The sequence below is a fragment of the Hemiscyllium ocellatum genome, chromosome 5 (genome assembly GCF_020745735.1).
Source record: "Hemiscyllium ocellatum isolate sHemOce1 chromosome 5, sHemOce1.pat.X.cur, whole genome shotgun sequence".
In the NCBI taxonomy this organism is placed as follows: Eukaryota; Metazoa; Chordata; class Chondrichthyes; order Orectolobiformes; family Hemiscylliidae; genus Hemiscyllium; species Hemiscyllium ocellatum.
In genome coordinates, this window is record NC_083405.1 from 139597699 (window position 1) to 139737996 (window position 140298).

The following is a 140298-nucleotide window of genomic DNA, read 5'->3' on the forward strand; positions in this document are numbered from 1 at the left end:
TGTCAATATTTATCATGGAGAGGGACATGGATGCTCAGGTACTCAGGGGAATAAATAGTGATGTCTTGCAAAGAGTGCACATTACAAAAGAGGTGCTAGAGGTTTAAAACATATAATAGAGTCACGGCAGAGGATGAAGGCGGTTTACATGTAGAACGAACGACAAGTGGAGGCGATGGATGCAGGTAGAGTTCCAACATTTTCTTCTATTTATTCACACGATGAGGGTGTCACTGCCTAGGCAGCATTTATTGCCCATCCCTACTTGCCTAGAGGGCAGTTAAGAATCAGCCACATCACTGTTGATCTGGAGTCACATGTAGGCCAAAACAGGTTAGGATAGCAGTTTCCTTCCCTAAAGGGCAGGCGTGAACCTGATGGGGTTTTTCAACAACTGGCACTGGATTCCATGGTTGAAAAATGTGGTGCTGGAATAACGCAGCAGGCCAGGGAGCATCCGAGGAGCAGGAGAATCGACGTTTCGGGCATAAGCCCTTCTTCAGGAATCTTGGTGACCATTACACTCTTGTCATGGGGCAGTATGGTGGCTCAGTGGTTAGCACTACTGCCTCACAGCGCCAGGGTTCAATTCCAGCTTCGGGCGACTGTGTTAAGTTTGCACATTCTCCCAGTATCTGCGTGGGTTTTCTCTGGGTGCTGTGGCTTCCTCCCACATTCACAAAGATGTGCAGGTTAGGTGAATTGGCCATGCTAAATTGCCCATAGTGGTCGGGGATCTGTAGGCTAGGTGCATTAGTCAGGGGTAAATATAGGGTAGGGGAATGGGTCTGGGTGAGTTACTCTTTGGAGGGCTGGTGTGGACTTGTTGGGTGGAAGGGCCTGTGTCCACACTAGGGATTCTAACTCTAATTAACTCTGATTTTTACATTTTAATTCAAATTACAGCATCTGCCATGGGTCAAACCTGGGTCCTGAGAACATTTTCTGAGTCTCTGGATTAACATTTCAGCAATAGGCCATTGTCTCCTCAATATTTAAAAGACATTTGAATTGGTACATACATAGGAAAGGTTTTGAGGGATATAAATGCAGATGAGTGGGCATAGTTTAGTTTGGGAAACTTAGTCAACATGGATTAGTTGGACCATACGACCATCAGACACAGGGGCAGAAATTAGGCCATTCAGCTCATTGAGTCTGATCTACCATTCAATCATGGCTGTTAAATTTATCAAACTCATTTACCTGTTTTCTCCCCATAAACCTTGATCCCCTGACTATCAAGAATCTAATCATCTCTGCCTTAAATACACTTCAATACAATGACCTGGCCACCGCAGCCCTCTGTGGCAATGAATTGGCTGAAAACATTTCTCCTCGTCTCCATTCTAAAGGGTCTTTCCTGTACTCTAAGGCTGTCCCATTGGGTCCTAGCCTCCCTTGCCAATGGAAACATCTTCCGGAAGTCCACTCTGTCCAGGCTATTCACTATTCTGTAAGCTTCAATAAGATCCCCCTCATCCTTTGAAACAGTATTGTGTCTAACAGTTGGGAGGTCATGTTGCTGCTGTCAGAGGATGTTGTGAAACTTGAAAGGGTTCAGAAAAGATTAACAAGGATGTTACCAGGGTTGGTGGATTTGAGCTATAGAGAGAGGCCGAATAGGCTGGTGCTGTTTTCCCTGGAGCGTTAAAGGTTGAGGGGATATCCTCCAACTTCTTCCCATCATCTGTTTACATATATGTACCCCTACCTCCCCCTCACTATTGGGAGGCCTGTAGTACTGCCCCAATATTATTACTGCATCCTTCCTATTTCTGAGCTCTGCCCATATTTCCTCACTGCTCGAGTCCTCCAACATGCCCTCCTTTAGCACAGCTGTGATATCCTCACTGACCAGTAATGTAACTCCTCCACCCCTTTACCTCCCTCTCTATCCCGCCTGAAACATCCATATCCTGGAATATTTAGTTGCCAGTCATGTCCTTGCCTCAACCAAGTCTCCTTATATATATCAGGAATCCTGAGGGACAGGATGTACATGTATTTGGAAAGGCAAGTACTAATTAGGGATAGTCAAGATGGTTTTATGCGTGGGAAATCATATCTCACAAATTGAATGAGTTTTTTGAAGAAGTAACAAAGAGGCTTGATGAGGGCTGAGGGATACGTGTGATCAATATGGAGTTCAGTAAGGCATTTCACAAGGTTCCCCATGGGAGACTGAATAGCAAGATTAGATCTCATGGAATACAGGGAGAACTAGCCATTTGGATACAGAACTGGCTCAAAGGTAGAAGACAGAGGGTGGCGGTGGAGGGTTGTTTTTCAGACTGGAGGCCTGTGACCAGTGGAGTGCCACAACGATCGGTGCTGGGTACACTATTTTTCAGCATTTACGTAAATGATTTGGATGTGAGCATAGGAAGTATAGTCAGTAAGTTTGCAGATGACACCAAAATTGGAGGTGTAGTGGACAACGAAGAGGGTTACCTCAGATTACAACAGGATCTTGACCAGATGGGCCAATGGGCTGAGAAGTGTCAGATGGAGTTTAATTTAGATAAATGTGAGGTGCTGCATTTTGGGAAAGCAAATCTTAACAGGACTTATACACTTAATGGTAAGGTCCGGGGGTGTTATGCTGAACCACGAGACCCTGGAGTGCAGGTTCATAGCTCCTTGAAAGTGGAGTCACAGGTAGATAGGATAGTGAAGAAGGCGTTTGGTATGCTTTCCTTTACTGGTCAGAGTACTGAGTACAGGAGTTGGGAGGTCCTGTTGCGGCTGTACAGGACATTGGTTAGACCACTGTTGGAATATTGCGTGCAATTCTGGTCTCCTTCCTATCAGAAAGGTGTTGTGAAACTTGAAAGGGTTCAGAAAAGATTTACAAGGATGTTGCCAGGGTTGGAGGATTTGAGCTCTATGGAGTGGTTGAACAGGCTGGGGCTGTTTTCCCTGGAGTGTCAAAGACTGAGGGGTGACCTTACAGAGGTTTACAAAATTATGAGGGGCATGGATAGGATAAATAGACAAAGTTTTTTTCCCTGGGCTGGGGGAGTCCAGGACTAGAGGGCATAGGTTTAGGGTGAGAGGGGAAAGATATAAGAGAGACCTCAGAGAGTGGTACGTGAATGGAATGAGCCGCCAGAGGAAGTGGTGGAGGCTGGTACAATGACAACATTTATAAGGCATCCAGATGGGTATACATGAATAGGAAGGGTTTGGAGGGATATGGGCCGGGGTGCTGGCAGGTGGGACTACATTGAGTTGGGATATCTGATTGGCATGGACGGGTTGGATCGAAGGGTCTGTTTCTGTGTTGTACATCTCTCTGGCTCTAAGAGTCTATAACATCATACTCCCAGGTACTAATCCAAAACCTAAGTTCATCTGCCTTACCTATTACACCTCTCACATTAAAACAACTGCACCTCAGACCACCAGTCTCTCTGCTTTCATCCTCTGCTCCCTGCCTACTCTTCCCCTAAGTCACGCTGACTTCATCATCTAGTTCCTTACAGGCTTTAGTTACTACCTCCTTCCTGTCCACCCATCCTCTCATTTGGTTCCCATCCCCCTGCCACATTAGTTTAAACCCTCCCCAACAGCGTTAGCAAAACCACCCCCAGGACATTGGTTCCAGTCCTGCCTGGTGTAGACTGTCCAGTTTGTAATAGTCCCACCTCCCCCAGAACCGGTCCCAATCTCCCAAAAATCTGAACCCTTCCCTCCTACACCATCTCTCAAGCCACATATTCATCCTGAATATTCTATCATTCCTACTCTGACTGGCATGGGGCACTGGTAGCAATCCTAAGATTACTACCTCTGAGGTCCTACCTTTTTAATTTGGTTCCTAACTCCCTAAATTCTGCTTGTAAAACCACATCCCTTTTTTGACTGATATCATTGGTGCCGAAATGCACCAAGCCAACTGCTACTGGCATGTATTAGGTTTTTAAACTGCTCGTTTACCTTCCTGGCATCCCCGGGTCCTAGTTCTCTCTGCTCTTGCTGCAATTAAAATTTAATCTGAACAAAAGTGAGGGGATACAGTTTGGAAGATGTAATGCAGGAGGGAATATACAGTAAATGGCAAAACCCTCAGAAACATTAACATACAGAGGGATCTGCACTTAAAGGTCCACAATTCCCTGAAAGTGACAACACAAGTGGGTAGGATGGTCAAGAAGGTATACAACAGGCGAGCTTTCATCGGTCAGGGCACAGAGTATAAACACTGACAAGCCATGTTGCAGCTGTAGAGAAACTTGATTCGGCCACATTTGGAATATTGTGTACAGTTCTGGTCACCACACAATCAGAAGGATGTGGAGGGTACAGATACAGAAGTTGCCTGGTTTGGAAGGTATTAGCTATAAGGACAGATCGGACAAACTTGGTTAATTTTCACTTGAACATTGGAGGCTGAGGGATGGCCTGATAGAACTTTACAAAAGATGGAATTGATCGTCGGAGTCTTTCTCCCAAGATAGAAATGTCAATTACTCGGGGCAGAGTTTGAAGGTAAAAGGGGGTAAGTTTAAAGGAGATGTGAGAGGCACGTCTTTTTTCCACAGAGGGTGGTAAGTGCCTGAGGAGGTGGTGGGCCGGATACAAAACAAAGTTTAAGAGGCATCTTAAAAACTCCACGAGGAAGTCAGGAATACAGGGAGAGGGACCGCACGGAGGCAGAAGGCTTTCAGTTTAGAAAAAGGTCAGGTGTCGGGTGTGCTGGGTGGGCCGAAAGGCCTGTATCTGTGCTGTACTGTGTTTTGCTCTTTGCATTTACCTGTTCACCTGATTTTAGTCATAAACAATGCTGGAATCAATGAGAAATGATGGAATTACTGGATATTTAGGTAAGAATGATCTGACCAGGCAGACCCAACACATGGCATATCATATCCATAAACACTTTGGTGATCGTGACCACAATTTGGTTATGTTTACTTTAAAGATGGAAAGGGATAGGTATATAGCTGGGGAAAGGCAATTAGGCAAGATTTAAGATGAATAGGATGGGGCAGGAAACTGCAGGGGATGGACACAATTGAAATGTGGAGCTTATTCAAGGAACAGCTACAGCATGTCCTTGATAAGCATGTACCGGTCAGACAGGGAGGAACTGTGGTTTACTAAACAAGTTGAATCTATAGTCACAGGTGAGGTGCCGGAAGACTGGAGGTTGACTAACGTAGTGCCACTGTTTAAGAAAGGTGGTAAGGCCAAGCCAGGGAGCTATAGACCAGTGAGCCTGACGTTGGTAGTGGGTAAGCTGTTGGAGGGATTCCTGCGGGACATGATGTACATGTATTTGGAATGGCAAAGACTGATTTGGGATAGTCAACATGGCTTTATGCGTGGGAAACCATGTCTTACAAACTTGATTGAGTTTTTGAAGAAGTAACAAAGAGGATTGATGAGGGCAGAGTGGTAGATGTGATCTATATGGACTCAATGACTAAGAGGAAGAAGAAGGCTTATGTTAGTATGAGGCATGAAGGCATAGAATCATAGAGATGTACAGCACGGAAACAGACTCTTTGGTCCAACCCCTCCATGCCGACCAGATATCCCAACCCAATCTAGTCCCACCTGCCAGCACCCGGCCCATATTCCTCCAAACCCTTCCTATTCATATACCCATTCAGATGCCTTTTAAATGTTGCAATTGTACCAGCCTCCACCACTTCCTCTGGCAACTCATTCCATACACGTACCACCCTCTGTGTGAAAACGCTGCCCCTTAGGTCTCTTTTATATCTTTCCCCTCTAAACTGATGCCCTCAAACTCTGGACTCCCCCACCCCGGGGAAAAGACCTTGTCTATTTATCCTATCCATGCCCCTCATGATTTTATAAACCTCTATAAGGTCACCCCTCAGCCTCCAACACTCCAGAGAAAACAGCCCCAGCCTGTTCAGCCTCTCCCTGTAGCCCAAACCCTCCAATCCTGGCAACATCCTTGTAAATCTTTTCTGAACCCTTTCAACTTTCACAACATCTTGCCAATAGGAAGGAGATGGGATTTGCACGCAATATCCCAACTGTGGCCTAGTCAATGTCCTATACAGCTACAAAATGGCATCCAACTCCTGTACTCAACACTCTGACCAATAAATGAAGAGGTGACAAGTAGGTTAGACCAGGGAAACCCAGTGGATGTTGTCTATCTAGACTTCCAAAAGGCCTTTGATAAGATGCCTCACGGGACGCTGCTGAGCAAGGTGAGGGCCCATGGTATTCGAGGTGAGCTACTGGCATGGATTGAGGATTGGCTGTCTATGAGAAGGCAGAAAGTTGGGATAAGAGGTTCTGTTTCGGAATGGCAGCTGGTGACAAGCGGTGTCCCGCAGGGTTCATTGTTGGGACCACAGCTGTTCACATTGTATATTAATGATCTGGATGAAGGGACTGGGGGCATTCTAGCAAAATTTTCCGATGATACGAAGATAGGTGGACAGGCAGGTAGTACTGAGGAAGTGGGGAGGCTGCAGAAGGATCTAGACAGTTTGGGAGAGTGGTCCAGGAAATGGCTGATGGAATTCAATGTGAGCAAATGCGAGGTCTTGCACTTTGGGAAAAAGAATACAAGCATGGACTACTTTCTAAACGGTGAGAAAATTCATAAAGCCAAAGTACAAAGGGATCTGGGAGTGCTAGTCGAGGATTCTCTAAAGGTAAACATGCAGGTTGAGTCAGTGAGTAAGAAAGCGAAGGCAATGTTGTCATTTATCTCAAAAGGGTTCGAATATAAAAGCACCGTTGTGCTACTGAGACTTTATAAAGCTCTGGTTAGGCCCCATTTGGAGTACTGTGTCCAGTTTTGGTCCCCACACCTCAGGAAGGACATACTGGCACTGGAACATGTCCAGCGGAGATTCACACGGATGATCCCTGGAATGGCAGGTCTAACATACGAGGAACGGCTGAGGATCCTGGGATTGTACTCTTTGGAGTTTAGAAGGTTAAGGGGGGGATCTAATAGAAACGTACAAGATAATACATGGCTTGGAAAGGTTGGACGCTAAGAAATTGTTTCCGTTAGGCGAGGAGACTAGGACCCGTGGACACAGCCTTAGAATTAGAGGGGCTCAATTCAGAACAGAAATGCGGAGACATTTCTTCAGCCAGAGAGTGGTGGGCCTGTGGAATTCATTGCTGCAGAGTGCAGTGGAGGCCGGGACGCTAAATGTCTTCAAGGCAGAGATTGATAAATTCTTGATGTTCACAAGGAATTAAGGGCTACGGGGAGAATGCGGGTAAGTGGAGTTGAAATGCCCATCAGCCATGATTAAATAGCGGAGTGGACTCGATGGGCCAAATGCCCTTACTTCCACTCCTATGTCTTATGGTCTTATACCAAACACCTTCTTCACTATGCTATTTACCTGCGACTCCACTTTCAAGGAGCTATGAACCTGCACTCCAAGGTCTCTTTGTTCAGCAACACTCTCCTGGACTTTACCATGAAGTGTATAACTCCTGCTCAGATTTGTTTTCCCAAAATGCAGCACCTCGCATTTATCTAAATTAAACTCCATCTGCCACTTCTCAGCCCATTGGCCCATCTGATCAAGATCCTGATGTAATCTGAGGTACCTTCTTCGCTGTCCACTACACCTCCAATTTTGTAAACTGCAAATTTACTAACTATACTTCTTATGTTCACATTATTTATATAACCCATTTGTATAAATGATGAAAGGATCACCGATCTTTGTGGCACTCCACTGGTCACAGGCCTCCATTCTGAAAATCAACCCTCCACCACCACCCTCTGTCTTCTACCTATAAGCCAGTTCTGTATCCAAATGGCTAGTTCTCCCTGTATTCCAGAAGATCTAACCTTGCTAACCAGTCTCCCAAGGGGAACCTTGTTGAGCACCTTACTGAAATCCATATAGATCAGGTCCTCTGCTCTGCCCTCATCAATCCTCTTTGTTACTTTTTCAAAAAACTCAATCAAGTTAAGTGAGACATGAATACCCGCGCATAAAGTCATGTTGACTAACCTTAATCAGTCCCTACCTTTCGAAAATGTGTAAATCCTGTCCCTCATGATTCCCTCCAACAAGTTGCCCACCACAGATGTCAGGTTCACTGGTCTAAAGTTCCTGGTTTGTCCTTCCCACCTTTCTTAAATAAAGGTACCACATTAGGTACCACTGGCACCTCACCTGTGACTATTGATGATATAAATATCTCAGCAAGGGGCCCAGCAATCACTTCCCTCACTTCCCACAGAGTTCTCGGGTACACCTGATCAGGTCCTGGAGAGTTATCCACTTTTATGCACTTCAAGACATCCAGCACTTCCTCCTCTGTAATATGGACATTTTTCAAGATGTCACCATCTATTTCCCCACATTGTAAATCTTTCATGCTAAAAATCACACAACACCAGGTTAAAGTCCAACAGGTTTATTTGGAAGCCCTAGCTTTCAGAGCGCTGCTCCTTCATCAGGTGGTTGTGGAGAATAAGATTGTAAGACACAGAATTTATAGCAAAAGTTTACAGTGTGATATAACTAAAAGTATATATTGAAAACGGCCCTGCTTGTTTGTTAAGTCTCTCATCTTTTAGAATGACCAGGTTGGTTTCAGTTCATTCATATGTAAATTGCAAAACTTTTTTTCAAAAGTTACATTCTCAAGAGGACTTTAACAATCGGTGTCATGTCGGCCCAGATGATGTATTGAAGCTGTTAACTCCCTGTGAGGCTGTCTCTGCCACAATGGTCAGCCTGGTCCTAATCTAAAAAACAGATTTACATCACCCCCTACATTTTCCAAAACAGCATACTTGTTTGAAATGGGGATTGCCACAGAAACATTCTGTACTAACGGCCTACCTTTCCTATCTTTCTTGGAGCTAACCCATCTACCTAACTGTATCTGCAACTTTTCTCCCTTCCTATAGCTGCTATCCATCATACCCTCTTCCTCTTGTAAATTCCTCATTGCCGGTGGTCGTGAAGTGCTTTGAAAAGCTGGTCATAGCATTAATTAACTCCAGCCTCCCCACGACTCTTGACACACTCCAATCTGCCATCGGACCAACAGATCCACAACAGATGCCAAATCATTGGCTCTTCACTCCTCCCGAGAACATCATGTGACCAAGAACAGCTATGTAAGAATCCTACTCACTGACTGCAGTTCAGCCTTCAACACTATTATCCTCTCGAGGCTGATTATTAAACTTAGTGATCTCGGACTAAGCCCCACTCTCTGCACCTGGATCCTCAGTTTCCTGACCCACAGACCACAATTAATGAAGATTGGGGACAATATTTCATCATCACTAACACTCAACACTGGAGCCACCCAGGGGTATGTACTCAGCCCCCTACTGTACTCACTGTATACCCATGACTGCATCACCAAATACCAGACTAATGCCATTTACAAGTTCACTGATGGCACAACCATCGTCAGTCAAATCTCAGATGGCAACAAAACAGTCTACAGACGGGAGGTGGAAGACCTGGAAAAATGGTGCTGGCAAAACCAAGGAAGTCATTATTGACTTTCAGTGGGATGTTACTCATGCTCCCTTACACATTAACAGCACCAAGGTGGAACGAGTGGAGAGTGTCAAGTTCCTGGGAGTGGTCATCCACAACAAGCTTTCTTGGACTCTTCATGTGAATGCACTGGTTACAAAGGCCCAACAATGTCTCTTCTTTCTCAGGCAGCTGAGGAAATTTGCCTTGTTGGCAAATACCCTTGCCAACTTTTATAGGTGTGCCATCGAGAGCAGTGTGGGTTTCCTTCTCTCTCTCCATGGCAGACCATGTGCTTGCTGCCTTTGTCTGTCTTTCTCCCTTTTAAAAGTGCTGTTGTTTTGACTTGTTTTTTTCCAAAGTTCCAAAATAACGCAACAGCATATAAAAGAGTAACTGCTGTTCTTGGAATTTGAGGAAATCACCTCTAACACCTAAAATACCTCAAAAAGGAGCAGCCAGTTACAGAAGTTTTTCCTGTCCTCCATCTTGGATTATCCAGAGTTACAAGTTAGCCAGGAAAGACCGAAAGAGAAAGATAAGGAAAGGCAGGAGAGGACATAAGAAGTCGTTGGCAGATAAGATCAAGAAAACCCCTAAGGCTTTCTATTAATATACCAGGAATACAAGAATGATTAGAGTAAGATTAGGGCCAATCAAAGACAGTCATGGGAAGTTGTGCATCGAGTCAGAGGAGATAGGGGAAGCATTAACTGAATATGTTTTGTCCGTATTCACATTGGAAAAAGACAACGTTGTTGAGGAGAATACTGAGATACAGGCTACTAGACTAGATGGGATTGAGGTTCACAAAGAGGAGGTGTTAGCAATTCTGGAAAGTTTGAAAATAGATAAGTCCCTTGGGCCTGATGGGATTTATCCTCGGGAGGAGTTTGCCAAGCCTTTGGCTTTGATCTTTATGTCATCATTGTCTACAGGATACTAGAGGATAGCAAATGCTGTTTCCTTTTTCAAGAGAAGGTGTAGAGACAGCCCTGGTAATTATAGACCAGTGAGACTTCTTCGTTTGTGGGAAAATGTTGGAAAAGGTTATAAGACAGAGATGGGAAACCTTTTCATGTTGGAAGGCTGCATTATGTTAGTTGTAATGTCATTAGGCCACATCCAAAAAACTTCAATTATATATTCTTCAAAATTCACATTATTTTGTAAAAATCTAACTACTATGTACTAACTAAAAAAAAGAAAAAAATGTTAATTCTAAAGTTAACTAACCTTTTAATGACTTTGTTGTGACTGCTTTTTGTAGGAAAGCATTTGAATATTTGGTTGCAGCATGGAGGTTTGCAGTTTTAGCTGATCCTCTCGATGCGTATCCGTCATTTGTGAGCTGAAGGGTATCTCGATTTTGGTGAAGTAGGAGAATATAGATTCACAGCAATAAGTGGTTGAAAAGCAAGAAAGCATTTTTCGTGCATGTTGCCGAAGGCATGGGTATTCTATTGCATTTTTCCATATTTCAGTCAGATCTTTCTTAGCGTCAAATAAAGACTTTAAAATGTCATCTTCTGAGAGCTCAATCAATTCCATCTGTAGTCCTTCACGAGCCTTGGAGACATCAAATCGGTGAGGTCGAAATGATAATTTGAGTGTAATGTCATGTTTTTCAAAGTCAGAGAACCTTTAATTGTATTCTCCAATTAATAAGTCTATAACAGCTGCGTATTCTTCAAATGATTTGCAAGAAACCTCCTGTTGATCACTGACCTTTGCTAACTGGGGAAAGTGTTCATCCGAAATTTCCTTTTGAAGAAGAGTTTTGAAAAAAGATAGCATTTTTTCGAAATGCTTGGATTTTTTTTGCCACATATCGTATATAGACCTAGGTTTACCTTGCAAAGAAATATTCAAGTTGTTTTGCTTTGGCATGTTATCACACAGAAATGCAGCTTTTCAAGAGATATCTTCTTTCACAAAATTGCATCGCTGACTCTTCTTCATAAAATTTAATCATCTGTCCTCACGATAAAATTTGCGCTAACACCTGTCCCTGCGATAGCAATGCATTTTAGAATGATACGGCAAATCCACATTGAATACCTCATCATCCAACTTTAGCATGTTACGAAACTGATGATGCCATGTTGCATTTGCACGAATATAGTTTACAATACTTATAACTTGTTGCAAATGTCACTTAAAATAGTAGATTTAGCACCGAGATTTTGCTGATGTAAGATACAATGAAAAGAAATGAGAGCATCTGAATCTGATAATACTTTTTTATCTGTACAATAAACCCTTCATGTTTTCCTGTCATGGACAGTGCACTATCTGTACATACAATCTCTAAATTAACCAAATTCACTTTAAACTCACAATATTTAAATTGAAAGTTCTACCTGTAAGAGTGCCCAAAGCCAGTAACTCTTCATAGCAAATAAAATCTTCTGTTATGGCCTTAATGAAGTATAAAATCTGTGCTGAGTTAGGGGTATCAGTTGATTCATCCAAAGCGATTGAATAATATGTATTTTCCTTTTGGAGTATTTGTTGCAGTTATTCTATTATGTCGAGGGCTGATTCATGCTGCCCATCAGTTATGGTTCTCCTTGAAAGAAGCAGTTGTTTGTACTTTGGAACATTATCGGGCCCTAAGCACCCTACAACTTCGACAATACATTCTTTTACGATTTCCACATCACTGAAAGCCTTCCCCCTTTTCCCGAATATCAGCTATTTTATATGTTGCTTCAGTGGCATTTTTTCCGGGTCTTAATACTGTTTGAAATAACTATCTTTGTTTTTGCTTTTCATCTTTTAATTTCTGCAAAGCCACCTTCCACACTCTCTCCCTCTAATTTGAAATATTTGTGGTCCTTATGAGTGGCACAATGCTGATAAGCATAATATTTCTTCAATGTTGATATTGCAGTATCACAAAGCAAGCAAACCATCCTATCTTGAGCAGACATAAAACAATATTGCAGTTCCCAATCCTCACTAAAACCTGTTTTCTTCCTTTAGCGTCTCTTGGTCTTCTTTGACATGATGGGCTGTTAAGTGACAAAATAAAAAAATAAGTGTTGACACGGTTAGACTGTAAGTATTCTCAAATTTGACTTCAAATGGAAAGCCATGTGAATTTTTGTCATAAGTTGATAAACGCTGGCGTACTGGATACCCACAGGCTCTCGCCAACCAGCCTCAGGCAGTAGTGGTGCCAGTCAGGCGGGGAAGATAACGTACACTCTCGAGTCGCATTGTAACTAAATCACGAGCATAGCAGGTGTCGAAATAGCCCTTTTGACTTCCCAATTTCTTAATTGTGGCGGTCAGTCTGTGGGTATTATTTTGTTGAGTTTTTTTACTCTCTGATATTTTAAATACATTCATTTTAAGATTAAAATAAAAATCATAAATGACGAAAAAAATTAATAAAAAATAAACGATTTGATTGGCAAAATTTGGATTTATTCAAAAGGCCACACACAATGGTTCAGAAGACCGCATGCAGCCTTAAGGCCGCAGGTTCCCCAACCCTATTATAAGAGATCGGATTTATAATCATCGAGAAAGAAATACGTTGACAGTCAACACAGATTCGTGAAGCGTAGATCGTGCCTCACAAACCTTACCGAGTTCGTTGTGAAGGTGACCAAACAGGTGGATGAGGGTAAAATGGCTGATGTGGTGTATATGGATTTCAGTTAGGCTTATGATAAAGTTCCCCACGGTAGGCTACTGCACAAAATACGGAGGATTGGGATTGAGGGTGATTTAGCAATTTGGATAAGAAATTGACTAGCTGAAAGAAGCTGGTGGTTGTTGGGAAATGTTCATCCTGGAGTTGAGTTACTAGTGGTGTCCCGCAAGGATCTGTTTTGGGCCCACTGCTGTTTGTCATTTTTATAAATGACCTGTATGAGGGCATAGAACGATGGGTCAGTAAATTTACGGATGACACTAAGGTCAGTGTATTGTGGATAGTGCTGAAGGATGTTGCAGCTTACAGAGGGACAGATATAAGGTGCAGAGCTGGGCTGAGAGGTGGCAAATGGAGTTTAATGCAAAAAAGGGTGAGGTGATTCACTTTCGAAGGAGCAACAGGAATACAGAGTACTGGGCTAAGAGTAAGATTCTTGGTAGTGCAGATGAACAGAGAGAGCTTGGTGTCCATGTACATGGATCCCTGAAAGTTGCCACCCAGGTTGATAAGGCTGTTAGGAAGGCATACGGTGTGTTAGCTTTTTTTGCTGGAAGGATTGAGCTTGGGAGCCATGAGGTCATGCTGCAGCTGTACAAAACTCTGGTGCCGCTGCACTTGGAGTATTCTGTACAATTCTGGTCACCGCATTATAGGAAGGTGTGGAAGTTTTAGGAAGGAGATTTACTAGGATGTTGCCTTGTATGAAGAGAAGGTCTTACGAGGAAAGGCTAAGGGACTTGAGGCTGTTTACATTGTAGAGAGAAAGATTAAGAGGTGAGAGCCTTTTTCCTTGGAGGTGATGGCTAGCAAGAGGGGTCATTGCTTTAAATTGAGGGGTGATAGATATAGGACAGATGTCAGAGGTAGTTTCTTTACTCTGAGAGTAGTAGGGGTGTGGAACGCATTAGCTGTAACAGTAGTAGACTCGCCAACTTTAAGGGTGTTTAAATAGTCATTGGACAGACATCTGAATGAAAATGGAACAGCATAGGTTCGATATGCTTCAGAATGGGTCCACAGGTCAGCGCAACATCGAGGGCCGATGGGCCTGTACTGTGCTGTAATAAGACCAAAAGACAGAGGAGTGAAAGTAAGGCCATTCGGCCCATCGAGTCCACTCCGCCATTTAATCATGGCTGATGGGCATTTCAACTCCACTTACCCGCATTCTCCCCGTAGCCCGTAATTCCTTGTGACATCAAGAATTTATCAATCTCTGCCTTGAAGACATTTAGCGTCCCGGCCTCCACTGCACTCTGCAGCAATGAGTTCCACAGGCCCACCACTCTCTGGCTGAAGAAATGTCTTCGCATTTCTGTTCTGAATTGACCCCCTCTAATTCTAAGGCTGTGCCCACGGGTCCTAGTCTCCTCACCTAATGGAAACAATTTCTTAGAGTCCACCCTATCCAAGCCATGTATTATCTTGTAAGTTTCTATTAGATCCCCCCTTAACCTTCTAAACTCCAATGAATACAATCCCAGGATCCTCAACCTCTATAAGGTCAGCCTCTGACACTCCAGGGAAAATACCCCAGCCTATTCAGCCTCTGCCAAAAGTTCAAACTCTCCAACCCCAGCAACTTCAATTATCAATCATCATTAATTCTCCATGGCAACATCATTAACTATCAAACACATTGCTAATCAGCACTTCCCTCTCAGATAGAATAAAAAATGGTGTTCCTTTGGAATTGATATTCTTGCAACTGATCCTGGTGAGTACAAGACAAACAGAATCATTAAGTCAGACAGTTGAATAGCATGAGTGCAAACAACAGGATTACTGAATGCCTGGAGTACTGAGCGAAATAGAAACTGATGGACACGTATGTTAAAACACAACAGCACACAAGGAACAGTCAGGGGTCACAAAGAGGAGGCTGTGTATCTAACCCTGTGCTGTCCCTATCCTGGGTGTATTTGATGGGGGGACAGTGTAGAAAGAGCTTTAGTCTGTATCTAATTTGTGGGCGGCACGGTGGCACAGTGGTTAGCACTGCTGCCTCACAGCGCCTGAGACCTGGGTTCAATTCCCGACTCAAGCGACTGTGTGGAGTTTGCACATTCTCCCCGTGTCTGCGTGGGTTTCCTCTGGGTGCTCCGGTTTCCTCCCACAGTCCAAAGATGTGTGGGTCAGGTGAGTTGGCCATGCTAAATTGCCCGTAGTGTTAGGTAAGGGGTAAATGTAGGGGGATGGGTGGGTTGCGCTTTGGCGGGTCGGTGTGGACTTGTTGGGCCGAAGGGCCTGTTTCCACACTGTAAGTCTAATCTAATCTAATGCTGTGCTGTCCCTGTCCTGGGATATTTGATGGAAGACAGTGTTGAGGGAGTTTTACTCGATATCTAATCCCATACTGTCCCTGTCCTGGGAATGTTTGAAGGGGGGACAGTGTAGAGGAAGCTTTACTCTGTAACTAAACCCATGTTGTCCCTGTCCTGGGAGGATTTGATGGGGGAACAATGTGGAGGGAGCTTTTCTCTGTATTTCACCCTGTGCTATCCCTGTCCTGGGAATGTTTGTGGGGGGGGACAGTGTAGAGTGAGCTTGACTCTGCATCTAACCCCATGTTGTCCCTGTCCTGGGAGTATTTGATGGGTGACAGTGTGGAGGGAGCTTTTCTCTGTATTTCACCCTGTGCTGTCCCTGTCCTGGGCGTGTTTGATCAGGACTGTTACCTCATTCCCTGAGAAGATACCATGAGAAAACCCACTATGTTTCACAGTGGAAACCCCTCCAGAAAACATGACACAGACTTAGCCAAAGTAAATGTAAGGCTCAGTCTCCTGTTCTCTCAGTTTAATGTTAAAGATGCCAAGTCCCTTCTTTAAAACGAGCAGGGAGGCTGTCTGGTGTCATGACCAATATTTATCACTCAATCACTGTTCCAAAAACGGAGCACATTTTTATGAAACCTTATTGTGTTGGAAGTGACCAGCATGCTGTACACATTATTTCAGGAACTAATCTTAAAAGTCCACTCTGCTGGTTCTAACACACTTGGAAACATCCAGAGATTGTGAAAGGTGCTACAGAAAATCTCGCTTTTCAAGTTTTCTCTAAGTTACATCTGTGCTTAAAATAGCAGTGTCCAATTTCACATGATTCCAGGATATAGTCCAACAGGTTTATGTGAAATCACGAGGTTTCGAAGCACTGCGCCTTGATCAGGTGAAGTGCAGGGAGTCGGTCTCATACAGTGTGAGGATGTGAAGGGGATGGCCTACAGTACAGAGACAGCCAGAGAGATCATTACAAAGAATTAAATATCAGGAGACAAACCAAACGGCTGAGTTAACATGCTGGGTCTAAGAGTCATGTGCTGAGGGTCTAACCAAAGGAACAAGTAATCCCAAACTGTACACACGAATTAAAGTGGAAAGAGATAACAAGTTATCAAGGTGATGATGTCCCCTTCACTTGTTACTCAGCTGTTGACACTTTACTCACACCATCTGACACCTGCAGGGACTTCTTATTCATCCTACTGGCACTCCACTCCCACCATTCGGATGGTCTTTTGATGGTCTCTCTGCCTATCAATTCTGTGCCTGTGGTCTGACCTGCATGTCACCTGGTGAAGGGGCAGTGCTCCGAAAGCTTGTGATTTCAAATTAACCTGTTGGACCATAATCAGGTGTTGAGTGACTTCTGACTTTGTCCAGACCACTCCAAAACCAGCCTCTCCACATCATAAAATAACAGTGGACACTTTCCCTGAATCAGCTGCAGAGTAACCTCATCTTTCCAGCAATGAGAAAGAGCAGGGCCGTGTGATTGGAGCTGATGAGATCGATCTGCAGTTGGTACCCCCTGATTCTGACATATTGAGACAAGCTGCTGCCTTCGATACTCAGCACGCTGTGACCTCAAATAACGTAATGAGGGTCCCTTCAAAGGACCCACTGCCACAAAGAAAGCCTTGTCTTGTCACCTGGAGGCTGTCTTTGGCTGTCATCCAGCCTTCTACATTCCTTTCCTGACTACACCTTGTCAATGCTTGTCAACGTCGGCACACCCAGCTATCAACTTGCAGCTCGTTTGGATTCCAATGTTCCAAACAGAGCGGCACTTCCCCTCCCTCAGATTTCCAGCTTTCCTCTACAAGCACATGCCCGGGAATTGAGAAGTCCCGCAACAATAAGACAGACATTCGGGCCCCTTTCTGCTTTACTGCCGCTGTGCCTTTAGAGGTCAAAAGTAAAAAGACAATGCACAGAACAAAACTCTGGTTTATTGTTCCATCTGAAACCTCGCACCAACATCCTTTCACCTCCTCCTACTGCCCCCCAACCATGACCTCACCTCCCATCACCAAACCATTACCTCCCAGACCACCCACAACCTCATCACCTCAGGGGCTACGCCGCACCGGCCAGTTCTACCTCCGACCCAAAATTCACAAACCTGCCTGCCTCGGTCGACCCATTGTCGCAGCCTGCTCCTGCCCTACTGAGTGTATCTCTTCATAACCTGACATTGTCCTATCCCCCTTGGTCTAGGATCTCCCCACATTTATTTGGGACACTACCAATGCCATTCACCTCCTCCATGACTTTTGTTTCCCTGGCCCCAAATGCCTCATCTTCACTATGACCATCAAGGCCCTGTACACCTCCATCCACCATGACCAGGGCCTCCAGCCCACTGTTTCTTCCTCTCCCACCGACCTACCCAGTACCTTCCACTGACACACTCATCCAATTGACTGTACTTTACCTCACCCTCAACAATTTCTCCTTCGAATCCTTCCACTTCCTCCAGACAAAAAGGTAGCCATGGGCACCAGCGATGCCTGTCTCTTTGTTGGGTACGTGGAACAGTGTAACTTCCGCAGCTACACCGGCAGCACTTCCTACCTTTTCCTCTGCTACATTGATGACAGTAAAGGCACAACCTCATCCTCCCATGAGGAGGTTGAACAATTCATCAACTTCACCAGCTCCAGCTCCAGCTCCTCACAGACCACGTTAGGGAACTGGAGCTGGAGTTGGATGAACTGAGGATTATTCGAGAGGCTGAGAGGGTGATTGATAGAAGCTACAGGGACATAGTTACACCGGAGAACAGAGGTAGCTGGGTAACAGTTAGAGGTAGGAAGGGGAAGAAGCAGGCAGTGCAGGGATCCCCTGTGGTCGTTCCCCTAAACAATAGGTATACAGCTTTGGAAACTGTTGGGGGGGGGGACAGCCTTGCAGGTGTAAGCTGCAGTGACGGGGTCTGTGGCGTGAGGTCTGGCTCTGAGACTCAGAAGGGAAAGGGGGAGAGGAGGAGAGCGCTAGTTATAGGAGACTCTCTAGTTAGAGGGACGGACAGGTGGTTCTGTGGACATGGGCGAGACTCTCGGATGGTTTGTTGCCTCCCGGGTGCCAGGGTGCGAGACGTCTTGGGCCGTGTCTTCAGAATCCTTAAGGGGGAGGGTGTGCAGCCAGAAGTTGTGGTACACATTGGCACCAACGACATAGGTAGGAAGAGGGGTGAGGAGGTCATTCCGGAGCTCAGGGAGTTAGGCTGGCAGCTAAAAGCTAGGACAGACAGAGTCGTCATCTCTGGGTTGTTGCCGGTGCCTCGTGACAGTGAGGCAAGGAATAGGGAGAGAGTGCAGTTGAACACGTGGCTGCAAGGAAGGTGTAGGAGGGAGGGCTTCAGGTATTTGGACAATTGGACTGCATTCTGGGGAAGTGGGACCTGTACAAACAGGACGGGTTGCACCTGAACCAGAAGGGCACCAATATCCTGGGGGGTAGGTTTGCTAGCACTCTTCGGGGGGGGGTTAAACTAATTTGGCAGGGGGATGGGATCCGGACTTGTAGTCCAGCAAGTAAGCTAGCTGTGTTTCAGGATGTCCAAGAATGTAGGGAGGCTGTGGAGAAGGTAGCACTGACAGGGAATACTTGCGGACACAGAGATGGGCTCAAGTGTGTATACTTCAACACAAGGAGTATCAGAAATAAGGTGGGTGAACTTAAGGCGTGGATCGGTACCTGGGACTACGATGTTGTGGCCATCACGGAAACGTGGATAGATAAGGGACAGGAATGGTTGTTGGATGTTCCTGGTTACAGATGATTCAGTAAGATTAGGCAGGGTGGTAAAAAAGGAGGGGGGGGTGTGGCATTGCTAATTAGAAATGCTATAACGGCTGCAGAAAGGCAGTTCAAGGGGGATCTGCCTTTGGAGGTAGTATGGACTGAAGTCAGAAATAGGAAAGGTGCAGTCACCTTGTTGGGTGTTTACTATAGGCCCCCCAATAGCAGCAGGGATGTGGAGGAACAGATTGGGAAACAGATTTTGGAAAGGTGCAGAAGCCACAGGGTCGTAGTCATGGGTGACTTCAACTTCCCAAATATTGATTGGAAGCTCTTTAGATCAAGTAGATTGGATGGGGCGGTGTTTGTGCAGTGTGTCCAGGAAGCTTTTCTAACTCAGTATGTAGATTGTCCAACCAGAGGGGAGGCCATATTGGATTTGGTACTTGGTGCATGAATACAGGAGTGCATGAGTGTAGGAGTACTGGAGGGCAGAAATAGAGGAGTGCAGGAGTACAGGAGAGCAGGGGTAAAGGAGTGAAGAGGTACAGGAGTGCAGAGGTACAGGAATGCAGGAGTACGGGAGTACAGGAGTACAAGAGTACAGGAAAGCAGGACTGCAGGAGTACGGGACTGCAGGAATACGGAAGTGCAGGAATACAGGAGTGCAGGAATACAGGAGTGCAGGAATACAGGAGTGCAAGAGTACAGGATTACAGGAGTGAAGGCTGCAAGAGTACAGGAGCGCAGGAGTACAGGAATAAAGGAGTGCAAGAGTATAGGATTACAGGAGTGCAGGAGTGCAAGAGTTGACCATGAGAACCTTTTTCCACGTATGGAGTCAGGTATTACGAGGGGGCATAGCTTTAAATTGAGGGGTGGTAGATATAGGACAGACGTTAGGGGTAGATTCTTTAGTCAGTGAGTCGTGAGTTCATGGAATGCCCTGCCAGTAGCAGTGGTGGACTCTCTCTCTTTATGGGCATTTAAACGGGCATTGGATAGGCATATGGAGTATAGTGCTGCAAATGTGTTGCTGGTCAAAGCACAGCAGGTTAGGCAGCATCTCAGGAATAGAGAATTCGACGTTTCGAGCATAAGCCCTTCATCGGCGCAACATCGAGGGCTGAAGGGCCTGTACTGCGCTGTATTTTTCTATGTTCTATGTTCTATGAGTTCAGGATTACAGGAGTACAGGAGAGCAGGAATAGAGGAGTGCAAGAGTACAGGACAGCAGGAATACAGGAGTAGAGGAGTGCAGGACTGCAAGAGTACACGGGTACAGCAGTACAGTTGTGCATGAATACAGGATTACAGGAGTGCTAGAGTACAGGAGTGCTAGAGTACAGGAGTGCAAGAGTACAGGAGAGCAAGAGTACCGGATTACAGGAGTGCAGGAGTGTAAGAGTACAGGAGTGCAGGAATACAGGAGACCAGGAGTACAAGAGAGCAGGAGTACAGGATTACAGCAGTGCACAAGTTCAGGAGTACAGGAGTGCAGAATTACAAGAGTGAAGGAGAACAGGATTACAGCAGTACAGGAGTGCAACTGTACAGGAATGCTAGAGTACAGCAGTGTAAGAGTACAGCAGGGAAAGAGTACAGGAGTGCAAGAGTGTAGGAGTACAGGAGTGCAGAAGTACAAGAGTGAAGGAGAACAGGATTACAGGAGTACAGGAGTGCAAGAGTACAGGAGTGCAGTAATACAGGAGTGCAGTAATACAGGAGTGCAGTAATACAGGAGTGCAGTAATACAGGAGTGCAGTAATACAGGAGTGCAGTAATACAGGAGTGCAGTAATACAGGAGTGCAGTAATACAGGAGTGCAGTAATACAGGAGTGCAGTAATACAGGAGTGCAGGAATACAGGAGTGCAGGAATACTGGAGTGCAGGAATACAGGAGTGCAGGAATACTGGAGTGCAGGAATACTGGAGTGCAGGAATACTGGAGTGCAGGAATACTGGAGTGCAGGAGTGCATTACTGCAGGAGCACATGAGTAAAGGAGCAAGTGAGTACAGGAATACAGGGGTGCAGGAATACAGGAGTGCATGAGTCCAGGAATGAAGGAGTACAGGCGTGCAGGAATACAGGAGTTCAGGAGTACAGGCATGCAAGAATACAGGAGTGCAGGAGTGCACGAGTACAGGAGTGCACAAGTACACGAGTACAGAAGGAAAGTAGTCAGGAGTACATGAGTGCAGGAATACAGGAGTATAAGTGCAGGAGTGCCAGAGTACAGGAGTACGTAGTACAGCAGTGTAAGCGTACAGGAGTGCAAGAGTACAGGGTTACAGGAGTACAGGAGTGCTGGAGTATAGCAGTGTAAGAGTACAGGAGTGCAGGAATACAGGAGAGCAGGAGTACAGGAGAGCAGGGATGCAGGACTGCAAGAATACAGGAATGCAAGATTACAGGATTACAGGAGTATAGGAGTGCAAGAGTTCAGAAGTACAGGAGTGCAGGAGGACATGAGTACAGCGGTGCAGGAGTACAGAAGTGCAGGAGAACAGGATTACAGGAGTGAAAGAGTACAGGAGTTCAGGAATACTGGAGTGCAGGAGTGCATTAGTGCAGGAGTACTGGAGCACATGAGTACAGGAGCACATGAGTACAGGAGCAAAGCAGTACAGGAGCAAAGGAGTACAGGAATACAGGGGTGCAGGAATACAGGAGTCCAGGAATGCAAGAATACAGGAGTGCAGGAGTGCACAAATACAGGAGTGCACGAATACAGGAGTGCACGAGTACAGGAGTGCACGAGTACAAGGGTACAAGAGTACAGAAGTTAAGGAGTGCAGGAGTACAAGAGTGCAGGAGTACAGGGGTGCAAGAGTACAGGAGTGCTGGAGTACAGCAGTATAAGAGTACAGCAGTGTAAGAGTACAGGAGTGCAAGAGTGCAGGAGTACAGGAGTCCAGGAGTGCAGTTTACAGGAGAGCAGTGATGCAGGACTGCAATAGTACAGGAGTGCAAGAGTTCAGGAATACAGGAGTGCAGGAGTACATGAGTACAGCAGTGCAGGAATACAGAACTACAGGAGAACAGAATTACAGGAGTACAAGAGTACAGGAATGCTAGAGTACAGGAGTGAAGGAGTACAGGAATGCTAGAGTACAGGAGTGCAGGAATACAGGAGAGCAGGAATACTGGAGTGCAGGAGTGCATTAGTGCAGGAGCGCATGAGTACCGGAGCACATGAGCGAAGGAGTATAGGAATACAGGAGTGCATGAGTCCCGGAATGAATGACTACAGGCGTGCAGGAATACAGGAGTCCAGGAGTACAGGCATGCATGAATACAGGAGTGCAGGAGTACAAGAGTGCAGGAGTACAGGAGTATAAGTGCAGGAGTGCTGGAGTACAGCAGTGCAGGAATGCAACAGAACAGGAGTGCAGGAATACAGGAGTGCAGGAGTACAGGCATGCATGAATACAGGAGTGCAGGAGTACAAGTGTGCAGGAGTACAGGAGTATAAGTGCAGGAGTGCTGGAGTACAGCAGTGCAGGAGTACAGCACCACATCAGTGCAGAAGTGAAGGAGTGCATGAGTACAGGAGTACATGAGTACGAGATACAAGAGTACAGGAGTGCTGGAGTACAGGAGTACAGGTGTGCATGTCCAGCACAACAGCAGTGCAGGAGTACAAGAGTACAGAAGTGGATTGTGCGGGCCGCACAGTGGCTCAGTGGTTAGCAATGCTGCCTCACAACACTGGGGACCCGACTTTGATTCCAGCCTCGGGTGATGGTCTGTGTGGAGTTTACACATTCTCCCTGTGTGTGCGCCTGGGTTTCCTTCCACAATCCAAAGATGTGCAGCTTTGGGTGGGTTATCCGTGCTAAATTGTCCATAGTGTTCAGGGATGTGTAGGTCAGGTGCATTAGTCAGGGGTAAATGTACAGTAATAGTGTGGGGAAATGGGTTTGGGTGGGATACTAATCGGAGGGTCCGTGTGGAGTTGTTGGACCGAAAGGCCTGTTTCCACATTGTAGGGATTCTAAGGAGTACAGTGAGTAGTGTTTAATGTTAGCACACATGATGCCATCTCAGACATCATGTTACCTGAGTGAGTATTTAAGTACAAAGTAGTAAGAGAGATGAGAATTAAAAAGTTGAGCATTACTTCATAGAATAGTAGAAAAATAAAGACATCAGAAACGGTTTATAATCTTCCATAGTTTAAACTAGGAAATTAGTGGAACACATTAAACGTTGTATGTTATTTGAAGGTCATTTGCTTATCTCGCTCTCCGAGAGACCTCAGCGTCTGTTCTCAGCATGGCTGCCACCAATACCATCGCTGCTGCTGAAACTGTTGCCTCTCTGATCTCCCCCAGTGCCTCAGGAACATGTCCAGGCAGGATCCAGCAGAAAGCTGCTTCAGATCTGATATGCCTGTCATTCAGTAGGATTTGTTTATCATAACGATCGTAACCTTCGTCTTGGCAGCAGGAATTACACGTCTGGTTCGAAAGGCAAAGTGCACAAAGGAAAGGTAAGAAAATGCAAGCCAGGGATGGTGTGAGTGTCCAAGTGGATTCAGAGTGAGTGAGCACTCGGACAGTGAGAGAGGAGCCTGGAAATGCTGCCTGGTCCAGACCAGGAGCTGGCTGTGTCTCTGTGTGTCCATGCTGCTGCATTACAATGAGAGTTGGTGGTAGAGCCCACGGTGCAGTATTGAAGTGTCGAAGAGTCATGTCCATGGATCGGGGATGTGCCATGAGGGATTTTAAAGGTTGGGATATATTAGATGCCAATGTCCATGTGTTTGGGATGGACGCAGTCAGTTTCCATGGAGCATACCCTGGGAGATTGGTGCCTAATGTATGATGAGCTGAATTCGCTAAATACCCACACTGCTTTCCGGGTCAAGTTTTCCTAACATCAGGTTTGTTTGGATTTGGTAAGAACAAGGCCCAAGAACAGGAGGAGGCCATTCACCCCTTCGGGTCTGCCTCACCATTTGATATGATCATGGCTGACCTCATTCTCAGCCTCAACCCCACTCTCCAGAACCCTTCAAACTCTTCCTAAGTAAAAATCTGTCTATCTCCATTCAATTTACTCAATGTCCCAGTATCCACCACATCCTGAGGGAGGGAATTCCACACATTCATGAACGGTTTGTCCACTTTTGGAACATTGTGTGCAATTCTGGTCTCCCTCCTATCAGAAGGATGTTGTGAAACTTGAAAGGGTTCAGAAAAGATTTACAAGAATGTTACCAGGGTTGGAGGATTTGAGCTATTGGGAGAGGCTGAACAGGTTGAGATTGTTTTCCCTGGAGTGTCAGAGGCTGAGGGGTGACCTTATAGAGATTTATATAATCATGAAGGGCATAGATTGGGCAAATAGCCACAGTCTTTTCCCCGGAGTGGGGGAGTCTAAAGCTAGAGGGCATAGGCTTAGGGTGAGAGGGGAACGATTTGAAGGGAAGCAAAGGGGCAACATTTTCACACAGAGGGTGATGTGTGCATGGAATAATCTGCCAGAGGAAGTGATGGAGGCTAGTACAATTACAGCATTTAAAAGGCATTGGGGTGGGTATATGAAAAGGAAGGTTTAGTCGGATATGGACCAAATGATGGCAGATGGGATTAGGCTAATTTAGGATACCTGGTCAGCATGGATGAGTTAGACCAAAGGGTCTGTTTCCGTGCTGTATGTCTCTATGACTCTGAAAGAAGTAATTTCGCTTCATCTGTTTTAAATCTGCTACCCTTTATCCTAAATGATGACTTCTTGTTCCAGAGTGCAGTATGTTTATTTCATCAATCCCCTTTGGAATCTCATACATCACTGTGGGACAATAAGAATGTAAATATTAAGGAGGTGTGTTGGGCTGCGAGTGTTTACCAATTAAAAATGAACATCTGTTGGGATCTCACCGATGCTTCATGAGAATCCTGCTGCTCCGCTTGTGAGAAACAAGCCATTGGGGGAGAATCCACAGACATGTTCTTTAATTGATCTAATTATAAACTCATCATCAGACAAGAACCTTATGTCCAACTCATCCGCACTGACCACACAGCCCAATCTGACTTAGACCCATTTGCTTCTTAGAAGGTGGAGGGACCTGCAACTTTCCAATGCAGGGACAGCTCCTATATCTAGGGAATTCTGAAAGATTATCATTAGGTAATCTACAATAATCCTCTGCTTCCTTTAACATCAGGTCCCAGGGATTTCCTCACTTTTTAATTCCATTATTTTACTTAATTCTTTGCAGTTCCTGTCCCCGATCCATGATTAATTTCCTTGCGGCTTCCGTCAAGTTATCCTCTGCTTTTATTGTAAATAGAATAATATAGCGCAGAACAAGCCCTTCAGCCCCCAATACTGAGGCAAAGTACTATCTGTCATTTCCCATAAGTTTACAGACCAAAAAAAACTGCAGATACTGGCATCCAAAGTAGAAAAGCAGGAGGCAGGAAGAATACAGCAAGCCAGGCTGCATCTAGAGGCAGAGAAATCGACGTTTTGGGCATAACCCTTCTTCAGGACTGGGAGTGTGGGTAGGGGATGCTGCACATGACAAATCCCAGTTTGCAGTCATTAATGGGTCGATGCTGGTCCTGACCACCCTTTTTGTAACTGTAAATATGATTAGATTACTCGATTAGATTACTTACAGTGTGGAAACACGCCCTTCAGCCCAACAAGTCCACACCAACCCTCCGAAGAGCAACCCACCCACACCCATTCCCCTACATTTACCCCTTCACCTAACACTACGGCTTTTTAACATGGCTAGTTCACCTGACCTGCACATCTTTGGACAGTGGGAGGAAACCGGAGCACCCAGAGGAAACCCACACAGACACAGACACGGGAAGAATGGGCAAACTCCACACAGAGAGTTGTCTGAGGCGGGAATTGAACCCGGGTCTCTGGTGCTGTGAGGCAGCTGGGCTAACCACTGATTTTTGAAGTCCCTGATAAGTTTCCTTCCATTGTCCAGCTTATTAGCAGCTCTAAGCTGCTGTGTGGCTCTGTGCTGGTCTCTGTCTTTCCCACTCAGCAGGATCGATGCTGTAGTTTGTATTTTTACACTTGTACTTTTACACAGCCCCTTATCCCTTCCATTGTCCATGGCTGTTTTTTTCCTGTGAAGTGGATCTTTCCCCCCCACCGGATGTAAACTGGCTTTGTACGGTGTTCAATGTTTCTTTCAACATCCAGCTGTCTTACATTTTAACACATTGTTGTCTAGTTTCTCCATAAAACAAGTTCGACAACTCCAACTGGGATTGTTTTGAATGTATTTGCCTGGAGTCAAATCACTACAAAAACAAGTTGGTGCCAGTGCAAAACAGTCCCAATTTTATGAGGGAACAAGTTAAAACAACATTTAATATTAAGTTAAAATTCACACAACATCAGGTTATAGTCCAACACATTTATTTGGAAGCACGAGCTTTTTAAGCGCTGCTCCTTCATCAGCTGGTTGTGTGTGGAGCGGCGCTTCGGAAGTTAGTGCTTCCAAATAAACCTGTTGGACTATAACCTGGGGTGGTGTGATTTTTAACTTTGTACACCCCAGTCCAACACGAGCACCTCCACATCATTTAATACGAAACATACTATCTCTAATCCTACTTGGAACCTCAGGTTTACAATGTTTCCCAAGTCTGTTGTAGACTTACGCAGTCGCTTTGTCTCTCTCTCTCTCGCTCTGTCTCTGGGTCTGCAAAGCTGCTTTCTCTCTTCCTCTGGATGGTCAGCTGTTTTCTGCCTCTTGCCACGCTGGTCACTTCAGAAGGCTTCCAGAAGATTCAAAAGCGTGGTCTGCAGGTGATTCGTGTTTTTATACCTTTTTGGATGGTTTTCTGGAAATTCCTATAGTTCTAGCAAATCAGGGAGATTCATTGAATAGTTTGTAACATTGTCAATCATTTGGACGATACGCTGCTGTTTTTTTCTTCTGTCTGGGCTAAGTTGTTGGAGGCGTCTGTCCAGAATAACTGTTACCTTTTACATTATGCCAACACCATTGGTGCCTGGCTGCTGTGGTTGTGCAGTATCTGGTGTATGGGTTTTGCGATTTCAGAGTTTTACACCCAGCATCCCTTGCTGTTTGGCCAAGTTAGCAATCTATGTGCGTTTTAGCTTTCAGGAGGCTGCTACATAGCCTCCCTTTTGAATGGAAATAATCTTATGCAAATGAAGTTCAAACCTAACTGTAAAAGTTGGTTATGTTTATTGTCAGGGGATCCTATGTGTTCTTGTGAAAGCCACTGTTTACACTGGTTAAGCCTACCGTATATACAAAAACGGAAAACTCCTGTCACAATACTCCATTCAAGATTGATGTGCAGAGACAGTATTCAGTCATCAGAACAAATAGAAGTGATAATATTGACAATCCCGGGAGTTCCATCCACCTTAAAGCCCCAGTATGGATGCACCATATTATTCATAGTGAGAGTGCAGACCTCTGCAGGGCGACACAGTGGTTAGCACTGCTGCCTCACAGTGCTAGAGACCTGGGTTCAATTCCCGCCTCAGGCAACTGTCTGTGGAATTTGCACATTCTTCCCGTGTCAACATCAGTTTCCCCCACAATCCAAAAATGTGCAGGTTGGGTGAATTGGCCATGCTAAATTGCCCGTAGTGTTAGATGTACGGGGATGGGTTGCTCTTCAGAGGGTCGGTGTGGACTTGTTGAGCTGAAATAATCTAATCTCTTCTACCTGTAATCTTAACAGAGTCATAGAGGTGTACAGCACAGAAACAGACCCTTCAGTCCAACCCGTCCATGCTGACCAGATATCCCAACCTGCCAGCACCTGGCCCATATCCCTCTAAACCCATCAAGATGCCTTTTCAATGTTGTAATTGTACCAGCCTCCACCACTTCCTCTCACAGCTCATTCCATACACGTACCACCCTCTGTGTGAAAAAGTTGCCTCATAGGTCTCTTTTATATCTTTCCCCTCTCACCCTAAACCTATGCCCTCTAGTTCTGGACTCCCTCACCCCATGGAAAAGACCTTGTTTATTTACCCTATCCATGCCTCTCATGATTTTATAAACCTCTATAAGGTCACCCCTCAGCCTCCGACGCTCCAGGCAAAACCGCTCTACCCTATTCAGCCTGTCCCTATAGCTCAAATCCTCCAACCCTCGCAACCCTTCCAAGAGGAAAGAGACCAGAATTGGACGCAATATTATAAAATGGCTAACTAATATCCTGTATAGCCGCAACATGACCTACCGATACCTATAACTCAATGCTCTGACCAATAAAGGAAAGCATACCAAACACCTTCTGGATTATCTTCTTCTTGGAGTGCAGGTTCATAGCTCCTTGAAAGTGGAGTCGCAGGTAGATAGAAGGTGTTTGGTATGCTTTCCTTCATTGGTCAGAGTATAGGAATTGGGAGGTCATGTTACGGCTGTACAGGGCATTGGTTAAGCCACTGTTGGAATATTGCGTGCAATTCTGGTCTCCTTCCTATCGGAAAGATGTTGTGAAACATGAAAGGGTTCAGAAAGGATTTACAAGGATGTTGCCAGGGTTGGAGGATTTGAGCTATAGGGAGAGGCTGAACAGACTAGGGCTGTTTTCCCTGGAGCATCGGAGGCTGAGGGCTGACCTTACAGAGGTTTACAAAATTATGAGGGGTATGGATAGGATAAATAGGCAAAGTCTTTTCCCTGGGGTCAGGGAGTCCAGAACTAGAGGGCATAGGTTTAGGGTGAGAGGGGAAAGATATAAAAGAGACCTACAGGGCAATGTTTTCACTCAGAGGGTGATATGTGTATAGCATGAGATGCCAGAGGAAGTGGTGGAGGCTGGTACAATTGCAACATTTAAGAGGCATTTGGATGGGTATATGAATAGGAAGGGTTTGGAAGGATATGGGGCGGGTGCTGGCAGGTGGGACTAGATTGGGTTGGGATATCTGGTCGGCAGGGACGGGTTGGAACGAAGGTCTGTTTCCATGCTGTATATCTGTATGACTCTATCCTATCTACCTGTGACTCTACTTTCAAAGGACCATGAACATGCAGTCCAAGATCTCTGTTCAGCTCCTCTCCCCAGGACTTTATCATTAAGTAATTAAGTGTAAATTGTGCCCTGATTTGCCTTTCCAAAATACAGCACCTCACATTTATCTAAATTAAACTCCATCTGCCACTCCTCAGCCAACTGGCTCATCTGATCAAGATCCCATTGTGATCTGAGGTAACCTTCTTCACTATCCATGATACCTCCAATTTTGGTGTCATTTGCAAACTTACTAACTATACCTCCGGTTAGTAACTATATTAATTTAACCACTGGTGTCCTGAGGTATATTAAGGTAAGTGCAAATTAGGTCTGCAGCTAGATATGAGTGGAACTGAATTCACAGTTGACACTGTATGGGCACAATATAAAGGCCTGTTTTCTCGAGTGGTGTCAATCAATTGTCCCCTGACTCTCCACAGCATATGGGAGGGCATCATGGTAAGCCATCCAAATACCATTTACTTATAATTCCAATATTTTCAACTTCAAAGCCCCTCAACCCAGCTTAGTCACTCAGGATAATTGGAATCCCTGGCATCAAGCCAAGTGCTTCACCAAGACTCTTCTTGCAGTTGTCATTGGACCACACCTTGGTGAACCGCTGTAACTGCAGCTGGAGAAGTTGGTGTGAGCTCTCTTCTGGAACAAATGTTTGAGCTGGTCATACAGTCATACAGAACATGTCACTGATCCTGAATTCTACCTTCCCTTGTCTCGCCTGCCTGAGATCCTCCCTCAGCTGTTCAATCAGCCCATTACCATACACACTTCACAGGGTACGTTTTGCTGCTCACCACCACCCCTGATTGGGCTCTGGATGATCTGCTTAATCATCTTCATGTGACCCTCTAATATGGTCACTAAGTGGTGGCTAGCCTGATTCTTTCCGCGTCGTCCCACGGTCTCCTGTGTGTTTTCTGTATTCTGTCCTCGTTTGACTTGCTGGGGTCAGGATCATGAGGCTGAGAGATACACATGAGCCAGGAAAGACCGAAAGAAAGAACTAAAAGGTGCCTAGATGGGACATGAGAAGTTGTTGGTGAATAGGATCAAGGAAAACCCTAAGGCTTTCTATAGGTATATCAGGAATAAAAGAATGACTAGAGTAACATTAGGGCCAATCAAAGACAGTAGTGGAAAGTTGTGCATGGTGTCCGAGGAGATAGGGGAAGGGCTAAATGAACACTGGAGAAAGATAATGTTGTCAAGGAGAATACTAAGATACAGGCTACTAGACTAGATGGGATTGAGGTTCACAAGGAGGATGAGAGGAATAGATAGAATCAATAGCCAGAGACTTTTCCCCAGGCCAGGATTGACTGGCACGAGGGGTTATAGTTTTAAGATATTAGGAGGAAGGTATAAAAGGAGACATCAGAGGTAAGTTTTTTACGCAGAGAGTTGTGAATGCATAGAATGCACTGCCAGCAGCGGTGGTAGAAACAGAGTAATTAGGGACATTTAAGTGACTGCTGGACAGGCACATGGATAGCAGTGAGTTGAGGGGTGTGTAGGTTAAGTTACTATGTTTTACATTAAGATTAAACCTCAGCACAACATCATGGGCCAAAGGGCCTGTTCTCTGCTGTACTTTTCTATGTTCTTGTGGTTCTGTTCGCCGAGCTGGAAGTTTTTGTTGCAAACGTTTCGTCCCCTGGCTAGGAGACATCATCAGTGCTCTGGAGCCTCCTGCGAAGCGCTACTTTGATGTTTCTTCCGGCATTTGTAGTGGTCTGTCCTTGCCGCTTCCGAGTGTCAGTTTCAGCTGTCTGCTGTAGTGATTGGTATATTGGGTCCAGGTCGATGTGTCTGTGGATGGAGTTTGTGGATGAATGCCATGCCTCTAGGAATTCCCTGGCTGTTCTCTGTCTGGCTTGCCCTATGATAGTGGTGTTTTCCCACTCGAATTCATGTTGCTTGTTGTCTGAGTGTGTGGCTACTAGGGATAGCTGGTCATGTCGTTTCGTGGCTAGTTAGTGTTCATGTATGCGGATTGTTAGCTGTCTTTCTGTTTGTCCTATATAGTGTTTTGTGAAGTCCTTGCATGGTATTTTATAAGCTACATTAGTTTTGCTCATGTTGGGTATTGGCTCCTTTGTTCTAGTAAGTTGTTGTCTGAGCGTGGCTGTTGGTTTGTGTGCCGTTATGAGTCCTTGGGGTCGCAGTAGTCTGGCTGTCAGTTCTGAAACGCTCCTGATGTATGGTAGTGTGGCTAGTCCTTTTGGTTGTGGCATGTCCTTGTTCCGTGGTCTATCTCTTAGGCATCTGTTGATAAAGTTGCGCGGGTATCCGTTTTTGGCGAATACCTTGTATAGGTGTTCCTCTTCCTCTTTTCGCAGTTCTGGTGTACTGCAGTGTGTTGTAGCTCTTTTGAATAGTGTCCTGATGCAGCTTCGTTTGTGTGTGTTGGGGTGGTTACTTTCATAGGTTAGGACTTGGTCTGTGTGTGTTGTTTTCCTGTGTATCCTTGTGGTGAATTCTCCGTTCGGTGTTCTCTGTACTATCACGTCTAGGAATGGGAGTTGGCTATCCTTTTCTACTTCTCTCGTGAATCGGATTCCTGTGAGTGTGGCGTTGATGATCCGGTGTGTTTTTTCTATTTCCGTGTTTTTGATGATTATGAAAGTGTCATCGACATATCTGACCCAGAGTTTGGGTTGAATTTGTGGTAGGGCTGTTTGTTCTAACCTTTGCATAACTGCCTCTGCTATGAGTCCCGAGATTGGTGATCCCATGGGTGTTCTGTTGATTTGTTCGTATATCTGATTGTTGAATGTAAAGTGTGTAGTGAGGCATAAGTCCAGTAGTTTAAGGATGCCGTCTTTGTTGATAGGTTCCGCCTCCTGTGTTCTGTTATGTATGTCCAGTAGGTTGGCTATTGTTTCTCTGGCTAGGGTTTTGTCAATCGAAGTGAACAGTGCCGTCACGTCGAATGATACCATGGTTTCTTCTTTGTCTATGTGTGTATTCCTGATGGTGTCCAAGAATTCCTGTGTTGATTGCATGGAGTGTTTGGATCCGCTGACCAGGTGTTTCAGTTTCTGTTGTAGTTCTTTGGCCAGTTTGTATGCTGGTGTCCCTGGTAGTGATACTATGGGTCTGAGTGGGATGTCTGGTTTGTGTACTTTGGATAGTCCATAGAATCTGGGGGTGTTGTTGCTTTCCGGTTTCATTCTTCGTAGGTCCGCTTTGGTTATCTGTCCGTTTTTTGTAGATTCCTTAGAGTGTTATTTATTCTATTGGTGAGTTGTGGTGTTGGGTCCGAATCCTTCATTTGGTAGGTGTTGGTGTCTGCTAGTAGGTGTTGTGCTTTACTGATGTAGTCTGATTTATCTAGGATGACAGTCATTTTGCCTTTATCTGCTGGTAGTATGATTATGTTCTTATCATTTCTTAGTGCTTTCAGTGCTTCCCTCTCCTTAGTGTTGAGGTTATGTGTTTGTCTTTTTCTTATCATCATAGGTACGACCGTTTGTCTCACTGTTTGTTGTGTCTCTTCAGTCAGTCCATTGTTCCTGAGTGTGCATTCCAGTGCTGCTAGGAAGTCTGCTGTCTTGGCGTCCCTGTAGTTGTATTTGAGTCCCTTGGCCAGTATAGTTCTTTCCATGTCTGTGAGCTGTCTGTGGGAGAGGTTTTTAACCCAGGTGTGTGTTGTAGTGTCCTCTTTTTTGTGTGTTAGTTTGGCCAATTTTTCTTTTAGTGCCGTTTTTTTGCGATGTGTTGTCCTGTTCTGTCCTATAGTGATTGCCTGTTCTATGGTCCGGGTTCATTCATGATTAGCGGTCTTTGAAATTAACGACTTTTGGCGCGCAATTTCTTGTTTGTATTTGTGCAGTCGGTTGTGCGCGTCTGTGATCATTACCTGGATCATCCTGAGTCCGTTCTGCTTGGCTGTTTCCCTGGCTTGTGGATTATTGACTGGTGGTCTGTACCTGACACACTGTGGAAGGATTTGATTCTTTCGGCAAGAAAGACAGCAGACTTCCTAGCAGCACTGGAATGCACACTCAGGAACAATGGACTGACTGAAGAGACACAACAAACAGTGAGACAAACGGTCGTACCTATGATGATAAGAAAAAGACAAACACATTACCTCAACACCAAGGAGAGGGAAGCACTGAAAGCACGAAGAAATGATAAGAACATAATCATACTACCAGCAGATAAAGGCAGAATGACTGTCATCCTAGATAAATCAGACTACATCAAAAAAGCACAACACCTACTCGCAGACACCAACACCTACCAAATGAAGGATTCGGACCCAACACCACAACTCACCAATAGAATAAATAACACTCTAAGGAATCTACAAAAAAACGGACAGATAACCAAAGCGGACCTACGAAGAATGAAACCGGAAAGCAACAACACCCCCAGATTCTATGGACTATCCAAAGTACACAAACCAGACATCCCACTCAGACCCATTGTATCACTACCAGGGACACCGGCATACAAACTGGCCAAAGAACTACAACAGAAACTGAAACACCTGGTCAGCGGATCCAAACACTCCATACAATCAGCACAGGAATTCTTGGACACCATCAGGAATACACACATAGACAAAGAAGAAACCATGATCTCATTCGACGTGACGGCACTGTTCACTTCGATTGACAAAACCCTAGCCAGAGAAACAATAGCCAACCTACTGGACATACAGAACAGAAAACAGGAGGCGGAACCTATCAACAAAGATGGCATACTTAAACTACTGGACTTGTGCCTCACTACACACTTTACATTCAACAATCAGATATACGAACAAATCAACGGAACACCCATGGGATCACCAATCTCGGGACTCATAGCAGAGGCAGTTATGCAAAGGTTAGAACAAACAGCCCTACCACAAATTCAACCCAAACTCTGGGTCAGATATGTCGATGACACTTTCGTAATCATCAAAAACACGGAAATAGAAAAAACACACCGGATCATCAACGCCACACTCACAGGCATCCGATTCATGAGAGAAGTAGAAAAGGATAGCCAACTCCCATTCCTAGACATGATAGTTCAGAGAACACCGAATGGAGAATTCACCACAAGGGTACACAGGAAAACAACACACACAGACCAAATCTTAAACTATGAAAGTAACCACCCCAACACACACAAACGAAGCTGCATCAGGACACTATTCAAAAGAGCTACAACACACTGCAGTACACCAGAACTGCGAAAAGAGGAAGAGGAACACCTATACAAGGTATTCGCCAAAAACGGATACCCGCGCAACTTTATCAACAGATGCCTAAGAGATAGACCACGGAACAAGGACATGCCACAACCAAAAGGACTAGCCACACTACCATACATCAGGAGCGTTTCAGAACTGACAGCCAGACTACTGCGACCCCTAGGACTCATAACGGCACACAAACCAACAGCCACGCTCAGATAACAACTTACTAGAACAAAGGAGCCAATACCCAACATGAGCAAAACTAATGTAGCTTATAAAATACCATGCAAGGACTGCACAAAACACTATATAGGACAAACAGGAAGACAGCTAACAATCCGCATACATGAACACCAACTAGCCACGAAACGACATGACCAGCTATCCCTAGTAGCCACACACTCAGACAACAAGCAACATGAATTCGACTGGGAAAACACTACTATCACAGGGCAAGCCAGACAGAGAACAGCCAGGGAATTCCTAGAGGCATGGCATTCATCCACAAACTCCATCAATAGACACATCGACCTGGACCCAATATACCAATCACTACAGCGGACAGCTGAAACTGACACCCGGAAGCGGCAAGGACAGACCACTACAAATGCCGGAAGAAACATCAAAGAAGCGCTTCGCAGGAGGCTCCAGAGCACTGATGATGTCTCCTAGCCAGGGGACGAAACGTTTGCAACAAAAACTTCCAGCTCGGCGAACAGAACCACAACAACAAGCACCCGAGCTACAAATCTTCGCACAAACTTTTCTATGTTCTATATTCTAAGGAGGAGGTCTTAACAATTCTGGAAAGTGTGAATTTAGATAAATCCCCTGGGCTGGATGGGATTAGACAATAGACAATCGGTGCAGGAGTAGGCCATTCTGCCCTTCAAGCCAGCACCACCATTCATTATGATCATGGCTGGTCACCCACAATCAGTATCCTGTTCCTGCCTTATCTCCATAACTCTTGATTCCACTATCCTTAAGAGCTCTATCCAAATCTTTCTTGAAAATATCCAGAGACTTGGCCTCCACTGCCCTCTGAAGCAGAGCATTCCATACACCCACCACTCTCTGGGTGATGAAGTTTCTCTTCAACTCTGTTCTAAGTGGCCTACCCCTTATTTTTAAACTGTGTCCTCTGGTTTGGGACTCACCCGTCAGTGGAAACACGTTTCCTCCCAAGTGTCCAATCCTTTAATAATCTTATATGTCTCAATCAGATCCCCTCTCAGCCTTTTAAGCTCAAGCGTATACAAATCCAATCGCTCCAATCTTTCAGCAGAAGATAATCCCGCCATTCCGGGAATTGACCTCGTGAACCTACGCTGCACTCCCTCAACAGCCAGAATGTCTTTCCTCAAATTTGGAGACCAGAACTGCCCACAATACTCCAGGTGTCGTCTCACCAGGGCCCTGTACAGCTGCAGAAGAACCTCTTTGCTTCTATACTCAATCCCTCTTGTTATGAAGGCCAGCATGTATTAGCCTTCTTCACTGCCTGCTGTACCTGCATCCTTACCTTCATTGACTGATGTACAAGAACACCCAGATCTCTTTGTACTGCCCCTTTACCTAACTTGACTCCATTGAGGTAGTAATCTGCCTTCTTGTTCTTGCCACCAAAGTGGATAACCATACAGTTATCCACATTAAACTGCATCTGCCATGCATCTGTCCACTCACCCAGCCTGTGCCAGTCATCCTGTATTCTCATAACATCCTCCTCACATTTCACCCTGCCTCCTAGCTTTGTGTCATCAGCAAATTTGCTAATGTTACTTTTAATACCTTCATCTATATCATTAATGTACAGTGTAAAACGCTGTGGTCCCAGCACTGATCGCTGCGGTACCCACTGGTCAGCACCTGCCATTCTGAAAGGGAGCCGTTTATCACTACCCTTTGTTTCCTATCAGCCAACCAATTTTCAGTCCAAGTCAGTACTTTGCCCCTAATACCATGTACCCTAATTTTGCTCACTAACCTCCTATGTGGGACTTTATCAAAGGCTTTCTGAAAGTCCGGGTATACTACATCTTCTGAATCTCCCTTGTCCGTCTTCAGAGTTACATCCTCAAAAAATTCCAGAAGATTAGTCAAGCATGATTTCTCCTTCATAAATCCATGCTGACTCTGTCCTATCCTGTTACTACTATCCACATGTGTCGTAATTTTGTCCTTTAAAATAGATTCCAGCATCTTTCCCACCACTGAGGTCAGACTAACTGGTCTATAATTCTCTGTTTCTCTCTCCCTCCTTTCTAAAAACAGTGGGACAACATTAGCCACCTTCCAATCCACGGGAACTAATTGGAAAATGCATCCACGATTTCTAGAGCCACCTCCTTCAGTACCCTGGGATATAGACCATCAGGTCCCGGGGACTTATCAGCCTTCAGACCTAACAGTCTCTCCAATACCATTTCCTGTCTAATATCAATTCCCTTCAATTCAGGTCCTTCAACCACTATTACACCTGAGACATTGCTCATGTCTTCCCCAGTGAACACAGATCTAAAGTACCAATTTAACTCTTCTGCCGTTTCTTTGTCCCCTGTAATATATTCCCCTGTTTCTGTCTTCAAGGGCCTAATTTTAGTCTTCACCATTTTTTTTCTTTTTACATACCTAAAAAAGCTGTTACTATCCTCCTTTATATTTTTGGCCAGTTTACCTTCGTACCTCATTTTTTCTCTGCGTATTTCCTGCTTAGTAATCCTCTGTTGTTCTTTAAAAGCTTCCCAGTCCTCCGTTTTCCCACTCACCTTTGCTTTGTTATACTTTTTCTCTTTTGTCTTTATATGGTCCTTAACTTCCCTCATCAGCTGCAGCCATCCCTGCCTCCCTTTAGGATCTTTCTTCCTTTTTGGAATGAATTGATCCTGCATTTTCTGCATTATACCCAGAAATATCCGCCATTGTTCCTCCACGGTCATCCCTGCTAAGGTGTTGCACCATTGAACTTTGGCCAGCTTCTCCCTCATTCAACTTTATTCAACTGAAATATTGTCACTTCCGATTCTACGCTCTCCCTTTCAAACTGCAGAATAAAGCTTTTTGTATTATGGTCACTCCCTCCTAATGGCTCCTTCACTTTGAGGTCCCTGATCAAATCTGGTTCGTTGCACAACACCAGATCCAGAATTGCCTTCTCCCTGGTCGGCTCCAGCACCAGCTGTTCTAAGAATCCATCTCGGAGGCACTCCACAAACTCCTTTTCTTGAGGTCCAATACCATTCTGATTCTCCCAGTCTACCTGCATGTTGAAATCCCCCATAACAACTGTAATAATATCTTTGCGACAGGCCAATTTCAGCCCTTTATTCAACTTACACACTACATCCAGGCTACTGTTTGGGGGCCTGTAGATAACCCTTAGTATTTCTCAGCTCTATCCATACTGACTCTACATCCCCTGATTCTAGGTTCCCCCACGCAAGGGACTCCGGGTGCTCTGGTTTCCTCCCACAGTCCAAAGATGTGCATGGCAAATTGGCCATGCTAAATTGCCCGTAGTGTTAGGTAAGGGGCAAATGTAAGGGTAGGGGTATGGGTGGGTTTCGCTTCGGCGGGTCAGTGTGGACTTGTTGGGCCGAAGGGCCTGTTTCCACACTGTAAGTAATCTAATCTAATATCATTCCTTACCAACAGGGCCACCCCACCCCCTCTGCCCGTCAGTCTGTCATTATGATAGCACGTGTAACCTTGAATATTCATTTCCCAGGCCCTGTCCACTTGAAACCATGTCTCAGTTATCCCCACAACATCGTAACTGCCAATTTCCAAATGAGCGTCAAGCTCATCCACCTTATTTCTAATGTTTCGTGCATTCATATATAATATTTTTAATTTGTTACTCCCCTCACTCTTCCTATCAATCCCTATTTCTCTTGACCTTACGGCATGATCCTTTTTTTCAGTTTTCTGCTCCATTGATACCGTTGTCTTTCTTGACTTCTCTTGTTCTAACTTTCCCTTTAACTTCCGTCTTAAACTTCCAGTTTGTCCCCTCGGATTTATCCTAGGATTCTCTGGGAAGCCAGGGAGGAGATTGCAGAGCCTTTGGCGTTGATCTTTATGTCATCATTGTCGACAGGAGTAGTGCCAGAAGACGGGAGGATAGCAAATGTTGTTCAAGAAGGGGAGTAGAGACAACCCTGGAAATTATAGACCAGTGAACCTTACTTTGGTTGAGGGTAAAGTGTTGGAAACGGTTATAAGAGAAGGGTTTATAACCATCTAGAAAGGAATAAATTGTTTAGGGATAGTCAACATGGTTTTGTGAAGGGTAGGTTGCGTCTCACAAACCTTATTGAGCTCTTTGAGAAGGTGACCAGACAAGTGGATGAGAGTAAAGCATTTGATGTGATGTATATGGATTTCAGTAAGGCGCTTGAGAAAGTTCCTCATGGTACGCTATTGCACAAAATATGGAGACATGAGATTGAGGGTGATTTAGCGGTTTGGATCAGTAATTGGCTAGCTGAAAGAAGACAGAGGGTGGTGGTTGATGGGAAATGTTCATCCTGGAGTTCAGTTACTAGTGTTGTACCACAAGGATCTGTTTTGGCTTACTGCTGTTTGTCATTTTTATCAATGACATGGGTGAGGGCATAGAAGGATGGTTAGTAAATTTGGAGATGGCACTACAGTCGGTAGAGTTGTGGACATTGCCAAAGAATGTCGCAGCTTACAGAGGGACAGAGATAACCTACAAAGGTGGGCTGAGAGGTGGCAAATGGAGTTTAATGTGGAAAACTGTGAGGTGATTCATTTAGAAAGAACAACAGGGATACAGAGTGCTCGGCTAATGGTAAGATTCTTGGTAGTGTAGATGAGCAGAGAGATCTTAGTGTCCGTGTACATAGATCCCTTAAAGTTGCCACCCAGGTTGATAAGGCTGTTAGGAACACATACGGTGTGTTAGCTTTTATTGGTAGAGAGATTGCGTTTCAGAACCATGACATCTTGCTGCAGCTGTACAAAACACTGGTGCAGCTGCACTTGGAGTATTGCATACAGTTCAGGTCACCGCATTATAGGAAGGATGTGGAAGCTTTGGAAAGGGTTCAGAGGTGATTTACTGGGATGTTGCCTGGTATGGAGGGAAGATCTTATGAGGAAAGGCTGAGGGACCTGAGATTGCTTTCATTAAAGAGAAAAATGTTGAGAGGTGACTTAGTTGAGACATAAAGGATAATCAGAGGGTTAGATAAGGTGGACAGGGAGAACCTTTTTCCTCGAATGCTGATTTAAGTTGAGGGGTGATAGACATAGGACAGATGTCAGAAGTAGTTTCTTTACTCAGAGAGTAGTATAGGCACGGAATGCTCTGCCTGCAACAGTAGTAAACTCGCCAACATAAAGAGCATTTAAATGGGCATCGGATAGACATATAGATGAAAATGGAATAGTGTAGGATAGATGGGCTTCAGATTGGTTTCACCGGGTTGGTGTAACATCGAAGGCCGAAAGGCCTGTACTGCGCTGTAATGTTCTATGTTCAATGTTTACTATCCAAATTAGCCAAATCAAGAGTATTAACTGGTGGTACCCCTGCTGTGTTTCCTGTGGCTGGATTGTTAAGGAGTTCCCTTCTCTTCTGTCCATTAGCTGCTGGTCTGGGTTTTCCCACATATTTCCATGTCCCTCAACTCATTATTCTGTGGGTCAGGTAGGAAAAAAAATCATTTTAATGGGAAGGACACCACTCCAGTATCCCTGATACATCTATTATAATTGGCATTAGCTCAAGGTGAATATTATCAAACACGATTTTACCTGTGTCTGGATATGGGTTTTGTGATTTCAGAGTTTTACTTGGCCAATATACCCAGCATGCTTTGCTGTTTGGCTAAGATAGCAATCTATCTGTGTTTTAGCATTCAGGAGGCTGCTACATATCCTCCCTTTTGAACCGAGAGAATCTTATACAAATGAAGTTTCAAACCTCATTGTAAAAATTGGTTATGTTTGTTGTCAGGGGATCCTCTGTGTGCTTGTGAAAGCCACTGTGTACCTATGCGTTTAATTTTAGTTCTTTGTGAGGGCCTGGTGTGTGTGCGTGGGACAAGAATAGAAGCAAGGACTATTTTCTAAATGGGGAGAAAATTCAGAAGTCTGAATTGCAAGGAGACTTGGAAGCTCTCGTTGAGAATTCTCTCAAGGTAAACTTGCAGGTTTAGTCAGTACGTAGGAAGGCAAATGCAACGATGGCATTTATTTTGAGAGGACTTTAATATAAAAGCAGGGATGTACACCTGAGGTTCTATAGTGCTTTGGACAGACCACACTTGGAGTATTGTGCGAATTTTGGGCCCCATGTCTCCGGAAGGATGTACTGGCGCTGGAGCATGTTCAGAGGAGGTTCATGAGACTGGTTCCAGGAATGAAAAGCTTTACTTATGAGGAACGTTTGATGACTCTGAGTTTATACAGAGTCATACATTAAACAATGGAGTTTAGAAAGATGAAGGGGATCTAATTGAAACATAGAGAACATTGAATGGCCATGACAGAGTGAATGTTGGGAAGATGTTTCCATTGGCACGAGAGACTCAGACCCAAGGGCACAGCCTTACAGTAAAGGGAAGACCTTTTAGAATGGAGGTAAGGTGTTATGGAAATGTGAGTGTACTGTACCTTCAAGAGAATTAAAAGCTAGCAGAACTACCTGACAGCACCAAGTGTTCTGAACAAGATACAATGTCACATTTTGGTCCAGCAGCTAGGGTAGCTGGATGCCTGGAGACAAAAACAAATTTGAAGTAAACTAATCAGTTTAAATTATACCCCTCCAAAAAAAACCTCCAATGGAGTTTGAGTTTAGTAAATTGGCAATGTTAAAAGGCAATGACACAATCTGATGCTTTGGGAGTATAAATTGAACAGTTGGGAGGAGAACTGCCAGAAGACCAACAGATGTCGGCTGCTAGTCTTCTAGAGAAGACATTTGCACAGAGAAAAACCTGAACACCGATCTGGAGAGCACTCTACAGAGGAAGGTAAAGAGAAGATTCAACCGCTGGCTGGTTTTGAAGTTTGAATTTTTCAGTAAACCTTAATTTGAGGGGTTTTATCGGACTAGTATTATAGAAGGGAAAGTAAAAGATAGGTATGGGGAAGGAGGTGAAAACAGTTGTTAGTTAATTATTGTCTGTTGTACTTTAAGTAATAAAGTTGTTAATTTTTACTTTAAATAGTTCTTGACCTCTCAAATGTTTACAGATAACTGCACAGATTGAATCTGTTCTGTGTTGCTAGTTTAACTTAAGCAGGAAGTTTACCCTGTGTCATAACATTTTGGAGGCTCGTTGCTGGGACTTGAACAGTTTAGGGAGTTTTTGTCCACAATTTAAACAGTTTGGGCCTTGGATGTGTGATTTGAACTGGTTTAGACAGATTTGAATATATTTAGCGGATATCAGCAAGTTTAAGCACCTGCAGGTTAGTGTCCAAGATAAAACATAGGTGAGACAATTTGTTTAATTTCGGTGACTTGTGGTTGATTAAATTAAAAGTGCGAGAAAGGCCTCTTAAAATTGCTGAATAGGTTCTGGGATTTGAAGATGATTCTCAAATTTGCCAAGTAAGTTAAGAAGGAAAGAAAAAGGCCATACTTTTAGAATGAGCAAATATGCTAAATTTGAGTTTAACTTAGGACAAGAGTAAAGCAGAAATGGAAAGAGAATTACTGAAACACTTAGGTGTGTCAGAGAAACAAACAAATGCAGTAGAGGTAGAAAACTTAAATTACAATTGAGGAAAATGGAGTTAGAAGACAAACAAAGGGAGAGAGAAAGAGAAAGAGAGAGAAAGGAAAAAAAGATAGAGAGAAGGTTATTAGTTAAGCAAAGAAAGAGAAGAGAAAGAGACAGAGAATTTGAACTTGAGAAATTGTGACTTAGCAAAGTCAAGTTAACAGGATGGAGATTAAAAGAGAAGGTAGTGATATATACAAATATGTGAAAACTCTGCCACATTTTGATGAGGAAGATGTTGAAGCCTTCTTTATTTCATTTGAAAAATTAGCTTGGCAGATGGAGTGGTCCAAGGATTTACAGGTAATGCTAGTTCAGACTAAACTGGTAGGCAGAGCTAGTGCAGTATTTGCGGTGCTGTTGGATGAGGGATCAAGAGATTAAGAAGAGGTTAAATACACTATTCTAAGTGCTTATAAATTGGTACCAGAAGCATATAGACAGCAGTTCGGAAACACAAATAAGGAACCAGATCAGACTTATGATGAGTTCGAAAGAATTAAATATATTCATTGTGATAGATGGGTGTGTGCTTGAAAAATAGATAAGACATTTGAGGCTCGACGAGAGATTATTCTGCTGGAGGAGTTTAAACACTCACTTCCAGAGATGATAAGAATTCACATGGAGGAACAGAAAGTTCAGGAAGTGAGAAGGGCAACAGAATTGGCAGATGAATATGCTCCAGTACATAAGACAAGCTTCCGGCCAGACTTTCATCCTGTGAGCATAAGCAGTTGGGAGAAGGGGAGATCCTATACTCCTAAACCAACAGTAGAGAGCACTGGTAAGAATTTATCACAGGTTAAAAAAGAAGCCCAAGAGGTTGGAAAGGAGGTGAAAGGCCCCAGGTGTTTCCACTGTGGCAAAATAGGACATGTGAAGTCACACCCCTGGTCATTAAAGAAAGATACTGTGGGAAAAGATGTGGTAAAGGAACCTAAGTATTTGTGAAGCTAGTGAAGGAAACACCAAGAACAGCCGAGGAGCTGCAGCCCAGGCATGGAGTTAGTACCTGATCTCTGCAAAGAATTTGCCTCTGGGTAAAGTTAACTCAGAAAGAACAGAGGGAGAAAGACAAGAAGTTATAATTTTGAGATACAGGATCTAACAAGTCGTTGATAGTGAGAGATGAGCGAACATGCACTCTTTCTTTTATGTTGCCCGAGAGTGTGGTAATTTGAGGGATAGATGGACAGAAATTTTGTTTCCCCTATGTAGGATCAGATTGGGGTGCCAACTCAAGACTGGGGAAGTAACCGTGAGAGTGATTGACAGAGTGTCAGTTCCAAGAATTCAGTTTGTTCTTGGGAATGGTTTGACAAGGTGGGAGTGACACCCCACACTGTGGAGAAGCAAAAAGTAGAGAGAAAGGTGAAGGAGTTGAGGTTCAGTTAGTGAGTACCCTGTTTGACATAATGGTGCAGGAAAAATCTGAACAGGCAGAGGGTCAAAGAAGTACAAAGAGAACAAAGAAAATTTACAGCTCAGGAACTGGCCCTTCGGCCCTCCAAGCCTGAGCTGATCCAAATCCACTGTCTAAACCTGTCCCCAAATTCTTAAGCATCTGTATCCCTCTGCTCCCCACCTAATCATGCATCTTAAATGAATCTACCGTGCCTATCTCTGCTACCTCTTCTGGCAACGCGTTCCAGGCGCCCACCACCCTCTGTATCTAGTAATTGCCACGTATACCTCCCTTAGACTTTTCAACTCTCACCTCTCGTTATTGAATTCTTCACCCTGGGAAAAAGCTTGTCTCTATTTACCCTGTCTATCCCCTTCATGATTTTGTAAACCTCAATCAGGTCCCCCCTACAATCTCCTTTTTTCTACTGAAAAAAAACCTAACCTACTCAACCTCTCTTCACAACTAGCACCTTCCATACCAGGCAACATCCTCGTAAACTTTCTCCACACCCTCTCCAAAGCGTCCACATCCGTTTGGTAATGTGGTGACCAGAACTGTACACAGTATTCTAAATGCGGCCAAACCAATGTCTGGTACAATTTTAACATGACCTGCCAGCTCTTATACTCAATACCCCGTCTGATGAAGGCAAGCATACTATATGCCTTCTTGACCACTCTATCCACCTGTGCAGCAACCTTCAGGGTACAGTGGACCTGCACTCCCAGATGTCTCTGCCCATCAACTTTTCCCAAGGCTCTTCTATTTACTGTATAGCTTTCTCTAGAATTAGACTTCCCAAACTTCACAAACCTCACATTTGCCTGGATTGAGCTTCATTTGTCACTTCTCCGCCCAACTCTCCAGTCTATCTATATCCTCCTGTATTCTCTGACAGTCCCCTATGCTTTCTGCTACTCCACCAATCTTCGTGTCATCTGCAAACTTGCTGATCATACCAACAGTGCCCTCTTCCAGATCATTGATGTCTATCACAAACAACAGAGGCCCCAGCACTGATCCCCGTGGGACACCACTGGCCACCTTTCTCCATTTCGAGAAACTCCCTTCAACTACTACTCTCTGTCTCCTGTTGCTCAACCAGTTCTTTATCCACCTAGCTAGAACACCCTGCACACCATGTGACTTCACTGTCTCTATTAGTTTACCAGGGGGAACCTTATCAAACGCCTTACTAAAATCCATGTATATGACATCAACAGTCCTTCCTTCATCTATCCCCAACTTGGTCACTTCTTCAAAGAACTCTATTAAGTTGGTAAGCCACGATTGCCCCGCACAAAACCATGTTGCCTACCACTGATAATCCCATTCTTTTCCAAATATAAATAGATTTTATCCCTCAGTACCTTCTCCAGCAACTTTCCCACCACTGACGTCAGGCTCATTGGTCTATAGTTACCAGGAATATCCTTACTACCCTTTTTGTAGAGGAAGACAACATGAGCAACCCTCCAGTCCTCCGGCACCTCACCTGTATTTAAGGATGCTACAAAGATATCTGTCAGGGCCCCAGCTATTTCCTCTCTTGCCTCCCTCAGCAACCTGGGATAGATCCCACCCGATCCTGAAGAATTGTCCACCTTAATAACCTCTAGCATACCCAGCATATCGTCCCTACTTATGTCAACGTGATCCAGACTAATCAACATCTCTAATCTCAACATTCATCATGTCCCTCTCTTAGTGAACACTGATACAAAGTAATCATTCAGAATCTCACTGTTTTTCTCAGGTCGACACACAGCCTTCCTTCATTTTCCTTTAGTGGACTAATCCTTTCTCTAGATACCCATTTGCTTCTTATAGAAGAATAAAAGGCTTTGGGATTCTCCTTAATTCTGCTCACTAAAGCTATTTCATGACCCCTTTTAGCCCCCTTGATTCCTCGTTTAAGGCTGGTCCTACTCTCCCGATATTCCTCCAGAGCCCATTCTGTTCTTAGCTGCACTTCCCTTTTCCTCTTGGCTAGTTGTACGATTTCTCCTATCATCCACGGTTCATGAATCTTGCCCTTCCTATCCTTTGCCTTCAACTGGACATGCCTATCCTGCACTATTTTTAACCTATCTTTGAAAGCTTCCCACATCTCAAATGTGCACTCCCCTTCAATAGCTGTGTCCAATGCACATTTTCCAGCTCCTACCTAATTTTGATGTAACTGGCCATTGTCCTAGTTTAGTATTCTTCCCTTAGGACCACTCTCATCTTTGTCTACGAGCATTCTAAACCTTACAGAATTGTGGTCACTGTTTCCAAAGAAATCCCCCACCGCAACTTCTACCACTTGTCCTGGCTCGTTCCCCAGTACCAGGTCCAATATGGCCCCTTCCCTCGTCGGACTATTAACATACTGCTCTAGAAAACTCTCCTGGACGCTTCTTACAAATTCTACCCCATCCAGGTCTCTGACACTAAGTGTATCCCAGTCAATGCTGGGAAAATTAAAATCTCCCATCAACACCTCCCTGTTGCCTGTACATCTTTCCATAATCTGTTTACCTATTTGTTCTTCTACCTCACGCTCACTGTTGGGAGGCCTGTAATACAACCCCAACAACGTAACTGCACCCTTCTTATTTCTCAGCTCCACCCATAATGCCTCACTACTCAAACCCTCCATAGTGTCCTCCTTCAGCAAAGCCATGACGTCATCCCTGACCAGCAACGCAACTCCTCCCCCCCCTTTTACTTACCTCCCTGTCCTGTCAGAAGCTTCTATATCCTGGAACATTTAGTTGCCAATCATGCCCTCCTTCAACCAAGTCTCTGTGACTGCAATAATGTCATACTCCCAGGCCCCAATCCAAGACCTAAGTTCATCTGCCTTACCCACTCTACTCCTTGCATTAAAGTAGATGCACTTCAGACCACCAGTTCCTTTGCGTTCATGACACATATGTATCAGATAAAAGTGTTTAGTCCTGGAAGGCTAAGAGACTTGCAACAACAAGACAAGACGATAAAAGCTATTTACGTTGATGCATACTCTGAAAAGGAGGCAGAGAATATTCCAGAGGCTTATTATCTGAAAGATAGAATTCTAAGGTGGTTAGTTCAGAAGTGCACCAGATTGTGTTGCCAGTTACAGACAGACAGGTGTTACGGGTAGCACATGAACTACCTGTAGGAGGTCACCTTGGGGTAGGCAACTCTCCAGCTAAGGTACATGAAAATTTTTATTGGCCTGGAATGCACAAGGATGTGGTTAACTTTTGCCATACGTGTCATATGTGCCAAATGGTAGGTAAGTCACAGGCGGTAATAAAACCAGCACCTTTGCTGCCAATTCCTGCATTTGAACAACCTTGTGTAGGTCCCCTCTTGAGAACTAAACTTGGAAACCAATATTTGTTAACCATAATGGATGGGTCTACCAGATTTCCAGAGGCAATTCCATTACAGAGTATCAAGGCAAAAAGACAATAGACAATAGGTGCAGGAGTAGGCCATTCAGCCCTTTGAGCCTGCACCACTATTCAATATGATTATGGCTGATCATTCCTAATCAGTATCTCATCCTGCCTTATCTCCATAACCCTTGATTCCACTATCCTTGAGAGCTCTATCCAACTCTTACTTAAATGAATCCAGAGACTGGGCCTCCACTTCCCTCTGGGGCAGAGCATTCCACACACCCACCACTCTCTGGGTGAAGAAGTTTCTCCTCATCTCTGTCCTAAATGGTCTACCCCGTATTTTTAAGCTGTGTCCTCTCGTTCGGCACTCACCCATCAACGGATACATGTTTGCTGCTGCCAGAGTGTCCAATCCTTCCATAGTCTTATATGTCTCAATCAGATCCCCTCTCAGTCTTCTAAACTCAAGGGTATACAAGCCCAGTCGCTCCAGTCTTTCAGTGTAAGGCAATCCCTTCATTCCAGGAATTGACCTTGTGAACCCACGCTGCACTCCCTCAATAGCCAGAATGTCTTTCCTCAAATTTGGAGACCAGAACTGCACACTGTACTCCAGGTGTGGTCTCACCAGGGCCCTGTACAGCTGCAGAAGCACCTCTTTGCTTCTATACTCAATTCCTCTTGTTATGAAGGCCAGCATGCTATTAGCCTTCTTCACTACCTGCTGTACCTGCATGCTTGCCTTCATTGACTGGTGTACAAGAACACCCAGATCTCTCTGTACTGCCCCTTTATCTAAATTAATTCCATTTCGGTAGTAATCTGCCTTCCTGTTCTTGCCACCAAAGTGGATAACCATACATTTATCCACATTAAACTGCATCTGCCATGCAACTGCCCACTCACCTAACTTGTCCAGGTCACTCTGTAATCTCCTAACATCCTCATCACATTTCACCCTGCCACCCAGCTTTGTATCATCAGCAAATTTGCTAATGTTATTGCTGATATCATCTTCTATATCATTAACATATATTGTAAAAAGCTGCGGTCCCAGCACGGATCCCTGCGGTACCCACTGGTCACTGCCTGCCATTCCGAAATAGAGCCGTTTATCACTACTCTTTGTTTCCTATCAGCCAACCAATTTTCAATCCAATCTAGTACTTTGCCCCCAATACCATGTGCCCTAATTTTACTCACTAACCTCCTATGTGGGACTTTATCAAAAGCTTTCTGAAAGTCCAGGTACACTACATCTACTGGATCTCCCTTGTCCATCTTCAGGGTTACATCCTCAACAAATTCAAGAAGATTAGTCAAGCATGATTTCCCCTTCATAAATCCATGCTGACTCTGACCTATCCTGTTACTACTATCCAGATGTGTCGTAATTTCATCCTTTATAATAGACTCCAGCATCTTTCCCACCACTGAGGTCAGACTAACTGGTCTATAATTTCCTGCTTTCTCTCTCCCACCTTTCTTAAAAAGTGGTATAAATTACCTCAATCCTCAGGAACCGATCCCTAATCTATCGAACTCTGGAAAATAATCACCAACGCATTCACGATTTCTCGAGCCACCTCCTTCAGTACCCTGGGATGTAGACCATCAGGCCCCAGGGACTTATCATAATTCAGACCTAACAGTCTCTCCAACACCAAATCCTGGCAAATATAGATTCCCTTAAGTTCAGGTCCTTCAGCCACTATTACCCCTAGGAGATTGCTTGTGTCTTCCCCAGTGAACACAGATCTGAAATACCCATTTAATCTTTCTGCCAGTTCTTTGTTCTGTTTCTGTCTTCAAGGGCCCAATTTTAGTCCTAACCATTTTTTTGCCTTGCACATACTTAAAAACGCTTTTACTATCCTCCTTTATATTTTTGGCCAGTTTACCTTCGTACCTCATTTTTTCTCTGCGTATTTCCTTCTTACTAATCCTCTGTTGTTCTTTAAAAGCTTCCCAATCCTCTGTTTTCCCACTCATCTTTGCTATGTTATACTTTTTCTCTTTTAACTTTATATCTTTCTTAACTTCTCTCGTCAGCCACAGCCACCCATGCCTCCTCCTGGGATCTTTCTTCCTTTTATGAATGAACTGATCTTGCATTATACACAGAAATATCCGCCATTGTTCCTCCACAGTCATCCCTGCTAAGGTATTGCACCATTGAACTTTGACCAGCTCCTCCCTCATAGCTCCATAAGTTCCCTTTATTCAACAGAAGTACTGTCACTTCCGACTGTAGCCTCTCCCTCTGAAATTGCAGATTGAAGCTGATTGTATTATGGTCATTACTTCCCAATGGCTCCTTCACTTCGAGGTCTCTAACCAATTCTGGTTCATTACACAATACTAGATCCAGAATTGCCTTCTCCCTGGTCGGCTCCAGCACCAACTGCTCTAAGAATCCATCTCGGAGGCACTCCATAAAGTCTCTTTCTTGGGGTCCAATACCATCCCGATTCTCCCAGTCTACCTGCATGTTGAAATCCCCCATAACAACTGTAGTAACACCTTTGCGACAGGCCAATTTCAGCTCCTGATTCATCTTACATCCGACATCCAGATTACTGTTTGGGGGCCTGTAGATGACTCCCAAGAGGGTCTTTTTACCCTTAGTATTTCGCAGCTCTATCCACACTGACTCTACATCCCCTGACTCTCGGTCCCCTGCGCGTGGGGACTGAATATTATCCCTTACCAACATGGCCACCCCACCCCCTCTGCCCGTCAGTCTGTCCTTACAATAGCACGTGTAGCCTTGAATATTCATTTCCCAGGCCCTGTCCACTTGAAGCCACGTCTCAGTTATCCCCACAATATCGTATCTACCAATTTCCAAAAGACCCTCAAGCTCATCCATCTTATGTCTAATGCTTCGTGCATTTATATATAGTATTTTTAATTTGTTACTGCTCTCACCCTTCCCATCAACCCCTATTTCACTCAACCTTACAGCCTGATCCCTTTCCGAATTTTCTACCTCATTGATACAGTTGTCTTTCTTGACTTCCCTTGTTCTAACTTTCCCTTCAATTTCCTTTATATACATCCAGTTTGTCCCCCCCCCGCTACTTAGTTTAAATGTAGCAGTAGCAAACCTGCCTGCCAGAATGCTGGTCCCTAACCTATTAAGATGCAAACCGTCTCTCTTGTAGAATTTATGCAAAATATACCCCAGTGATTCAAGAACTTAAATCCTTGCTTCCTGCACCAGTTCCCCAACCACACGTTCAAGTCCATTATCTCCCTGTTTCTGGCCTCACCAGCCTGAGGAACTGGAAGCAAACCAGAGATAACCACCTTGGACGTCCTGCTTTTCAGCCTTCTTCCTAGTTCTCCGAAGTCCCGCTGTAGTATGTTCCTCCTCTTCTTCCCGACATCATTTGTGCCGACATGTACCACCACCTCTGGCTCTTCACCTTCGTCCTTGAGGATTTCCTGCACTCTGTCTGTGATGTCTTTCACCCTGGCACCAGGAAGGCAACACACCATCCTTAAATCCCGTCTGCTGCCACAAAAACCCCGGTCAGTTCCTCTCACGATGGAGTCCCCTATTACCACGGCTCTGTGCGATGTCCGACTCTTCCGATCTGCCTCTGCGCCAACCTTTGATTGACAGACCTGGCCACCTTGCGAACTGGCAGTGTCATCAGTATCTATGTTTCCAAAAGCTTCAACTTGTTCCTGACAGGTACTTCTCCCAGGGTCTCTTGCACCTGTCTCCTCATCGTCTGCTCTCTTCTGGCATGATTGGTGTAATAAGGAGTTAGTAGCTTTTCTTCATATGTTAAGGGCAACCCAGAGAGATTCAGTCAAACCAAGGGTCAAAGTTTACTGCTAGGCTGTTTCAGGAGGGAATGGATAGTTCAGGTATATAGCACTTTAAATCCATCAGGAATGAAGGGCTTATGCCCGAAACGTTGAATTTCCTGTTCCTTGGATGCTGCCTGACCTGCTGTGCTTTAACCAGCAACACATTTTCAGCTCTGATCTCCAGTATCTGCAGACCTCACTTTTTATTAGAGATGCTCCAAACAAATCTACTCAGTTCACTCCCTTTGAGTTAATATTCGGTCATGTAGTGAGAGGGCCTTTGAAATTAATTAAAGTAAAATTGACAGGACTAAGGTCAGAGATCTCACACTCAGATTATGTACTGGAGGTGGGGGAGAGACTAAATCAAGTATGTGAGTTAACTAAACAGCACCTAAAAAGGGCACAGCATAGAATGAAGCAGATGGCAGATAAGAGCTCTGAGATTCAGATGTTTTCCCAAGAGGATAACATGTTAGTACTGTTATCAGTGACAGGACATCACTTCAAAGCCAGTTTCAGTGATTCCTATCAAATTGAGAAAAAGTTGAGTCAGGTGAACTATTTACTAAAGATGCCAGATAGCAAAAAAAAGGTATCGAGTATGTCATGTGAACATGTTGAACATGTATTACACTAGAGAAAAAGAATTGGAGAAACAGGTGTTAGTTACTGCCCCGCAGAGTGAGGGATCAAATCCAGATGATGTGGATTATGATGTGCCTCAAAATAGAGTTAAAAATGAACAAGTCCTTGAGAAGTGGGATAGGTTAGTAAGCTATCTGTCTCAGGAGCATAGAACACAATTGAAAGGTTTGTTGTTGCAGAATAAGGGCATTTGTAAGAATCAGATGGGAAGGACTAATGCTTTGTACATGAAGTAGGTGTAGGGAATACTGCTCCGATAAAACAACATTCCTATTGGCTTAACCCTTTCAAAGCCAGACAGGTCCAGATGGAGGAGGAGGCCATGCTTGACAAGGACATCATCGAACCAAGCCAGAGCGAGTGGAGTTGCTGATCGTCTTAGTTCCCAAACCTGACGGGACCCAATGATTCTGTGTGGATTATTGGAAGGTCAATGCCATTACAAAATCGGAATCATATCCATTTCCTCAATTGGAGGACTGTATCAAGAAAGGCAGACAAACCAGTTACATTACCAAGTTGGACTTAATGCATGGTTACTGGCAGATTCCTTTATCAGAGTCGGCGAAAGAAATTTCTTTGTTTGTAACCTCAAATGGTCTATATCAGTTTAAAATGATGCCTTTTGGAATGAAGAATGCACCCAGCACATTCCAAAGTCTCATAAAGAATTGTGGCTGGGTTAGCAAACTGTGCAGTCTGTTTGGATGAGGTAGGAATCTTTAGTAAGTTCTGGAAAGATGACACTAGTACAGTTGGCAAAGCTCTTTAAATGACTACGAGAAGCAAAATTGGTGATAAACTTAAATAAAATGGAATTTACAAAAGCAGAGGTACATCGGACATGGAAGGTTGACCCCATGGAACACAAAGACAAAGCCCATCGAGGAATTTCCACGACCAACCTCGAAGAAAGAGGTGCTTCGATGGTTGGGACTCAGTGGATCCTATCAGAAGTTTGTTCCGAACTTTAGCAGTGTAGTGGCACTGTTAACCGATTTGCTGAAGAAGAATACAAAGTTTTGGTGGACAGAGCAATGCTAAGAGGCATTCAACTGTTTTGAAAGCCATATTAACCATTAAACCAGTTTTAGCTACACCAAACTTTTCAAAACCTTTTAAAGTTACCATCGAGGCTAGTGACATAGGAGTTGGAGCTGTACTGCTACAGGAAGATGAGGATGGGATTGATCAGTTAGTTGGTTACTTTTTGAAGAAGATCAATATCTACCAAAAGAAATACTCCACAATCGAAAAGGAATTATTGAGTTTGGTACTGGCCTTACAAGATATTAATGTGTATGTCAGAACAACGTGTCAGAGACGGTTGTTTACACTGACCACAATCCATTTACATTCTTAGAACGCTTTAAAGATAAATATATATCTGACTATTTCATTGGAGTCCTATGGAGACGTTTAATTTAAAAATTGTACATGTTGCGGGTAGTAAGAATGCAATGGCAGATGCATTATCGCGGATTTAACTGATAAAGTTCAGATGAGATTTGTATTTATTTTATCTTTGATAAATATATATAAATACTCAATTCAAACTTGATTGGAGTTTGTTTTTGCGGAGAGGGGTATAATTTAAACTCCTTGGCCTAATTCAAATTTGTTTTTGTCTCCAGGCAACCAGCTACACTAGCTGTGGACCAAAAGGTTACATTATATCTTGCTCAGAACACTTGGTGCTGTGTCAGGTAGTTCTGCTAGCTTTTAACTCTCTTAAAGGTACAGTACACCCACATCTTCATAACACTCCCCCCTTTTCAAAAAGATGAGCCATCATAATGAAAAGATGGCTTTTTTTTTCTATTCTTTAAACACAATACCCTAAGGTACCGATAACTTTACTCTAAGTTTAATTGTACCAGCCTCCACACTTACTCTGGCAGCTCATTCCATACATGTGTGAAAAGGTTGCCCCTTAGGTCTGTTTTATATCTTTCCGCTCTCACCCTAAACCTATGCCCTCTAGTTCTGGACTCCCCCACCCCAAGGAAAAGACTTTGTCTATTTACCCTATCCATGCCCTTCATTATTTTATAAACCTCTATAAGGTCACCCCTCAGCCTCCGACATTCCAGGGAAAACAGCCCCAGCCCACGTAGCGCCTCTTTGGGGGCAGGCATATCCTGCCCTAAGGTGGTGCGGACCACTGCCTTCATCTTGTCAAGGGTCCCCCTCCTGAGGTGTTGGCTCTCGGGGAGAGCTGAATGGCCCGTTGGACTGAGGTACATGGTGAGTAATTTGGTTCACTCCTCAGCGTCCAGTCCGTGTATGACAGACTGTCTGTAACTCTCATCAAAAAACGTACATGGGTGTGAGATGGAACCAAACTGTGTCACCTTTTCAGTTGGGGTACGGCTGCAGCTATACTCTTGTTGTAGCCTTTCGAAGTCTTAGACATGTAGAACGGGAGCACGGTGACCCCCACAAGCATTATCTGGTGATAGGTCTTTCTCAGGGGCTGACTGTAGACTTTCCCACACCTGGGAGAAAGTGAGGACTGCAGATGCTGGAGATCAGAGTCAAAATGTGTGGTGCTGGACAAGCACAGCTGGTCAGGCAGCATCCGAGGAGCAGGAGAGTTGACGTTTTTAGCATAAGCTGTTCATCAGGAATGGGGGGGTGGTGGGGGTTGGCAAGGGGGCTGAGAGATAAATAGGAGAGGGTGGGGCTGGGGAGCAGTAGCGAGGAATGTGATGAGTAGACGAAGGTGGGGGGTGATGGTGATAGATCAGAGTGGAAGGTGGACCAGATAGGTGGGAAGGAAGATGGACAGGTCAAGAGGGCGGTGCCAAGTTGGAGAGTTGATTCTGGGATAAGGTGGGGTGAGGGGAAATGAGGAAGCTGTTGAATTTCACATTGATCCTGTGTGGTTGCAGGGTCCCAAGGCAGACGATGAGGCATTCTTCCTCCAGGTGTCAGGTGGTAAGGGTTTGGCGATGGAGGAAGCCCAGCACCTACACGTCCTTGGCAGAGTGAGAGGGGGAGTTGAAGTGTTTGGCCATGGTGCTGTGGGATTGGTTCGTGCGGGTGTTCCAGAGATGTTCTCTGAAACATTCCACAAGTTGACGTCCTGTCTCCCCAATGTAGAGGAGATCATATCGAGAGCAACGGACACAGTAGATGATGTGGGTGGAAGTACAGGTAAATTTCCGTCAGATGTGGAAGGACCCTTTGGGGCCTTGGAAGGAGGTGAGTGGGGAGGTGTGGGTGCAGGTTTTGTACTTCTTGCAGTGACAATAGACAATAGGTGCAGGAGTAGGCCATTCTGCCCTTCGAGCCAGCATCACCATTCATTATGATCATGGCTGATCATCCACAATCAGTATCCTGTTCCTGCCTTATCCCAATAACCCTTGATCCCACTATCTTTAAGAGCTCTATCCTGCTCTTTCTTAAAAGTATCCAGAGACTTGGCCTCCACAGCCTTCTGGGGCAGAGCATTCCATACACCCACCACTCTCTGGGCGAAGATGTTTCTCCTCAACTCTGTTCGAAATGGCCTACCCATCATTTTTAAACTGTGTCCTCTGGTTCGGAACTCACCCATCAGCGGAAACATGCTTCCTGCCACCCGAGTGTCCAATCCTTTAATAAACTTATATGTCCTAATTGGATCACCTCTCATCCTTCTAAACTCATGTATAAAAGGCAGAAGTGGGTGCTGCAAATCAGAGTCTAGATTAGAGTGGTGCTGGAAAAGCACAGCAGGTCAGGCAGCATCCGAGGAGCAGGAAAATCGATATTTCAGGCATTTTCCTGCTCCTCGGATGCTGCCTGACCTGCTGTGCTTTTCCAGCACCACTCTAATCTCGACTCAAGTGTAAACAAGCCCAGTTGCTCCAATCTTTCAACATAAGGTAGTCCCTCAATTTCGGGAATTGACCTCGTGAACCTACGCAGCACTCCCTCAATAGCTAGAATGTCTTTCCTCAAATTTGGAGACCAAAACTGCACACAGTACTCCAGATGTGGTCTCACCAGGGCCCTGTACAGCTGCAGAAAAATCTCTTTGCTCCTATACTCAAATCCTCTTGTTATGAAGGCCAGCATGCTATTAGCTTTCTTCACTACCTGCTGTACCTGCATGCTGGGAATAGTCTTTGTGGAGCCCAGATAGGGATGGAGAGGGAAATATATCCCTACTAGTAGGGTCTGACTATAGATGGCAGGAAGTGGTGAAGGATGATGCGATGTACACAGAGGTTAGTGGGGTGGAAGGTGAGGCCTGGGGGCAATCTTGTTGCGATTGGAGGAGTGGGGTTCAAGGGCAGAGGTGTGGGAAGAGGAGGAGGTGGGCTGGAGATGAGCCTCCACTCCTGGCACCTTCCCCTGCCAACACAAGATGTATAAAACCTGTGCCTACACATCCTCCTTCATCTCCGTCCAAGACTCTGTTTTTAATTGTATAAGCTGAAAATGTGTTGCTGGAAAAGCGCAGCAGGTCAAGCAGCATCCAAGGAACAGGAAATTCAACGTTTCGGGCATAAGCCCTTCCATCAGGAATGAGGAAAGTGTGTCCAGCAGGCTAAGATAAAAGGTAGGGAGGAGGGACTTGGGGGAGGGATGATGGAGATGTGATAGGTGGAAGGAGGTCAAGGTGAGGGTGATAGGCCGGAGTGGGGTGGGGGCGGAGAGGTCAGGAAGAAGATTACAGGTTAGGAGGGCGGTGCTGAGTTCGAGATTTCTCCAGTTTCCTCATTTCCCCTCCCCCCACCTTGTCTCAGCCGAATCCAACTCGAACTCAGCATCTGCAGACCTCACTTTCTCCTTTTAATTGTATAAGTCCTGTCTTGGTTTGCTTTACCAAATACAATATCTCACATTTGTCCAAATTAAACTCTCTCTTCCACTCCTCACCCCAATGACCAAATCGATCAATTTCTCTATATAATCTTAGATAATCTCCTTCACTGCCCACCTATTGGTATTCCTGACATTGAGATAATTTGATAAGGTATTTTCACAAAGGAAAGACTGTTATCACCAATCCTTCTTCCAAACTATCACAATTTGTATGAAAAATGAAGGATTTTGGAACAAAGAACTGGGGGAGGGTCAATTCTTAGACAAGATTATTACTTCAATATACACGGTCAATGTGAGGTTAGCGGAATTAGGTTTAGGTGGAGTGTTGTTAAACCGTTGCAGAAGAATGCACGCCAGTTTTATTTTTAAGAGGTGGATGAATATTTGGAAAAACAGCAACTTGAAATTTTATGGGGAAAGGAAAGGGCATGGAATCATGGGGGGAAAGTGATTGGGTTAAATGGACTTTAATATTATAAGATTCTGTTTTTGGTATGGCCAGTTGAGAGACAAATATTGCTTTAGATAATGACTTGGTCTTCAAATTATATTCCAACATCTTTAACTCTGTTTGGATGGTGGGACCACTTTTGCCTTAGATCTGGATGTTGACATCTGACATGCACTCATCAATGGCACGGTGGCTCAGTGGTTAGCACTGCTGCCTCACAGCACCAGGGACTTGGGTTCGATCCCAGCCTCGGGCGACTGTCTGTGTGGAGTTGACACATTCTCTCCGTGTCTGTGTGGGTTTCCTCCCACAATCTAGAGATGTGCAGGTTAGGTGAACTGGCTGTGCTAAATTGCCCATAGTGTTCGTGGAAAAGTCCAGGACAATAGGGTAGGGGAATGTGTCTGGGTGGGTTACTCTTTGGAGGGATGATGTGGACTTGATGGGCTGAATACTGCGAATCCTCTTGCAAGGATGCCTGCCTTGAAGTAATTTTCCTCCTCTCTCTACAAGAATCTCAGGGAGAGCCTCTCCTACTGCAACTCGCAGGTCATTTCCTCTGCCCTGAAGCTACTCTATGCTACTTTCTCCCCACCCCCACCCTCCACTCACTTACCTCTCCATCCACTTACCTCTCCACCCTTCAGGCACTCTGCCTGTATTCCTGATGAAGGGCTCTGGCCCGAAACGTCGAATTTCCTGTTCCTTGGATGCTGCCTAACCTGCTGTGCTTTAACCAGCAACACATTTTCAGCTCCACACTGTTATGACTCCATGATCCATTCCACAAGAATGCACAATTTCCATAGAATCCCCACAGTGTGGAAGTAGGTTGTTAGGCCCATCCAAGTCCATACCATTCCACCCTATCCCTGTAACCCTGTATTTCCCACGACCATTCCACCTAACCTGCACACCTTTGAACTGTGGGAGGAAACTGGAGCACCCAGAGGAGACCCACAACTGGGAGGGACCATCGTTCACAGCAAACTAGGCAGTGTTCCAGAGAACATTGACTGCAATACCAAGCAATCCTACCACGGCAACCTCTGCAAGACATGTCAGATCATTGACACGGATACTGCCATCACACATGGGAACACCCCTGACCACGTACCTGGCAGGTACTCATGTGACTCGGCCAATATTGTCTTTCTCATACACTGCATTCAAGGATGCCCCGAGGCATGGTATATTGGCGAGACCAAGCAGATACTATGACAAAGGATGAATGGACACCATGCAACAACTGCCATACAGGAATATTCCCTCCCAGTCAGGGAACATTTCAGTGGTTCAGGAAATTCAGCCTTTAATCTTTGGGTAAACATCCTCCAAGGCAGCCTTCGAGATACACAACTACACAGAATCCCCGAGCAGAAACTGATAGCCAAGGTCCATACCCATGAAGATAGCCTTAACCGAGATCGTGGGTTCATGTTATGTTGTTTGTAACCCCATCATACTGTCCTGTATTTGTAAAGTCTTCCTTACTGCCCTGATTTGACACCATCACGTGATAACTTGCTATGATCTCTCCACCTTCATTAGTTTGTACAGTTTTGGATTACTTCTTACTTTGGTGAGATCCTTGGCATGTTGGCACTTTACTCACACCGTCTGACACTCTTGATCACCTGCAGAGACTTATTACACAGCCTATCGACACTCCTCACACCATTTGTATGACTTTGTGGTCTCTATGCCTATACATTCTGTGCTGATGTGCCTCCCTGCACTTCTCCTGATGAAGCCTGTGATTTCAAATAAACGTGTTGGACTACAACCTGGTGTCTTGTGACTTCTGAGATTGTATCAGGCAAGATAGGTATGCAAGCTATTTACGTGATTGACTAGAATGAATGGATGCTGACAAGACAATGTTGCAAGGTTTCAGATGAAACAATAGCTCAGAGTTTCAGATGAACTGTTTTTGAATCAGCCCTGCTCCTCAGATTGGCTGAGTCAATTGGAAAACTACAATATCTGATTCTGCCTTACATAGCACCTTTTCCTCGAACAGAAACAAATTTACACGGAGGAACTAAAGTATGTAAATTACATTGCGGTATCAAACTGCTCTAACTACATTGCAGGAATTGACATGTCAGTTATCTTGCTGACATAGTAAATGACAGTGAGCCCATGCATTTGGGAATTTTTGAACAGTATTTAAAAGGGAGACTTGAACCAGAGGAGCTGACACTCCAGAGGCAACATCAGTACATGAAGCAGGAACGTCAGGAGAGAGAACATCAACATTGACCTTAGCTCAGCCAGCTTTCACCAGGGTAATACAATCGTCTTTACCATCTAGTGCTGCCGAAGCAGATTTTAATCCAGTGTAAGAACGGAGTAATTTAAGAACTGAGGTTACTTAGGAAATAGAGGAAAAAAAACAATATACATCATCTGTTTCAATGATAATAATCTGAACATTTCATCTCTTTATTGTTCTGACTTATTGGTATGATTTAGTACCTTTGAAGGTCTGTAATGCTAGACATTTTATTTCTTTATTTTTGAATCTTTTTCCTGATGCATTTGTCCTGAAGAATCTGCGCCTAGGTATCTTTGTATCTAAAATGTCACTGTAAGTGTAGACTTGTAAATTTTTCACTGTACTCATGTGAATACATGTGACAATGAACCTAATTCTATTCAGTTCAAGTTCAATCACATCCCGTGCTCAACTACGTCTCATTATCAGTACGTATGCAAGTAAATCTGAAAACCTTGTAACTTGGTGTATCTAGTTCCCAATCCTAACCATCCTGCAGCCACGGCTCAGTAATCGCTACTATCTCGTAATCTCCAATTTGAATTTGTGCCTGCAGCTCATTTATTTTATTCCTTACACTCTGTGCATTTATATAGCGAACCCTTATTTGGGCCACACGCTGTAACCTGTCCCTCAGCACTGGTGCTTTATTCATCTGTCTATTCTTTCTCTTTCCAGTTTAATCAATGTACTTATAGCTTTGCCATTAGCTGCTGTATCTGAAATAGGATTGTTGATTGTTTCTTTACTCAAACATGTTCCTTGATTTTGAAACTTCATTGACTTCAAGCATACTGGAAATTCTTTGCAAGCCTTGAAGAATTGCTATTGAACTGATAAGGTCTCTGGTTGGGATGCCCTTCAGAAGCTCAGGGCAGACTCAATGGGCTGAATGGCCTCTTTCCACACTGTAGGGATTCTATGAGTCTATGATTCTGGAGACAGACAATGGGTCTGGAAAGTTTCAAGCTCCCGGACCCTCCTCTCTGATGTTCCCTCTTGATCTACCCATGTCCCTCATAGAATATTGGAGATGTACAGCACAGAAACAGACCCTTCAGTCCAACTCATCCATGCTGTCCAAATATCCTAAACTAATCTAGTCCCATTTGTCAGCACTCAGCCCATATCCCTCCAAACCCATCCTATCCATATATCCATCCAAATACCTTTTAAATGTTGTTATTGTACCAGCCTCCACCAAATCCTCTGGCAGCTCATTCCATTCACATACCACCCTCTGTGTGAAAAGTTGCCCCTGAGGTCCATTTTAAATCTTTCCCCTCTCACCGTAAACCTATGCCCTCTAGTTCTGGTCTCCCCCACCCTGGGAAAAATACCTTGTCTACTTACCCTGTCCATGCCCCTCATGATTTTATAAACCTCTATAAGGTTACTCCTTAGCCTCTGTGCACCAGGGAAAACAGCCCCCGCCTATTCGTCCCGCCCTCATTCCTCATCTCCAGGCTGCTCCTTGACATCGCCATCCCAAAGTATGGCTGCTATTTGTCACTCTACACTGATGACATCCAGCTCTACCTCTCCACCAGCCCTCTCCAACCCTGCACCGCTGTGAAATGATCAAACTGCTTCTCTGACATCCCGGACTGGGGGAGCACAAACATTAAATATTACAAAGACTGAAGCTGTTGAGCCTTTGCCTGACCTGTTCTGTCCTCATGAGGCTCAGTGTTGTACTTTGTTTTGAAATGGTCAGCACCTGGCGATGTTTGATTATGGTTTGATTCTCAGTCCTCTGTCCTGTCACCATCAGACTGGGGAAAGCCACCTCCATGTGACCACATCATTACTGCAATTACATAGCCACCATTTACAGAACAACTGAAAGAATGTGTGTGTGTTTCTCTTAATCACCCAGTGATCTGAAATTTGTCATCTGGCCGGGATATTCCTCACTTTGAAAGGAGTGATTTTGTCTGGAGACTGCCTTGCTCTGTGTCCCCCTCACCAGCCCTGTTGTGACCTCTTCCCCCTTCCCTTTTCCTCTGTACCCCTGACCCTCCCCACTCTGTGCCTCTCCCATCTGCACAACCCCCCTCCTCTCTGTCAGGCAGCCCCCTCTGCACACGTTCAGGAATGAATCGTGTTGCACTCAGATCCAACCTCCCAGGACCTGTCTGAAACACAGTGGCTCCATGCTCAGTTTCTACCACCAGTGAGGGCCTGTCACAAATAAAGTGTTTTTCTCTTTCTTCATTCTCAGGATGTGGGTGTCCCTGGCTAGACCAGCATTTACTGCCCATCCCTTACTGCCCAGAGGGCAACGAGGAGTCAACCACATTGCTGTGGGTCTGGACTCACAGGTAGGCCAGTTTCCTTTCCTAAAGGACATTGCTGAACCAGATGGGTTCTTCTGACAATGGATTCATGATCATTAGACACTTAATCCCTGATTTGTTTTTTATTGAAATCAAATTTTTCCATCTTCCATGGCAGGACTCGTGTCCCTGGGACTTCATCTGGATTCACAATCCAGTGAGAATAGCATTAGGCTATTGCCGTTCTCTTCAAATCAATTATTTAAAGATGCATTTATTTTGCCTCCCAGCCTTTACTCTTGGTTTTCTCTGTCTTAGAATGATACATTACTGAAGAAGAATGTTGAAGGCATTGTCAATAACGCTTCATGACCTGCTGCTTATTGAGGACATTTGGGAGAGCCACCTTTCACCTGGAATTGGTCCTCTACCATACTCCAAGAACTGGGCCTTCTGCCCCACTATGCCCATAAGGCTATTCTAATCTAATCCCAGCTGGTTGCACATGATCTATATCCATCTATTCTCTGCCTGCATGTGTCTCTGTCTAAATGCCTCTTCACTGTTACTATCATATCTGCTTCTCCCACCTCCCCTGGCAGTATGTTTCAGACACCTTTCACCCCCTGAGTAAAAAACTTCGATTTGATTTGATTTATTATTGTCACATATACCTTGGGACAGTGAGAAGTTTTGTTTTGCTTGGTATAGGCAGACTATACTATGCAAAAGTCACAGGGTGATTGAACAGAGTGAGGAATGCAAAGTTACAGCTACAAAGAAGGTGCACAAAAACAAGATCAACATTAGATTTGAAATCTGAGAAGTCCCCTCAGAAGTCTTGTAATAATGGGAAAAAGACTGTTCTTGAACCTATTGATGCACATGTTCAGGTTTCTGTATCTTCTACCTGATGGAAGAGGGTGTAGGAGATCATTCCCGGGGTGTGATGGGTCTTTGATGGTATTGGCAGCCTTTCCGCGGCAGGGAGCTGTGTAAATGGAGTCCATGGATGGAAGATTGGCTTCTGTGATGGTCTGGGCTGTGCACACCACCTTCTCTAGTTTCTTATGGTCCTGGGCAGAGCAGTTGCTGTACCAAGCTGTAATGCTTTCTGTTGTGCTTTCTGTAGAAGTTGGTGAGAGTCTTTTTGGAGATTCGGAATTTCCTCAGCTTCCTAAGGAAGATTGTTGTGCCATCTTGACAGTGGTGGTTCAGGACAGATTGCTGATGACCGACCAAATCCTAAACTAGTCTCACCTGCCTGCTCCTGACCAATATCCCTCCAAACATTTCCTATTCATGCACTTATCCAGGTGTCTTTTAAACATTCTAAGTGTACCCACATCCATCGCTTCCTCAGAAAGTTGATTCCACACACTAACTACTCCATGTAAAAAAATTACCCTCATATCTTTGTTATATCTTTCTCCTCTCATCTTAAAACCATGCCCCTTGAGTCTTGAAATTCCAACCCTACAGAAAAACCACCTGCCATTCAACTTATCTATACCCCTCAGTATTTTATCAACTTCTACAAAGTGACCTCGCAAACTCTTTTACTTCAGGGAAAGAAGTCCCAGCCTTTTTAGCCTCTCCATGTATCTCAAACCTTCCTTTCCCAGCAACATCCTGGTAAATCTCTTCAGAACCCTCTCCAACTTAATAATATCCTTCCTATAATAGGGCAAACAGAACTGGACACAGTACTCCAGAAGAGGCCTCACCAATGTCCTGTACAACTTCAACACAATGTCCCAACTCCCATACTCAATGGTCTAAGCAATGGAGGCAAACACGCCAAACGCCTTCTTAACCACCTTATCCTCCATCTCTTACCTATATGTGATACAAACTGCAAAGAATTATTTAGGAGTCTTTATTCTATAACACTGCCCAAGACCCTACTTTTATACAGGTTGAGGTTTAGGGTGTAGGTTTGATATCCAGACGTTTCATTACCTGGCTAGGTAACATCAACCTCCAAGTGAAGCTAAGCTGTTGTATCCTGCTTTCTATATATATCTTTTTACTGGATGGGGTTCCTGGGGTTTGTGGTGATATCATTTCCTGTTCCTTTTAGATTAGATTAGATTACTTACATTGTGTAATACAATATAAGTCCACACCGACCCGCCGAAGCACAACCCACCCAGACCCATTCCCCTATATTTAGGGCAATTTAGTATGGCCAATTCACCTTATTTGCACATTTTTGGACTGTGGGAGGGAACCGGAGCATCCGGAGGAAACCCACGCAGGCACAGGGAGAATGTGCAAACTCCACACAGAGAGGCGGGAATTGAACCCGGGTCTCTGGCGCTGTGAGACAGCAGTGCTAACCACTGTGCCACTGTGCCACCCCAAATGAGGGGCTGATAGATGGTATCTAGATCTATGTGTTTGTTCAAAAACATAATCTACAAACAAATCAACAGCACACCCATGGGATCTCCGCTATCAGGATTCATCGCAGAAGCGGTAATGCAAAGGCTAGAACAAACAGCCCTACCAACCATCAAACCAAACATCTGGGTCCGCTATGTAGATGACACCTTTGTCATCACAAAACGAAACAAGACAGAAGAGACATTTAACATCATCAACAACATCCTCACAGGCATAAAGTTCACCAAGGAGGAAGAAACCGACAACAAGCTCGCATTCCTGGACGTCACAATCAAAAGAAAGGGCAACGGAGAACTACAAATCTGCATATACAGAAAACTGACAAGCGCTGATCAAATTCTTAACTACACCAGAAACCATCCACACACACACAAACGAAGCTGTATCAGAACACTATTCCAACGAGCCACCACACACTGCAGCACAGGCGAACTCCGGAAAACAGAGGAGAACCACCTATACAACATATTCAAGAAGAACGGATACTCAAAAAATACAGTCCGCAGATTCCTCAAGAACAAACCACGACAAGCAGACAAAACACAGCCAGAAACCCGAACCACCTTACCATACATCAAAGAAATTTCAGAAATGACAGCCAGACTACTAAGACCCCTTGGAATCCTAGTAGCACACAAACCCAACACTCTCAAACAAAAACTAACAAACTTAAAAGACCCAGTACAACCCATGGACAAAACCAACGTCATCTACAAAATTCCATGCAAGGACTGCCACAAACACTATATAGGACAAACAGGAAGAAAGTTAGCCACCAGGATACATGAACACCAGCTAGCCACAAAAAGACACGACCCTCTCTCCCCCATAGCCCTACACACGGATGAAAAAAACCCACCATTTCGACTGGGACAACACATCTATCCTGGGATAGGCTAAGCAAAGACATGCCAGAGAATTCATAGAGGCCTGGCACTCCAACCACAACGCCATAAACAAACACAAAGATCTAGATACCATCTATCAACCCCTCAGAAAATGAACAGGAAATGACATCACCACAAACCCCAGGAACCCCATCCAGGACAAACTTATAAATAGAAATCAGGAGACAACAGCTTCGCTTCACTTGGAGGTTGCCACTGATGATGTTACCTAGCCAGGTAATGAAACGTCTGGATATCAAACCGACAGCTCAGCGAGCAAACCTACACCCTAAACCCTACCATTACTTGGATAAATCTTGTCTTTTTTTTTCCAAAATCCAATATCTCACACTTATCCAAATTAAACTCCATCTGCCACTCTCCAACCCACTGACCTCATTGATCAAGATTTCTTTGTAATTTTGGATAACTTTCCTCACTGTCCACTACACCACCAATCTTGGTGCGATCTGCAAACTTACTAACCATGCTTTCTATATTCTCATCTAAATCATTTATACAAATGACAAACAAAAGGGCTGCCAGCACCCAATCCCTGTGGTAACAGGTATCTAGCTCAAATAACAACCCTCCAATATCACTCTGTCGCCTATCATTAAGCCAATTTTGTACCCAATTGGCGAGCTCACCCTTTATCCCACGTGATCAAACTTTGCTAATTAGTCTACCATGTGGAACCTTGTGAAAGGCTTAACTAATGTGCAAATAAACAATGAGAAAGTGAGGAGTGCAGATGCTGGAGAGTTCATCGAAAAGTGTGGCACAGCAGGTCAGGCAGCATCCGACGAGCAGGAGAGTCAACGTTTTGGGCATAAGCCCTTGTCATGCTTTTCCAGTGCCACACTTTTCAACTCCAAATAAACAATGTCTACCACTTTGCCCTTGTCAATCATCTTGGTTACTTCTTCAAAAATCTCAATCAAGTTTGTAAGACATGATTTCTCTCGCACAAAACCAAACTGTCTATCCTGAATCATTCCTTGCCTCTCCAAATGCATATGAATCCTATCTTTTAGAATCACTTCCAACAATTCATCCACCACCAAAATCAGACTCACAGGTCTACCATTCTCAGGCTTTTCCTTACATCCCTTCATAAACAAAGTCACATTAGCCCCTCTCCAGTCTTCTGGCACCTTACCTATAGTTATAGATGACACAAATATTTCTGCAATTTCGTTCCCAAACTCCCACAAAATCCTGGGATACACTAGATTAGGTCCTGGAGATTTATCCACCTGTAAAAATAGATACGTCCCATGGGTTGGATAGGATTTATCCTAGGATTCTCTGGGAAGCCAGGGAGGAGATTGCCAGTCTTTGGCTTTGATCTTTATGTTGTCATTGCCGATAGGAATAGTGCCAGAAGACTGGAGTGTGGCAAATGTTGATTCCTTATTCAACAAAGGGTGTAGAGACAACCCTGGAAATTACAGACCTGTGAGGCTTACTTTGGTTGTTGGTAAAGTGTTGGAAAGGGTTATAAGAGGCAGGATTTACAATCATTTAGAAAGGAATAAGTTGATTAAGGATAGTCAACACGGTTTGGTGAAGGATAGGTCGTGCCTCATAAACCTTATAGAGCTCTTTGAGAAGGTGACCAGATGAGGGTAAAGCAGTTGATATGGTGTATATGGATTTCAGTAAGGTGTTTGATAAGGTTCCCCACGGTAGGCTATTGCACAAAATATGGAGACATGGGATTGAGGGTGATTTAGCAGTTTAGATCAGAAATTGGTGAGCTGAAAGAAGACGAAGGATGGTGGTTGATGGGAAATATTCATCCTGGAGTTCAGTTACTAATGGTGTACCGCAAGGATCTGTTTTGGGTCAACTACTGTTTGTCATTTTTATAAGTGACCTGGATGAGGGCAGAAAAGGATAGGTTAGTAAATTTGCAGATGACACTAAGGTTGGTGGAGTTGTGGATTGTGTCAAAGAATGTTATGGGTTACAGAGGGATTGATAAGCTGCAGAGCTGGGCTGAGAAGTGGCACAAATAGTTTGATGAGGAAAGCTGTAAGGTGATTCACTTTGTAAGGAGTAACAGGAATGCAGAGTACCAGGCTATTGGTAAGCTTCTTGGTAGTGTAGATGAGCAGAGAGATCTCGGTGTCCAGGTACATATATACCGGAAAGTTGTCACCCAGGTTGATACGGTTGTTAAGCGGGTATACAGTGTGTAAGCTAAGATTGGTAGAAGGATCGAGTTTCGAAGCCATGAGATCATGCTGCAGCTGTACAAAACTTTGGTGTGGTCGCACTTGGAGTATTGCATACAGTTCTGGTTGCTGTATTAGAGGAAGGACGTGGAAACATTGGAAAGGGTTCAGAGGAGATTTACTAGGACGTTGTCCTGGATGGAAGGAAGATCTTTTGAGGAAAGACTGACAGAGTTGAGGCTGTTTTTGTTTGAGAAGAAGGTGGTTGAGAGATGACTTAATTGAGACATACAAGATAATCAAAGGATTAGATAGATTGAACAGTGAGAGCCTTTTTCCTCTGATGGTGATGGCAAGCACAAAGGGACATAGCTTTAAATTGAGGGGTGATATATCTAGGACAGATGTCAGTGGTACTTTCTTTACTCAGAGAGTAATCGGGACGTGGAACGCACTGCCTGCAACAGTAGTAGACTCGCCAAATTTAAGGGCATTTAAATGGTCATTGGATAGTCATATGGATGAAAATGGAATAGTGTAGGATAGATGGGCTTCAGATTAGTTCCATAGGTCAGCGCAACATCGAGGGGCAAAGGGCTTGTACTGCGCTGTAATGTTCTAAGTTCCACATTTTCTGAGACCCCCAGCACATTCTCTTCTGTAATGTGAACTTACCTTATATATTCACTTTAAAGTTTTCCCCCTCACCTGAAACCTGTACCTCCTAGTGTTTGATATTTCCACTCTGGGTAAAAAGACTTGATCCATGCCTCTCATAATGTTATCTGCTTTCAAAAGATTCCCTGTAGTGCAGAGGCAGGCCATTCAGCCTAATGGAGAATGGGGTAGTCCAAGATGAAGGACAGGAAACATTTCTGGCTTTAACAGTTGCACCTTCCTTTGAGGTATTTTAGGTGCTGGAGGTGTTTTCCTCGAATTCCAGAAGCAGCAATTCTTGTTTTACATGCTTTTGCATTTTTTTGGAACTTTGGAAATAAAAAAGTCAAAGAAACAGCAGTTTTAAAAGGGAGAAGAACAGACAAAGGAAGCACATGGTGAGGACAGTGCAGGAGAGAGAGAACCTGCATAGTTACAACCTTTGCTGTTTTTGAATTCATTTATCGCTCGACATGGGAGTGCATCTGAGAAAATTAACAAACAGTGAAATTCACAGCTAATCTTGGAGGAACCTGTTTGGGCAAAGTTCCCAGCACAGAAGCAGATAAGTGTATTGTTTGTAAGTGTGACCTACAGAAAGTCTGCAGTAGTGAGTAGAGTGGGTTCTTTCTTGATTATATGTTTTTTTGAGACATGTTTCTTGATTAGACTTAAAATATAAACCATTACTATTAATTTAACCTGGAGCAGTGTTTTGTAGAGGAATAAGACAGTGTTATTTTCTGGGTCTGTAGATTGAGAAGGAGCAAAAATGGCCTTTAGTAGAAAATAAAGAACTTAGACCATACTAAATTGCCCGTAGTATTAGGGGCAAGGGTAAATGTAGGGGAATGGGTCTGGGTAGGCTGCACTTCGGCGGGTCGGTGTGGACTTGTTGGGCTGAAGGGCCTGTTTCCACACTGTAAGTATTCTAGAACTGCTATATTGTCAGTTGTGAGAGTTTAAAGAGTTTAAGGGTTACTGCGGATTATATCTGCAATAAATGCTGTTGATTGTGAATCTTATCAGATTGAATGGATCAGGTGGAGAGACAGTTAGAAGCAATGAGGAATTTGCAACAGCAACAGTATGTGATGGATGGCAGTTATAGGAAGGGGGTAAGGTCTCAGATACAGTCACATAGATGGGTTAACTCCAGAAAAGGTAAGAGAGGTAGGCAGCTAGTGCAGGAGCCTTCTGTGGCTATACCCATTTCAAACAGGCATACTGAGTTGGAAAATGTAGGGGGTGATGGATTCTCAGGGGAACGTAGCATGAACAGCCAAGTTTCTGATATTGAGACTGACTCTAATGCAGTGAGGGGTAGGTCGGGTTCCAAGAGATCAACTGTGTTAGGGGACTCTCTAGTCCGAGGCACAGACAGACGTTTCTGTGGCCAGCTGCAAAAAATCAGAATGGTGTGTTGCTTCCCTGGTGCCAGGATAAAGGATGTCTCAGAGAGGGTGCAGAATGTTCTCACGGGGGAGAGGGGCCAGCAGGAGGTCATTGTACACATTGGAACTAATGACATTGGAAGGGAAAAGGTTGAGATTCTGAAAGGAGAATACAGAGTTAGGCAGGAATTTAAAAAGGAAGCCCACGATAATAGGAATATCTGGATTACTCCCGCTGCTAAGAGCTAGTGAGGGCAGGAATTGGAGGATAGAGCAGATGAATGCATGTCTCAGGAGCTGGTGTATGGGAGAAGGATACACATTTTTAGATCATTAGAATTTCTTTTGGCGTAGAAGTGACCTGTACAAGAAGGACGGTTTGCACCTAAATTTGAATAATATACTGGCAGGGAAATTTGCAAGAGCTGCTCAGGGGAATTTAAACTAGTAAGGTGGGGGATGGGACCCAGGGAGATAGTGAGGAAAGAGATCAATCTGAGACTGGTACGGTTGAGAACAGAAGCGAGTCAAACAAACAGTCAGGGCAGGTGGAGACTAATTTATTAGTCTTACAAGGTAAGACTAATAAATTAAACTGCATTTATTTCAATACAAGGGGCCTAACAGGGAAGGCAGATGAACTCAGGGCATGGTTAGGAACATGGGACTCGGATATTATAGCAATTACAGAAACATGGCTCAGGAATGAGCTGGACTGGCAGCTTAATGTTCCAGGATACAAATGCTACAGGAAGGGTAGAAAGGGAGGCAAGAGAGGAGGGGGAGTGGCGTTTTTCATAAGGGATAGCATTACAGCTGTGCTGAGGGAGGATATTCCTGAAAATACATCCAGGGAAATTATTTGGGTGGAACTGAGAAATAAGAAAGGGATGATCACTTTATTGGGATTTTGTTATGGACCTGCTAATAGTCAGAGGGAAATTGAGAAACAAACTTGTTAGGGGTGGCACAGTGGATAGCACTGCTGCCTCACAGCACTAGGGTCCCAGGTTCAATTCTCAGCCTTCAGTGACTGTGTGGAATTTGCACAATCTCACCGTGTCTGCGTGGGTTTCCTCCGGGTGCTCCGGTTTCACCTCACAGTCCAAAGATGTGCAGGTCAGGTGAATTGGCCATGCTAAATTGGCCATAGTGCTAGGTGCATTAGTCAGAGGGAAATGGGTCTGGGTGGGTTACACTTCAAAGGGTCGGTGTGGACATGTTGGGCCTAAGGGCCTGTTTCCACACCATAGGGAATCTAATCTAAATTCCTGGAAAATATTTGAGATCTCAGCTATCTGTAAGAATAATAGGGTGGTTATGGTAGAGGATTTTAACTTTCCAAATACAGACTGGACTACCATAGAGTTTAAGGGTTTAAATGGAGATGAATTTGTTAAGTGTGAATAAGAAAATTTTTGATTCAGTATGTGGATGTACCTACTAGAGAAGGTGCAAAACCTGACCTACTTTTGGGAAATAAGGCAGGGCAGGTGACTGAGGTGTCAGTGGGGGAGCACTTTGGGGCCAGCGACCATAATTGTATTAGTTTTAGAATAATGATGGAAAAAGATAGACCAGATCTAAAAGTTGATGTTCTAAATTGGAGGAAGGCTCATTTTGATGGTATTAGGTAAGAACTTTCAAAAGCTGACTGGGGGGAAATATTTGCAGATAAAGGGACGGCTGGAAAATAGGAAGTCTTCAGAAATGAAATAACAAGAATCCAGAGAAAGTATATTCCTGTCAGGTTGAAAGGAAAGACTGATAGGTAAAGGGAATGCTGGATGACTAAAGAAGTTGAGGGTTTGGTTAAGAAAAAGAAGGAAGCATATGTCAGGTACAGACAGGATAGATCGAGTGAATCCTTGGAAGAATATAAAGGAAGTAGGAGTATACTTAAGAGGGAAATCAGGAGGGCAAAAAGGGGACATGAGATAGCTTTGGCAAATAGAGTTAAGGAGAATCCAAAGGGTTTTTACAAATACATTAAGGAAAAAAAGGATAACTAGGGAGAGAACAGGGCTCCTCAAAGATCAGCAAGGTGTCCTTTGTGTGGAGCCACAGAAAATGGGGGACTTACTAAACGAGTATTTTGCATCAGTATTTACTGTGGAAAGGATATGGAAGATATAGACTGGGAAATAGATGGTGACACCTTGCAAAATGTCCATGTTACGGAGGAGGAAGTGCTGGATGTCTTGATATGCGTAAAGATAGATAAATCCCCAGGACATGATCAGGTGTACTCTAGAACTCTGTGGGAAGTAAGGGAAGTGATTGTTGGGCCTCTTGCTGAGATATTTGTATCATCGATCGTCACAGGTGAGGTGCTGGAAGACTGGAGGTTGCCTAACGTGGTGCCACTGTTTAAGAAGGGTGGTAAAGACAAGCCAGGGAACTATGGACCAGTGAGCCTGACCTCGGTGGTGGGCAAGTTGTTGGAGAGAATCCTGAGGGACAGGATGTACATGTATTTGGAAAGGCAAGGACTGATTCAGGATAGTCAACATGGCTTTGTGCGTGGGAAATCATGTCCCATAAACTTGATTGAGCTTTTTGAAGAAGTAACAAAGAAGATTGATGAGGGCAGAGTAGTAGATGTGATCTATAGAGACTTCAGTAAAGCGTTTGACAAGGTTCCTTATGGGAGACTGGTGAGGGATGTTAGATCTCATGGAATAAAGGGAGAACTAGCCATTTGAATACAGAACTGGCTCAAAGGCAGAAGTCAGAGGGTGATGGTGGAGGGTTGTTTTTCAGACTGGAGGCCTGTGACCAGTGGAGCGCCACAAGGATCGGTGTTGGGTCCTCTACTTTTTGTCATTTACATAAATGATTTGGATGTGAGCATAAGAGGTACAGTTAGTAAGTTTGCAGATGACACCAAAATTGGAGGTGTAGTGGACAGCGAAGAAGGTTACCTCAGATTGCAACAGGATCTGGACCAGATGGGCCAATGGGCTGAGACGTAGCAGATGGAGTTTAATTCAGATAAATGCGAGGTGCTGCATTTTGGAAAAGCAAACCTTAGCAGGACTTTTACACTTAATGGCAATGTCCTAGGGAGTGTTGCTGAACAAAGAGACCTTGGAGTGCAGGTTCATAGCTCCTTGAAAGTGGAGTCGCAGGTAGATAGGATAGTGAAGAAGGTGTTTGGTATGCTTTCCTTTATTGGTCAAAGTATTGAGTACAAGAGTTGGGAGGTCATGTTGCGGCTGTACAGGACATTTGTTAGGCCACTGTTGGAATATTGCATGCAATTCTGGTGTCCTTCCAATCAGAAAGATGTTGTGAAACTTGAAAGGGTTCAGAAAAGATTTACAAGGATGTTGCCAGGGTTGGAGGACTTGGGCCTGCAGGGAGAGGCTGAACAGGCTGGGGCTGTTTTCCCTAGCGTGTCACAGGCTGAGGCATGGCCTTATAGAGGTTTACAAAATTATGAGGGGCGTGGATAGGATAAATAGACAAAGTCTTTTCCCTGGGGTGGGAGAGTCCAGAACTAGAGGGCATAGGTTTAGGGTGAGAGGGGAAGGATATAAAAGAGACCTAAGGGGCAACATTTTCACTCTGAGGGTAGTATGTGTATGGAATGAGCTGCAAGAGGAAGTGACACAATTGCAACATTTAAAAGACATCTGGATGGGTATATGAACAGGAAGGGTTTGGAGGGATATGGGCCAGTGCTGGCAGGTGGGACTAGACTGGGTTGGGATATCTGGTCGGCATGGACAGGTTGGACCGAAGGGTCTGTTTTCATGCTGTACATCTCTATGACTCTATGACCAAGGGTAGGGTAATCAGTCTGTAATTTTCCATCTTTTGCCTTACTCCCTTTTTAAACAAGGGTGTCACGTTCGCGATTTTCCACTCCTCTGGGACCCTCCCTGATTCTAGTGATTTCTAAAAAATCACAACCTCCATTATCACTTCAGCTATTTCCATTAGAACCATCTGGTCCAGGTAATTTATCCACCTTCAGGCCATTCAGTTTTTCTAGCATCTCATCCTTGGTGATGGCCACCAGACTCAGCTCTGACCCCCCACTCTCTTGAATCTTTGGGATATTGCTCAGATCTTCCATCATAAAGACTGATGCAAGTACTCATTCAGTTCCTCAGGCATTTTCCAGCGATCCAATGTCCACTGTTGCCTCTCTTTTGGCCTTGCTATGTCAAAAGAAATTCTTGCAGTCTTCCTTGACATTACTGACTAGCTTACCCTCATATTTAATTTTCTTCCTCCTAATTTCTTGTTTTGTTGCCCTCTGTTGATCTTTGTAAGCTTCCCAATCCTCTGGGTTCCCACTGCCCTTCACCACATTATCTGCTTTCCCTTTTGTTTTTATGCTGACCCTGAACTTCCCTAGTCAGCCACGGTTGCCTCATCCTCCCTGTACCATGCTTCCTTTTCCTCGGGATGAATCCCTGCTGTGTCTCCTGAAGTACTCCCAGAAACTCCTGCCATTGCTGTTCCACTGTCTTTCCTGCTGGGCTCCTCTCCCAGTCAATTCTACCCAGCTCCTCCCTCATGCCTCTGGAGTTGTATTTATTCAGATAACATACCATTACCACTGATTCTATCTTCTCCCTCTCAAATTGCAGAGTAAATTTACATAGAACATAGAACATAGAAGGATACAGCGCAGTACAGGCCCTTCGGCCCTCGATGTTGCGCCGACCGAATCCTACCTAACCTATACTAGCCCAATAACTTCCAAATGCCTATCCAATGCCCGCTTAAATGACCATAAAGAAGGAGAGTTCACCACTGATACGGGCAGGGCATTCCATGAACTCACAACCCGCTGTGTGAAGAATCTACCCCTAACATCTGTTCTATACCTACCACCCCTTAATTTAAAGCTATGTCCCCTAGTAACACCTGACTCCATTAGCGGTAAAAGGTTCTTAGTATCTACCCTATCTAAACCCCTAATCATCTTATACACTTCTATCAGATCTCCCCTAAACCTTCTCTTCTCCAATGAGAACAGCCCCAAGTGCCTCAGCCTTTCCTCATAAGATTTTCCTACCATTCCAGGCAACATCCTGGTAAACCTCCTCTGCACTCGTTCTAAAGCTTCCACATCCTTCCTATAGTATGGCGACCAAAACTGCACACAATACTCCAGATGAGGCCTCACCAGAGTCTTATACAACTGCAACATGACCTCAGGACTCCGGAACTCAATTCCTCTGCCAATAAAGCCCAGTACACCATATGCCTTCCTCACAGCACTATTTACCTGGGTGGCAACTTTCAGAGATCTGTGTACATGGACACCAAGATCCCTCTGCTCATCCACACTACCAAGTAGCCTACCATTAGCCCAGTAATCCATCATCTTGTTATTCCTACCAAAGTGAACGACTTCGCACTTAGCTACATTGAATTCCATTTGCCACATTTCTGCCCAGCTCTGCAACTTATCTATATCCCGCTGTAACCTACCACTTCCTTCCTCACTATCCACAACTCCACCGACTTTTGTGTCATCCGCAAACTTGCTTACCCAGCTTTCAAGTCCTTCCTCTAGATCATTTATAAAGATAACAAAAAGCAATGGTCCCAAAACAGATCCTTGTGGTACACCGCTAGTAACTGCGCTCCAAGATGAACATAATCCATCAACTACTACCCTCTGTCTCCTTCCAGCCAGCCAATTCCTAATCCAAACCTCTTATGTATCCTCAATGCCATACCTCCGTAGTTTTAGCATTAGCCTACCATGGGGAACCTTATCGAATGCCTTACTAAAATCCATATACACAACATCTACTGCTTTACCCTCGTCCACTTCCTTAGTCACCTTCTCAAAGAACTCAATAAGGTTTGTGAGGCACGACCTGCCCTTCACAAAACCATGCTGGCTATCCCTGATCACGTTATTCCTACCCAGATGTTCATAAATCTTATCCCTTACCATTCTCTCTAAGACTTTGCCCACCACTGAAGTCAGACTTACTGGCCTATAGTTACTAGGGCTATCCCTACTCCCTTTCTTGAACAATGGGACCACATTCGCTATCCTCCAGTCCTCTGGTACTATTCCCGTTGACAATGACGACATAAAAATCCAGGCCAATGGCTCTGCTATCTCCTCCCTAGCTTCCCATAGGATCCTGGGGTAAATGCCATCAGGCCCAGGAGACTTACCTATATTCATCCTTTCCAATATTCCCAAAACCTCTTCCCTGCATATTTCCAGGGCATCCATTCTAATTATTTGTGATTCCATATTCACATCAGCAACAGTGTCCTGTTCCTGAGTGAATACTGATGAAAAGTACTGATTTAATGTTTCTCCAATCTCCTCCGCCTCCACACACAACTTCCCACTACTATCCTTGACTGGACCGATACCTACCCTAGTCATCCTTTTATTCTTGACATACCTATAGAAAGCCTTTGGGTTTTCCCTAATCCTGCCAGCTAAAGACTTTTCATGTCCCTTTCTCGCTTCTCTTAGCTCCCTCTTTAGCTCCTTCCTGGCTACCTTATAACTCTCAATCGCCCCTACTGAACCTTCAAGCCTCATCTTTACATATGCCGCCTTCTTCCCTTTCACAAGGGACTCCAATTCCTTACTAAACCACGGCTGCCTCACAAGGCCCTTTACACCATGCCTGACTGGTACATACCTATCGAGGACACGCAGTAGCTGCTCCTTGAACAATCCCCACATCTCATTAGTGTTCTTCTCTTGAAGCCTGTTTTTCCAATCCACACAACCTAAGTCATGCCTCACTGCATCATAATTTCCCTGCCCCCAGCTATAGCTCTTGCCCTGCGGCGCACGATTATCCCTCTCCATCACTAAAGTAAAAGTCACCGAGTTGTGGTCACTGTCCCCGAAGTGCTCACCTACCTCCAAGTCTAACACCTGGCCTGGTTCATTACCTAGAACCAAATCCAATATAGCCTCCCCTCTTGTTGGCCTGTCTACATATTGTGTCAGGAAACCCTCCTGCACACATTGTACAAACACCGACCCATCTAATGAACTCGAGCTATAGCTCTCCCAGTCAATATCTGGGAAGTTAAAGTCCCCCATAACAACCACCCTGCTACCTTCACTCTTTTCCTGAATCATCCTCGCAATATTATCCTCTACTTCTCTAGGACTATTAGGAGGCCTGTAGAAAACACCTAATAGGGTGACCTCACCTTTCCTATTTCTAACCTCAGCCCAAACTACCTCAGATGGCAAGTCCTCTTCCATCGTCCATTCCACTGCTGTGATACTGTCTTTGACAAGTAATGCCACGCCTCCCCCTTTTTTACCCCCATGTCTGATCCTACTAAAACATTTGAACCCTGGAACGTGCAACAGCCATTCTTGTCCCTGTTCTACCCACGTCTCTGTAATGGCCACAACATCGAAGTCCCAGGTACCAACCCACGCTGCAAGTTCACCTACCTTATTCCTTATACTTCTGGCATTGAAGTATACACACTTCAATCCACCTTTCTGGTTACAGGCACCCTCCTTAGAGATCGCTGCATTATTCCTAACCTCCCTACACTCAAGGTCCTGTACCCTAAAGCTACAGTCCTGGTTCCCATGCCCCCGCGGAGTTAGTTTAAACCCTCCCAAAGAGCACTAGCAAACCTCCCCCCAAGGATACTGGTGCCCCTCAGGTTCAAATTCAATCATATTATGATCACTGCTCCTTAAGGGTTCCTTTATCTTAAGCTCCCTTATCAAGTCTGCCTCATTGCACAGTGAGGCTCAGTGTTGTACTTTGTTTTGAAACGGTCAGCACCTTGCGATGTTTGATTATGGTTTGATTCTCAGTCCTCTGTCCTGTCACCATCAGACTGGGGAAAGCCACCCCCATGTGACCACATCATTACTGCAATTACATAGCCACCATTTACAGAACAACTGAAAGAATGTGTGTGTGTTTCTCTTAATTGCCCAGTGATCTGAAATTTGACTCCTCACTTTGAAAGGATTGATTTTATCGGGAGACTACCTTGCTCTGTGGTCTGTGTCCCTCTCACCAGCCCTGTTATGACCTCTTCACCCCCTCCCCTTCCCTCTGTACCCCTTACCCTCCCCACTCTGTGCCTCTCCCATCTGCACAACCCCCCTCCTCTCTGTCAGGCAGCCCCCTCTGTACATGTTCAGGAATGAATCATGTTGCACTCAGACCCAACCTCCCAGGACCTGTCTGAAACACAGTGGCTCCATGCTCAGTCTCTACCCCCAGTGAGGGCCTGTTCACAAATAAGTGTTTTTATCTTTCTTCATTCTCAGGGTGTGGGTGTCCCTGGCTAGACCAGCATTTACTGCCCATCCCTTACTGCCCAGAGGGCAACGAGGAGTCAACCACATTGCTGTGGGTCTGGAGTCACAGGTAGGCCAGTTTCCTTTCCTAAAGGACATTGCTGAACCAGATGGGTTCTTCTGACAATGGATTCATGATCATTAGACACTTAATCCCTGAGTTGTTTTTTATTGAATTCAAATTCCTCCATCTTCCATGACAGGACTCGACCCCAGGTCCCCAGAACATTATCTTGATTAATGTTTCTCGAAATGGAGATAAGGGAGCTTAAAGTAAAGGAACCTAGCTAGGTGGATAAAGAACTGGTTGAGCAACAGGACACAGAGCGTAGTAGTTGAAGGAAGTTTCTCAAAATGGAGAAAGGTGACCAGTGGTGTCCCACAGGGGTCAGTGCTGGGGCCTCTGTTGTTTGTAATATACATAAATGATCTGGAAGAGGGCACTGTTGGTCTGATCAGCAAGTTTGCAGATGACACGAAGATTGGTGGAGTAGCAGAAAGCATAGGGGACTGTCAGAGAATACAGGAGGCTATAGATAGACTGGAGAGCTGGGCAGAGAAGTGGCAGATGGAGTTCAATCCAGGCAAATGTGAGGTGATGCATTTTGGGAAGTCTAATTCTAGAGCAAACAAGTACAGTAAACAGAAGAGTCTTAGGAAAAGTTGATGGGCAGAGAGATCTTGGAGTTCAGGTCCATTGTACCCTGAAGGTTGCTGCACAGGTGGATAGAGTGGTCAAGAAGGCATATAGTATGCTTGCCTTCATCAGACGGGGTATTGAGTATAAGAGCTGGCAGGTCATGTTAATATTGTACAAGACTTTGGTTTGGCCGCTTTAAGAATACTGTGTACAATTCTGGTCACCACATTACCAAATGAATGTGGACACTTTGGAAAAGGTGCAGAGAAAGTTTACAAGGATGTTGCCTGGTATGGAAGGTGCGAGCTATGAAGAGAGATAGAATAGGTTAGGATTGTTTTCATTAGAAAAAAGGAGATTAAGGGAGAACCTGATTGAGGTTTACAAAATCATAAAGGGTATAGACAGGGTAGATAGAGATAAGCTTTTTCCCAGGGTGAGGGATTCACTAACAAGAGGTCACGCGTTCAAGGTGAGAGGTGAACAATTTAAGCAAGATATACGTAGCAAGTACCTCACACAGAGGGTGGTGGGTGCCTGGAACACGTTGCCAGCAGAGATGGTAGAGGCAGGCACAGGGAGATTCATTTAAGATGCATCTGGAGAGCTGCCTGAGTGGGTGGGGAGCAGAGGGACACAGATGCTGAGGAACTGGGCAACAGGTTTAGACAGGGGACTTGGATCAGCTCAGGCTGACCCCCTCCCCCGGTTGCTCTGATATAAATCTCTGAGCAAAGCCACCACTCACAGCCACGGTGAAAACCATCAGAAGGTGAGACACTGTTCCTGATCACTATTCCTGCAGCCTGGAACTGGGCACTGGTTGGGGAGCACTGGGCATTGGGTGGGGAGCACTGGGCACTGAGGAGAGAGCATTGTGCACTGGGGAGAGAGCATTGTGCACTGGGGAGAGAGCACTGGACACTGGGGAGAGGGCACTGGGCACTGGGTGCTGGGGATTGAGCAGTGTGATCAGGTTTTAGGGATTAGGTTTGGGTTTGAGGGTTAGGACTGGGATTGGGATTGGGATTGGAATTGCGGGTAGAGGATTGGGATTGGGGATTGGGGTTTGGAATTGGACACTGGGTGTGTTCTCGGAATGCCTGGAACCTCGAGACCCACATGGTACAGAACCATGTTCAACCAACAGCCCCCAGTGTAACATGCAGTCGAGAGCAATCTGAGCTTTACTCTGTATCTAACCCCGTGCTGTCCCTGTCTTGGGAGTGTTTGATGGGAGACAGTGTAGCGAGAACCTTACTCTATATCTGACCCCTATTTCACTGAGTCAGGAGCATTTGAGGGGGGAGACTGTAGAGGCAGCTTTACTCTGTAATACTCAGGGACAGTGTAGAAGGAGCTTCACTCTGTTACTGGGGGACAGTGTAGAGGCAGCTTCACTCTGTTACTGGTGGACAGTGTAGAAGGAGCTTTACGCTGTTACTGGGGGGACAGTGTAGAGGGAGCTTCATTCAGTTATTAGGGGACAGGGTAGAGAGAGCTTCACGCTGTTACCGGGGGACACATACTGTGTGCATGTGGGCGTGCGTGTGTGGGTGGGTGTGGGTATGGGTGGGGATGTGGGTGGGGGTGTGGGGGTATGGGGTGGGTGGGCGTGGGTGGGGGTAGGTGTGGGGGTCTGTGTGGGTGCATGTGTGTGTGGGTGTGTGTGTGTGGGTATGTGGGTGTGGAGGGGGTGTGGGGGTAGGGTTGTGCGTATGTGACTCGGTTACTGGGGGACAGTGTAGAGGGAGCTTCACTCGGTTACTGGGGGACAGTGTAGAGGGAGCTTCACTCTGTTACTGGGGGGACAGTGTAGAGGGAGATTCACTCTGTTACTGGGGGGACAGTGTAGAGGGAGCTTCAGTCTATTACTGGGGACAGTGTAGAGGGAGCTTCACTCTGTTACTGGGGGGACAGTGTAGAGGGAGCTTCAGTCTACTACTGGGGACAGTGTAGAGGGAGCTTCACTCTGTTACTGGGGGGACAGTGTAGAGGGAGCTTCAGTCTATTACTGGGGACAGTGTAGAGGGAGCTTCACTCTGTTACTGGGGGGACAGTGTAGAGGGAGCTTCAGTCTATTACTGGGGACAGTGTAGAGGGAGCTTCACTCTGTTACTGGTGGACAGTGTAGAGGGAGCTTTATGCTGTTACTGGGGGACAGTGTAGAGGGAGCTTCACTCAGTTATTAGGGGACAGGGTAGAGAGAGCTTCACGCTGTTACTGGTGGACACATACTGTGTGCGTGGGGGCGTGCGTGTGTGGGTGGGTGTGCGTGTGGGTGGGGGTGTGGGTAGGGGTTTGGGTAGGGGTTTGGGTGGGGGTGTGGGTAGGGGTGTGGGGTGGGGAGTCTGTGTGGGTGCGTGGGGGTGTGGGTGTGGGGCAATGTGGGTGTGTGTGTGGGTGTGGGTTTGTGGGTGTGGAGGGGGTGTGGGTGTGGGGTTGTGGGTGTGTGACTCGGTTACTGGGAGACAGTGTAGAGGGAGCTTCACTCGGTTACGGGGGGAACAGTGTAGAGGGAGCTTCACTCTGTTACTGGGGGGGACAGTGTAGAGGGAGCTTCACTCTGTTACTGGGGGGACAGTGTAGAGGGAGCTTGACTCGGTTACTGGGGGACAGTGTAGAGGGAGCTTCACTCTGTTACAGGGGGACAGTGTAGAGGGAGCCTCATTCTGTTAGTTGGTGACAGTGTAGAGGGAGCTTCACTCTGTTACTGGGGGGGATAGTGTAGAGGGAGCTTCACTCTGTTACTTGGGGGACAGTGTAGAGGGAGCCTCATTCTGTTAGTTGGTGATAGTGTAGAGGGAGCTTCACTCTGTTACTTGGGGGACAGTGTAGAGGGAGCTTCACGCTGTTACTGGGGGACACATACTGTGTGTGTGTGGGTGTGTGGGGGGGATGGGTGGGGGTGGGTGTGTGGGTGGGTGTGTATGGGGGGTGTGTGTGGGGGGTGTGGGTGTGAGTGGGTGTGAGTGGGGGTGTGGGTGCAGGTGGGTGTGTGAGTGTGGGGGTGTGGGTGTGGGTGGGGATGTGTGGAGATGTGGACGGTTTGGGTGTGGGGGTGTGGGGGTGGCGGTATGGGTATGTGTGGGGGTGTGGGTATGGGTCTGTGGGGGTGTGGGTGTGGGTCTGTGGGAGTGTGGGTCTGGGGGTGTGGGGGGGTGGGTATACGTGTGTGTGGGTGGGGGTGTAGGGGTGTGGGGGTCTGGAGGTGTGGGGGTGGGGGTGTGTGTGGGGGTGTGGAGGTGTGAGGGTGTGTGTAGCTGTGGGTGTGTGTTGGGGTGTGTGGGTGGGGGGTGTGGGTGGGGCGTGTGGGTAGGGGGGTGGGTGTGGTGGTGTGGGTGTGGGGGTGTGGGTGTGGGGGGTGTGGGGGGGCGGGGGTGAGGGTGCACGGGGGTGTGGGTGTGGCGGTGTGGGTGTGCGGGGGTGTTGGGGTAGGGGTGTGGGTGTGGGTATGGGGGGTGGATGTGGATATTTGGGGGTGTGGATGTGGGGGTGTGGGTAGGTGGGTATGGGTGTGGGTGGGTGTGGGTGTGGGGGTGTAGTGGGGTGGGGGTGGGTGTGTGTGGGGGTGTGTGGGTGGGGATGCATGAGTGGGGGGTGTGGGTGTGGGTGCGGGTGTGGGTATGGGGGGTGGGGGTGGTGGTATGGGTGTGTGTGTGTGCGCGGTGATGCGAGGGTGTGGGTGCGTGGGGGTGTGAGTGTGAAGGGGTGTGGGGGTGGGTGCGTGTGTGGGGTGTGGGTGTGTGGGGGTGTGGGTGAGGGGGGGGATGGGTGTGCTGGGGTGTGTGGGTGTGGGGGATGTGGGGGATGTGGGTGTGGAGCTGTGGTTGTCTGGGGGTGTGGGTGTGTGTGGGGCTGTGGGGTTGTGTGGGAGTGGGGGTGTGGTGGTGGGTGTGGGTGTGTGGGAGTGTGTGGGGTTGTGGAGGTGGGGGTGGGGGTGTGTGGAAGTGTGGGTGTAGGTGCGGGTGTGGGGGTGTGGGGGTGCGGGTGTTGGGGGTGTGTCTGGGTGTGGGGGTATGTGGGTGTGGATGTGGATGTGTGTGGGTGTGTGTGGGGGGGGTGTAGGTGTGGATGGGAGTGTGGAGGTGGGTGTGAGGGTGTGGGAGTGTGGGAGTGTGGGAGTGGGTGGGGATGTGGGGGGTTGTGGGGGTGTGGGTATGGGTGGGAGTGAGGGTGTGGGGGTGTGGTGTGGGGGTGTGTGGGAGTGTGGATGTGGGTTTGGGTGTGTGGGGGTGAGTGTGGGTGTGTGGGGGTGTGTGGGGGTGGGTGTGGGGATGTGGGTGTGTGGGGTTGGGTGTGTGGGGCTGTGGGGGTGGGGCTGTGGGTGCCTGTGTGTGTGGGGTTGAGGGTGGGGGTGTGGGTGGGGGCGTGGGTGGGGGCGTGGGTGGGGCTGGGGGTGGGGGTGTGTGGGGCTGGGGATGTGGGGGCGTGGGATGTGGAGGTGGGGGTGGGGGTGTGGGGGTGTGAGCGTGTGCGGGTGTGGAGTTGTGTGGGGCTGTGGGTGTTTGGGGTGTGTGGGGGTGTGCGGGGCTGTGGGTTTGTGGGGCTGTGGGGGTGTGGGAGTATGGGGGAGGGTGTGTGTGGGGCTGTGGGGTGTGGGAGTGTGGGGGAGGGTGTGTGTGGGGCTGTGGGGTGTGGGAGTGTGGGGGAGGGTGTGTGTGGGGGTGTGGGATGTGGGGGATGTGGGGTGTGGGGGGTTTGGCTGTGGGTGTGGGGATGTCGGGGTATTTGGAGCTGTGGTTGTCTGGGTGTGTGTGACTGTGGGGGTGTGGGAATGTGGGGGTGTGAGTGTGTGGGGCTGTGTGGGGGTGTGGAGGTGGGGGTGTGTGGAGGTGGGGGTGTGGAGGTGTGGGGGTGTGGGGGTGTGGAGGTGGGTGTGAGGGTGTGGGGGTGTGGGTGTGGGGGAGTGTGGGAGTGTGGGAGTGGGGGAGTGGGGGAGTGGGTGGGGATGTGGGGGACTGTGGGGGTGTGGGTGTGGGTGGGAGTGAGGGTGTGGGGGTGTAGGTGTGGGGGGTGGGTGTGGGGATGTGGGTGTGGGTGTGGGTGTGTGGGGGTGTGGGTGTGGGGTGTGGGGTGTGTGGGGGTGGGTGTGGGGATGTGGGGGGTGTGTGGGGGTGGGTGTGGGGATGTGGGTGTGTGGGGTTGGATGTGTGGGGCTGTGGGGATGGGGCTGTGGGTGCCTGGGTGTGTGGGGGTGAGGGTGGGGGCGTGAGTGGGGGCGTGGGTGGGGCTGGGGATGTGGGGGCGTGGGATGTGGAGGTGGGGGTGGGGGTGTGGGGGCGTGGGCGTGTGGGGGTGTGAGTGTGTGGGGCTGTGGGGGTGTGTGAGAGTGGGTGTGTGGGGGTGTGGAGGTGGGGGTGGGTGTGTGGGAGTGTGTGGGGTTGTGGAGGTGGGGGTGGGGGTGGGGGTGGAGGTGTGTGGAAGTGGGGACATGAGGGAGTGTGGAGGTGGGGGTGGGGGTGGGGCTGTGGGTGTGGGTGTGTGTGAGGCTGTGGGGTTTTGTGGGGGTGGGTTGTGGGATTGGTGAGGTGGGAGTGGGGGTGTGGGGGTGTGGAGGTATGTGGGGTTGTGGAGGGGTGTTGGGGTGGGGGTATGGGATGGAGGAGTGGGTGGCGCTATGGGCATGGGGCTATGGGCAGGGTTATGGGGGTGTGGGTGTGGGGGTGTGGGTGTGGGGGTGTGGGTGTGGGGGGGATTAGGGTGTGGGGGTGGTGGTATGGGTGTGGGTGTGGGTGTGTGGGTGGGTGTGTGGGGGTGAGGGGGTGTGTGGGTGTGGGTGTGTGTGGGGGTGTGTGGGTGTGGGTGTGGGTGTGTGTGGGTGCGTGTGGGCATAGGGGTGTGGTGGTGTGTGGGAGTGGCTGTGTGCGTTGATGTGGGGATGTGCAGGGATGTGGGGGTGTGGGTGTGGTTGTGGGGTTTTGGGGGTGTGTGGTGCTGTGGGTGTGTAGGGGTGTGAGCGTGTGGGGTATGTGGGGTGTATGTGGGTGTGTGTGGGTGAGTAGGGGTGTATGGGTGTGCGGGGGTGCGAGGGTGTGGGTGCGCGGGGGTGTGGGGGCGGGGTGTGTGGGGGGGAGGGGGTGTAGGGGTAGGAGTGTTGGTGTGGGTGTGGGGGCGCGGGTGTGTGTGGGTGGGTAGGGGTGTGTGGGGGTGTGTGTGTGTGTGGTTTTGGGGGTGTGGGGGTGTGTGCGGGAGTGTGGGTGTGGATGCGTGGGGTCATGGGTGTGGGGGTGTGAGTGTGGGGGTGTGAGGTGGGGGTGTGGGGGTGGGGGTGTGAGGGTGTGGGGGTGTGTGGGGTGTGGGTGTGGGTGTGGAGCCGAGGGGGTGTGGGAGTGTAGGGGTGGGGGTGTGGGGGTGTGGGATGTGGGGGATGTGGGTGTCTGGGGGTGTGGGGATGTCGGGGTGTTTGGAGCTGTGGGTGTCTGGGGTTGTGGGGGTGTGTGGGGTTGTGGGGGTGTGTGGGGTTGTGGGGGTGGGGGTGTGAGTGTGTGGGACTGTGTGGGGCTAAGCGGGGCTGTGGGAGTGGGTGTGCGAGGGTGTGGAGGTGGGGGTGGGTGTGTGGGAGTGTGTGGGGTTGTGGAGGTGGAGGTGGGGACGTGAGGGAGTATGGAGGTGGGGGTGGGGCTGTGGGTGTGGGTGTGTGTGAGGCTGTGGGGATGTGTGGGGGTGGGTTGTGGGATTGGTGAGGTGGGGGTGGGGGTGTGGGGGTGTGGAGGTGGGGGTGGGGGTATGTGGGGTTGTGGAGGGGTGTGGGGGAGTGGGTGGTGCTGCGGGTGTGGGGCTATGGGCAGGGTTGTGGGGGTGTGGGTGTGGGGGGTTGGGGGTGTGGGGGGATGTTATGGGTGTGGGGGTATTGGTGTGGGGGTATGGGTGTGGGTGGGTATGGGTGCTGGTGTGGGTGAGAGGGTGTGGGTGTGTGGGTGTGGGTGGGGTGGGTGTGTGGGTGTGGGTGTGAGGGTGTGGGTGTTTTTGTGAGGGTGTGGGTGGGGGTGTGAGGGTTGGGGGTGGGGGTGTGGGGGTGTGTACGGCGGTGTGTGTGGGGGTGTGTGCGGTGGGGCGTGTGGGGGCGTGTGGGCATAGGGGTGTGGTGGTGTGGGGGAGTGGCGGTGGTTGTGGGGTGGGGTTTTAGGGGTATGGGTGGGTAGGGGTGTGGGTGTGTGGGGTATGTGGGGTGTGTGGGGGTGGGTGGAGGTGTGCGTGGGTGTGCGGGGGTGCGGGTGCGCGGGGGTGTGGGTGTGTAGGGGTAGGAGTGTTGGTGTGGGTGTGGGTGTGCGGGGGTGTGTGGGGACGGGGTGTGGGGGGACGGGGGGTGTGGGGTTGTGGTGGGCGGGGGGGTGGGTGTGTGGGGGTTTGGGGGGGCGGTGGTGTGGGTGTGCAGGGGTGTGGGTGTGCAGGGGTGTGGGTGTGCAGGGGTAGGAGAGTGCAGGGGTAAGAGTGTGTAGGGGTAGGAGTGGGGGTGTGGGGGTGGGAGTGTGGGTGGGGGGGTGTGGGTGTGGGGGCGCAGGTGTGGGGGGTGTGCGGGTGGGGGTGTGCGTGGGTGTGCGGGGGTGCGGGTGCGCGGGGGTGTGGGTGTGTAGGGGTAGGAGTGTTGGTGTGGGTGTGGGTGTGCGGGGGTGTGTGGGGACGGGGTGTGGGGGGACGGGGGGTGTGGGGTTGTGGTGGGCGGGGGGGTGGGTGTGTGGGGGTTTGGGGGGGCGGTGGTGTGGGTGTGCAGGGGTGTGGGTGTGCAGGGGTAGGAGAGTGCAGGGGTAAGAGTGTGTAGGGGTAGGAGTGGGGGTGTGGGGGTGGGAGTGTGGGTGTGGGGGTGTGGGTGTGGGGGCGCAGGTGTGGGGGTGTGCGGGTGGGGGTGTGCGTGGGTGTGGGTGTGTAGGGGTAGGGGTGTGTAGGGGTAGGGGTGGGTAGGAGTAGGAGTGTTGGTGTGGGTGTGGGGGTGTGGGTGTGCGGGGGGGGTGTGGGGACGGGGGGTGTGGGTGTGCGGGGGGTGTGAGGGCGGGGGTGTGTGGGGACCGGGGGTGTGGGGGGGGGGCGCGGGTGTGGGTGTGTAGGGGTAGGAGTGTGGGTGCGGGTGCGGGGGTGGGGCTGTGGGGTGCGTGGGGCTGTGGGTGTGGGGGTGTGGATGTCGGGGTGTTTGGAGCTGTGGGTGTCTGGGGGTGTGGGGGTGTGGGAATGTGGGGGTGTGAGTGTGTGTGTGTTGTGGAGGTGGGGGTGGGGGTGTGGGGTTGTGGAGGTGGGGGTGTGGAGGTGTGGGGGTGTGGAGGTGGTGGTGGGGGCGTGAGTGGGGGTATGGGGCTGTGTGGTGCTCTGGGGTGTGTGGGAGTGGGTGTGCGGGGGTGGGTGTGTGGAGGTGGGGGTGGGTGTGTGCGAGTGTGTGGGTTTGTGGAGGTGGTGGTGAGGGTGGGGTTGTGGAGGTGGGGGTGTGGAGGTGTGGGGGTGTGGGGTGGGTGTGGGTGTGGGGGATTGGGGGTGTGGGGGGGTGATATGGGAGTGGGTGTATTGGTGTGGGGGTATAGGTGTGGGTGGGTATGGGTGTTGGTGTGGGTGAGAGGGTGTGGGTGTGTGGGTATGGGTGTGGGGTGTGGGTGTGGGTGGGGTGGGAGTGTGGGTGTGGGTGTGTGGGTATGGGTGTGGGGGTGTGGGTGTGGGTGTGGGTGGGAGTGTGGGTGTGGGAGTGGGTGGGTGTGTGGGTGGGTGTGGTTGGGCGTGTGGGGGCATAGGGGTGTGGTGGTGTGGGGGAGTGGCAGTGTGTGTGGATTGCGGGGATGTGGGGGTGTGGGTGCGTGGGGGTGGTTGGGGCTGGGGGTGGTTGTGGGGTGGGGTTTTAGGGGTGTGTGTGGGTGCGGGGGGTGGGTGCGGGTGTGTGGGGGTGTGTGGCGGCGTGGGGGTGGGGGGTGGGGGATGTGGGGGTGTGGGAGTGTGGGAGTATGGGGGGGTGAGGCTGTGGGGGTGCGTGGGGCTGTGGGTGTGGGGGTGTGGGTGTCTGGGGGTGTGTGGATGTCGGGGTGTTTGGAGCTGTGGGTGTCTGGGGGTGTGGGGGTGTGGGGGTGAGAGTGTGTGGGGCTGTGGGGGGGTGTGGGTTGTGGAGGTGGGAGTAGGGGTGTGGGGTTGTGGAGGTGAGGGTGTGGAGGTGGTGGTGGAGGCGTGAGTGGGGGTATGGGGCTGTGTGGTGCTGTGGGGTGTGTGGGAGTGGGTGTGCGGGGGTGGGTGTGTGGGAGTGTGTGGGGTTGTGGAGGTGGGGCTGAGGGTGGGGGTGTGCAGAGGTGGGGGTGTGGAGGTGTGGGTATGTGGGGGTGGGTGTGGGGGATTGGGGGTGTGGGGGGGTGATATGGGAGTGGGTGTATTGGTGTGGGGGTATAGGTGTGGGTGGGTATGGGTGTTGGTGTGGGTGAGAGGGTGTGGGTGTGTGGGTATGGGTGTGGGGGTGTGGGTGTGGGGGTGTGTGGGAGTGTGGGTGTGGGGACGTGTGGGTGTGGGTGTGTGTGTGGGTGGGTGCAGTTGGGCGTGTGGGGGCGTGTGGGGGCATAGGGGTGTGGTGGTGTGGGGGAGTGGCCGTGTGCGGATGTGGGGGTATGGGTGCGTGGGGGTGGTTGGGGGGTGGTTGGGGAGTGGGGGTGGTTGTGGGGTGGGGTTTTAGGGGTGTGTGGGGGTGTGGGGGTATGGGAGGGTAGGGGTGTGGGTGTGAAGGGGTGATGGGGTGTGTGTGGGTGTGGGTGCGCGGGGACGGGGGTGCGGGGGGGGTGGTGTGGGTGTGCAGGGGTAGCAGTGTTGGTGTGGGTGCGGGGGCGCGGGTGTGGGGGCGGGTGCAATTGTGCGAGTGTGAGAGTGTGGGTGTGGGTGCGAGAGTACGGGCGAGAGTGCGGGCGGCGGTGGGGGTGGGTGCGGTTGGGTGTGGGGGCATGTGGGTGCATGTGGGGGCGTGGGTGGGCATAGGGGTGTGGTGGTGTGGGGGAGTGGCAGTGCGCGGGGATGTGGGGGTGTGGGTGCGTGGGGGTGGTTGTGGGGTGGGGTTTTAGGGGTGCGTGGGGGTGTGGGTGTGTGGGGTATGTGGGGGGTGTGTGGGTGTGAGTGGGTGTGCGGGGGTGTGCATGGGTGTGCGGGGGTGCGGGTGTGTAGGGGTGTGGGTGTGAAGGGGTGTTGGGGGGTGTGTGGGTGTGTGGGTGTGGAGGTGTGGGTGTGCGGGTGTGTGGGTGCGATTGTGCGAGTATGCGAGTGGGGCTGTGGGTGTGTGCGCGTGTGGGTGTGGGGGTGTGGGTGTGCGGGTGTGTGGGTGCGATTGTGCGAGTATGCGAGTGTGGGTGTGGGGGTTGTGTGTGGGTGTGGGGGGTGTGGATGTGGGGGTGTGTGTGTGTGGGGTGAGTGTGGGGGTGTAGGTGTGGAGCTGTGTGGGGCTGTGGGGTGTGTGGGAGTGGGTGCGCGGGGGTGGGTGTGTGGAGGTACGGAGGTGGGGGTGGGGGTGTGTGGAGATGGGGGTGGGGGTATGTGGAGGTGGGGTGTGGCGGTGTGGGGGTGTGGAGGTGGGGGTGGGGACGTGAGCGAGTGTGGAGGTGGGGGTGGGGGTGGGGGTGTGAGGGTGGATGTGTGTGGGGAAGAGGGTGTGTGGGTGTGTGGGGGTGTGTGGGAGTGTGGGTGTGTGGGGGGAGCGGTGGTGTGGGTGTGCAGGGGTGGGGGTGTGCAGGGGTGGGGGTATGTAGGGGTAGGGGTGTTGGTGTGGGTTCGGGGGTGTGGGTGCGGGGTTGTGTGTGGGTGGGTGGGGGTGTGGGTGTGTGTGGGGGTGTGCGTTTGTGGGGGTGTGCGGGGGGGTGCGGGGGCATGGGTGTGGATGCGTGGGATTGTGGGTGTGTGGGTGTGGGGGTGTGAGAGTGGGGGTGTGAGTGTGGGGATGTGAGTGTGGGTGGGGCAGTGGGGGTGTGGGGGTGTGTGGGCTGTGGATGTGGGGCTGTGGGTGTGTGCGCGTGTGGGTGTGGGGGTGTGGGTGTGCGGGTGTGTGGGTGCGATTGTGCGAGTATGCGAGTGTGGGTGTGGGGGTTGTGTGTGGGTGTGGGGGGTGTGGATGTGGGTGTGTGTGTGTGTGTGGGGTGAGTGTGGGGGTGTAGGTGTGGAGCTGTGTGGGGCTGTGGGGTGTGTGGGAGTGGGTGCGCGGGGGGTGGGTGTGTGGAGGTACGGAGGTGGGGGTGGGGGTGTGTGGAGGTACGGAGGTGGGGGTGGGGCTGTGTGGAGGTGGGGGTGGGGACGTGAGCGAGTGTGGAGGTGGGGGTGGGGGTGTGGGGGTGTGTGTGTGAGGCTGTGGGGGTGTGTGGGGGTGGGGTGGGGGTGGGGTGAGGGTGGGGGTCTGGGGGTGTGGAGGTGTGGGGGTGTGGAGGTGGGGGTGTGGGTATGTGGTGTTGTGGAGGGTTGTGGGGGTGGGGGTATGGGATGGGGGAGTGTGTGGCGCTATGGGCATGGGGCTACGGGCAGGGTTGTGGGTGTGGGGGGTGGGGATGTGGGTGTGGGGGTATGGGTGTGGGTGTGGGTGAGCGGGTGTGGGTGTGGGAGTGATGGTGTGTGGGTATGGGTGTGGGGGTGTGAGTATGGGGGTGGGGGTGTGGCTGTGGGGATGTGGGTGTGTGGGGGGGTGTGTGTGGGTGGGTGTGCGCGTGTGAGTGTGTGTGTGCGGGTGTGGGTGAGTGTGGGGGAGTGGCGGTGTGCGGGGATGTGGGGATGTGTGGGGATGTGTGGGTGTGGGGGGTGTGTTGGGGGTGTGTGGGGGATGTGGGGTGTGTGGATGTGGGTGTGTGGAGGTGTGTGCGTGTGGGTTGGGGGTGTGGGTGTAGGTATGGGGGATGTGACTGTGGGTGGGGGTGGTGGTGGGTGGGGGTAGGGGTGTGGGTGTTGGGTGTGAGTGTGGGGTGTGGGTGTGGCCACGTGGGGATGTGGGGGTATGGGTGTGGGGGGGGGTGTGGGTGTGGGGGTGTGGGTGTGTGGGTGAGGGTGTGCGGGGGTGTGGGTGTGCAGGGGTGTGGGTGTGGATGCGGGGGGGTGGGTTTGGTGGTGTGGGGGGGGGTGTGGGGCTGTGGGTGTGTGTGGGTGTGCGGGTCTGGGTGTGGGTGTGTGGGGGTGTGGGTGTGCGTGGGTGTGGGTGTAGATGCGGGGGGGTGGGGGTGTGGGGGTGTGTGGGTGTGTGGGGGTGCAGGTGTGTGGAGGTGTGTGGGGGTGTGGGTGTGGGTGTGGGTGTGTGTGGGTGTGGGTGTGTGTGGGCATGTGTGGGCGTGGGTGTGTGGGTGTGTGTGGGTGTGTGTGGGTATGCATGGGGGTAGGGTTGTGAGCTTGTGTGGGGGTGTGGGTATGGAGGTGTGTGTGGGTGGGTGTCGGTGTGTGTGTGGGTGTAGGGGGGGTGTAGAGGTGAACAGTTTAAGGGGGATACACACGGTAAGTACCTTATACAGAGGGTGGTGGGTGTCTGGAACACGTTGCCAGCAGCGATGGTAGAGGCAGGCACAGGGAGATTCATTTAAGATGCGTCAGGACAGATGCCTGAGTGGGTGGGGAGCAGAGGGATACAGATGCTTAGGAATTGGGCGACAGGTTCAGACAGGGGACTTGGATCAGCTCAGGCTTGGAGGGCCGAAGGGCCAGCTCCTGGGCTGTACATTTTCTTTGTTCTTTCTTCTTTAACTCAGCAAGAATAGCAAGAGGCCATTGCCTCCAAACATTTCTTACTCATGCATATATCCAAATATCTTTTAAATGTTGTAACTGTACCCGCATCCACATGTGAACCACACGGAGTCTAAAATAAATTATCCCAATATCCTTTTTATACCTTTCTTCCCTCACCTTAAAAATATGCCGCCTGGTTTTAAAATATCCACTCGACAGAAAAGACATCTGCCATTCACTTTATCGATGACCCCTCATTATTTTATAAACCTGTATAAAGTCACCTCTCAAGTCACCTTTGCCCCAGTGAAAGCAGCTCCAGCCGATCCAGCCTCTCCTGGTAACGCAAGCCCTCACTTCCCAGCAACATCCTGGTAAATTGCTTCTGAACTCTTTCTGAAAAAAGGCGAGGCAGTGGCAGTCTGGAGACTGGACCTCTATGTTGCAGAGGCTGAACAGCAAGTCTTTGACACCACGTCCTAACTCCCCCTTGACTGCGACCCCACCCTGACCCATCAGACCAAAATCACTCACACTGTCCGAGCACTCATCACCTCCGGTGATTTTCCCTCCATTGCCTCCAAACACATAGTTCACCACCCCCGCACTGCCCAGTTCTACCGGTACCCCAAGATCTACAAGCCCAACTACCCCGGCTGACCCATTGTCTTTGCATGTTTCTACCCCTCGGAACTCATCTCATCCCACTTCGACTCCATCCTCTGCCCTGTAGTTCAGGCACCTCTAACATACATCCGTGACATCAACCACATCCTCCATTTCTTCAGTAACTTTCAGTTCCCTGGTCCCCAGCACTTTATCTTCACTATGGATGTGCAGTCCTTATACACATCCATACCCCACAAGGATGACCTCCAGGCCCTCCGCTTCTTCATCTCCAACAGACCCATCCAGTCCCCCTCCACCAATACCCTCCTCCATTTCTCCAAACTGGTCCTCACCTTTAATAACTTTTTCTTTAACTCCTTCCATTTCCTCCAAATCCAGGGGGTGACCATGGGAACCCGGATGGGCCCCAGCTATGCCTGCCTCTTTGTTGGTTATGTCAAACAGTCCATCTTCTGTAGTTACACCAGCACCACTCCCCACCTCTTCCTCCGTTACATTGATGACTGCATTGGCGCCAAATCGTGCTCCCATGAGGAGGTTGAACAGTTCATTAACTTCACCAGTACACTCCAGCCTGACCTTAGATTCACCTGGACTATCTCTGACACCTCCCTCCCCTTCCTAGACCTCTGCATCTCCATCAACGATGACCAACTCAACACTGACATTTTTTTTTACAAATCCACTGACACCCATAGCAACCTGGATTACACCTCCCCACACCCTGCCTCCTGAAAAAATGCTATCCTGTATTCCCAATTCCTCTGACTCCGCCACATCTGCTCCCAGGAGGACAAGTTCCACCACAGAACACACCAGATGGCCCCATCTTTAAAGACCACAATTTCCCTTCCCATGTAGTTGAAGATGCCCTCCAACGGATCTCATCCATGTCCCGCACCTCTGCCCTCGAACCCCACCCCTCCAACCACGTCCAGATATCCCATCCTGCTGGTGGGGTCCTCACCTTCCACCCCACCAACCTCTGCATAAACCGTATCATCCACCAACATTTCCGCCACCTATAAGCGGACCCCACCAGCAGGGATATATTTCCCTCCCCACCCCTAACCACTTTCCGCAAAGACAGTTCCCTCCGCGACTACCTGGTCAGGTCCATGCCCCCTAAACACCTACCCTCCCCTCCTGGCACTTTCCCTGTCACCTCAGGAATTGCAAAACCTGTACCCCCACCTCAGCCCTCACCCCCATCCAAGGCCCCAAAGAGGTCTTCCACGTCCATCAAAGTTTCACCACTGCACCCACCAATGTCATTTATTGTATCCGTTGCTCCCAATGTAGTCTCCTCTACATCGGGGAGACTGGACGCTTTCTTGCAGAGCGCTTCAGAGAACATCTCCAGGACATCCGCACCAATCAACACCACTGCCCAGTGATCGAACATTTCAGCTCACCCTCCCACTCTGCCGAGGACATACAGGTCCTGGGCCTCCTCCATCGCCACTGCCTCATCAACCGATGCCTAGAGGAAGAACGCCTCATCTTTTGTCTCAGAACCTTTCAATCCCAGTGCATCATTGTGGGCTTTACCAGTTCCCTCATTTCCCCTTTCCCCACCTTACCCTAGTTCCAACTTTCCAGCTCAGCACTGTCCTCATGACGTGTCCCACCTGTCAATCTCCCTTCCACCTATCTGGTCCACCCTCCTCTCCAACTTATCACCTTTAGCCCCACCTCCATCACCTGTTGCATTTTAACTACTTTCTCCCCAGCCCCACCCTTCTCCCATTTATCCCTCCAGCCCTGAGGCTCATTCCTGATGAAGGGCTTTTGCCCCTCGGATGCTGCCTGACGGCTGTGCTTTTCCAGCACCCCACTCTTGACTCTGATCTTCAGCATCTGCAATCCTCACTTTCTCCTGCCAGTCCACCTTACTTAGACAAATAAACAACAGCAACACATTTACTTAAAAAGGAAAGGAGACAAAATATCACTAACTCTAGGCCAATTGGTTTGGTAAATGTTATTGGCAAAACATTAGAATCTATTATAAGAGAGCATTTAGAAAAACATAGATGGCTAATGTTACTTCAATATTCAAAACGGGAAGCAGACTCATAGAGATGTACAGCACGGAAACGCATCTTTTGGTCCAACCCGTCCATGCCGTCCAGATATCCCAACCTAATCTAGTCCCACCTGCCAGCACCCGGCCCATATCCTTCCAAACCTTTCCTATTCATATACCCATCCAAATGCCTCTTAAATGTTGCAATTGTACCAGCCTCCACCACTTCCTCTGGCAGCTCATTCCATCCACGTACCACCCTCGGAGTGAAAAAGTTACCCCTTAGGTCTCTTTTATACGTTTCCCATCTCACCCTAAATCTATGCCCCCTAGCTTTGGACTCCCCCAGCCCTGGGAAAAGACTGTCTATTTTTCCGATCCATGCACCTCATGATTTTATAAACCTCTATAAGGTCACCCCTCAGCCTCCAATGCTCCAGGGAAAACAGTCCCAGCCTGTTCAGCCTCTCCCTATAGCTCAAATCCTCCAACCCTGGCAATATACTTGTAAATCTTTTCTGAACCTTTTCAGGTTTCACAACATTTTTCTGATAGGACGGAGACCAGAATTGCACGCAATATTCCAACAGTGGCCTAACCAATGTCCTGTACAGCCGCAACATGACCTCCCAACTCCTGTACTCAATACTCTGACCAATAAAGGAAAAGCATACCAAACGCCTTCTTCACTATCTTATCTACCTACGACTCCACTTTCAAGGAGCTATGAACCTGCACTCCAAAGTCTCTTTGTTCAGCAACACTCCCTAGGACCTTACCATTAAGTGTATAAGTCCTGCTAAGATTTGCTTTCCCAAAATGCAGCACCTCACATTTATCTAAATTAAACTCCATCTGCCACTTCTCAGCCCATTGGCCCATCTGGTCAAGATCCTGTTGTAATCTGAGGTAACCTTCTTTGTTGTCCACTACACCTCCAATTTTGGTGTCATTTGCAAACTTACTAACTGTACCTCTTATGCTCACATCCAAATCATTTATATAAATGATGAAAACTAGAGGGCCCAGTACCGATCCTTGTGGCACTCCACTGGTCACAGGCCTCCAGTCTGAAAAACAACCCTCCACCACCACTCTCTGTCTTCTATCTTTGAGCCAGTTCTGTACCCAAATGGCTAGTTCTCCCTGTATTCCATGAGGTCTAACTTTGCTAACCAGTCTCCCATGGGGACCTTGTCAAATGCCTTACTGAAGTCCATATAGATCACATCTATCCTTCTGCCCTTATCAATCCTCTTTGTTATTTCTTCAAAAACTCAATCAAGTTTGTGAGACATGATTTCCCCATGCACAAAGCCATGTTGACTGTCCCTAATCAGTCCTTGCATTTCCAAATACATGTACATCCTGTCCCTCAGGATTCCCTCCAATAACTTGCCCACCACCGAGGTCAGGTTCACCGGTTTATGGTTCCCTGGCTTGTCCTTACCACTCTTCTTAAACATTAGCCAACCTCCAGTCTTCTGGCACCTCACCTGTGACTATCAATGATACAAATATCTCAGTAAGAGGCCTAGCAATCACTTCCCTAGCTTCCCACAGAGTTCTAGGGTGCACCTGATCAGGCCTCGAGGATTTATCCACCTTTATGCAATTCAAGACATCCAGCACTTTTTCGTCTGCCAAAGCTGAGAGGATGTTTCCCTCAAGTGAGAGTCCAGAACCAGAGGATACTGTTTTAGAAAAAATGGGCACTAATTTAAGGCACGAGAAGGAATTTTCTCTCTGAGAGTTCTGGGTCTTTGGAACTCCTTGCCACAGAAAGCTGCAGGACCAGTGTATATTTAAGGCTGAGGTAGATAGATTTTTTGGGGGGGGACTGAAGGGTTACAGGGAAAGTGCAGGAATGTTGGATCAGCTATGATCCTATTGAACGGCACAGCAGGGTCAAGGGGCTGAATGGTCTCCTCAGAGAGCTAGGTGAAAGTGAGCACTGCAGATGCTGGAGTTCAGAGCTGAAAAATGCGTTGCTGGAAAAGCGCAGCAGGTCAGGCAGGTCCAAAGAGCAGGAGAATCGATGTTTCGGGCATAAGCCCTTCTTCAGGAATTCCTGAAGAGAGCTTCAGTGCAGAGGGATTTGGGTGTCCTTTTGCATCAATCATAGAAAACTAGGATTCAGCTTCAGCAGGTAATAAGGAAGGCCAGAAATGTTGCCATTTATTGTAAAAGGAATGGAGTGTGTAAGTAGGGAAGTGTTGCTGCAATGTACATGGTATTAGTGAGACTGCACCTGAAGCATTGTGGAGAGTTTGGTCCCTTTATTTGAGGAACATTGGAGGCAGTTCAGAGAAGGGTCACGAGATTGATTCCAGACGTCAGGGGTTTCCAGGCATGCAGAGAGATTGAGCAGTTTAGGCCCGTTCTCTCTGGAGTTTAGAAGAATGAGAGGCGATCTCACTGAGGTCTATAAGGGATTGACAAAGGGGATTGACAAAGTCGCTGCAGAGAGGATATTTCCTCACATGGCTATCTAGAATATGAGGTGATAGCTTTAGGATAAGGGGTAGCAGATTTAAAACTGAGATAGGGAGGAATTACTTTGCTCAAAGGGTCATGATTCTGTGGAATTCCCTCCCCCCGAGTGCGGTGGATGCTGGGACCTTGGTAAATTTAAGGAGGGGACAGATAATTTTTTATTTATTAATGGGTTGTATGGTTATGGAGAGCAGGCAGGAAAGTGAAGTTGAGGCTGAGAATGAAGTCAGCTGTGTTCATTTAAAAGGTGGAGCAGATTCAAGGGGCTGAATGGCCCATTGTGCTCCCAGTTCTTAAGGTCTTCACTCTCCCTGATGCATTGTGGAGTCATAAATAAACTTTAATCCTTTCTTTTCAGGGACAACTGAAGGAAACGACCATCCAAATACAGTGCTCAGCCCATCAGTATGGCAGGAACAGCAGTAGATTCCCTAGAACTGGCAAAAGCCAGCACCGAGGTTGCAACTGCAATGGTTGCAGTGAGAAATGCAATGTCAGTTGTTGAGAGTTTAGGAAAATTCGCCTCTGCTGCTGGAGCAGTAGGAGCTGTTTTTGGTGTAGCAGCAGCAATTGTTAAACTTGCTATGGGTAATGTGGAGAGTGCGGAGCTGAGATATATGAAGGAGCAGTTCCAGATAGTCAGGAACCAGCTGGATGTCATTTCAGGTCAGATTCAGCAAGTGCTTCAGGCTATTGAACAAAGTACAGTTAATAATCAGTACTTCCCCATTGAGGAGAATCTGAGAAACCAATTCAGGAAGTACATGGACATCCTGAACACAAAACCGGAATACCGGGAGAAGGAGAAAGAAGAATTCCTCACACACTTCGATGTGACTAAAGGTGACCAGAACCTTCACACTCTCTATGATGCTGTGATGGGGTATTCTGCCATCTTTGGCAAACCCATTCTGGAAACTGCCATGGAATATGACCAGAGGAACCGGCGTCTGATGGAGGGGCTCTGCTGCCGCCTCAAAGAGCTCTTCTGCATTGGCCTGATTGCCCTGGTGGGTCACTCCGCTATCACTGGGACTGATGTAGAGGCATTAAAGAGAGAGTGGAATGAGAAAATGGACAAAGTAGAGAATAAAATGAAATCCATGATAGATCGGTGCATCAATGAGTTTGCTGAGCAGGCAGAAATAGATGTTGAGAAAATGATAAATGAAAAGGGTGGAAGAAATAACTGTGAATGTGTAAGTTACATTCTCAATGGTTTATCAAAGAAATATGACTGGGTTAAATGGTCTGTACGGGTCTATAACCCTGTCAGTGGGTTTGACAATCACTGTGTCATTGGCCCCAATCGGTTTCACTTTTTCAGACACAATGGGGTTAATGCTGTTGTCTCCTATGCAATTGATCCAAAACCAATTAATGAAAGTCACATAAAGCAGTTAATGGAGGGGAAAGATGGCTGGTCTGATGCAATAAAGGTTGCTGAACATGTGGACAAACACCTTCCCTCTGGGCATGTTGTACATGTAGTGAGACGCTACAAGGGTCTGTGGTACCACAGTAACATTCCTGCAAGTTGTCATTTCTGGGAAAATTACTCTGGTGTCACTCTGTGTGTCCATTCCACATAAACATCCTCCTGAGTTTTCCAGTTCCTCCTCCCCTGAGTTGGTGCTGCTGTGCTTCAGGGCATGAGGTTTTGATTTTTGGATACATTACTCTATCATTGCTTTCTTGTGGAATGATGATCAATGAAATCTTCAATCAATTCTCTGAAGTTTGATTACGTATTTGACCACTTATCTCTCCCCGACTATGATATACCCATCAGCAAGTTTGTCCCTTTTGTGTAATTGGTAAAAAGCTATATTCATTTGATGATTTCTCCAAGATGGCGTTCCCTCCTTATTGTAATAATTGATTCTTTGATCAATATTGTGAAACCTCTTTTCTCTTCCATCCCTCTCTCTATCTCACCTGAATGCCCAATAATGTTAGGCTGCTAGTCATGCCTATCTTTCAGACAAGGCTCAGTTACAGCTATGATATCATACTCCTGCAAGGAGCATGCTCCTGTGTCTGTTCAGATCTAACCCATCCAACTTATTCAGGGCCCACCGTCTCTAGAATTGAAAGCTTGGTTTCCTGCACCATCTCTCCAGTGACACATTGATCTACTCTACCCTTCCATTCTCATACTCTCTACTCCATGACACTAAGAAACACCCAGAGGTTGCTATCTTTAAAGGTCTGCCTTTCAATTTCCAACCTAACTCCCTATGTCTGCTTGCAGGACCTCATTTCTCTTTCTCCCTCTGATCACTGGTCCCAACATGGACCATCAATTCCAGCTGATCACTGTTCCCCCTCCCAGTGCCTTTCAGTTATTACATGACACATCAGGCTCTGGCACCCAGGAGGCAACACATTGATCCATCACAGCTTTCATATGCCCTCACAAGTGACTCCCCGGTCACTACCGTCCTTCCACACTTCTTCCTCCTTCACCCTCAACCTGAGTATCTGGAACACCCACAATGCCATGGCATTGGCTCTAGCTGGGCTCCACAAATGAACCATCAATTTGGTTTGCAATTGACCTACATTTGGGGAATTCCCTCTTGACCTGCCTGGTCCCCTTCTTCTGTCTGGCAGTCGCCCATTCACCCTGTCCTGACATTTCCTTAAGCTGGGGGTTTGGGGGGGTGGGGGGGGGGGGGAAGGGTTGAGGAGGAGGGGTGACCACATCCTGAAATGCATTACCCACAATTCTTCCACCTGGTGAATGCCCCATCCTCCACCCGGCTACTCCGGTATCCAAAGCCCAGGCTCACACTGCTCCAGTCAGAGGCACTGCGTGTACATACTCAGCCAAAGTACAGGGAGCATTTCGGATTTCAGGAATGGGATAACCATGAACCTCGACTCCCCAGTCGTACCTTAACAGAATAGAAAATCTTCCCTTTAATTTACACTTACACTTTCTGAAGTATTGACCAGACAAATGCTATTCCTGTTTCTGCTCCAGTCCCACTCAGGTCCACGATCGGACTCTCGGCTCCTCACCCCTTCCCCTCAGTGACACTGACTGTCACAGCGTCCCACCCCCTCCCCTCAGTGACACTGACTGTCACAGAATCCCCACCCCCTCCCCTCAGTGACACCGTCACAGGGTCCCCACCCCCTCCCCTCAGTGACACCATCACAGGGTCCCCACCCTGTCCTCTCAGTTACACCATCACAGGGTCCCCACCCCCTCCTCTCAGAGACACTGACTGTCACAGGGTTCCCACCCCTTCCTCTCAGAGACACTGTCACAGGGACCCCACCCTGTCCTCTCAGTTACACCATCACAGGGTCCCCACCCCCTCCTCTCAGAGACACTGACTGTCACAGGGTTCCCACCCCTTCCTCTCAGAGACACTGTCACAGGGACCCCACCCTGTCCTCTCAGTTACACCATCACAGGGTTCCCACCCCTTCCTCTCAGTGACACTGACTGTCACAGGGTTCCCACCCCTTCCTCTCAATGACACTGTCACAGTGACCCCACCCTGTCCTCTCAGTTATACCATCACAGGGTTCCCACCCCCTCCTCTCAGTGACACTGTCACAGGGTTCCCACCCTTTCCTCTCAATGACACTGTCACAGGGACCCCACCCTGTCCTCTCAGTTATACCATCACAGGGTCCCCACCCCCTCCTCTCAGTGACACTGTCACAGGGTTCCCACCCCTTCCTCTCAGTGACACTGTCACAGGAACCCCACACTGTCCTCTCAGTTACACCATCACAGGGTCCCCACCCCCTCCTCTCAGTGACACTGACTGTCACAGGGTCCCCACCCTCTCCTTAGTGAATCTAACTGCCTGACTGAGCTATTATTTTCTGACACTGACTTACTGCTTTACATTTGGGATGATGTCTGAGTGGGCCCATTCATCATAAAGCAGACCCGAGTTGTTAATGCTGAGGAGAGTATCGAGAGAGTAGAGAGAGTTCGGAAAGCCCATTCACTCATCACTACTAAATGACAAGGCTCCATTGGGAATCTCCACATTGCTAGATTTCAGTGGTACCATACTGTATGGTACATTGTACAGACAGTGTCCTGTGTCTAATACACCGTTTATCCTTGATAGAGTCATAGAGACGTACAGCATGGAAACAGACCCTTCGGTCCAACCCGTCCATGCCGAACAGACATCCCAATCCAATCTAGTCCCACCTGCCAGTGAGGATCTAAAATTTGAATTTAGGCAATTTGAATTTATGTAGATTTTTATTTACTCAAAATGGTTTCTCAATTTAAAAGAATACTATAAAATTGCCCATGAACCTGTACTGCTGATTTACAGAACTAAGCTGAAATTCAAAGATAAGAGGACAATAGAGTTTTCAAAAGCTGAATACTGACACATTAATTGACCATTTGAACTAACCTTGAACCAGTATATGGCATGGCAATTTACATAAATAAGAATACCATTGGATTAGCCGGTCTTCAATCATGTCACCTTATTATGCTTGATTGGACCTTTCTTGTAATTAAGAACCCTTTCCCAAGAAATATCATTGGATTAACTTGCTGTAAATCATGTCACCTTATTATATGTGATTGGTCTTTCTTGTAACTAAGGCTGTACTATTTCTTAAAAAGCATATAAATAATGTGTAATTTTCAAATGTAATTGTGCAACTTCACACAGAACACAGGAGCTTCAACCTCTGTGTTGTTGGACAGAATTGCATCAAGGTTCCTTAATTCAATAAACTAATGACCCTTGCTTTTTGAATAGACCGCACTTGTCGATTCTTTTGACCGAACTCGAACCAAGAGCCCCCTCACCATTCGAGGAGCAGGAAAATTGACGTTTCAGGCAAAAGCCCTTCATCAGGTATATGAAGGGCTTTTGCAAAACGTCAATTTTCCTGCACCTTGGATGCTGCCTAAAATGCTGTGCCATATATCTCTCCACCACTCTACTCTTGTGTTGGAGAAGTAGTTGTTGGTGTCTGAATGTGACAGAGCGGACACTGTATCAGAGTGGAGATGTCACTCCAGCGGACTTGTACTAGCTGGGTGGTGAGGTTGGGGGGGGGGCGGAATTTGAAAAATGTGGTGCTGGAAAAACACAGCAGGCCAGGCAGCATCCAAGGAGCAGGAGAATCGATGTTTGGTGAGGTGGGTGGCGGGAGGGTAACAACGTTGTAGACAACCGGGAGCAGCACATACAGAAGGCCATGACCAGTGCTACAATACCCACAAGAACAGAAAGAAGGGATATCAGACCGTGTAGCAGGGCTGTGCCCCATGAGCCAAGCCAGGATGTTGCCCAGCTCTACAAGTTCTAATGGGACTCCAGTCCATGTAGGACAGCAGCAGCCTATCAGATGTGGTGCGCCAGGTCAGTTATATTTTCGCTGAGCTCAGAAATGTGGGTACAGCAGTCTACGCCAATGAGGGCGCATGTGCCCCCTTTTTCGGCCAGCTAGTCCAGGGCCATTCGATTTTCATTCAGCTGGGCAAACACGTCAGCCGTGGCATTCACCATCTCCTCTGGTGTGGGAGCCAGCTGATGTGCCTCTATGTCCAGGCACAGGGTTGGGTAAGTGGGCACAAATAGGGAGAGAACCTTGTCTGAGCCAGTCAGGATGTATTTGCTGCAGGTAATAAGCTTCTGGTGGGGAGAGGACTGAGAATGGTAAATGAGTGGTCCCACATACCTGATGAAACAGCTCCCAGTCCCTAACAATGGTAGCCCAGCCAGGGGTATGCCTTCTGGCTGCAGACAAAATAAGTGCCGTTGTATGTTTTCAGGTTGTAGGTTTGGTCTCCTGTCCTGATGGTAGTGAAACTAGAATTGTGGGCAAACTTGTTCGTTTGGGTGAGGGTGGGGAGGCGTGGGGTGCAATTCACAATGCTGCCCTCTGCCATGGGCTGGTGCACTGTGGAGGTCAGGAGCAGGGAGTTGGGACATCAGCTCCAACCTCCCAGGCAGACGGCTGGCTTCTTGTCAAGCAGATATTCCCTAGGGGCGGTCCTGTCGTGGTATCAGTGATGATCAATGCTGGGGGTTCATGCGAGAGGTTATGGTCTGGGGAGAACCACCTAGTCAACTTGTCAAGGTGGTACTCTGCGGATTTCCAGCGGTCTGGGCTATTAGTTATGTGAATGGCCGGCTTGGTTGGCAGTCTGAGCATTGTGACCTCAGGGTGACCTGTCTGGCTTCAGCCATTCTGCCATCTCTGCAACGTTAAAAGGGACTGTGGGTAGAGGAATGTCCCCGTGGGAATGGGCAAGGCCTTGATCACAGACTCAGCAGCTGGTCTGGTTCACTCGCTGAGCATATATAGGAGTCATGTGAAGGAAGGTGTTCGACAGCAGCTCACGGGCGGTGAATTAAGTGCCCTGTTCTGCGTCTCCTGTTACCAATCCATAGTGTTGTGCAGGTCAGACGGAGGGTAATATCCCGATAGTTGCAGCGATCAACTGGATCCCTCCATAGTGTCCGGAGCTGTATCTTGTCCAGCTCAGTCATCCCTCTGTGGAGTTGGATCCCTCTTGCACTGGGTCGGGTGTGTCCATTCCAGTGTCCCTTGGAGCTGGAGAGCTGTCCTGGTTGTGAGCAAGACCAGGTATGGGCCTTTCCATCTCGGGGAGAGAGAATCATTCAGCAGTGACTGTGTCATTACAAAGGCCCTAGGTTTAAATGGGTGAAGTGGTTCCTGCTGTAGTATGGACAGTGCAGCATTTACCAAATCATGGTTTAAAGTGTTCCTTCAACTAAGGGCTTCAACGTAATCTAAGAGACCCTCCGGTGTTAAGAGCAGCGCTTTGTCAGTGGGTAGTTTTGGGGGGTTCTGGTGGCATTAGCACCTTAAAGAATGTAAGTCCTGTCACCCTACATCATCCCAGCATCCATGTGCTTATCCAAGGACTGTTTAAATGTCTCTAATGTGGCTGAGTTGACTACATTGACAGGTAGGGCATTCCACACCCTTACCACTCTGAACCGACATCTGTCTTAAATCTATCACCCCTCAATTTGTAGCTATGCCCCCTCGTACAAGCAGATGTCATCATTCTTGGAAAAAGACTCGCTGTCCACCCTACCTAATCCTCTGATCATCTTGTATGTCTCCATTAAATCCCCTCTAAGCCTTCTTCTTTCCAATGAGAACAGACCCAAGTCTCTCAGCCTTTCCTCATAAGACTTTTGCTTTAGACCAGGTAACATCATAAAACAAAGAAAAATACAGCACAGAACAGGCCCTTAGGCCCACGATGTTGTGCCGAGACTTAATCCTAATGTAAAATATAGTAACTTAACCTACACACCCCTCAACTCACTGCTATCCATGTGCATGTCCAGCAGTTGCATAAATGTCCCTAATAACTTCGCTTCCATCACCTCATCTGGGAACGCATTCCATGCATTCATAATTCTCTGCGTAAAGAACCTACCTCTGACGTCTCCTTTATACCTTCCTCCTAATATCTTCAAACTATAACTTCTTGTACCAGTCAATCCTGCCCTGGGGAAAAGTATCTGGCTATTGACTCTATCTATTCCTCTCATTATTTTGTACCTCGATCAGGTCTCCTCTCTTCCCCCTTCTCTCCAGAGAGAAAATTCTGAGTTGAGTCAATCTTTCTTCATAAGACAAGTCCTCCAGTCCAGGCAGCATCCTGGTAAACCTTCTTTGCACTCTCTCCAAAGCCTCTCTATCGTTCCTATAGTAGGGCGACCAGAACTGGACACAATATTCCAAGTGTGGTCTCACCAGGGACTTGTAGAACTGCAGCAAAATCTCATGGCTCTTGAACTCAACCCCCCTGTTAATAAAAGCCAAAACACCATATGCTTTCTTAACAACCGTATCCACTCGGGTGGTAACTTTGAAGGATTTATGTACTTGCACACCCAGATCCCTCTGTTCCTCCACACTGCCAACAATCCTGTCTTTAATCCTATATTCAGCATTCGAGTTCAACCTTCCAAAATGCATCACTTTGCATTTATCCAGAGTGAACCCCATCTGCCATTTCTCAGCCCAGCTCTGCATCCTGTCTATGTCGCGCTGCAGCCTGCAATAGCCCTCGATACGATCAACGGCACCTCCAACCTTTGTGGCACTAGTAAATTTACTAACCCACCCCTCAACCTCCTTATCCAAGTCATTTATAAAAACTACAAAGAGCAGAGGCCTAAGAACAGAGCCCTGCGGGATCCCACTCAACACTGACCTCCAGGCAGAATACTTTCCATCTACAACCTCATCCTGGTAAATCTCCTCTGCACCTTTTCCAATGCTTCCACATCCTTCCTGTAATGGGGTGACAGAACTGTACACAATATTCCAAGTGAGCCCGCACTAGTTTTTTGTGCAGTTGCAGCATGACATCATGGCACCGGAATTCAATCCCTCTACCAATAAAACCTAACGCACTGTCTGCCTTCTTAACAGTACTATCAACCTGGGTGGCAACTTTCAGGGATCTATATACGTGGATACCAAGATCCCTCTACATATCCACACTACCAAGAATGTTTCCATTGACCCAGTACTCTGCCTTCCTGTTATTCTTCCCAAAGTGTATCACCTCACATTTACCCGCATTGAACTCCATTTGCCATCTCTTAGCCCAATTCTGCAGTTTATCCAAGTCCCCCTGCAATCTGTAATATTCTTCCACACGGTCCTCTACTCTGATTTTAGTGTCATCTGCAAACTTACTAACCCATCCACCTATGCCTGCATCTAAGTAGTTTATAAAAATGACAAACAGCAGTGGTCCCAAAACAGATCCTTGTGGCACACCACTAGTAACCGGACTCCAGGTTGAATATTTTCCATCAAACACCACACGCTGCCTTCTTTCAGAAAGCCAGTTTCTAATCCAAACTACGAAATAACCCTCAATCCCATGCCTCCACACTTTCTCTAGTAGCCTTCCATGTGGAACCTTAAGGCTTTGCTAAAGTCCATGTACACCAAGTCAACTGCCCTACCCTCATCCACATGGTTGGTCACCTTCTCAATCCACGTTGACTATTTCAAATCAAATTGTTGCCTGCTAGATGATTACAAATCCTCTCTTGTAATATTTTTCAAAACTTCCGACAACAGACGAAAGGCTCACTGGTCTATAATTACTTGGTTAACCACTACTGCCCTCCTTGAACAGGGGCACAACATTGCAACCCTCCAGTCCATGGTACTAAACCTGCAGACAATGACGACTCAAAGATCAAGGCCAAAGGCTCCACCATCTCCTCTCTAGCTTCTAAGAGAATTCTCGGAAAAATCTCATCCGACCCAGCAGACATATTTTCACACCTTCTAGAATTGATAACACCTCCTACTTGCTAACCTCAATCCTTTCTAGTCTAATAGCCCATATCTCAGACTTCTCCTCTACAGTAGTCTCCTTTTCCTGAGTGAAAACCGATGAGAAATATTCATTTAGCACCTCTCTGATCTCCACAGGGTCCACACACAACTTCCCACTTCTGTCTTTGACTGGCCCAAATCCTAGGGGTAGCCAAGGGCACACGTATGGGCCACAGCGATGCCTATCTCTTTGTTGGCTACGTAGAACAGTTGATCTTCCATAGTTACACCGGCACCACTCCCCACCTCTTCCTCCGCTACATTGATGACTGCATTGGTGCCACCTCGTGCTCTCGCGAGGAGGGTGAGCAATTCATCAACTTCACCAACACATTCCACCCTGACCTTAAATTTACCTGGACCTCCCTCCCCTTCCTGGACCTCTCCAACTCCATTAATGACGACCAACTTGACACTGATATTTTTTACAAACCCACCAACTCCCACAGCGACCTGGATTACACCTCTTCCCACCCTAACTCTTGCAAAAATGCCACCCCGCATTCCCAATTACTGTGCCTCTGCTGTATCTGCTCCCAGGAGGACCAGTTCCACTACAGAACACACCAGATGGCCTCCTTCTTTAGAGACCGCAATTTCCCTTCCCACGTGGTTAAAGATGCCCTCCAACACATCTCGTTCACATCCCGCACCACTGCAAGTAGACCCCACCCCTCCAACCGTAACAAGGACAGAACGCCCCTGATGCTCACCTTCCACCCTACAAACTTTCGCATAAACCAAATCATCCGCCGACATTTCCTCCACCTCCAAAAATACCCCACCACCAGGGATATATTTCCTTCCCCACCTCTTTCCACCTTCTGCAAAGACCGTTCCCTCCGTGACTACCTGGTCAGGTCCATGCCCCTCTACAACCCACCCTCCCATCCTGGCACTTTCCCCTCCCACCGCAGCAACTGTAAAACCTGCGCCCACACCTCCACCCTCACCTCTATCCAAGGCCCTAAAGGAGCCTTCCACATCCAAAGTATTACCTGCACATCCACTAATATCACTTATTGTATCCGTTGCTCCCGATGCGGTCTCCTCTACATTGGGGAGACTGGACGCCTCCTAGCAGAGCGCTTTAGGGAACATCTCCAGGACACCCGCACCAATCAACCACACTGCCCCGTGGCCCAACATTTCAACTCCCCCTCCCACTCTGCCGAGGACATGGAGGTCCTGGGCTTCCTTCACCGCCGCTCCCTCACCACCAGACGCCTGGAGGAAGAACGCCTCATCTTCCGCCTCGGAACACTTCAACCCCAGGGCATCAATGTGGACTTCAACAGTTTCCTCATTTCCCCTTCCCCCACCTCACCCCAGTTCCAAACTTCCAGCTCAGCACGGTCCCCATGACTTGTCCGGACTTGTCCTACCTGCTTAGCTCCTTTTCCACCTATCCACTCCACCCTCTCCTCCCTGACCTATCACCTTCATCCCTTCCCCCACTCACCTATTGTACTCCACGTTACTTTCTCCCCACCCCCACCCTCCTCTAGCTTATCTCTCCACGCTTCAGGCTCACTGCCTTTATTCCTGAAGGGCTTTTGCCCGAAACGTCGATTTCACTGCACTTTGGATGCTGCCTGATCTGCTGTGCTCTTCCAGCACCACTAATCCAGAATCTGGTTTCCAGCATCTGCAGTCATTGTTTTTACCTCGATTCCTACCCTAGTCATCCTTTTATTCCTCACATACAGATAGAACACTTGAGAGTTCTCCTTTATTTTACCTGCGAAAGACTGCTCGAGTCCTCTTTGCTCTTAACTCTTTAAATCCTTCCTAGATAATCTGCAACTCTCCATCGCCTCATCTTAACCATCATGCCTCAATGTCACATAAGCCTCCCTCTGCCATTTAACAAGAGGTGCAATTTCCTTAGCAAATCTCGGTTCCCTTGCCTTATCACTTCCACCCTGCCTGACAGGGACATACCTATCAAAGATATGCAAGATCTGTTCCTTAAACCATATTTTCATTGTTTCCAGCCCCTGCATTTTGCTGTCCCATTCTATGCAATCTAAGTCTTGCCTAATCACATTATAATTGTCCTTCCCCCATCTATAACTCTTGGCCTGCGGCATGTACCTATCCCTTTCCATCGCTAAACTAAAAGTAACTGCTCTCTCTAAAGTGCTCACCTACCACTAAATCAAACACCTGGCCTGGTTCATTACCAAGTACCAGATCCAGTGTGGCCTCCCCTCTTGTCGGCCCTTCGACATTCTGTGTCAGGAAACCATCCTACACACATTGAACAAAAACTGATCCATCTGACGTATTAGAGTTATAGCATTTCCAGTCAATGTTGGGGAAGTTAAAGTCCCCCATTATGACCATCCTGCTCCTTTCACTCCTGCCCAGAATCCTTTTGCTAATCCTCTCTTCCACCTCCCTGGAACTCTGCAGAGGCCTATTTAAAAAAATCTCCCAGCAGTGTGACCTCTCCTGTTTCAACCGTCAGCCCATACCACCTCAGTAGAGGAGTCCTCAGCAAAAGTTCTTTCAGCCACCATTAAACCATCCTTGACTAACAAGGCCACACCTTCCCTGATCTTAAGATGCAAACCCTGGAACCTGCAACATCCATTCCTGACTTGCTCTATCCACGAGTCTGAAATGTCCACAACATCAAAGTCCCAGGTACATATCTATGCTACAAGCTCACCTATCTTATTCCGGATACTTCTGGCACTGAAGTAGACAAACTTCAAACCAGCTTGCTGTCGGCCAGCACACTCCTGTGACCGTGAAATCCTGTCTGTGCCTGCCCTACTCTCATCCTCCTGTGTACTGGAACTACAACACAGGTTCCTACCCTCCTGCTGAGTTAGTTTAAACCCAACTGAATAGCACTAGCAAACTTCCCACCAAGGGTGTTAATACCCCTTTGGTTCAAGGGAAGACCATCTCCAGAATAAGCCCCAATTCTCTATAACCCTAAAACCCTCCCTCCTGCACCATTCCTGCAGCCACATGTTTAGCTGATATCTCTCCCTGTTCTTTGTCTCAGTATCATGTGGCATGGGTAACAATCCAGAGATAACAACTTTTGTTTTCAATCTCAGTTTCCTCCCTAGCTCCCAGAAATCCTGCCTTACACCCCTATCTCTTTCTATTTATGTTGTTAGCACCTATATGGACCATGACTTCAGGCTGGTCACTCTCTCCCTTCAGAATGATAAAATGATAGAGGGACAGGTAACATTGAGGAGGCAGCAGAAGGATTTGGATGGTTCAGGAGAGTGAGCAAAGAAATGGCAGATGAAGTATAACGGGGGAAAGTGAGAGGTGATGCACTTTGGTAGGAAGAGTAGAGGCACGGACTATTTTCTAAATGGGGAGAAAATTCAGAAGTCTGAAGTGCAAAAGGACTTGAGAATTCTAGTCCAGGATTTTCACAAGGTAACCTTGCAGGATGAATAAGTGTTCGAAAGGCAAATGCTATGACGGCTTTTATTTTGAAAGGATTTGGATGTAAAAGCAGGGATATACATCTGAGGTTCTATAAGGCTCTGGTCAGACCACATTTGGAGTATTCTGTGCAGTTTTGAGCCCAGTATCTCAGGAAGGATGTAACTGGCCCTGGAGCAGGTTCAGAGGAGGTTTACTCCGATGGTCCCAATAATAAAAATCTTAACATATGAGGAACATTTGAGGACACTGCCTATACTCGATGGAGTTTAGCAGGAAGAGGGGGGGGGGGGGGGGGGGATCTAATTGAAACTTACAGAACACCGAATGGCCTGGACAGAGCGGATGTTGAGAAGATATTTCCATTGGTAGCAGACAGCATACACCTAGAGTAAGGGAAGACCTTTTCGAACAGAAATAAGGAGAAACGTCTTCAGCCACAGAGTGGCAGACCTATAGAATTCACTGCCACAGAAGGCTGTGGAGGCCAGATCATTGTGTATACTTAAGATGGAGATAAACAGGTTCTCGATTGTCAAGATGATTAAGGTTTAAGGGGAGAAAGCAGGAGAATGGGATTGAGAAACATATCAGTCATGATTGCATGGCAGAGCAGACACGATGGGCTGAATAGCCTAATTTCTGCTCCTGTGTATTATGGTCTTACAATACTCTAAACGCAGCCCAATGAGGGTTTTTCTCACTACGACATGGTTCGCCAAGTCTTGTACTCCATGCCTAGTCAATGAAGACAAGCATGTCCTATGGCTTCTTCATCACCTTGGCCACCTGTGTTACCACTTGTAGGAAACTATGGTCTTTAACACACAGAGGGATCTGGGCGAGCATGTTCCAAGTGTTCTGCCATTTACAATGTAATTCACATCTAAATTTGATCCTCTAAAATGCATCACCTCACATTTGTCTGGGTTAAACTCCACCTGCCATTTCTGTGCCCAAGTCACCAATGAATCTATATCGTGTTGTATCCTTTCACAGTTGTCAGCAGTATCAGCAATTGAATCAATCTTCATCTCATCTGCAAATGGATGAATCAGGCCACCCAAATTTCCTTCCAGATCATATCACTACAAACTGAGGATCTAAGACTAGCTGCAAATGTGTTGCTGGTCAAAGCACAGCAGGTTAGGCAGCATCTCAGGAATAGAGAATTCGACGTTTCGAGCATAAGCCCTTCATCAGGAATAAGAGAGAGAGAGCCAAGCAGGCTGAGATAAAAGGTAGGGAGGAGGGACTAGGGGGAGGGGCGATGGAGGTGGGATAGGTGGAAGGAGGTCAAGGTGAGGGTGATAGGCCGGAGTGGGGTGGGGGCGGTGAGGTCAGGAAGAGGATTGCAGGTTAGGAGGGCGGTGCTGAGTTGAAGGAACCGACTGAGACAAGGTGGGGGGAGGGGAAATGAGGAAGCTGGAGAAATCTGAATTCATACCTTGTGGTTGGAGGGTTCCCAGGCGGAAGATGAGGCGCTCCTCCTCCAGCCGTCGTGTAGTTGTGTTCTGCCGGTGGAGGAGTCCAAGGACCTGCATGTCCTCGGTGGAGTGGGAGGGGGAGTTAAAGTGTTGAGCCACGGGGTGATTGGGTTGGTTGGTTCGGGCGGCCCAGAGGTGTTCTCTGAAGCATTCCGCAAGTAAGCGGCCTGTCTCACCAATATAGAGGAGGCCACATCGGGTGCAGCGGATGCAATAGATGATGTGTGTGGAGGTACAGGTGAACTTGTGGCGGATATGGAAGGATCCCTTGGGGCCTTGGAGGGAAGTGAGTGTGGAGGTGTGGGCGCAAGTTTTATATTTCCTGCGGTTGCAGGGGAAGGTGCCAGGGGTGGAGGTTGGGTTGGTGGGGGGTGTGGATCTGACAAGGGAGTCACGAAGGGAGTGGTCCTTGCGGAACGCTGATAGTGGAGGGGAGGGAAATATATCCTTGGTGGTGGGGTCCGTTTGGAGGTGGCGGAAATGGCGGCGGATAATACGTTGTATGCGTAGGTTGGTGGGGTGGTAGGTGAGAACCAGTGGGGTTCTGTCTTGGTGGCGGTTGGAGGAGCGGGGCTCAAGGGCGGAGGAGCGGGAAGTGGAGGAGATGCGGTGGAGGGCATCGTCGATCACGTCAGGGGGGAATCTGCGGTCCTTGAAGAAGGAGGCCATCTGGGCTGTGCGGTGTTGGAACTGGTCCTCCTGGGAGCAGATGCGGCGGAGACGAAGGAATTGGGAATATGGGATGGCGTTTTTACAGGGGGCAGGGTGGGAGGAGGTGTAGTCCAGGTAGCTGTGGGAGTCAGTCGGTTTATAGTAGATGTCTGTGTTGAGTCGGTCGCCTGAGATAGAAATGGAAAGGTCTAGGAAGGGGAGGGAGGAGTCTGAGACAGTCCAGGTGAATTTCAGGTCGGGATGGAAGGTGTTAGTAAAGTTGATGAACTGTTCAACCTCCTCGTGGGAGCACGAGGCAGCGCCGATACAGTCATCGATGTAGCGGAGGGAAAGGTGGGGGGTGGTGCCAGTGTAGTTGCGGAAGATGGACTGTTCCACATATCCTATGAAGAGGCAGGCATAGCTGGGGCCCATGCGGGTGCCCATGGCTACTCCTTTAGTTTGGAGGAAGTGGGAGGATTGAAAAGAGAAGTTATTCAGGGTGAGGACCAGTTCAGTCAGTCGAAGGAGGGTGTCAGTGGAAGGGTACTGGTTGGTGCGGCGGGAAAGGAAGAAGCGGAGGGCTTTGAGTCCTTCGTGATGGGGGATGGAGGTGTACAGGGACTGGATGTCCATAGTGAAAATAAGGCGTTGGGGACCGGGGAAGCGAAAATCCGGGAGGAGGTGGAGGGCGTGGGTGGTGTCCCGAACGTAGGTGGGGAGTTCTTGGACTAAAGGGGACAGGACCGTGTCGAGGTATTGGGAGATGAGTTCGGTGGGGCAGGAGCAGGCTGAGACAATGGGTCGGCCGGGGCAGGCAGGCAACCCAACCTCCACTCCCGGCACCTTCCCCTGCAACCGCAGGAAATGTAAAACTTGCGCCCACACCTCCACACTCACTTCCCTCCAAGGCCCCAAGGGATCCTTCCATATCCGCCACAAGTTCACCTGTACCTCCACACACATCATCTATTGCATCCGCTGCACCCGATGTGGCCTCCTCTATATTGGTGAGACAGGCCGCTTACTTGCGGAACGCTTCAGAGAACACCTCTGGGCCGCCCGAACCAACCAACCCAATCACCCCGTGGCTCAACACTTTAACTCCCCCTCCCACTCCACCGAGGACATGCAGGTCCTTGGACTCCTCCACCGGCAGAACACAACTACACGACGGCTGGAGGAGGAGCGCCTCATCTTCCGCCTGGGAACCCTCCAACCACAAGGTATGAATTCAGATTTCTCCAGTTTCCTCATTTCCCCTCCCCCCACCTTGTCTCAGTCGGTTCCCTCAACTCAGCACCGCCCTCCTAACCTGCAATCCTCTTCCTGACCTCTCCGCCCCCACCCCACTCCGGCCTATCACCCTCACCTTGACCTCCTTCCACCTATCCCACCTCCATCGCCCCTCCCCCTAGTCCCTCCTCCCTACCCTTTATCTTAGCCTGCTTGGCTCTCTCTCTCATTCCTGATGAAGGGCTTATGCTCGAAACGTCGAATTCTCTATTCCTGAGATGCTGCCTGGCCTGCTGTGCTTTGACCAGCAACACATTTGCAGCTGTGATCTCCAGCATCTGCAGACCTCATTTTTTACTTTTTGATCTAAGACTAGACCTGTGGAACACTACTAATTACCAGTCTCCATATGGGGCTTCTCAATGTCAGGAGCCTTACTCACTCAACATCCGCTACCCCCAACCTGCTCTTAGTTTGTGCTCTAATCTATCCTTCACCCTTTTCAATAATTACAGGTTAACTATTTCCTCCTTTTATCACCTCCAGGTTAATGTAAACCCTAATCTCAGTTAAGTCTCAGATAGTTACATAGATGGGTTAACTCCAGGAAGGGTAAGAGAGGTAGGCAGCTAGAGCAGGAGTCTTTTGTGGGTATACCTATTGCAAACAGGTATGCAGTTTTAGAAAATGTAGGAGATGATGGATTCCTAGGGGAACGAAGCACAAACAGCCAAGTTTCTGGTATTGAGACTGGCTCTAATGCAACGAGGGGTACGTCGACTTCCAAGAGATCAATTGTGTTAGGGGATTCTGCAGTCCGAGGTACAGACAGATGTTTCTGTGGGCAGCAGAGAAAAAGCAGAATGGTGTGTTGTTTCCCTGATGCCAGGATCAAGGATGTCTCAGAGAGGGTGCAGAATGTTCTCACAGGGGAAAAGAGGCCAGCAGGAGGTCATTGTCCACATTGGAACCTATGGTATTGGAAGGGAAAAGGTTGAGACTCTGAAGAGGAGAGGGAGTGGCATTTTTGATGAGGGATAGCATTACAGCTGTGCTGAGGGAGGATATTCCCAGAAATACATCCAGGGAAGTTATTTGGGTGGAACGAAGAAATAAGAAAGGGATGATCATCTTATTGGGATTGTATTATAGACCCCCCCAATAGTCAGAGGGAAATTGAGAAACAAACTTGTAAGGAGATCAGTTATCTGTAAGAATAACAGGGTGGTTATGGTAGGGGATTTTAACTTTCCAAACATCGACTGGGACTGCCATAGTGTTAAGGGTTTAGATGGAGAGGAATTTGTTAAATGTGTACAAGACAATTTTCTGATTCAGTATGTGGATGTACCTACTGTGGAAGGTGCAAAACTTGACCTACCCTTGGGAAACAAGACAGGGCAGGTGACTGAGGTGTCAGTGGGGGAGCACTTTGGGGCAGCAATCATAATTCTATTTGTTTTAAAATAGTGATGGAAAAGGATAGACCAGATCTAAAAGCTGAAGTTCTACATTGGAGAAAGGCCAATTTTGACAGTACTAGGCAAGAACTTTCAAAAGCTGATTGGAGGCAGATGTTCGCAGGTAAAGGGACGGCTGGAAAATGGGAAGCCTTCAGAAATGAGAAGAATCCAGAGAAAGCATATCCCTGTCAGGGTGAAAAGGAAGGCTGGTAGATAAAGGGAATGTTGGATGACTAAAGAAATTGAGGGTTTGGTTAAGAAAAAGAAGGAAGCATGTCAGGTACAGACAGGATAGATCGAGTGAATCCTTAGAGTAGAAAGGCAGTAGGAGTAAACTTGAGGGAAATCAGGAGAGCAAAACAGGGGCATGAGATAGCTTTGGCAAATAGAATTAAGGAGAATCCAAAGGGGTTTTACAAATATATTAAGGACAAAAGGGTAACTAGGGAGAGAAAAGGGCCCCTCAAAGATCAGCAAGGTGGCATTTGTGTGGAGCCACAGAAAATAGGGGAGAAACTAAGTGAATATTTTGTATCAGTATTTACTGTGGAAAAGGATATGGAAGATATAGAAAATAGGGAAATAGATGGTGACATCTTGCAAAATGTCCAGATTACAGAAGAGGAAGTGCTGGATATCTTGAAACGGTAAAAGCTGGATAAATCCCCAGGACCTGATCAGGTGTACCCGAGAACTCTGTGGGAAGCTGGAGAAGTGATTGCTGGGCCTCTTGCTGAGATATTTGTATCATCGATAGTCACAGGTGAGGTGCCAGAAGACTGAAGGTTGGCTAACGTGGTGCTGCTGTTTAAGAAGGGCGGTAAAGACAAGCCAGGGAACTATAGACCAGGGAGCCTGACCTCGTTGGTGGGCAAGTTGTTGGAGGGAATCCTGAGGGACAGGATGTACATGTATTTGGAAAAGCAACGACTGATTCGGGATAGTCAACATGGCTTTGTGCGTGGGAAATCATGTCTCAAACTTGATTGAGTTTTTTTTTGAAGTAACAAAGAAGTTGATGTGATTTATATGGACTTCAGTGAGGTGTTCAATAAGGTTCCCCATGGGAGACTGATTAGCAAGGTTAGATCTCATGGAACACAGGGAGAACTAGCCATTTGGATACAGAAAGGCTCAAAAGGTAAAAGATAGAGGGTGGTGGTGGAGGGTTGTTTTTCAGACTGGAGGCCAGTGACCAGTGGAGTGCCACAAGGATCGGTGCTAGACTCTCTACTTTTTGTCATTTACATAAATGATTTGGATGCGAGCATAAGAGGTACAGTTAGTAAGTTTGCAGATGACACCAAAATTGGAGGTGTAGTGGACAGCAAAGAGGTTAACCTCAGATTACAACAGAATCTGGACCAGATGGGCCGAGAAGTGACAGATGGAGTTTAATTCAGATAAGTGCGAGGTGCTGCATTTTGGGAAAGCAAATCTTAGCAGGATGTATACACTTAATGGTAAGGTCCTAGGGAGTGTTGCTGAACAAAGAGACCTTGGAGTGCAGGTTCATAGCTCCTTGAAAGTGGAGTCGTAGGTAGATAAGATAGTGAAGAAGGCGTTTGGTATGCTTTTCCTTTATTGGTCAGAGTATTGAGTACAGGAGTTGGGAGGTCATGTTGTGGCTGTACAGGACATTGGTTAGGCCACTGTTGGAATATTGCATGCAATTCTGGTCTCCTTCCTATCAGAAAGATGTTGTGAAACTTGAAAGGGTTCAGAAAAGATTTACAAGGATGTTGCCAGGGTTGGAGGATTTGAGCTACAAGGAGAGATTAAACAGGCTGGGGCTGTTTTCCCTGGAGCGTCGGAGGCTGAGGCGTGACCTTATAGAGGTTGACAAAATTATGAGGGGCATGGATAGGATAAATAGACAAATTCTTTTCCCTGGGGTGGGGGAGTCCAGAACTAGAGGGCATGGGTTTAGGGTGAAAGTGAAAGATATAAAAGAGACCTAAGGGGCAACTTTTTCAGAGGGTGGTACGTGTATGGAATGAGCTGCCAGAGGATGTGGTGGAGGCTGGTACAATTGCAACATTTAAGAGGCATTTGGATGGGAAGGATTTGGAGAGGTATGGGCTGGGCGCTGGCAGGTGGGACTAGATTGGGTTGGGATATCTGGTCGGCATGGACGGGTTTGACCGAAGGGTCTGTTTCCGTGCTGTACATCTCTATGACTCTATAACTAAGTGCTTTGGAATCAGCAACATCTCCTGTATGATGCTGAACCTGTCCTGAAGATTTTCCTTCAGATTAACATAACAGAAATAACTCGAGACCAGTATCCCATCACCAAGCCACCCTTCATTCACACACACTCAGCAATAGCGTCTTGTCCGGCTTGCTCAGAGCCAGGTCCCACAGTGAACAGAACTTCTGACACTTTATTTTTTTCCTGTTTACATTTTATTAAACAATTCACAGTTCACAAAACAGTTAACAGTAACAGCTGTATACAGAAAAACAGTAATTTTACAAGGAAGAGCAGCAGCAAAGCCAGGTCCCGAACCCAACCATACTCTCGATTTTTGGGAAAATGAGAAACCTCAAATCCCACTTTCCATCATTACAAAACAGTAACAATGACATATGTACATACAAGACAGTCCAATTATATAAGAAATGCATACAGTACAGACCCTGTGGGCAGCACGGTGGCACAGTGGTTAGCACTGCTGTCTCACAGCGCCGGAGACCCGGGTTCAATTCCCGACTCAGGTGACTGACTGTGTGGAGTTTGCACATTCTCCCCGTGTCTGCGTGGGTTTCCTCTGGGTGCTCCGGTTTCCTCCCACAGTCCAAAGATGTGCAGGTTAGGTGAATTAGCCATGCTAAATTGCCCATAGTGTTAGGTAAAGGGGTAAATGTAGGGGAGTGGGTGGGTTGTGCTTCGGCAGGTCGGTGTGGACTTGTTGGGCCGAAGGGCCTGTTTCCACACTAAGTCATCTAATCTAAAGCACAGCAAGCACCCCCCCCCCACCCCCCCATCCATCCTTCTCACCTTCCAGCCATTCTAAGGCAGCCTGCCCCTACGCACCTTCCAGCTCTGTCTACTTCATGCCGCTTCTAGTTCTCTACCCGCCTTGGCGCACCTTCTGACACCTTTAGGACAACCTGCCCCAATACTTGCCCAGGGTGACAGTGCTGAGGACGGCCTAACTGTCTTCGGGCTCTGTCTGCCGCTATGTAACACTGGGCTCTCACCCACCCCGATGCGCCATCAGGCCCGTGGACTGCCCTGGCACACTGTCTGACCACCTCTCAGACAGCCCATCCCCTTTCCCTGGGACGATAGCAAGAAGGCTAGTCAGCTGCCCTGTGCGCTATCAGCCATTCTGACACCTTCCAACCACCGAGGACAGCGCGTCCCGATTACCCCCTTCTCGGGACGACAGCGCCAGAACAGCCGACCCACCTTCTGGTTCTCAGGGCAACCAGCATTGGGGTGGCCTACCCACCCTCCAGCTCTCGGCGCGACAGCTTTCAGGACGGTCCATGGGCGTCCCAGCTCACGGTAAGGCCTGCCAGATCCAGGGACACAAGACAGTTCAGGTGATTACCCCAACAAACCAAATGACAGAGTCAATTACCAACAAACAGAGTCCTTTCTTGCACAGAGTCCATTAGCACAGACATTTTTCTTCAAATTGTAGAATCCATTCCCAGGAACAGAGTCCACTCCAGTATATAAAGTGCATAGCCAGAAATGGAGTCCACTTCAAACTGCAGAGTCCATTGCTAAAAACAGAGTTCACAACCGAGGGCAGAGTCCACTCCTGAAGGCAGCAAATGCACACCCCAAAGCACACATATTCAATCTCCATGGAGTCCTGGCCCATACTTGGAGTACCTGGCCCACTCACAGGAACAATACATTGTAAAGATGCTGTTAACTCTCAGGGGTCCACTCCTGACAGAAGGTTCTTCTCTCAAACTCCAGGATACAGCAAGTGCTCACCTCCCAGCGCACACACACAGGTGTTCAACCTTCAGAGGCCAAGTCCCAGGCAAGGCTCCCCACAGGAACAGCTCATCTGGAAGGTTGTAATTTCTCACAAGGGCTCAGTCCAAACACCAAAAACAGTGAAGACACATACAAAAAAAAATCCTAGAGTCGAAGGGCTAAGCCGTGCCACAAAATCAACATTGTCCTTTTCTCAAAGTAAAAAAGAGAAAAGCGTAACAGACTACAACCAGCCAGTGAAACAACAATCCCCTAATGAGAACGGAGTTACACCTGAAATACATTGTATGCATCGGGAGTTTAGAAATCAGTCCTCACTAAAGGAATACCACTAGCTAAGTAATTCAGCCAGTTCAGGTATCAGGTTTTCTGTCCCAAAAAAACAGAAACCAACAGTAACACACTGACTGTGGCCCAGCCAGCATAGAGTCAGTTCCCTAAATTAAGGCTCTGAATCTCCTGTTTATATTTTATTTTATTAAAAAATTACAAAACAGTTTTCAAAAACAGTTAGCATTTACAGCTGTATACAAAGAGCAATTTTACAAGGGAAGGGAGCAGCAAAGCCAGACCCCAAAGCCTACCGTTTAACCAGTTTACAGGGAAATGAGGACAAATCTCAAATCCAGTTTCAAACATTACAAATGTCATTGTTGCTGTCTTGTACATAAAGATAATCCAATTACATAATAAAAAGTGCATACAAAACAGACCCAGCAAGCCCCCGTCCCTCCCACCTTCCGACCACTCTAAGGCAGCCCGCCCCTACACACCTTCCAGCTCTCTGTCCACCCCATGCCCCTGCGAGTTCTCGGTCCGCCCTGACACCTTTCGACCACCTCTAGGATAGCCCACCCCAGTACCTGCCCAGTGTAACAGCATTGAGGACGGCTACCCGCCTTCTGTCTCTTGGTCTGCCTCTACATACCATTGGGCTCTCACCCACCGGCCAGTGGACTGCCCTGACACAGCCCATCCCCTTTCCCAGGGAAGGCAGCGTGCAGGGCAGCCCACAAGCTTTCCGGATCTCAGCCTGCCTCTACATGCTTTCTGGCTCTCGGCTGCTCTGACATCTTCCGACCAACTCCAGGATAGCCCATCCCGATTACCCCTTCTCTGGACGACAACGCTCAGAACAGCCTACCTAACTTCTGGCTCTCAGGGCAACTGGCATCAGGGTGGCCCACCCACCCTCTGGCTTTCAGGACAGCCTCTCAACCTTCAGGTTCACAGGATGGCCTACCACCTCCGACTCTCGGGGTGACAGCTTTCAGGATGACCCATGAGCCTCCCAGCTCACAGTAAGGCCTGCCAGATCCAGGGACACACAAGACAGTGCAGGTGATTACCCCAACAAACAGCATGATAGAGTTAATCTTGGGAATAAAAGGAGTCCTTTCTGGTACACAGAGCCCAAACAGAGTCTTCAAAATAGAGAGTCCATTCCCAGGAACACAGTCCACTCCAGTTTACGAGGTGCATTGTCAGAAATGGAGTCCATTCCAAACTGCAGAGTCCACCGCTAAAATAACAGGGTCCACAACCATGGGCAGAGTTCACTCCCAGAGACAGCAAATGCACACCCCTAAGCACACAAGTGTTCAGTCTCCATGGAGTCCTGGCCCATCCTTGGAAAACCAGGCCCACCCACAGGAACATAGTACATTGTAAAGGTGCAGTTAACTTACAGGGGTTTGGTTCACTCCTGAAGGAAAGGTCTTCTCCCAAACTCCTGGGTACAAGTGCTTGCCTTCCAGCACACACACAGGTGTTCAATCTTCAGAAACCAAGTCCCAGGACTAGGCCTCCCCACAGGAACAGCTCATCTGGAAGGTTATAATTTCTTCAAAAGGGCTCAGTCCAAACACCAAAAAAGCAAAGACACATTCAAAAAAAAACAAAGAAAACTAGAGTCCAAGGGTTAAGCCCTACTACAAAATTAATATTGTCCTTTTCTCAAAAGTAAAAAGGAGAGAAAAGAGTAACACAGGGTAATAGCCAGCCAGTGAAACAACAATCCTGAGAATTGAGTCACATTGTGTGCATCAGGAGTTTAGAAATCAGTCCTTACTAAAGGAATACTTAAACTGGCTAGATAATTCAACCAGTTCAGGAATCAGGTTCCCCCAACCCCCCAAAAAAAAAGGGAAGCAGAAACCAACAGTAACACACTGACTGTGGCCCAGCCAGCACAGAGTCAGTCCCCTAAACTGAGGAGACTCTGAATCGCCTCTTTATAATATTTTTATTAAACAAATTACAAAAAACAGTCAACATTTACAGCTGTATACAACAATTTTACTAGGGAGAGGAGCAGCAAAGCCAGGCCCCAAACCCTACCGTTCAACCAGTCTACAGGGAGATCAGGACAAACCTCAAATAGGAGAAAGTGAGGACTGCAGATGCTGCAGATCGAGCTGAAAAATGTGTTGCTGAAAAAGCGCAACAGGTCAGGCAGCATCCAAGGAGCAGGAGAATCGACGTTTCGGGCATAAGCGCTACTTTGAAGGGCTTATGCCCGAAACGTCGATTCTCCTGCTGCTTGGATGCTGCCTAACCTGTTGCGCTTTTCCAGCAACACATTTTTCAGCTCAGACAAACCTCAAATCCCAGTTTCACATATGACAAGACAGTGACAATAACATTTGTACATAAAAAGAGAATCCAGCTACATTAAAAACAGTACAGACAATACAGACCCAGCAAGCCCCCATCCCTCCCACCTTCCAGCCACTCTAAGGCAGCCCACCCCTAACCACCTTCTGGCTCTTGGTCCACCCCATGCCCCTACCAGTTCTTGGTCTGCCCTGACCACCTCTAGAAAAGAGAAACAGGCTGTAACCAGCCAGTGAAACAACAATCCCCTAATGAGAACTGAGTTACACCTGAAACACATTATGTGCATCAGGAGTTTAACAATCAGTCCTCACTAAAAGGAATGCCAGTTAACAAACTGGCTAAATAATTCAGACAGTTCACCCCGGTACCAGCCCAGGGTGACAGCGCCGAGGACGGCTACCCGCCTTCTGGCTCTCGGTCTGCCCCTACGTACCATTGGGCTCTCACCCACCCCGCTGCACTGTCCGGCCAGTGGGCTATCCTGGCACACCTTCCGGCCACCTCTAGGACAGCCAGTCCCCTTCCCTGGGATGACAGCGTGCAGAGTAGCCCACAAGCCTTCCGGATCTCAGCCTGCCCCTACACACCTGCTGGCTCTCAGCTGCACGGACACCTTTTGACCACCTCTAGGACAGCCTGTCCCGATTACCCCTCCTCAGGACGACAGCGCTCAGAACGGCCTAACCACCATCTGGCTCTCGGGGCGACTGGCATCAGGATGACAGCTTTCAGGACAACCATGAGGCTCCCAGCAAGGCCTGCCAGACCCAGGGAGACACAAGACAGTGCAAGTGATAGACCCAACAAACACCACAATACAGTTAATTACCAAAAAAAACAGTCCTTTCGTGTACACAGTCCAAATAGAGTCTTCAAAATATGGAGTCCATTCCCAGAAATGGAGTCCACTCCAGTTTGAGGTGCAGTGTCCAAACTGCAGAGTCCACTTCTGAAGGCAGCAAATGTACAGCACACAGGTGTTCAGTCTCCATGGAGTCCTGGCCTTGGAAAACCAGGCCCACCCACAGGAACATAGTACATTGTACAGGTGCAGTTAACTCACAGGGGTTTGGTTCACTCATGAAGGAAAGGTCTTCTCCCAAACTCCAGGATACAGCAAGTGCTCACCTCCCAGCGCACACACAGGTGTTCAATCTTCAGAGATTGAGTCCCAGGGCTACGCCTCCCCACAGGAACAGCTCCTCTAGTAAAACGCATGTCATCCACAAGGGCTCAGTCCATACACCAAAAACAGTGAAGACACTTACTGAAAAAAACAAAGGAAACTAGAGTCCAAGGGCTAAGCCCTGCCACAAAATTAACATTATCCTTTTCTCAAAAAGAGAAAAGAGAAAAAATTAACACACAGACTATAACCAGCCAGTGAAACAACAATCCCCTAATGAGAACTGAGTTATACCTGAAACACATTATGTGCATCAGGAGTTTAACAATCAGTCCTCACTAAAAGGAATGCCAGTTAACAAACTGGCTCAATAATTCAGCCAGTTCAGGAATCAGGTTTTCCCCCTCCCATAAAAAGGGAAGCAGATACCAACAGTAACATACTGACCATAGCACCAGCCAGCACAGAGTCAGTCCCCTAAACTGAGGAGACTCTAAATCACCTGTTTATATCAGCCAGCCACAGCATTCCTGATTGGAACAGATTAACAGCTTCAATCAGGGATCTCATATTGGATGAAATCCCTCTGCCTGACCCTGGTACAAGACAGAAGTTTGGCACTGGGAAAGCACAGCCAGTCAGGCAGCATCTGAGGAGCAGGAGCGTTAGCGTTTGGGGCATCAGCCCCTGGTCAGCCACACTCTTCAACTCTAACCTCCAGCATCTGCAGTCCTCACTTTCTCCCTGACCTTGTTACAATCACTACAACCACCTCAGGATCTTTCTCACTAATGTAACTATCCTCAACTAATGCTTTTCTGAAGGAACATTTTATACATATTGTGACAAAGTTTAAAAATATAAAATGACAATTTATGGACTGAATTGCTTTGTACCAACTGAAATGCAACTCGAGTTTTCTTAAACCTTTACATGGTAATATTATTCAAAACTAGCTTTGTTACTTTAGAATATCAGAAATACAAATGATGAGTGGATTTTTAATGTGCTCAAATCTTATTTTAATATCCATTTCTGAAACAGAACATTAAAGTTCATGAATAAAAGTCTACCTTTGATTTATCTCGAGCAGCGAGCGCACCGTCTCTATTTATACGTTCCCGCCCTTTCCCCTGCCGTTGGTTGTTGGGTGACACGTGACTCTCGCTGCACCAATCAGAGCAAAGCTGCTGACGGTTGGGCGGGTGGAGGCGAGCTGTTTGAAAGAAACGGCGCCAAGATTTGTCCCTCGTGTTGGGGGAGTCACGTGGCTCATTGGGAATGGGAGAGGAGGCAACTTTGACTTTATGTTTCTGAATGTTCACCTGAATGATGGAAATAGCACAACATCAGGGCTCACGTTTCTCTTTCACTGAGATCAGCTCAATGTGAACACGTTGATTCAAGAGCAAGATGGTGCCTGAGGAGGGCATTTGCCAAATGAAAGATGGGAGTGACGAAGGGGCAGCCTTTGGCTCAGATACATGGGAACACAAACAATTAAACCTTCATTGTCCTTATGTCAAAATCGTGGAAATCCCTCCCTAAAAACATTGTGAATCTACCTACAGCACAAGGAGTGCAGCGGTTCAAGAAGGCAGATCGCCACCACCTTCTCAAGGGACATCTTGGGATGGGCAATAAATCCTGAGCCCAGCCAGCAGTGCCCACATCCTGTGACTAAATAAAGAAAAAGCCCTTCGGGCATGTTATAAGTGATTTCTGTCTAGGCTTTCTGAATCTCCGGAGAATAGTTCCTGACACTTGGCTAACTATTCTAACTCTAGGGATCTGATTCAGAACAACCGGGTCCTGCCTCCGAACTCTGCCAACCGCGGACTGTCCTTTAACCCTTGTATCAAGGGAGACTGTCCGCAAGGTTAAGTTCAAAAAGGCGAACTCCAAGTTGACTGGTATCAGCCCTTATCCCCACCGGCTATCACTTCTCCCGTGGCAAATCGAAATACTGCGAGACACACACAAACGGAGCAACAGATGTTTATTCAATCTTCGAAGATTGGGCGAGTTCCAAAAAGGACTTCGGAAGTCGCAACGGGAGATTTTACAGCACTAATACTTATACATTATTTTTCCATTCAAATACATTGGTGATAATTTCATTGGTTTAAACATCTCACGCTATGGATTTTTCTTACATTAAAAATCATTAATGACAATTCCATTGGTTAAAGCATTTCACGCTTTTCTCTGCCAATTTCTTTAATTAAAATGTTATCTTATTTTACAATTTCTGCTGTTTGGTATCTTCATGTTCTACTAGTTATAACATTTATTGATTTTTGTGTATGTCATGAAAAGAGCTTTCATTGTATTTTGCCCTCTGTGTCTAATTGAAGCATTCCTTGGTTTCTTGCCCAAGGTTACCATGTTCCTGGCTTTACAGAGGTAACTTCTAGTTCATACTTCATTATGGCCTAGTCAATCATTAGTTTCATAATTTAGCTTCTATTCATTAAACCTCAGTTTTAGTACAGTGAGTGTGTGTGTAGGTGTGTGTAAGTGTGTGAGTGAGTGTGTGTGTGTATGTATGTGTGTGAGAGTGTGTGTGTGTGTGTAGGTGTGTGTGTAGGTGTGTGTGTGTGAGTGAGTGTATGTGTATGTGTGTGTGTGTGTAGGTGTGTGTATATGTGTGAGTGAGTGTGTGTGTAGGTGTGTGTATGTGTGTGGGTTATGTGTGAGGTGTATGTGTGTTTGTGTGTGTGTGTGTGTGTGTGTGTGTGTGAATGCATGAAACTGCAGAAATTACATTAACCATATCAATCCCCCCTGTCTTTTTATACAGTCTGTAATTTCTGCAACATAATCATGGCCTGTCTATTCCAATCAGCCTCAGGATCATTTGCATCAGCTTGAAGGTGAATGCCCACAACTGTATGTGGGTCACTCTTAATCAAAGTAGTCTCAATAAGGCGGGTAATTAGACCACGCAGACATGGAATTATACAACAGCCCAAAGCAACTAAAATCCCGATTACCAACAGAAGTGTAATCACCACTGAGACCATCACCCCCTTCCATTTATCGAACCACCGCTCTAGCCAGCCAGTCCAATTAGTATTTACACCTGAATTTTCAGCTATCTCATCAGCCAGTGCCTGGAGACCTTCCAGGGCACGGGTCACCGAGCCATCAGGGGCCGTATTGTTGGGAATAAAAGTACAACATTGAGAGCCTATCATGACACAAACACCCCCCTTTTCAGCTAAGAGCATGTCCAAGGCCAGTCTATTTTCCCAAGCCATACGACTGGTGGCATCCAGTTATTCGGCCAAACCCTTTACTGCATCTCTAGTATGGTTAATAAACCGTGCTTGGTTATAATAAATGTAATTTATCCAATCCACATTCTTATTAATAGTAGCCCACCAGAATAGGGATGATTCAAAGCCTGCTGAAGTCTGGTTACGAGCTTTGAACTCATCAGGCACCCCCTCTAGGGACCCCTATTGAATCAAGACAAATCCTTTCATCAACAGAAGTGGGTAGCAGCGATCTCTTATCTCTTCCTTTTCTCCCAATTAACTGTTCTCTTTCAAATGCCAAGGTGAATGGTATTGCCAATTATACAATTGCACATATCCCCTTCCAATCAGGGGGCAGGGTGGGTCTCAGTAGTTTTCCTCCACAATACCACCACAGATCCGCTCGGGGAATGTTTAAAGATGAGTAATTTCTTCCTTCCACTGCTTCAGTAACGTTTTTAATCACCGAACACAATCTCAGCTCCCCCAAATCAATAGATCCATCCTGTCTATAAACACACGATGTGTGATTCCCAACAGCGGCAGAAAACACAGGGGGAGCTTGCCTCTTATGTCCTTTTAAGGAAGAGAACATCAAAGACAAAGAAGCACAATTCGGATTTTTCCATGCAGTCTCATCTTGATATAGGGCTATCATGCATTCCATGCCCTGTTTGTTTCGCTCCCACCTGAGCGGAAAGGGAACTACCTGAGACACTGCCCTACCGGAAGCACATGCATAGCAATTGCTTTTGTTCAGACTTTTTACAGTATATTTAACCCATTCAATCCAGGCATTTGTTTATCCGTATCCTGTTTCTATTTCAAGAGTCTGTCTCAGGTCTTTAACCTCTATAACCTGCAGTGACTTTGGATCAGTGTAAGGGGTTAAAGGTTGCAGTTTAGAATCAAGGAATCCCAAAGGCTGTCCCCGTCCGACGCCAATTCAAAAATAGCAGCCCACAAAACGCTTCCCATACACTGTCATCTCTATCTTTAAATCTTTACTAAGGAGTTGGGACCCATTTTTATGGGGAAATGAGTCTTCAGAGGAAGCATTTTTAATGGTGAGATATATATAGGATGACACTTCCTGTCAAAACAGTTTAGGGCTGGGCTAAAGGGTGTTCTATGGATAGTGATGCTAGGCGGTGGCTTTTGCGGTTCAGTAGGGTGTGAAGAAATATCTTGGAGGAAAGATATTCCCTTTGAAACTCTACATCTGGGCATTCTACTTAGGCTGCAAGCATCAATTTTTATAACTTGTGGAAATTCCGAAACAGAAATCATTAACACAACATCTGAAAAAGATATATGAGCAAAACTCAGAAGTAACAGGAATAGCAGCATAATTCTGACTAGTGCTAAGAACTTAAACAATATATCAAAGCACAAAAAAAGATTAACATACAATTCTGAAGAAACAGTCCCCGCACTCACGTTGCCATAGTATAGTCAGTTAATCAAAGTCTGTTCAGTCTGAGTTATAGTGGGTCACGTGTTGATTCGGCTGTCCAGACTCCTTTCTTAACTGGTGAGGTGACTGGCCATTTGCCAGCTTTTCTCCACCATTCAATGGTGAGGAGTACTAGGAACGGGCCGTCCCACACAAGTTCGAGAGTTAACTGTTGTCAGTGTTTGATCAAAACCCCTTCACCGGGTTCAATAGTGTGCACAGCGAAATCCAGAGGTGGTGTCTGAGTCAGGAGTCCCTGGTGAAGTAAACGAGAAACAGCGAAGCCCAGGGTCTCAACATATTTACAGATACACATATCTCGTGACTCAAGCTCTAGGTGATAAACACTCAAACATTCATGCACTAACGAACAGATAACTTTCAGCCAGAAACACAACAAAATGTAATAGCTTCCGTTCTCTCTCTGTAGGTCCTCACACACAGCCAGTCTCTCTCTCTCTCTCTCTCTCTCTCTCTCATACGGTGTTGGTCTCTCTGTCTATGTCTGCCTGTCACTGTCTCCTGTGTCTGCGCATCGGAGCTCATAGCGACCTCCCCTCAACCACCAGGTCTTCAAGTGCTAATTCTTTTCCCCAACTATCTCCACTCGCAGTCTCCAGTACTGCTGGGCAGTCCCCATGTGGCAGATCTTCCCCCCCTTTTTCCCGGAGGTCACTGCTCTACATATGGAACTGTTCAGGGTTGGTTGTCAGTAACATTTTAATTCTTTCAAGCACATCGCAGTTGTCAAATATAATGTTTTCCCTGTGTCTGGGCGCATCCGCCCCCGGAGGTCCCGCTCCCTACCTACCGTTTTTCAATGCAGCCCTACGCGCCGTATAGCCCCCCCGAACAATCTCAGCGCAATACAGTCTACTTACTGTCTCAACGTCCGAAACTCACTCTCAAGTTACCCATATTAATTCGCATCTACCCTCAGAGTTTCTGTTCCCCCCTGCCTTATCAGCAGCCTATTTCTTTGTACATCTGTTCCGGAGCCACTGCTCCCCTGCCTCACTGGCAGCCTATTTTTCCTTCTGGGTCCCACTTAACCCTGTCCGGAGCCTCCTCTGTTAGCTGCAGGTATAGTCTTTTTGTAAGAGTAGCATAATTATATATCCAGAATCTGCAATAACCTAGCAAACCCAGGAACTTTCGGAGTTCCCTCTTAATTCAGGGTAGTCCTAATTCTACAATTCCCTTTACTCTTTCAGGGCTTATTCTCTTCTGTCCTTGACTGATCAAATGCTCTAAATATCTTACTTCCCGTTCCACATACTGTAGTTTGTTCTGACTAACTCGCAATCCCTTCACTGCAAGGTAGTTTAATAAATCATTGGTTCCCTGCTGTGTGTCAGTTTGGGTGGGACCGGACAACAGGAGGTCGTCCACATACTGAATTAACTTTAAAGTTGGTCTTAAAGTCAAGCCCTCAAGAACTTGTTCTAGGATCTGTCCAAACAAGTTTGGTGACTCGGTAAAACCTTCAGCTAAGACAGTCCACCTATACTGCTGTTTTCTCCCAGTATCAGGGTCCTCCTTAAGTTCTAATAAAATCATATCATGAGAAAAAAAAATAACGTTGAGCATTCATAAAATTACAATCAAAAATAGCACACTGAATCAAATGACAAACAACAAGTTTCACACATAAAACCATTAACAAACAGATGAATTCAAGCCAGAGCACAAAGTGTTAAACTGCTTGTTAGCTGAGAAGCCTTTTTAAAAAAAACCATACACAAACACAAATTCTCACATCCACAGAGACTTTTTTACAATCAAATTTACACACACAAAGACACACATAAATCTTCACCAACACAAAATTCCTATCGGGGGCCGGCCCACAAAGACATAAATATTCAGATTTAGATAACCACCTTATTTATCCGACTCCTTTTGTCTTTCATACAGTCCTCCCTTACTACTGCTACCAGTATCTTAGCCTTCCGTTCCTCCGCCATTATGTCTCTCTATACAAATACTTTCTGAACCTCCTGTAACAACTCCGACTCATTTCTACCGTTCCCGTCCTCTATCTTCTGTAACTTCTTCTGGATATCAGGCCATGTCTTTGTCACGAAGTGAACCTTTACCATCCGTCATCCTATTTCCCCATCTGGGTCTATACCCGAACATTTCCTAACCGACTCCCTTAATCTGTGTAAGAATGCACAGGGAGACTCGTCCTTTCCCTGCCTCAGGTCGAAAACCTTGGCTAAATTTTGTTGTTTGGGGATGCAAGTTTGTATCCCTTGGATTATCAAATTTTGCATGTCTAACATATTATTCCACCCTTCAATATTGTGGTGGTCCCAGTTAGGGTTCTGAAGGGGATATTTGTCTTCACCCCTAACCATCCCCCTCTCATGCCAAATTGACCGGCAAGCTTAATACCGGCACTGCTACTAGTTTTTTTTTAATCTCAATTAACACTTTCCCTATCCAGTATCCCCATATAAGTCTCCTTTCTCCCCCAGTAAATAGTATATTCAAAAATTGACATTAACTCAGCCCACATATACAGACTGGGCCTCAAAAATTAATTTGTTCTGACAATCCTATCGGATTCTAATCCAGGACCGTCATTTCCTTTTAAATGTTCCGACCTCCCCACTGGTGAGGGGGTCACACACAAACCCAATCTCCTTGTCCCCTATCGGCACTTTAGTCGATACGTTCTTCCTTTTTTTTTAAGAAATATTGCAATGTTCCTAGCTTCTCATATCCTCAAACACCAATTTATTAATTCATGCTTGACTAACTTTAAAGCCTGTTCCTAACTTGTAAACATATTTATATATTTACGTCCATTTATTCAGTATTTAATATTTAAAATGTAAAATGCATACAGTTCCCAATTTTGAAATCCACTGTATTCACCCAGATTTAGTACCCTAATTTTAGATCCAAAATTAGTTTTCTTATGTACTCCTGACCAATTATTTCTCAATTACAATACTTTAGGTCGTAAAATAATCAGAGCTGTCTTACAATAATTTGTCAATTCAAGTTTAAAAAAAAATTCTAATGGCCGAATCCAAGGTCTCAGATAATAACCATGGAAGTTATCGTCTTTTTTTTCCCGACAGTCTACTGTTGAACTGAAACTACAACTGTCCTTCACATATTGAAAATAAATCATGTTAAGTTTACATAAAGATCACATTTAAAACAATCCTGGAACTCAAGCTCCAGTGAATAAAACTTCCCCATTCAATCACCAACAAACCAATGTGCATTCAAACCGAATCACAGAGGGTTAAATGTTTTGCGAGCAGTTCTCGCACTCTCTCTCTGTCGGTCTTACTGCAAGCTGCTGGTAAAAAAATAAACTTCAGTTGTCTTATATAATTTGAGTTTAATGGGGCTACAACAAATCCTGTGGTCCGTTCCCCAAACGGGACCTCCCGTAGGGGACACAGTCTCACTACTTCTTTATCACCTTTTCCCCTCATCTCTCTCTCCTTTAGTCGTGCAGATCTCCTTACCTCCTCAGCCCCTGCTGCTGTGGCTTCTACGTCCCATTCGCCAGATCCCCTGGATCCCGCTCCTGATTCTCCAACGGCCACTGCCGTTGTTCCTCCTGAAGAGCATATGGCGGGGGTAAGTTCTCTAACACTTCCCACTTACTCTCATTCAGTGGGGTTAAAGGATATAAGGGTACTGGGGTTGGAGCAGTTGCTGTCAGGTTCCCTACCCAACATGCAGCATACTCGCTCTCCTTTAAACCTGGATACTGTTTATTCTTTACATAATCATTTAAAATTTGACAAACCCAATCCTCGTCCGATCCAAATTTTGGCCAGATCACTGATGGCGGACGGGATGGGTTCTTTTACCCAAACAAAACAACAGTATTTTATCATTTCCTTTTTCTTTAAGCCCCGACTTTCGTAGGGACTCCAATTCCCCAATTTTCGTCCCAGCGGACTATCAAGGGGAATCTGTGGGGTTTCGTTTTCCCGTTCCTTTTTAGACCTGGAACCTCGGCCACCCATGGTTGGTCTTCAGGCTAACCTACACTCTGGTTACTCAATTAACCCCGGTTACCTGTCACAACCACCGAGTCGACAAGGCAGTGTACCCTCCTCAATTCCGCGAAAACCCCAAAATACCAGAGAAGGTTCTTACCTTGATCCTGTGCACGGAGTTGTCCGACTCAAAGTAAAAAATCACCTTTTTACTTTTTCGAAGCTTCAACCTTTTTACTTTATTGGGAGCGCAACCTATTCACATCGTTTGCTCAAACATCTGTGTGTGTCACAGTGTCCCAGAATCATTCAGAGCCTCCCGTGGGAGTTCTGTTTAGGATCCCGGACACGAGCCCCCAAATTTGTTATAAGTGATTTCTGTCTAGGCTTTCTGAATCTCCGGAGAATAGTTCCTGACACTTGGCTAACTATTCTAACTCTAGGGATCTGATTCAGAACAACCGGGTCCTGCCTCCGAACTCTGCCAACCGCGGACTGTCCTTTAACCCTTGTATCAAGGGAGACTGTCCGCAAGGTTAAGTTCAAAAAGGCGAACTCCAAGTTGACTGGTATCAGCCCTTATCCCCACCGGCTATCACTTCTCCCGTGGCAAATCGAAATACTGCGAGACACACACAAACGGAGCAACAGATGTTTATTCAATCTTCAAAGATTGGGCGAGTTCCAAAAAGGACTTCGGAAGTCGCAACGGGAGATTTTACAGCACTAATACTTATACATTATTTTTCCATTCAAATACATTGGTGATAATTTCATTGGTTTAAACATCTCACGCTATGGATTTTTCTTACATTAAAAATCATTAATGACAATTCCATTGGTTAAAGCATTTCACGCTTTTCTCTGCCAATTTCTTTAATTAAAATGTTATCTTATTTTACAATTTCTGCTGTTTGGTATCTTCATGTTCTACTAGTTATAACATTTATTGATTTTTGTGTATGTCATGAAAAGAGCTTTCATTGTATTTTGCCCTCTGTGTCTAATTGAAGCATTCCTTGGTTTCTTGCCCAAGGTTACCATGTTCCTGGCTTTACAGAGGTAACTTCTAGTTCATACTTCATTATGGCCTAGTCAATCATTAGTTTCATAATTTAGCTTCTATTCATTAAACCTCAGTTTTAGTACAGTGAGTGTGTGTGTAGGTGTGTGTAAGTGTGTGATTGAGTGTGTGTGTGTGTATGTATGTGTGTGTGTGTAGGTGTGTGTATGTGTGTGAGTGAGTGTGTGTGTAGGTGTGTGTATGTGTGTGGGTTATGTGTGAGGTGTGTGTGTGTGTGTGTGTGTGTGTGTGTGTGTGTGTGTGTGTGTGTGTGTGTGTGTGTGTGTGTGTGTGTGTGAGAGAGAATGCATGAAACTGCAGAAATTACATTAACCATATCAGGCATGAAGACATAAGGATAGTGTGCAGACCAAGATAAACAAAAGAACAGAATCTTAAGGAATCCTTCTCCCACTCCAACATTTTATGATGATCAACATCTGGTAAGCTAATTGGCCATCACTGATGAAAATCACTCATCAGGGATCATCATGTACACAGAGCAATTAGAAAACAGAGGCAGAATGAGACAGAGTCCACATAGATTTATGAAGAGGAAATTATGCTTTACAAATCTGTTGGAATTTAATGAAGATGTAACTAGTAGAGTTGACAAGAGAGACCCAGTCGATGTTGTATAATTGGACTTTCAGAAAGTGTTTGACAAAGTCCCGTATGAGAAATTAATGTGTAAGATTAAAGCACATGGGATTGGGAGAAGTGTATTGAGACGGATAGAAAAACTGGTTGGCAAAGAGGAAATAAAGATTAGGAACTAAGGGGTCCTCTTCAAATTGGCAGGCAGTAACTAGTGGTGTGCCACAGGGTTCAAGGTTGGGACCCCAGCTATTCACAATATATATTAATGATTTGGATGAGGGAACAAAATGTAACACCTCAAAGTTTGCAGATGATGCCAAGTTGGGTGGGAGGGTGAACTGTGATGAGGATGTAGAGATCCTTCAGCATGATCTGGACAGGTTGGGTAAGTGCGCAAATCAATGACAGTATAATTTGGATAAGTGTGAGGTCATTCACTTTGGAAGTAAAAACAAGAAGGCAGATTCCTACCTGAATGGGTGTACACTGGGAGAGGGGAGTGTGCAGTGGGACCTGGGTGACCTTGTGCACCACTCACTGACGGTCAGCGTGCAGGTGCAGCAGGTGGTAAAGAAGGCAAATGGGATATTGGTCTTCATGTGAGAGGTTTCAAGGACAGGAGCGGGGATGTGTGGTTGCAGTTACACAGGGCCTTGGTGAGGCCACACAAGAACATCCACCAAGAATGCTCTTGCTCTCAAGGGAGAGCAGTGAAGGTTTGCCAGGCTGATGACAGGGGATGGTGGGACTGATTACCACAGGAAGTAGTTGATGCCAAAGCATTGAATGTATTCAAGAAGCAGTTACATATAGCACTTGGGCAAATGGGGTCACAGATTATGGGGTAAAAGCAGGATTAGACTAGTGAGTTGGATGATCAGCCATGATCGTGATGAATGGCAGAGCAGGCTCAAAGGGCCGAATGGCCTCCTCCTGTTCCCTGTGTTTCTATATTTCCAGATTATGATCAAGCACAGTCAGCACAGCTTCATGAAGGGGAAATCATATGGAAGAACATAAAGAGGCCATTTGGCCCCTCAAGCCCCCTCCAGCATTCAATCAGATCATGGCTGATCTTTTTGTGGCCTCAGCTCCATTTACCTGCCACAAGCCATAACCCTTAATTTCTTTAATGTTCAAAAATCTATCTTCACCTTAAAAACATTCAGTGAGGTAGTCTCAACGGCATCACTGGGCAGGCAAGTCCAGAGATTAACAACCCTCTGGGTGAAGAAGTTCCTCCTCAGTTCAGTCCTAAATCTGTTCCTCCTTATTTCCAGGTTATGCCCCCTAGTTCTAGTTTCACCCACCAGTGGAAACAACCTCCCTGCTCCTTTCATATTTATTCCCTTCAGAATTTTATGTGTTTCTGTAAGATCCCCCCTCATTCTTCTGAATTCCAATGAGTACAGTCCCAGTCTATTCAATCTCTCCTCATAAGCCAACCCCTCAATTCTACAATCAATCTACCCCGACAGATTTACAAGAATTCTTTGAGCTGTCGAGGAACAGGATATATAAAGGGGAAACAGGGAATGTAATACATTTGGATTTTCAAAGATGCCACACATTAGGCTCCTTAACAAGAGAAGAATATTCAGCGCTGGGGATTGCACATTACTGAGGAGATGACTGGCTAATGAATAGGAAACAGAGTTGGAATAATGGGGGCATTTTCCATATGGCAATCAGAAACTGGTAGAGTGCCCCAAGGATCAGTGCTGGGACCACAATTGTCTTATTGACTGGCATGAGGAAAGTGAATGTACCGTAGCCAAGTTCGCAGATGACACAGGAGGGGTCTGCAGAGGGATATTGGCAGGTTGGACAAGTGAGCAAAATTCCACTTGCCAAGGTATAGTGTGGGGCGATGTGTGATTATGCACTTGGAAGGAAGACCAGAGGAACTGAATGTTATTTAAATGGATACAGACTACAGAAAGCTGCAGAACAGAGACATTAGGGAATCCTTGTCTATGCATCACAAAAGGCGAGCATCCAAGTTCAGCAGATAATAGGAAAGGCAATGAACAAAGAACATTACGGCACAGGAACAGGCCTTTTGGTCCTCCAAGCCTGTGCCAATCCAGATCCTTTATCTAAATCTGCTGCCTATGTTTGAAGGATCTGTATGCCTTTGCTCCCTGCCCATTCATGTATCTGTCTAGATACATCTTAAATGATGCTATTGTTACCTCCCCCCCTCCCCCACCACCACCTCTGCTGGCTACGCATTCCATGCGTATCTCGCCTAAACTTTTTCCCCCTCACTTTGAACACGTCACCCCTAGTAATTGAGTCCCCAACTCTGGGAAAATGTTACTTGCGATCCACCCTATCTAAACCTCTCATGATTTTGTAGGCGTCAATCAGGTCCCCCCTCGACCTCCTCCTTTCCAATGAAAATAATCCTAATCTACACAACCTCTCCTCATAGCTAGCACCCTCCATATCAGGCAACATCCTGGTGCACGTCCTCTGCACCCCCTCCAAAGCACCCACATCCTTTGGTAATGTAGCGACCAGAACTGTATGCTGTATTCCAAATGTGGCTGAACCAAAGTCCTATACAACTGCAACATGACCTGCCAACTCTTAGAGTCATGGAGTCATAGAGATGTACAGCACGTCCAACCCGTCCATGTCGACCAGATATCCCAACCCAATCTAGTCCCACCAGCCAGCACCCGGCCTATATCCTTTCAAACCCTTCCTATTCATATACCCATCCAAATGCCTCTTAAATGTTGCAATTGTACCAGCCTCCACCACATCCTCTGGCAGCTCATTCCATACACGTGTGGGAATGGTGCCCCTTCGGTCTCTTTTATATCTTTCCCCTCTCACCCTAAACCTATGCCCTCTAGTTCTGAGCTCCCCGACTCCAGGAAAAAGACTTTGCCTATTTACCCTATCCATACCCCTCATAATTTTGTAAACCTCTATAAGGTCACCCCTCAGCCTCCAACACTCCAGGGAAAACAGCCCCAGCCTGTTCAGCTTCTCCTTATAGCTCAAATCCTCCATCCCTGGCAACATCCTTGTAAGTCTTTTCTGAACCCTTTCAAGTTTCACAACACCCTTCCGATCGGAAGCAGACCAGAACTGCACGCAATATTCCAAAAGTGGCCTAACCTATGTCCTGTACAGCCGCAACATGACCTCCCAACTCCTGTACTCAATACTCTGACCAATAAAGGAAAGCATACCAAACACCTTCTTTAATATCCTATCTACCTGTGACTCCACTTTCAAGGAGCTATGAACCTGCACTCCAAGGTCTCTTTGTTCAGCAACACTCCCTACGACCTTACCATACAAGTCCAGCTAAGATTTGCTTTCCCAAAATGCAGCAACTCGCATTTATCTGAAGTAAACTCCATCTGCCACTTCTCAGCCCATTGGCCTATTTGGTCCAGATTCTGTTGTAATCTGAGGTAACCCTCTTCGCTATCCACTACACCTCCAATTTTGTGTCATCTGCAAACTTACTACCTGTACCTCAATACCTTGCACTTCAACTCTTGTACTCAGTACCCCGTCCAATGAAGGAAATCACGCTATATGCCTTCTTGACCGCTCTACTGACCTGCATTGCCATCTTCAGGGAACACTGGACCCGAACACCCTGATCTCTCTGTGCATCAATTTTCCCCAGGCCTTTTTCATTTACTGTGTAGTTTGCTCTGGAATTGCACGTTTCAAAAAACGCATCACCTCGCATTTGTCCGGATTGAACTCCATCTGCCATTTCGCTGCCCAACTCTCCAATCTACCTATATTCTGCTGTATTCTCTGACAGTCCTCTTTACTATCTGCTCCTCCACCAATCTTAGTGTGATCTGCAAACTTGCTAATGATGCAGGGTAAAAACAATGACTGCAGATGCTGGAAACCAGATTCTGGATTAGTGGTGCTGGAAAAGCACAGCAGTTCAGGCAGCATCCGAGGAGCAGTAAAATCGACATTTCAGGCAAAAGCCCTTCATCAGGAATAAAGGCAGAGAGCCTGAAGATTGGAGAGATAAGTGAGAGGAGGGTGGGGTGGAAGAAAGTAGCATAGAGTACAATAGGTTAGTGGGGTGGGGATGAAGGTGATAGGTCGGGGGTGGGGAGAGGGTGGAGTAGATAGGTGGAGAAGAAAATAGGCAGGTAGGACAAGTCATGGGGACAGTACTGAGCTGGAAGTTTGAAACTGGGGTGAGGTGGGGGAAGGGGAAATGAGGAAACTGTTGAAGTCCACATTGATGCCCTGGGGTTGAAGTGTTCCGAGGCGGAAGATGAGGCGTTCTTCCTCCAGGCGTCTGGTGGTGAGGGAGCGGCGGTGAAGGAGGCCCAGGACCTCCATGTCCTCGGCAGAGTGGGAGGGGGAGTTGAAATGTTGGGCCATGGGGCGGTGTGGTTGATTGGTGCAGGTGTCCCGGAGATGTTCCCTAAAGCGCTCTGCTAGGAGGCATCCAGTCTCCCCAATGTAGAGGAGACCACATTGGTAGCAATGGATACAATAAATAATATTAGTGGATGTGCAGGTAAAACTTTGATAGACGTGGAAGGCTCCTTTAGGGCCTTAGATGGAGGTGAGGGAGGAGGTGTGGGCGCAGGTTTTGCAATTCCTGTGGTGGCAGGGGAAGGTGCCACGATGGGAGGGTGGGTTGTAGGGGGTGCGTGGAGCAGATGCAACCTACACCTTCTTCCAAATCATTTCTGTCTATCATAAACAACATTGGTCCCAGCACAGATCCCTGTGGGACACCACTGGTCACAGGTTTCCATTTTGAGAAGCTCCCTTCCACAACTACTCTCTGTCTCCTGTTGCCCAGCCAATTCTCCATCTAGCTAGAACACCCTGGACCCCATGCGCCTTCACCTTCTTCACCAGCCTACCATGGGGAACCTTACCAAACACCTGACTGAAGCAAATGGAATGTTGGCCTTTATGTCAAGTGGGTGCGGTATAAGTTTCAGAAAGTCTTCCTGCACTCTAAAACGTGCTGGTGAGAACACAATTGGAATACTGTGAGCACTTGTGGTCCCCTTATTTAGGGAAAAATACTATTTCGTTGGAGGTAGTTCAGAGAAGGTTCACTAGGATGATCCCTGGAATGGGAGGTTGGGACTCTACCAGGTCGGGACTTTACTAGCTGGAGTTTAGAAGAATGAGTGGTGATGTAATTGATACATACAGGGGCTTGACAGGATCAGAGTCATAGAGATATACAGCTTAGAAACAGACCCTTCAGCCCAACTCATCCATGCCAGCCAGATATCCCAACCTGATCTAGTCCCACTTGCCAGCACCCAGCTCATATCCCTCAAAACCCTTCCTATTCATATCCCCATCCCATGCCTTTTAAATGTTGCAACTGTATCAGCCTCCACCACTTCCTCTGGCAATTCATTCCATACACACACCCTCTGCACAAAAAAGTTGCCCCTTAGATCCCTTTTATGTCTATCCCCTCTCACCCTAAACCTATGCCTTCTAGTTCTGGACTCCCCCACCTCAGGAAAAAGACCTTGTCTATTTATCTTATCCATGCCCCTCATGACTTTATAAACCTCTTTATAAAACTCAGCCTCCGATGCTCCAGGGAAAACAGCCCCAGCCTGTTCAGCCTTTCCCTGTAGCTCAAACCCTCCAACCCTGGCAACATCCTTGTAAATCTTTTCTGAACCCTTTCAAGTTTCACAACACCCTTCCGATCGGAAGCAGACCAGAACTGCACGCAATATTCCAAAGTGGCCTGATCTATGTCCTGTACAGCCGCAACATGACCTCCCAACTCCTGTACTCAATACTCTGACCAATAAAGGAAAGCATACCAAACGCCTTCTTCACTATCCTATCTACCTGCAACTCTACTTTCAAGGAACACTGAACCTTCACTCCAAGGTCTCTTTGTTCAGCAACACTCCCTAGGACCTTACTTTTAAGTGTATAAATCCTGCTAAGATTTGCTTTCCAAAATGCAGCACCTCGCATTTATCTAAATTAAACTCCATCTGCCAATCCTCAGCCCATTGGCCCATCTGATCAAGATCCGTTGTAATCTGAGGTAACCTTCTTCGCTGTCCACTACACCTCCAATTTTGGTGTCATCTGCAAACTTACTAACTGTACCTCTTATGCTCTCATCCAAATCATTTATATAAATAACGAATATTAGTGGACCCAGCACCGATCCTTGTGGCACTCCACTGGTCACAGGCCTCCAATCTGAAAAATAACCCTTCGCCAGCACCCTCTGTCTTTGAGCCAGTTCTGTATCCAAATGGCTAGATCTTTCTGTATTCCATGAGATCTAACCTTGCCAACCAGTCTCCCATGGGAAACCTTATTGAACGCCTTACTGAAATCCATATAAATCACGCCAACCGCTCTGCCCTCATCAATCCTCTTTGTTACTTCAAAAAACTCTATCATGTTTGTGAGATATGATTTCCCACACATAAAGCCAAGTTGACTATCCCTCCGCTACATCGATGACTGTATCGATGGTACCTCGTGCTTCCACGAGGAGGTTGAACAGTTCATCCACTTTACTAACGCCTTCCACCCCGACCTCAAATTCACCTGGACCTCTCAGACTCCTCCCTCCCTTTCCTAGACCTCTCCATCTCTATCTCGGGCGACCAACCCAACACGGACATTGACTATAAACCGACCGACTCCCACAGCTACCTAGACTACACCTCCTCCCAACCTGCCCCCTGTAAAAATGCCATCCCATATTCCCAATTCCTTCGCCTCCGCTGTATCTGCTCCCAGGAGGACCAGTTCCAATACCGAACAACCCAGATGGCCTCCTTCTTCAAAGACCGCAATTTACCCTCAGACGTGGTTGACGATGCTATCCACCGCATCTCCTCCACTTCCCGCTCCTCCGCCCTTGAGCTCTGCCCCTCCAATTGCCACCAGGACAGAACCCCACTGGTCCTCACCTACCACCCCACCAACCTCCTTTCATCATTTCCACCACCTCTAAACAGACCCCACCACCAAGGATATATTTTCCTCCTCTCCCCTCCCCTATCAGCGTTCCACAAAGACCACTCCCTCCCCGACTCTCGTCAGGTCCACACCCCCCACCAACCCAACCTCCACTCCCGGCACCTTCCCCTGCTACCGCAAGAAATGCAAAATTTGCGCCCACACCCCACCCCTCACTTCCCTCCAAGCCCCAAGGGATCCTTCCATATCCGTCACAAATTCACCTGCACCTCCACACACATCATTTACTGCATCCATTGCACCCGACGTGGCCTCCTCTACATTGGGGAGACAGGCCACCGACTTGCGGAATGTTTCAGAGAACACCTCTGGGACACCCGCACCAACCAACCCAACCGCCCCGTGGCTGAACACTTTAACTCCCCCTCCCACTCCACCGAGGACATGCAGGTCCTTGGCCTCTTCCATCACCAGACCATGGCAACATGATGCCTGGAGCACCTCATCTTCCGCCTAGGAACCCTCCAACCACAAGGGATGAATGCAGATTTCTCCAGCTCCCTCATTTCCCCTCCCCCCACCTTATCTCAGTCCCAATCCTCGGACTCAGCACCGCCGTCTTGACCTGCAATCTTCTTCCTGACCTCTCCGCCTCCACCCCCTCTCCGGCTTTTCACCCTCACCTTAACCTCCTTCCACCTATCGCATTCCCAACGCCCCTCCCCCAAGTCCCTCCTCCCTACCTTTTATCTTAGTCTGCTTGGCACACTTTCCTCATTCCTGAAGAAAGGTTATGCCCGAAACGTCGATTCTCCTGCTCTTTGGATGCTGCCTGACCTGCTGCGCTTTTCCAGCAACACATTTTTCAGCTCTGATCTCCAGCATCTGCAGTCCTCACTTGATGTTTCTTCTGGCATTTATAGTGGTCTGTCCTTGCCGCTTCCGGGTGTCAGTTTCAGCTGTCCGCTGTAGTGACTACTGCGACCCCTAGGACTCATAACGGCACACAAGCCAACAGCCACGCTCAGACAACAACTTACTAGAACAAAGGAGCCAATACCCAACATGAGCAAAACTAATGTAGTTTATAAAATACCATGCAAGGACTGCACAAAACACTATATAGGACAAACAGGAAGACAGCTAACAATCCGCATCCATGAACACCAACTAGCCACGAAACGACACGACCAGCTATCCCTAGTCGCCACACACTCAGACAACAAGCAACATGAATTCGACTGGGAAAACACTACTATCATAGGGCAAGCCAGACAGAGAACAGCCAGGGAATTCCTAGAGGCATGGCATTCATCCACAAATTCCATCAACAGACACATCGACCTGGACCCAATATACCAATCACTACAGCGGACAGCTGAAACTGACACCCGGAAGCGGCAAGGACAGACCACTATAAATGCCGGAAGAAACATCAAAGAAGCGCTTCGCAGGAGGCTCCAGAGCACTGATGATGTCTCCTAGCCAGGGGACGAAACGTTTGCAACAAAAACTTCCAGCTCGGCGAACAGAACCACTACAACTTGTACATCCTGTCCCTCAGGATTCCCTCCAACAACTTGCCCACCACTGACACCAGGTGCACTGGTCTATAGTTCCCTGGCTTGTCCTTACCACCGTTCTTAAACAGTGGTACCACATCAGCCAACCTTCAGTCTGCCGGCACCTCACCTGTGAGTATCACTGATACAAATATCTCAGCAAGGGGCCCAGCAATCACTTCCCTAACCTCCCACAGAGCTCTAGGGTACACCTGATCAGGCCCTGAGGATTTATCCACCTTTATGCGTTTCAAGACATCCAGCACTTTCTCCTCTGTAATCTGGGATGTTTTCCCTCATGCGAGAACCTAAAACTGGAGGGCACTGTTTCAGAAAAAAAATGGGCACTGATTTAAGACTAAGATGAGAAGGAATTTCCTCTCTGAGAGTCCTGGGTCTTTGGAACTCCTTGCCACAGAAAGCTGTAGGAGCAGTGTATATTTAAGGCTGAGGGAGATAGATTTTTGGGAATCAACAGTTACAGGGAAAATGCAGGAAAGTTGTATCAGCCATGATCTTATTGAATGGCACAGCAGGGTCAAGGGGCTGAATGCCCTCAGAGATCGTCAGTGTAG

The 140298-nt window shown here is 47.2% G+C and overlaps 1 protein-coding gene across 6 annotated transcripts; it reads left to right on the forward strand.

Annotated features, from left to right (window-relative positions):
- Positions 1-23600: 23600 nt before the first annotated feature.
- LOC132815900 (protein rapunzel-like) lies at positions 23601-98169 on the forward strand. Of its 6 annotated transcripts, none has more exons than XM_060825265.1 (4): positions 23616-23676; positions 61211-61310; positions 77062-77161; positions 95878-98169. In XM_060825265.1, the coding sequence occupies exon 4, from the start codon at positions 95927-95929 to the stop codon at positions 97109-97111; it is 1185 nt and encodes a 394-aa protein (XP_060681248.1). In that variant the 5' UTR covers positions 23616-23676; positions 61211-61310; positions 77062-77161; positions 95878-95926; the 3' UTR covers positions 97112-98169. The 6 variants fall into 6 exon arrangements, with proteins under 6 accessions (XP_060681249.1, XP_060681248.1, XP_060681251.1 ...); XM_060825263.1 differs by lacking the exon at positions 23616-23676 and adding an exon at positions 58821-58996; XM_060825266.1 differs by lacking the exon at positions 61211-61310 and having other exon boundaries at positions 23601-23676.
- Positions 98170-140298: the final 42129 nt, after the last annotated feature.

Bases quoted from the DNA above. Each gene is read 5' to 3' on its own strand.
- LOC132815900 (XM_060825266.1), top strand. From the start codon at position 95,927: ATGGCAGGAACAGCAGTAGATTCCCTAGAACTGGCAAAAGCCAGCACC.